Source organism: Epinephelus lanceolatus, chromosome 18 (assembly GCF_041903045.1).
Source record: "Epinephelus lanceolatus isolate andai-2023 chromosome 18, ASM4190304v1, whole genome shotgun sequence".
In the NCBI taxonomy this organism is placed as follows: domain Eukaryota; kingdom Metazoa; phylum Chordata; class Actinopteri; order Perciformes; family Serranidae; genus Epinephelus; species Epinephelus lanceolatus.
The window spans coordinates 25,384,418-25,528,596 of NC_135751.1; the positions used below are offsets into that span (position 1 = coordinate 25,384,418).

The 144,179-nt window shown below is 40.7% G+C and overlaps 7 protein-coding genes and 1 non-coding gene across 8 annotated transcripts; 4 read left to right on the top strand and 4 right to left on the bottom strand.

Annotated features, from left to right (window-relative positions):
• Positions 1-4,487: 4,487 nt before the first annotated feature.
• On the top strand, positions 4,488-11,076 carry LOC117268885 (lipid droplet assembly factor 1-like). The gene is made up of 5 exons (XM_033645629.2): positions 4,488-4,596; positions 4,801-4,916; positions 5,834-6,002; positions 6,104-6,249; positions 7,368-11,076. The coding sequence occupies exons 2-5, from the start codon at positions 4,818-4,820 to the stop codon at positions 7,428-7,430; spliced, it is 477 nt and encodes a 158-aa protein (XP_033501520.2). The 5' UTR covers positions 4,488-4,596; positions 4,801-4,817; the 3' UTR covers positions 7,431-11,076.
• Positions 11,077-15,493: 4,417 nt separating this feature from the next.
• On the bottom strand, positions 15,494-23,337 carry LOC117267760 (ER lumen protein-retaining receptor 2). The gene is made up of 5 exons (XM_033643763.2): positions 23,102-23,337; positions 19,771-19,871; positions 19,509-19,667; positions 19,170-19,422; positions 15,494-16,838 (listed from the first exon to the last, which is right to left on the bottom strand). Exons 1-5 carry the CDS (start codon positions 23,190-23,192, stop codon positions 16,804-16,806), a joined length of 639 nt encoding a protein of 212 aa, XP_033499654.1. The 5' UTR covers positions 23,193-23,337; the 3' UTR covers positions 15,494-16,803.
• Positions 23,338-25,710: 2,373 nt separating this feature from the next.
• LOC117268023 (uncharacterized) lies at positions 25,711-28,231 on the top strand. The gene is made up of 6 exons (XM_033644170.2): positions 25,711-25,847; positions 26,042-26,362; positions 26,452-26,549; positions 26,668-26,709; positions 26,958-27,068; positions 27,200-28,231. The coding sequence occupies exons 1-6, from the start codon at positions 25,751-25,753 to the stop codon at positions 27,251-27,253; spliced, it is 723 nt and encodes a 240-aa protein (XP_033500061.2). The 5' UTR covers positions 25,711-25,750; the 3' UTR covers positions 27,254-28,231.
• Positions 28,232-30,889: 2,658 nt separating this feature from the next.
• On the bottom strand, positions 30,890-39,462 carry mfsd13al (major facilitator superfamily domain containing 13a-like). Its single transcript, XM_033644358.2, has 7 exons — positions 38,936-39,462; positions 36,767-37,081; positions 36,240-36,668; positions 35,891-36,045; positions 35,690-35,773; positions 35,338-35,481; positions 30,890-32,740 (listed from the first exon to the last, which is right to left on the bottom strand). Exons 1-7 carry the CDS (start codon positions 39,101-39,103, stop codon positions 32,599-32,601), a joined length of 1,437 nt encoding a protein of 478 aa, XP_033500249.2. The 5' UTR covers positions 39,104-39,462; the 3' UTR covers positions 30,890-32,598.
• Positions 39,463-39,730: 268 nt separating this feature from the next.
• On the top strand, positions 39,731-49,620 carry cdr2a (cerebellar degeneration-related protein 2a). The gene is made up of 7 exons (XM_033644052.2): positions 39,731-39,997; positions 41,923-42,035; positions 45,619-45,767; positions 45,863-46,039; positions 47,242-47,556; positions 47,686-47,965; positions 48,092-49,620. The coding sequence occupies exons 1-7, from the start codon at positions 39,919-39,921 to the stop codon at positions 48,362-48,364; spliced, it is 1,386 nt and encodes a 461-aa protein (XP_033499943.1). The 5' UTR covers positions 39,731-39,918; the 3' UTR covers positions 48,365-49,620.
• Positions 49,621-52,539: 2,919 nt separating this feature from the next.
• Positions 52,540-52,621, top strand: trnal-uag (transfer RNA leucine (anticodon UAG)). The gene has a single exon. It is a non-coding gene; the product is annotated as a tRNA-Leu (tRNA).
• Positions 52,622-54,516: 1,895 nt separating this feature from the next.
• sdr42e2 (short chain dehydrogenase/reductase family 42E, member 2) lies at positions 54,517-80,573 on the bottom strand. The gene is made up of 12 exons (XM_033644409.2): positions 80,362-80,573; positions 70,452-70,896; positions 69,286-69,381; positions 67,297-67,354; positions 67,086-67,204; positions 63,992-64,067; positions 62,235-62,317; positions 60,309-60,446; positions 59,955-60,020; positions 57,887-57,950; positions 57,712-57,785; positions 54,517-55,167 (listed from the first exon to the last, which is right to left on the bottom strand). Exons 2-12 carry the CDS (start codon positions 70,887-70,889, stop codon positions 54,922-54,924), a joined length of 1,458 nt encoding a protein of 485 aa, XP_033500300.1. The 5' UTR covers positions 70,890-70,896; positions 80,362-80,573; the 3' UTR covers positions 54,517-54,921.
• Positions 80,574-114,524: 33,951 nt separating this feature from the next.
• On the bottom strand, positions 114,525-143,499 carry mosmoa (modulator of smoothened a). Its single transcript, XM_033645243.2, has 3 exons — positions 142,529-143,499; positions 125,972-126,184; positions 114,525-116,474 (listed from the first exon to the last, which is right to left on the bottom strand). The coding sequence occupies exons 1-3, from the start codon at positions 142,632-142,634 to the stop codon at positions 116,290-116,292; spliced, it is 504 nt and encodes a 167-aa protein (XP_033501134.1). The 5' UTR covers positions 142,635-143,499; the 3' UTR covers positions 114,525-116,289.
• Between the last annotated feature and the right edge of the window lie 680 nt (positions 143,500-144,179).

Here is a 144,179-nt window from a genome sequence, read left to right on the forward strand (position 1 = left end):
ATGATTTGAAATTCGGCCCAGTCGCCATATTTGATTTTCGGTAAATTCAGTCACAAATTGTCACATTTGGAAGATGTGACCCCTCAAACATGTGAAAAACATAAAAGTGTTTTCAGATCACTGCATTAATTGTAAATATATTCCACACATGTTCCGGTATATTTTACATATTCAGTCCAAAGACTAATTTACACGAGAAATCGTTAATTAGCGTCTGTTTTCAACAATTTTTCCAACAGGCCTAATAACATGATGTAAACTGTCCACCTTAACATTCAAATATGAATTAGGCTAATACGATCATACGATAATGCCATTAATAATGCGATTCTCTACACTGATGAGGCTTTTAACAATTTAAGAGGTCAACAATCAACAAGTAAAATACTAAAATAAATGTGAAAGTTGTCTTACCTGCGCAGCTGATGTCCAGTCCACACAGGAGCTCCTCCAGGGTCCGGGGTCTGCTGGCGGCCATCGTCGGGTTCTTCGGTTTCCCGCAAAATGTAGAAATCCAAAAGTTTTAACAAACTTTTCTCGAATAATCCAAAAGTTTTAACAAACTTTTCTCGAACAAGATCTGCTTTCTGCTTCAAAACTCAAGAGATAACTTTCCACAGGTTGGCTCTAGTCCAAATCCAAGTCCAAAGGGAGAGATCAGACTGATGTGAAGGCCTTATATACCCGACCTCGGCCGGGTCATCGTTCTGTTTCCATGACATTTCGTGACGCACGCGCTTGCGTGTGATTGAGACAGAAAGATAGACAATTAAAAAAAAACAACAAAAAGACAGATTTGTTCATGTAATTATTTTATTTAGGTGCTACTTGTCCTTTTTAATTTCTCCCTAATTTTTTATTAACATCTCTCTCTGTGTAATTACTGTTAGGCTACATAAACAATAACAAAAAAACAAAAACCTCAACATTATGCTGCAGCAAAGCGTATTTTATAATATTACATTTTTCTACCACATTTGAAAGTAATTAAATAGAAAGACAGTACAGTGTTTGCCATTTATTGTACCTGCCAACAGCAGTTAAGCAGTAGCTTCTACTGGGTTACAATAGGACCACTTTTATAAAGCACATGCAGAACTGCAGTACACAGTAATACTGGAAAAAGTAGTAACAATAATAGCAATTATTTGCTATTAATTATTACGGACAGAGGGATTGTCTATCATATCAAAGCAACATTTGTTGTTATATTTTATATCAGTATACTGGGGACTGTAGCATGTTTGAATATTGGAGGTATTGACTTGTAATGCAATGTTTTCATTGTCACGTCTCTCCATCATTTATGAGACTGTCTGAAAGCCATTAAGATACAGCATGACTTCTATAATCTGCAGATCAGTTTGGGTCTATAATGATAATAAGAATGGGAAGTCACAGGATTCCTATAAGACTGGATGCATGCAGCAGCAGCACGTATTGTAAATAACAGTTGTTGCACTTGTTTCATAGCAGCAGCAGATGGGAGAACATCAGTTTAGCAATCAGCAGAATTTCAATCCAAGTTAAATATTGACAGCTTTTGCATTAAATGATAAGAAGGATAGGCAGAAATGTATTTATCTATTTATTTCATCAAATCAGTACCACCACAGTAGACAGAAGACAACCCTCTCCTTCTAGCTGTGAGGCGGCCCTGAGAGGTCAGTCAGTTTTTTTTTTCGTCAAATTGAATACCTCATTTATGATTATTCAAGTTTTGTTAAATCAGTCACTAGAAGTTTATCTTCACTGACCTATGACCTTGTCGATGTTGTTCATCTTCGGCCCATGTTCTATCGGACAGATGGCTAATGATGTCATGAGGTGACTCAATGGTCCACGTCACTTTTACTTTCTCAAACATCAGACTAACAAGCTTCTCCACAAACTTTTTCCTCATTGCTTCCCTTGCTATTATACCTTCCCAACATACTGAGCTTGATGCTGATTCAAGAGTTATGCTCTTGAAGCTATCCCATGGTTTTCAAAGCAGCTTGTTACAGATGATAAAATATCCCAGCGTCATCTCAGCAGCAAAAGCTGACTAAAAATAAGATCCCCTGCTTCTGTCTTTGTGTGTCTGAAATTGAAAAATCATTGATCAAAAATAAATTACTAGTGTAGTTTAATCTTATTTTCCCCTGCAGAGAAAAAGAACCTCAGCTTCTTTGTCCAAGTTATCATGATCTGTGCCAGAAGCAGCTGTGTAAATAAACCTGCTTGTTATTTGAGGAGACTCAACAAAAAATGAAACTATCAGTTTATTGGTTTTATTTTTTCAGCTGTAATGAAGGAAAACTGTGTTCCATCTTTCACAAAAATAATATCTATGCTTTTTTTCCTACACTGTCTCTATGCTACTCAGATCAGGGTACAATTTGATTCACGGTGTGCTGTGAAAATAATATCAATAACATCAAATGTATTAATAGAGCTGAAATTCAGTCAAGTTTAAACAAACTTTATTCTGTACATTCATTATTTATTCAATTAGCCTATATTAATTATGTGTTGGATACAGCTTTATTTGTACATTGTAAACAATGCTCTACTAATATTTGCAGGTGCACAGAACGTGTTATAAATCATCACAATATGACTTTCTGTCTATGGGACAGACAAGAGAGTATTCTGTGAAACTCAGAATGATCCAGGATGTTGAATCTTTTATTTCAAAAACAAATTATTTACTTGCAGAATTATACAATTAAAGTTAAAGGAAGTGCTCTGAGTGTAGTAAGTCTAAACAGATGAATGACGTTTCAAGACAATAAGTCTGTTTCATTGACTTTTTCATACTAGTATAGCTATCATTTCAGTTTCCAGTTATTTGACAGACAATGTAAAGTGAAATATAATACTCACCAGAGACAGGCAAAAATACGTCAAAATGTATTTTGATCCAAAATACAAAATACCCCTTGAATAAATGTATCAAAATAAAATAGAAAATACTGGTGCCAGAAAATGTATCAAAATAAAATACATGTATTTTGTATTTTCAAATACAGAAAATACTTTTTTCTTTTTAGCAGCGACCAGCAGCTCTATAGCTCTATAGCTCTGTCAGTTGGTTGGTCAGTTGGTTGGTCCACAAAGCTTTTCATGAATAACTCAAAAAGTCCTTGACCAAAAATGCTCAAAATTTGCATACTGCAACCAGAGACCATGAGTAACTATACCAGAAAGAATGCCAACGATTTGTCCATAAGTCCACTGGTCGCAGCTATTGCAAATTTGTACTTATTTCCTCAAAATTTGGTGTAGCAGAGTATTCAGGTTTGGGATGTAGGCTACTCTAAAATATTATTTAATGATGCAGATTTAGATTCAGACAACTTTATTGATCCCACGTGAGGCAGTTCATTTATAGCATACTCATCCCAAGCATCAACCACAACAACATACAATTTCCTATGTTATGCACAGTCCAGTAAAACAGACCACTAGGTCATTGAAGGGCACATTGAATGGCCCAAGTTTAAAAAAACATATAGATAAAAATATTTAAAAAAAAAAAAAAAAAAGTAAAAAATATTGTTACATCCAATATTATAAGAATGTGTAGCCTATTATTTTTGTTTTTTGATTCGTGGAGAAAGTATTTTAAATACAAAATTACTCCACTCAAAAGTATTTTGTTACAAATTACATACAAAATACATTACATACATACAAGTAATAGAAATACTGCCCATCCCTGAGTATCGTGGCGCTCTATAAGAAGCTGGAACTGCAGAACGCCATGGAGATCCTGTCAATGGTTTCTGGAGACATCAGCGCTGCTCTGCCTACCGTCTCTCTCTATGAGGAACGGAAAAGCTCTGCTAAACCTAAAAGAAGTTCCAGGTCCTGACCTAAAGCACGTGCATGATATCCTATCCAAGAACATGTACCAGATCAGGCAACTGATGACAAGAAAGCATGCTTTGCCCAACGACAGCCCCACCACAGAGATATTGATAAGACTAAGCAATGATCTGTTGGAAACGTGCTGCACAGCCATATTTAGTTACTTGACTATCCACTTTGAGGGTCCAAGGACAAAGGGATGTTGCATGCTCTAAAGCTTAGGCTTTATAAATAAGACTGAATTCAATTAAATGTCATAACTTTCTTGTGTTTTTAAATGTTTCTGAATCATCAAATTCTGATAATTTCCAGGTTTTGCATGAAATAGAATTTCAATGTGGTCTCAGACGTTTGTACCCCACTGTGTAACCTTTATGTATTAATGGTTATTTAGGCTGCTTATTTATTCTATTGTTGCTGGCTAATTTTAATTAAGGCAAATCCATAAATCCATAAATGTAGATGCACATTTTTCCCAGTAATTCTGAAAATGCTTAACATGAATATGATGTACAATAACACTGAAGCCTACAGTCATGTGCTGACACATATTTGGTGAACAGTAGATGGCAGCAACAATACCAACAAGCCTTTCAGAGTCTCTCCACCAGGAATCCAAAAGAGGAAGAAAGAGGAGGAGTAGGAAGAAAGTGTGTTTTAAAAGGGTGTGTTGGTACTGTTGTAGTGTTGAAGAGTCAGAGGCGACTGCAGGACACAAACCAGCTTTGCTACATAGTTCAGGTTGGTACTTACTAATTTTGGTGTTTGTTTTCAGACATGGTCTAAGGTTATTTAAGGTGTAATACAGCACAGTTTTTAGCTAGTTAACTATTTGTTACATCCACTGTAGCTCAACTGAATCCCATGTGTGTCTAAACTTTAACTTCGGTTAACAAAATGTACCATTTAGCTGTCAGGTTGACTCAGTTTTCCTCCTGTCTTCAGTCAGGTCCTATGTGGAGATGCAGCCCAGCAGCAACAGCAGCAGTGAGAAATCAGAGTTGCAGCAGCTGTGGGGAGGTTGGAGCACAATGGTGAAGCGCTATTATGATGACCCCAAGGTAACATGAAATTAAACACCTGAATCTGTCAAAAAAAAGTTCTTTACTCTTTAATTTGTGTGCATGTTTGCTTTGCTTTTCTATCAGCAAATCAATAGGGACTGACGAAGCTAATGCTCGACTGCTCTGGGTATAATCAATGACAAACACTGTAATGACTCTCTATTTAATTTCATTCAAATGTATTTAAAAAGTGGAAAACTAGATTGTAATGTAAGTGTTACGTGCTACATCACTGTTGAATGTTATCGTTTATGTAAAGTGTTAGTATTTAATAAAAAGTGCCATAAAGAGTCATAGTATAGTATATCAGAAAAAGTCACAATACAGAATGTAATAAAAAAAGTCAAAATGTAGTATGACAAAAAAGCCATAGTCATAATGTGACAAAAATGTCAGAAAAAGTCATAGTATAATATGACAAAAAATCATAGTATAGCATGTCATAAAAAAGTCATGCCAAAAAAAGTCAGTGTAGTATGTCTTAAAAAAGTCATAGTATAGTATGTAAAAAAAAGGTTTAAAAAAAAAGGTCATAGTATAGTATGTCAAAAAAAAAAAGTTTAAAAAAAAAGTCATAGTATAGTATGTCAAAAAAAGTCTTAAAATGTGTGGTATGTCATAAAAGAAATTATTTAAAAAATGTCGTCGTGTGTGCACTTCTCCTGTAAAGCCCTCAGTCATATGTTGGCTCCCTAAAATGGCACTCAGTCATCAAACCTTTGAGAACCCCTGATCTAAAATTTCCTTACAAAATGCTCTAAAATGGTCAGTTTAGCTGCTGAGTTTCTAAAATGTCTCTGGTGGGGAATCTCCCAGTCCTCCCCGAAGGGTTGGGTCACACAAGGTGCAGAGTCATCTCCTCCACTGATGTTAAATAGGTGATTACAGCCATGGTGTCTCTCTCTCTCTAACAGGTAGCACATCTGATGAACACAAGAATCGGGCAGTACCTCAGCACCCACCCTGTCTTCGCTCTGACAGTGCTGCTGTTTGGCGCCATGGCCACACTGCCTGTCGGGCTTTTCCTTTCTTTTGCTCTTGTGACCTTTATAATGGCAGCAGTAGGTTTTGTTTTCTTTGAAGGTATGTGTGAGTACGTCAAACTCTATTTTCTATCCTCTACAAGCTGAAATGTACTCACATGACTCTTTTCTATTAACCAAAACCTTATTTCTGTCTGTCAGGGTTCCTCTTGTTTATAGGAGGGGTTACTCTGCTGTGTGTGCTCACCGGTATCGCCTTCTTCTCTGTCATGGCTTCATTCATCTTCAGTGCCCTTTATATCATCATCACCAACATCTTTCACCGCTATTACCCACATCTGAAAAAGGTACTGAGAATTAGCAAGAGTTAACAAGTGTTTTTTTTTTTGTTTGTTTGTTTTTTTGTTTTTGTTTTTTTCAAGATATTTTTTGGGGCTTTTTAGCCTTTAATGTACAGGACAGACAAGTGTGAAGGGGGGAGAGAGAGAGGGAGTGACACACGGCAAAGGGCCACAGGCCGGAGTCGAACCCGGGCCGCTGCGGCAGAGTTAACAAGTGTTTGTTGGGTGCTAGAGCTGCAAAGATTACTCGTTAATTGATTAGCAGTCAACTATTACATTAATGTAAGGCTAATGCGATAATTGATTAGTCAGTTTGATTAATTTTTCAAAGAAAAAAAGTCAAAATTCTCTGATTCCAGCTCTTAAAATGTCAAATTTTCTGGTTACTTTACGCCTCTGTGACAGTAAGTTGAATATCTATGGGCTGTGGAAAAAAAACAAGACATTTGAAGATGTCATCTTGGGCTTTGGGAAACACAGATTTATCACCATTTTTGGATAATTTATAGTCCAAACAATTAATTGATTAATAGAAAAAAAATAATCGACAGATTTATCAACAATATAAATAATCATTGGTTGCAGCTCTAGCACACCAAGGACTCAGAGTGTGTTTTGAAAAGAAAAGGATGGCTGCACACATGATTTAATACTTTCCCAGGGTGTCTACAGGTCCTTAAAAAGTCTTGAATTCAATGTTACAACAATAGGACCTTAGAAGTAAAAACAGTATTAAATTTAAATGTATTTTTTAATTTCTCTTTGTGAAAATGAGTGAAGCCTTTCTATATAAAAGTCCACATTTCTAATGTTACAAATCATTAAAGAACTATAATAAAAAAATACTGTCATTTGACCACATACATAGTACTTGTCTGCAATGCCTACCTGCAATGCTCAAATAAGTAAAACATGATTTGACCAAAAATCTGTCCTAAATTTGGTAAAAAAAAAAAAAAAAAGTGTCTTAAAAATCATTAAATTTAACTGTCTGATACCTGTAGACACCCTGTTTCCACCGCACATGATGTTTTTTTAACATTTTTACATTCATGTTAAAATGTCTGACATTGTCTCCACATTATATTTATTTTCCTTCTCTGTTGTCCTTTATTTCTTACCAGCAAAGGAAAGTCCAGGAGACGGAGAGTGAATCTGACACTTCAGAAACGAAAGACACGCAGTAGCTCAATTCTTCTTCTCTCTCGATTGTCAGCTCTCAGGTGAAAGAAGTTCAGAATCGCCGAGGGTACGAACGCCTTAAATCAGCACTACTGAAGAGACCCTTGAATGTACTATGTGTAACAGATTTCCTAAGCACAAAGATTCCCTGATTGTTACTGTGTGTCTACAGCCTAAATATTATGGCTGAACATTTTTCTATAATGCCTGATTGTAACTATCTCTATGTTTTATATAAGTTTAAAATATCTTTGAGAGCCAAAGCATGGAATAACTAATCTTTGAACTGCCTTACTAGTTAAAGCTATAGTGCGTAACTTCTGTCGCCTCCCAGCCGATAATGCGTTATTACAACTAATAAGCCAGCGGCACTTCCATGTACACAGAGTAACACTCGCCAGTCGCCACACACCGTGTAAACAGAGTAACACTCGCTACACACCGTGTACACAATGCTACACAACGTGGCAAACACCAGGCTGCTAACATTACATAACATTCATAGCACCATTTCCAAAAAAAAATAAAAAAGTACTAGGTCCAGTACATGTAACAGCAACACATACTGCTCATAATATAATTATAAACCAAGTCACTTACTTATCCAACAGCAGCAAGGCAACATCCGTGTCTGCCCTCAGCCCAATTTCTTCCTTCAGGGCTCTCCACCGAGGAAAAGCGACTCCAATACAAATCCTTGTTTGCCTTCTCCGTCGGTCACTTTCCTTCTTTGCTAATAGACCTTCAGCCGAACGTCCAGGCTTTTTCTTTGTGGTAGGATCCACTTCTGAACCGTGTCTCGGCCGCTTCTTTGTTGCTACCTTTTGCTGTGACACTCTCCGCTCTTCCTCCCCCTCCCTTCTTGTTGTGAGGAAGCATTTCCTGTGCGCCAGCACGGGAATGTCGCCGGTCGACACGCATACTAAAAATGATATATATTGAAAAATACCGCGAGATGTTAGAGGAGCCGATCGGCTTAATCAGCATTGTGTCATCTCCTCTAGTAGTGGCTTGGGTGAAACGGACATTTACGGACCTGTAGAAGTTACACACTATAGCTTTAAATACAGGAGGCTTATTTTAGTCTCATCTGTATATTCTTTGCACTATGCACATATCTTGAACTGACGGCTCATTTCAAGAGAAAAATGCTGGCTCGTGACTGAACACTGTGCACTATTCTAGTTTCGACACATTATGATTTATAAATGCATGTGTATGTTGTGTATGTCTGCAGATATCTGATGCACGTGCAAATGAGGCGAGAAAAGCACTACAAAGTACTGTCACTTTTATGTTTGCTGTTACCTTTAAATGAGCTCTATACGACATGCTGAACACTAATACAGCAGCAAATATCTATTTGGTATGTAAAGATGTAGTGGAGTGATGGCATCCTGAGCAGAGAATAAAGCCCAGCTGAAAAAATATGGAAATGAGTTCTTCTCTACTTTCGGTTCCCTCGTCCATAAATCAATGGGTTTTTAGTTAGGTGCCCTAAATAAGGTCTGTGGTAAACTCAAGCTTAAAGGAGAGTTTCATGTTTTATTCTATGACATAAAATATGTCAGTAAATACCTTACTTACAATGAGTTAGCATTTTAGCACTCCCGCTTTCTCGTCCAAAGGTCAATGGATTTTTGTTTAGATGCCTGAAATAAGATCAGTGGTTACCACAAGCTTAACAGATTTTCATGTTTTATTCTATGACATAAAATACGTCAGTAAATATCCTACTTGTGAATTTTTAAATGTAGGAACTGTAAACCTAAACCTAAACTAAATGCTAACACTAGCATGTCAACATGTTCACAATGACACTGCTAACATGCTGTTGTTAAGAATGTGTGATGTCTGGCATGTTGGAATTTTAACATTCACCTAAACAGTGCCCCAGGAAGAAGTCCTAAAACCTGGAGATGAGTCAGCATTTTAACACTCCCACTTTCTTGACAGAAACGAGTTAGCATTTTAGCACTCCCGCTTTCTCATCTAAAGGTCAATGGATTTTTGGTTAGATGCCTGAAATAAGGTCAGTGGTTACCACAAGCTTTAGAGATTTTCACGTTTTGTTCTATGACATAAAATACGTCAGTAAATACCCCACTCGTAAATTTTTGAATGTAGGAACTGTGAAGCTAAACCTAAGCTAAATGCTAACACTAGCATGTCAACATGTTCACAATGACACTGCTAACATGCTGTTAAGAATGTGTGATGTCTGGCATGTTGGCATTTTAACATTCACCTAAACAGTGCCCCAGGAAGAAGTCCTAAAACCTGGGGATGAGTCAGCATTTTAGCACTCCCGCTTTCTTGTCTAAAGGTCAATGGAATTTTGGTTAGATCCCTGAAATACGGTCAGTGGTTACCACAAGCTTAAGAGATTTTCACATTTTGTTCTATGACATAACATATTTCCATAAATACCCCACTTGTGAATTTTTGAATGTAGGAACTGTGAAGCTAAATCTAAGCTAAATGCTATCACTAGCATGTTAACATCTTCACAATGACACTGCTAACATGCTGTTGTTAAGAGGGTGTGATGTTTGGCATGTTCAACATTTAAGTTTAGCATGTTGGCATTTTAAAGTTTGCTAGTACTGTGCCCCAGGAACAAGTCCTAAAACCCAGAAATGAGTTAGCATTTTAGCACTCCCGCTTTCTCGTCTAAAGGTCAATGGATTTTTGGTTAGATGCCTGAAATAAGGTCTATGGTTACCACAAGCTTAAGAGACTTTCACGCCTTGTTCTACGACATAAAATATGTGATTTTCTTAAGCTTTTATGTGTCTTTAAAAAGGCGGTTGCTAGTAAGTGGCTAAATGAGACTACAAAACAACATCACGCCAAAAACGCCTTTACAGCCTTGTGTTGACGACGCTGAAGTCATGAGATTGTGTTCTTGTTAGTTTATAGCCTAACGTTAGCTTTTTACTTTTGCCGGTTGCATGTAAGCATCAAAAATCAAAAGTCAGTGAAAATTTTGCTATACGAGTTGCTGAGTTGGTGTCATATACGCAGAAACATGGCGGATGAAAGTAAATGTTTGTTTGATGGTATTAACTTTATATTAACTCACGTATTGCAGGTCAATTTTTTGCTCACATGTAATTTTTAATATGGTATTAGGTTGTAACTGCTATTTGCTGTCCATGTCCACGCTTAATGTTTAAATGCTCTGAGCAACAAAATACAACACATTGTCTTTGTAGTGTCTGTGTTGTTTCCACATTACAACTTGTAGGTCATGAGCACACTTTCCAAAGACTTTCCAACTTAGGACATGGGACAATCTAAGGAGCACGTGAATGCTCTGAATATCGTATGGAGCTCCTTTAAAAGTGTTGTACGTTTTTTCAAATGCTCATCTGGATTAATATTTGCGCTGGTCTTCTGTCCAAACAGATGGAGAAAATGTTATGGTCTTTGAAATAAATGGATCCAAAACATTGTATTGTTGGTGACAGCTTATGTGGTAAAACTGAAGTCTGATTTATCAGTGTGATGTAACGACTATACATTTTTCCTCAAGAGAGAATATCCTCATGTATTTCAAAGAACTTGAGATAAGTTTGGGAACGAACGGTTTCAGTATGTATTTTCGTTGGAATAATCTTTATTAGAATAAACTGAGTTTACTAAACACATTATGTTCTGTGTGAAGTTTCTCACCATTATTCCTGTCATCTTTTTCAAAGGGGAAGTTTCTATGTGCTTCCTACCATGGGAGTGGGTTAGTGGGATGATGGGTAGGAAATGTTTTTATCAGTTTTATACATGTGTGACCTGTATGCTGAGGAGGCAAACATATGTAATATACTTAATTTGATTCAATGTAAATGTTGCTTCCTTGACATATTTAGTTTTGTTGTTTCAAAGGCTCAAAAAATATAGTAACATAATAATATAGTAATATAGGCCTAGTATACTTCTACCCTACTACATTTCAGAGGGAATTACTGCGCATTATTTGGCAGCTTTAGTTACTTTACAAATCAAGATTTCTGCACACAAAACAAATAATTAAATAATTAATTAAACTACATACAAGTATGGCTGAAGCAATTAGTCAATCGACAGAATATAAAATCAACAATTTTAATAACTGTAATCTATCAAGCAAAAATGCCAAACATTTAATGGATCCAACTTCAAAATTGTGAGAATTTGCTGCCCTCTTTTAATTATTTCTCTTTTATTTTTTAATAATAAAATGAGGTTTGTACTATGTTTTGTACAAGAGCATTGTGAAGCACTTTGGGTTCTGGATAATTGTGACGGCACTTGTTACTGAAACTTTACAAACCAAACAGTCAGTAGATTCGTCAGGAATCACATTAATCCAGAACGACAATTACCATTAGCTGCTTGCAGTCCTGTAGTTACCTCAACCAACTACAACAGTGAAATCCTGCTTTTACATTAATGCATGAGTGATAATAATCTAATGACACCACATACACAAGTGTACAGCAGGAATACAGGGTACTGGGGTCACTGCTACGAGTCATCCATGAGGTCCTTGTATAACCAAAGTGAGAGCTGTGTCCACATACTTGGCACAAAGTCAAACACATTCTCGGTAGGTGTTGCCTCTGGCAATGGACAGGATCTCAAGGCAAACTGGACCCCTTCCTTCCTCGAGTCAGAGGAAGGAAGGCGTCCAGTTTGGTGACTTCAGAACTGGATCTGTTTTTTGCAGATGATGTGGTTCTGTTGGCTTCATCACACAGTGACCTCCAGCATGCACTGGGAGCAGTTTGCAGCCGAGTGTAAAGCGGTCGGGATGAGAGTTAGTACCTCCAAATCTGAGGCCATGGTTCTCCTCTGGATTGCCCTCTCCGGGTTGGGAGAGAGTTACTGCCCCAAGCTATAGAGTTTAAGTATCTCTGGGTCTTGCTCACGAGTGAGGATAGACGGGAGCTTGAGATGGATCGGCAGTTTAGTACGGCGTCTGCAGTGATGCAGGCACTGTGTCGAAACATTGTGGCGAAGAGGGAGCCGAGCCGGAAGGGGAAGCTTTCGATTTACTGGTCCATCTACGTCTCAACCCTCACCTATGGTCATGAGTGCTGGGTAATGATCAAAAGAATGAGATCGCAGATAAGCAGCTGAAATGAGTTTCCTCCGTGGGGTGGCTGGGCTCTACCTCAGAGATAGGGTAAGGAGCTTGGAAATCCGGAGGGAGCTCGGAGTAGAGCCGCTGCTCCTTCATGTAGAAAGGGGTCAGTTGAGGTGGTTTGGGCATCTAATCAGGATGCCTCCGGTTAGACGTGATCTGGGCACATCCAACTGGTAGGAACCCCCGGGGTATGCTAGAGGGATACCATATCTCATCTGGCCTAGGAATGCCTTGGCGTCCCCCAGGAGGAGCTGGAAAGCCTTGCTGGGGAGAGGACATTTTTCTGAACATTTTTCTTCGAGTATTTTTTCATTTTCTGATTATACTTACATCCTTTTACTTGAGTAACATTTACAGTACTGGTTTACTTTTAACAGAGTATATTTACAATGTGCTCTTGATACATTAACTTCTATCAAAGCTCTTAACACTTCCCTTTACCACTTTCCATGGTGCAACTTGGCGCTGGTTATCAGTACTCAATACCTATAGGGTATCGACCGAAATAATCCAGCACCAAGTAGTATCAAAACTTCTCCAGTTACATGATACCTACAGTGGTGGAAAAAAGTTTTCGGACACCCCATGCATTTGTGAAATATTGCATTAAGAATCACTCTTAGGTCTTCAAGTGCAATTTCTTTTAGTACAGTCACAGCCAAAATACTAAATAAATCCTAAAAAAGCCATTAAAAACTTAAAATTGATTGGTTTCATAAAAATACATAAGAAATTTTGAGTATTGGATCATTTTGGTACCAGTGATGAAGGTCGTTCTTTTTATTAAAAGACACAATTTTTGTTGCCAAGCTTCGTGTCTACATAAAGCCAGCACATTTGAAAGTTCTTCAGACACAAAAATGGCTAAAACAAGGAACCTAACGCAGGAAACATGCCTGAAGATAAAGATTCTCAGCCAGGAAGGGTACAGCTGCCGCCAGATAGCCAGGAAGTGCAGATGCAGTCCTTCAGCAGTTGGATACACTCTGCAGAAATACAGACGAACCAACAGCTTGGAAGACAAACCAAGATCTGGGCGTCCAAGGGTTTCTTCAGCAAGAAATGACCACATCCTGATCCGCATGTGCAGGCAAAACCGCCGAATGACATCACAGGAGCTTCAGCAGCAGTGGTCAAACCAAACTGGTGTCCAGTGTTCCACCCGTACTGTACTTTTGGATCATGGCTTAAGGTCCTACAAGGCTATCAAGAAGCCCCTGATCAATGAGAGACAGAGGTTAGCCCGGCATCGTTGGGCCCAGGCACACAAGAACTGGACAGCCAGGAATTGGAAGAAGATTTTGTGGTGAGATGAGTCCAGTTTCCAGCTTTATCTTCCTCCTACTAATGTGAGGGTACGCAGAAGGCCAGGCGAAGCATTATCTCCAGCATGTACAGTACCTACTGTCAAGCATGGTGGAGGCAGTATCATGGTTTGGGGATGCATGAGTGCTGCTGGTGTTGGTCATCTCACTGTCTGTGATGGCACATTGAACTCTACCAAGTATTGTACCATTCTCGAAACCCACATGCTCCCTTCTGCGCGTGCACTGTTCCGTCAAGGTAAAAACTGGATGTTTCAACAAGATAATGCCCCTTGCCACACATCCAAGGCCAGTAGAACTTGGCTGCAGGAGCACAGTATCCAGGTCTTAGAGTGGCCAGCTCAATCCCCAGACATGAGCCCCATTGAAAATCTGTGGTGGATTATCAAAAGGTCTGTTTCAAAACATAAACCAAAGAATTTAGAAGAATTAAAAGCAGTAATTCAAGAAGAATGGGACAAGATTACCCCTCAACAGTGTGAAAGGCTCGTGGGGAACATGCCAGCCAGGATTAGAGCTCTACTACGTGCCAGTGGCAGGACTACTAAATATTAATTTGATGATGTGATGGTTTATTTATTTTTTGTTCAGTTTTGAACACATTCTCTGTTATTTGTTGACTTTGATACCGACAATGTTGAGAACTGACATATTGAAACTGTCAAGAATTTAGTTTTGTTAGTTTTTCTTGTAAACAATAAACAAAAAAAATATAATTTGTATTTGTTTGTATCTGTCTAATGCAGCCACACCTTTTGAAACACAAAAAAGATTTTTCCACAAATATTTCATGATAATATTTGAGATTGTGTAAAATTTTAAGGGTGTCCGAAAACTTTTTTCCACCACTGTACATTTGATCCTTTTTGTACAAAGATCTAGAAAAATTTGACTATTTGTATGGTTTTGTTCACAACCACTCACCGTGAGCAATTTTCTGCCAGAGCAGCTTCAACTCATACAGTCTGTGGTGTGATGAAGTCGAGAGAGGTGTATTTGATGGAGTTGGCAGTTTAGCATGCTGAGATGTCACCATAGCGTTCAGTATCAGTACCACTTTAAGGGTAATGGTATTGGCACTGGTATTGTGATTTTTTAATGATACCCAGTGGTCAAACACTCCATAATTTACTTTTAATTTGCGCAAATTCACAATAGCTGCGACCATATACATGCATCCACACAACCTGACAAGCATTTGTCATTAGTCAAATAATGGCTCCCTACTACAACCAGTCCACGAGCAATCAAAGTGGACAAGGCAAAATGATGTCTCTTTCAACAAAATTTGATCATGTTATGTGAATCCAACTTTGTTTTAACACCCAATTTGGCATGAGCAGTTAGTCAGCTATGCTTTGGCTCATCTTTTTCAAGTCTTTGAATCCATTTAGAAGTCATGCTATGCCCTTTTAGCCACGTCTTCACACACACTTAACCTTCATGCCAAGTTTCAGGCTCCTAGAACAAAAACTGTGACTGCCAAAGGGTGGGAAAATTTTTGTGGACCTACCAAGTGAGCAACCAACAGAGCTGCTGGTCACAGCTAAGAAAAACTAAAAGGTGATCCTCTTATCTGGCATTATATTAATAATCAAACAACGACACTGGTGGGTGATTCTCATAAAATCTTTAATGGAGGTGATATCATGCAAAAAAAGACATAAAAAGTTGAAATAATCCTTTAGGAATGACTAATCTGAAAAAATTGAAGTTAACAAGAGGCCTTTGATTTTCCTAGAGATGTACCCATTTAACACCGTCATCACCCCTGCACAATTATAGACCAGCACCATGTCCAATCTGTTTAACTGTTCACACTCCAGACATACATTGAAATGTCAGAACCAGTCAGAGTGCTGGAGGATTCTCCTGCCAAATATTATTATTCAGCCGTTTCTTATTGCTCAACTTTACTGATTCCAACCTTGAGATAACCAACAAATCACCGCTGGAAGGTGTTCATGAGTTTGTTACTGGGGTGCAATACGCTCAGAAATAACATTTGTGCTCTATCTATATCCAAAATGTGATGTATCACTGCTGAGAGATTGTGTGACATCTATATTATTAAAGCTGTAGAACAATTGATGCATTTTATTTTCTTTAACACAATAAGCTAATGAAAAAAAAATCAATAAACACATTAAAAGGTTTAATTCCAAATGAGATAGCCACCATTTGAAAATACTGACATCTATGTCCAAGAGATTGCTGGCATTAATTTACTTTTTAACCTTAAGATGGTACTACAAATCCTCTTGTGAGCTCTGCTTACAAAAAAAGTTCTGATTTATAGACGAGAGTTAAAATGTTGTTTTGAGCAATTTTTTAAAGCAATGTTTTTACAAAATGCGCGTGTTGGCATCAAGCTCGCTGTTGGCATCTTTAAATATTTCCTTACGTAAGTACATGTATTCAGTATATGCAGACAAAAAAGAAATCCAAAAGTAAAAAAAAAATTGTGAGAAAGTGGACATAATCCTCATCAGGCACTCAGATACATAACCTCTTTATCTCACTCTTTAATAAGACTGTACAATTGTGCATTTCATTACCAAGCCAAACAAGGTTCTTCTCAGAGTCGACCCTATTTGTGACATTGTAAAAAAATAAAAAAACAAGCGTATACACCTCACATGTAGAAAAAAAAAGCCTTTTCTCCTATTTGAACAGCAATGAAAAGAAGTTTAAGGCAAGATGCTGAACACAGAAATCCAAAGGTTGACCTGGTATGATTTTTGTTCAGCTCTGGTGTTTGTTGGCATTTACCAGTTCCATCAGCAATCATCAAGAAGACTAGTGTTTTTCCCCGATAGTTGGCTCTCTGTCTCAGGCATCTTTTGCTGCAGGTCACGAGATTACATGATGTCATCTCCACGCACCCCTGAGTCTGCTGTGAGTCGTCGTCTCCTTCTGTGCGTTTTACGCCGGCAGGCTCAGCTTCTTGCCTTTCAACACTGCGGGGTGAGATAGAAAGATGTACAAATCAGAAACCATGATCGGGCCCATATATGTTCACACTGCCACAGATGATTTCCACCACTTTGATGGGTTCGAAGTGCCAGAGTTTCTTTATCAAGGGGCTTTTAAAGACAAATTTATTGACTTGTGCTCAGACGTAACGCCCAGTGGTTGCAAACCAGAGGCCCTTTTCAAGGAAATACTTCCGGGAACTATAAAACCCAAGGAATGAAAGAGCCATGAAGATTAGGCAATTTAGACTGATGACAGAATCAAAACATCACCGTGTTTGAGAACCAGAAAAATTAATACAAAGATGCATTGTTCGCCCCTAATGTACTGTTACGTTTAAATGGCTGCAAACAGACACACAACTCCTTGTATGGCCTAAGCCAGTGGTTCCCAACTGGTTCAGCCACGGGGTCCAGATTTCTATTTACTCATTAGTTCAAGGTCTACACAGTTAAATACATTCAGTGTCATACCATAATTTTTCCCCGCATTGAGCTAGTTTGCTGTCTCTGTCAAGTAGCTGTCCATTAGTCACCCACTCTACAGCAGAAAACAGCACTTCAAAGTAAAAGCTTTGTGCCAGAAATTCACTGTACTTAAAAATAAAGTGATTTTTTGTTTGAGAGTCAATGGCGGTCCGTTCAGAGGGACACATGACTCACTTTTGGATTGCAAACCACCAGTTGGGAATCACTGGCCTGAGCTACTGTAAACTGCTCTGCATTAATTTGAGTTCTCTGTGGTAAGTAGTTACGCAGTATATGTCTGGGGCTTTTACTGTGAAAGGTAAAAATGGAAGGAGTGGATGTAGTTTGCCCTGCGTTTGTCAAGTTTGAGCAGAGTAATGAAGTCTGCCGTTCTGGTTTGGACTATAGCGCCTCCATAGTGTTGTTTTATAATCTCATTTGTATGGGTGCAACATGATTGGTCGATGCCTTTATTCGCCGTGCAAAAGCTCAGAAAAATCAACCTTGTTACGAAAAAAAATTATGTTACTCTTTGGCCATGTGATATTCACATTGGGTTCTATCAAAAAATGGCTTACATCAAGTTCAATTCTTTAACCATGTGCCCTGTCCCAGCAAGAGAAAGATGAGATAGCGATAACACGTAGGATATCCCAAGTGCAAGTGCAAAAAAGAAACTACAGTCCTGGGGCCGAATTCAAAAAGCTTTCTAGTACAAAGAGTTGCATCTAGTGAAGAAATTCTGAGAAAACTCTTAGAATTATGACATTTTTTAGAATTTCCCTTACAGTTGAGACTAGATCCCGCTAAAGATAAAAGTTATTCACAAAGCATCTTCGCCCTTAGCAGAGCTCCCAAGATGAAAACTGTTAGGAGTAAGGAGGAAACCTTTTAGGAGGCTTAAGAGTTTCTTAAACAGAGGAGAAAATGAAAGGAAAAGGAAGGAGAAATATTCTCCTAAAGCCAAATCACAGTGAGCTCCTAAAACACTACAGATCAGATCGCAGGTATAATGTTTGTGGTCAAACTCATTTGAGCTACATTCACATCTCCCAACCAACGCAATAAGGTTTTAAACGCCAAATATTAAAGCTATCACAACATTAAGATATTTCGCAACTGCAAAAATATAACATTGCAGCAGTCATGACTTGGGTCTTGCCCTTCCTTGCTAAGAGTTTCTTTGAGAATTTCTTTTAAAAAGGACTCCTTGCAATACATTTTTAAGCTAATTTAAGACCTGTCTGATAGTATTCTCTGAATTTTTGTGAATGCAGCCCTGTGGTTTAGTGAGAAAAATGGATTTTGAAGTTCAACCAATGAAAATATGAATGAAGATTCAGCATTGGGTGAGCCGAATCAAGTGCGTACTTCAAACTTTACAGTCTTTTTAGCACAAAATCCCCTTTGTGTGTTTCCCAGCTAAGCTACTGTGGAGGGACATTAATACAGAGAGGTAATCTTACAGTAAAAAAAAACACACACACACTTGATTCAGGAAATTCAGTCTGCTTATGCCTCCTATTAGCTTCAGCTGAACTTTAGAAAAAGGTTTAGCAGGAAACAAGAAGTGTGGCTCTCTTACATCAACATTATTCTAGGAAGGGATTGCCTCAGGGCCAATGGGGACTCAAAGAGTGATTACATCAAGTACAAACTTTTTCAGCACACATAAAGGCACGAGTTTTATATTCAAGTACTCTTTAAGAAATTACTTTAAGAAACTACTAGCTACAGCTACAAATGTCCATACACAGTAAAAAAAAATAGTTTAATTCCCCCAAGTATTGCCTGACAATTACTCTTATTTCCTCATTCCATAAAGGACGATACCAGTAGGAAACCCACCTTTGGTGACATAAAGGTAGAAGAAGTCACAGTAGAGGACGGTCTGGACCAAACCGGCCACAATGGCGATCATGTCAAAGAAGCCTTCAAAGTAGAAACGCCAGATCCAGTTGAAGAGATAGAGGGCCCGATACAGGCCCAGGCAGAACAGGTAGTGGGTGGTGATCGTCTCCGCCTCGCCAGTCTTGCTGATCATGAAGAGCTGAGGCAGGATCGCCACCGACTCCAGGTAGATTGAGAACGTCCACAGGATCTGATGACAGATACACTTACATGTTCATACTAAAGCAAGATTAGACAGGAACACATCATAGTGGTAATACAGGAAGATGAACCCACCTCCACCAGAGAGAAGTCATGGTTGATGAGAACAGCCAGACCCCCAACGGGAACGACCAGGAACTCCACTCTGAAACTGTCATGGTTGCCATCATAGGTGGCCCTGAACTTAACGTAGATCAGGTAGACTGTGGCATACGCACAACCGATGTAGATCACCTGATAAACAGCACAGAGCAGCTCGTCACTGAAGGCACTCGGGAGGAATAGGGGACTTGTGCGAAAAGCTGCTGGTCAGAACGAAGATGTTCTGGTTTCTTACCTTCATGCATGTGTTATAGAGGGAGATGAAGGAGGTGAGCAGATCCAAGTAGCGTGTGGTAAACACTATAGCAAACAGGATTTGGCTCTTTCCAGAGATACCTTTAACAGAAACATGAAGCAGATTCATTATCTGATATATTTTATGAGGTTGAGCCATCTGCACATTTAGAAGAGCTTCACAAGCAGTCTGGATAAAACATGAATCGTTAATGCACTTCCGTGTTATGCAGTGACATTTACTGGTGGAAACATGATAACTACTTTTTTGGGAAATCAGCATTCGCAGTCCTTTTGGACTTGTTTCTATAGGCAAGAATAATAAAATTGCAGGTCAATCTTTTTTTCTTTTAAATCAATTCAATCTTTGTGAAAATGACAGATGACCTCTCAGACTGACAGGCATAAGAGCATCTCAAGTGCGTGGATTTGTGTTTCTGAACTTAAACAGTACATCAGACATGACAGGGCATCATGGGAAAACAAGAAGTTTGTACAGGTTTCTTTTCAGGCAGAGATAGGACATCCTTCCCACATCTTTCCCTGACCTATACCACACCTAAACATTACCATTTTTACCTTGCAAATAAGCTAACAAGGCTAGCACTGAAGCCTTAGCAATTTTTTCTTGTGTGGAGTTGTATGTGCTTTGAGTCTGTGTGGGTTTCTTCACACAGTCTAAAGTCAGGCAGGTTAGAGGTGAGTCTTACTCGGAGTGATTCGTTGCCTGTCTGTTTATGTCAGCTCTGTGACAGCCAGGTAACCTGTCCAAAATTAACCCTGGTCCTCGGCCTTATGCATGCAAAGGATAAGCTGAACACTGAGATAGTGTTTTCTCCATCTTTCTTTATACCTGCTCATCGCTCATTGTCTGCAATAACTGCTTCATCCTCTCTCTTCACATCTTCCTCCCTCTATGTAAATAATATCCTTCAGTTTTGTCTCTGCTGTGTGTGAGTACTCTGTCGCATGTGTGCTCTTTATTTACCTAATATTGTCAATTCTACTGTTGTTATTTCTATTTTCTGTCTGTTCTATGTATTATATATTTTTGTTGGTCTGATTTGTGCACATGACATCTACTGCACATCTGTCTGAGAAGAGGGATCTTGCCTCAGTTGCTCACACATTGTTGAGAATTGGGACAAATTGGGGGGGTGGGGGGTGGGGGGTGTTAATCTTCAATAAGGCTGGGAAAATATATTTTATAATATCAAAGTCTTTACTTTTAAACCTTGAAAACAGTCAGCCTCCCAGTGATCTTTCAGTGATTTTCCTGAATAACAAACATAATAGATGTCAGAGGGAAGTCAACAAAAAGTTTATTTTCACAGCAGCTGCAGTGAGGAGCCATTTTATTTTTTAAAGTTACTGAGACTTATCTTAATGCTAATCAAAATACACATTTTTAAACCATGAGCCGTATTTAGTTTTGATGTAAAAGGGCTATGGAGTTGACCCTGGAGTTATGGTTGAGACACACTCAATACTAGCAATATTATTTAATGAATTAATAAAAAAATAGAAGGGTTACAAGTACTTGAGCAGCATTCTGACTTTTTTTTGAAACCTAGAACGTGAGACAGGAGTCAGGAGTCACTTTTATGCCTGATTAAATTATGTTTTTGTAGAAATCTGACAGAGTTGACAAAAATCTGGGACACATCTTTAAGTGGCCAAAAATATTCTTAAAGTTAAGCTGAAGGTTAAGTTTGAAGTTAAAAAATGAGATCAGATCAAAAATATTTAATAAATCATTTTTATTCCATATTTTTTTTCATTCTATAAACCCGTAAAAAATATTATTTCACCCCAGAAATGAAATTAGTGTATTGATAAGTTAGAACAGGATGGGGTTTTTTTTATATAACATGACAAAAAATATATTTGAAAATAAAAATGATTATAGCACTACATCTTTACACCAATGTTATCAGTTACAGAATGTTAGTTTTGAAGAGGGTTTTAAAGGCTTTTAATACAGTTTTTAATTGCCAAAGGTTGTGAGTTATTGTCGAGGACAATGCTGCTTTCTGGCTCAGATGAAGTTTAGAAGTTACAAAAAAAGAAAGCAGATCAAAATATTTTACAAAGCATTATCATTATCAAATTTATTTCATGTATATAAATCCTTTAAAAAAATCAATGTTTCACCCCAGAAATTAAATTAGTGTATTGATAAGTAATACCTGTAAAGTCTTTTTTTTTAAAATATATATAACATGATTTGTCCCAATTATTTATATATATATATATATATATATATATATATATATATATATGTATATATATGTGTATATAAATATAAATATATATATATATATATATTTATATTTATATATGTAAATTGTTAAGTGTTTCCTTTTTTTACCCCACAGGTGAGTGGTGATTTTAGCCTAAAGAAATACAAACATAACTCTCTCTATAAAATAAACACTGTAAACTTTAGATATAGATATACTTTGGACGTTTCTTATCATGTTAACCTTAATCAAACATTATCAGCTCTTAGTTGTAACCTGACATAACCTCCATTAACTTTGAACCTACACTCACATCACCAAAGCAGGATTCACCACTGTGTCCTCCTGACTGCACACCAGAAGTCACAGTTATCTGTGCGGTGGTTTAATATTAAAAAATAAAACATATTCAACGAGATACAGACACAAGAGCAGGAAAGAGAAGGTAACACAAACTACTGAAGCTACTTCCGTAGCGCCTTCTAGAACGCCACGTCAGAAGCCAGACCAAAAAAATCGAGCACCAAACCTCAAACTAGTCGAGCAGGAGTAAATGGATGGGTGATGTGTACAGAAAGCAAAACCAACCGGTGAAACTTAAGGACGAAATAAACCCCCCTAAAATCTGACGTGTCAATTTGCTTATTAATCTACTGAGCAGCAGGCACCTAACTCACCTCCCGAACCCGTAGTTAAGCTAATATGTCAGTTAACTAACCCACACTATATATTCCTACAAAGTTAGCTAGTGTCTTGCTATGATCCGACATTGTTGCCACTAACTTCAACATTTAACTGTAAATGTTCAGTAAATTTAGGGTAGGCTGCCTCTAAAAGTGATGGAGGTGCATACAGTGGCTTGTAGTTCTTATCAGCAGTTACCCCATTCACTGCTGACGCTAATACTCAAATGAATGGGTGGGAAGCGTTAGCATGTGGCTAACGCTAGCTAGCTCGGACCTTGCTGGGTGAGTGAGGAGACAACGCCAAAACGACCACGTTAGCCACTTAAAGAAACGTAAAGCTAATCTGTAACACAAGGAAAATAACACTGTTGCATGTGTGATAGGAATTATCGCTATGGCTCACCTGCACACGACCTGCTTTTCCATATTTTGAGTAGCAGGATGATGATAGCAGCCAGATGAGAGAGGTCCCCTGTCAGTCTGAAGATGTTCATGGCTGCAGAGTGAGTTAGCAGACACTAGCTAGGAAGCTAACGCAGATGTGCCTTTATCCTTTGGACCAGATCGTTTCACACTTAATGCTGTCTTGTGTGAAAGCGTCTTCTCTCACCCAAGTTGGGAGCAAACCGGGCTGCGGGTTTCACACGATTGAAAATATGGCGAGAGTGCAGGTCGACGTGGAAGGGGGCGTGACAAAACAGAGAGGGAGATTCTGATTGGACTAAAATCTGACCGACAGTGAGAGAAGACCCGCCCACACGAAGCTGGACTGGAAGACTGGAGCTCTGTGTGAATGATCAGGGACACATTACCTTGGGTGGGACCAACGCTTGACTACAGTTTTGATATCTGAACTGTATTTAATGACCCTGTGTACTGTGATGGATGACGTGTTTATAACTGGGGTTGTTATTCCTGATACACTAACATGTAATCAGCTGTTTAGTGTTGAAGCTGGTTGAGGGGAAGCTAATCAAAACATCTTTACACACTGTTGGGTGGTTTAATCCAAAACTATTATCTGTACTTTATTGCTGGATCATATCTTAATTACTAATTTTGTATGTACAATATTAATCTGGAAAGCGACTAGGCTTTAACGCTGTCAAATACAGCAAATGCAACGGAAATAAAACATGCATATTATTCTAAAAAGAAGTGGAGAAGAGTAAAATACCATTAAAAAATAGTATATAAAGATAATAACTTATTTCTGTGGATGATACAGTGTTTGAGCTTGTGCTTTTGTAATTTTTATTTTAAATAATGGTCTAATTTTACATTTATTGCAATTAATATACTCAATTTTGTACAAATTACTATTTGTTGCTCATCTTTACAGTGTCTGTCAGGTTTGCGTTTCCCTCTTGCTACTAGCTGCTGCTAAGTCCTGCTATCAGCTGTTTCCTGTTTATCCACCGCCAGTGGGTCGCATGTGGGTCGCACTAACTCCTCCCACAAGTCTTCAACAGCCCCTCCTGTGGCGGAAGGCCGCCTCTGTCTTTTTAAACTAAAAGGGTTCCTCCAATATGTCTACCCTATGAGGCAGAAAATTGGGCACCTCGGATCAACTTGCCAGTCCGGCTCTGTGTGTCTAAACGCTCACAGCTTGCCTGCAAAACGGCCCAAAATTTGCAGAAAAACTGGCAGCGTAAAAGGCCCTCCTTGTCCTCGCAAACGAAGAGGCCATTAACCGTCAGATGACGGGGATAATGAAGAACGGGCCGACTTACGAGAGAATCGCCAAAGGACTGACTAGCCGTGGCTTCCCTCCCACATCACTGGTTACGTCACACACTGAGCTACACTTTTTGTTACTTGCTCACGCCGCCCATTGCCCCGAAAAAGGCACATTCTGTATAAACAAAAGTAGGTAGGCGGCATTTTGAAGCACTCCCCGATTTTGTTTTTATACTGCCAATGCTGAAAAAAGACTGATTGGGCTTTCCTGCAAATTTGCACAATTCCTATCTAAAAATGTCTTCTCTATCTTTGTGCTGTATCAATGCAGTAATTTTATATGAATATGAAAGGCTGTATTTTATAGCACTGGAACTTTAATTTAAAATACGGTGGGAAAATATGGATCATGTATGAATGACATCAGCTGACAGGAAGTCAATATGGACCCAAGCTGTTTCCTAGCAATGCAATCCCAGTAAAAAGATCTATAAAGACAGAAAATGCAGACACAGAGAGGAAGATTAAGAAAAACTGACCAGTCAGAGCAGACCGGGCTATTTTGAGGGGTTCTTAAAGAGACAGGCACTGAAACGGAGCGTTTCAGAGAAAGAGTGAATACAGGTATATGCAGGTAGACAGTACGAGGGGAAAAAATGTTTTTTGAACTTTTAAGTATTTAAACACATTTTAATAGAAACCCAAAATATGAACCCAAGTGTGAGCCTGAAATAGATTTGGGACCTTTAATGTGGCTTTTCCATTAGTAACCCAATCTGAAGGCCATCTCTTTAAAGAGGGCTCCTCCTGTGTCAAAATCTACATTTAAGACCTTCATCAGGCTGAGTGTGTGCACAATGCAGGTTTGTCATGTGGCCGTGACACGCATATCAAACCACATCTCACTGAATACAACATTTTGTCCCGGTATGTTCAACATGATTTCACCTTGTTTATCTCTCAGTCAAATTATTATTTCTGAGTATTACTAACCACACATCAGACATTTTCCTCCTTTCCTATATTGCTCCATTGCCTATATGCACAGAGATGATGGTAAACGTCCTGCTGCTTCTCACAGAAAATGTTATTCATATTAGGCAATAACATGCTGATGATGAAGCTACTTGTGGTTTCCTGATGACAATGACACAAATCTCTCTGCATTTTGACCTTTATTCATAACTTTTAAGCGTTTCATGTATTTACACTTATTGTGTCATGTTACTAGAAACACACTGAAATGTCTAATGCTTTTGAAAATCCATAGTATCACCATTTAGCGGCAAAATACAGAAAAATAAGTAGGAACTAAGTGTTGAGGAAGTGCAGTATACCCACTTCCCATGTTGTCACCCATTTAGACAGCCTCATGCGAGGAATAATGAGATCATTCACACGTTGTCAAAACTCAGACATGGACCGGGTGTTTTGGTGTTCTCTCCTGCTCTCCTGCCTGCCTGTAATAGGTAAGATGTCTTTGTTATGTCTTTATGTAGATTCGTCCTGTGTTTTGAAGAAGTTCATTGTTCCACATAAGCAATAAGAATATAAGGCATCACAGCTTTGGTCCAACAATAGCTCCGTGGTCTCTCTGAAACATTTTGGGAAGACACTGAATGTTGCAGCCTACCTTTTACATTTTTTTGTCTATTCATTTCAGAGAGCATGGAAAAAAGCTGCTTGTCACAGCCGAACAAGGTGATCTGGAAGAAAACAGGACATAGTGCTGATCTTCGTTGCACCGTCAGATCACCTTGTGTAGCCGATGACTTTCATTATGAGTGGTTCGTATTCAAGGAACGCAAACATTTTTGTCTCAACCTCAACAACTCTGCCAAGTACAGCTTAAACAAAGCATCTTTACACATTAAATTGCTTCAAGTTAACGACAGCGGGATCTACCACTGTGCTGCAGCATCAAGTGGAAGCTCAGCATCTGGTGCCCAGCATGTGGGGATGGGTACGACTCTTGTAGTGAGGGGTAAGAGTCTGATTATAAATGTGAGGCACAACTGTTTGGATGTGTTGATTAAGATAATTAGGAGAGACCTTTTTTTCTTTTGTTTTCAGAACAAGATAAAACAATGCTGAAGGACATTGTTCTGTGGTTGTCATTTGTCCTCTTGGCCATTTACACCTTGGCAATAGTGACACTTATACTAAAGAAGGTAAATTACTTAGACGTGTTTATTTTAAATGTAATGTGTTAAGATCTATCAGAGTTCGTGCAAGCAAAACTGAAAACTGATAATGCACTGATGTGAAATCTGCTCCTCTCTGTTACAGTACGGCTGCAAGATGAGCGGAAGGACGGATAGCACTGACAAGGTTGTAGATAACCTTCTGATTTTCTCTTATAGTTTGTGTTTGATGTGTTTACTAAATGGGGAAAAGCCAACAGAAGCAAAAAGAGGAACAGGAACCAGGGCCTCTGTAATTCAGCTAGAAAAGGCTCTTGCAACACCCCAAGTGATAAGCAGCAGTTGTCTGACCTTTCTTAAAAAGAAAAAAAAAAACAGGAAGAAGAATTGAACATCTCTGTTTAATAACCAATTTCTTCTGAACTTTCCAAACAGAGAATCTCAACGAAAAAAGTACAATTCCGTGACGTGCTGCAAGAAATGAACAGTAAGGGAAAGTTGGGCAGAGGCAAAAAAACAGCCAGCAGACACCGTCCTGAAGCTGAGGTAAATCTTGTTGCAGCACACTGTGGTTAGATTTATCAACAGACGGGTTGAGTAAGCAGGAAACTTCTGCATAGCTTGTTTCACAGCATGTTTTACCCTCATTTTTTATATAGAGTTTGATCTTGTTGCAGGCTTCGAGCACTGAGTTCAACAACTCCGCTGATGACATCTATCAAAACGTCTAAGTATCATTCAAGGATATTAAATGACAGACTCAGAGGTCCATTATTTGGACTAAGAGGAAGTTCCACAGCCATGTAACCCCTGATGAAGGACGCTGTTGACATGAGTAAATCATAACGGGCTGCAAGTCAGTTGTGTGCTTGCTCACTCACTTGCTCACTAGTTTTATTTATGTTCTGTTGATTGTTATTAATATGTGAGCATCTTCAACCATTTCAAAACCAGGACAGTGTTTACACAGAGAAGACAGACAGAAAAATGTAGCGGAGTCACACCATTTTAATTCATCAATTTAATGTCTCCCATAAAAGCAGAGTGACAGAAAAATAACGTGAGCTGTACTTTCAGGAATAGAGAGTAAAAAGCAGCACACGTGATTCACATTTTCAGTACAAAGATCATGTTCAGAAATGAAAGTGGAAATCAGAAGTGTGCAAGAGTGCAAATAAGGCTTCTTCGAGGACAGTGTCACTTCTCTGGAGAGGATTCAAGGTAATAACTTGATAATATCATGTCAAAATCATCTCATTATTAAGCAACACTTTACTCAAAAAATAAGGAAAGCACAAACTTGTATCAACATTCTGGGCATAGGTATATACAAACACATTTTTTTCTACAAAAAACCCCCAAGAAAGTTTCATCAAAAAATGTAATGACAAGAGAGACACATTACAAATAACTAATAATACACAAATACATACAGTAGACAAAGTCACATCAAGCAAGGAAAGATTGTATTTTTGGTGCTGGAGTGGTTTTTGTTCTGAAAAATCATCATCAGCTGACAATAAAACTTTACATTAAGGCATTAGGCTAGGTTATATTCTGTACAATGACCCCCATGAATATTTGTTCGCTGTAATTGCCACAGCAATAATCCCACCAGCTAACATTAGAATTTACTCATACACAAAGTCAAAGTGGATGTTTATATGTACTGTGTGCATTTCTTTACACATTAAAAGCTGTGATATCAAGTTTTGTGTTTATACCATTCACTCAAACATCCTTAGTTCAGAGTCTGTGTGAATTATTCCCTTTCTGCCTCCTGTTTTGTTTCTGTCTACTGTAACTTTAAAGGGATAGTTTGGATTTTTTTGAAGCGGGGAAGCAGGCTGGAGTCTGACATGGAGGGGTCAGCCACAGAACGTATTTTTGCCCACCTAAATTAAGTCCAACCTTAAAAAAGAAGACAAAAAATTGTTGTCAGTTTAAGTGTACACTATGTTGAGAGTATTTTCAGCGCTTTGCTTTTTTGTCAGGAAAAGCCATTAACAGCTTCAGTTCTCCATCTATGCTCTCGTCAACGCCACCAGACTCTATTGACAAAAACAGTCATTTTAGCTCGCTGAACACAGAAGCTGCTGGTCTACCGCTGCCTCCATCAGTTAGTTAGTTTGTGTTATTGTGTGACTTTGGTGAGTCTGAACTAAACCTTTTAAATGCTGAAGTCACACAATCCAACAAACAAAATAACTGACTGAGGCAACGGTAGATTAGCAGCTCCTGTGTTCATCAATGTTAAATCACTGTTTTTCTCAATGGAGTCTGGCTTGACTGATGCTGATTTTTGATTGATTTTTGACCCCTCCTCAGCAGACTGCTTAACTTCCATGTCAGACTCCTGCTGGCACCTACTGTATTTAATATACTGTGTATGTATTATTTACCCCATAAAACCCCACTTAAAAAAATCGGAACTATCACTTTGAGATTGTAAGCCAATGAAGTTGACTCAAAACATTTGAGATCCTATGTTACATCCAGTGAAAAGCTACACACAGTGCAACTGTTCAGTGCCAGTTTCAGAGTGACGCAGTCATTTTCATGGCCAGTGCTCACACTGTGTAAGTAGCAAATGTACTTGCACCCTTCACTCAGACTGTGTGCTGTTTAACTAGCAAAAATGTAGCTGGACACGCCCTAAATGCACTTGTGCCATGCACTATAGATAATTTAAAGAGGGCCTTTAAATAAGTATTTCGCCACTGGAAAGATTGTCTTTTCATAAAATGCATCAGAAAGACGTAAATGCTTTTGAAATTTGTGCTACATGACAGGAGAAAACAAAGAAAAGTGCTGTGGCATTCACCTTTGCTCAGGCGGTAGAAAACCTACAACTACCAGAAGGCACTGCGCCCACATCAGACTAATAAATGCTCCCACTTGTAGATGATGCAAATCTGGAATTAGAGTTAAACAGTAAGCTAAAACATGTTTCTAAAACATTTTAGGCTAGAAATAGGCAACGCAGTGTCAGCGTGTGTTTTCTCTGGGTACTCTGGCTTCCTCCCACAGTCCAAAGACATGCAGGTTAATTGGTGACTCTAAATTGTCCATAGGTGCGAATGTGAGTGTGAATGGTTGTCTGTCTCTATGTGTCAGCCCTGCGATAGTCTGACGTCCTGTCCAGGGTGTACCCTGCCTCTCGCCCAGTGTCAGCAGGGATAGGCTCCAGCCCCCCCACGACCCCCGACAGGGTAAGCAGTTAGAGAATGAATGATAAATGCAGAGTTTTACCATTTGATCGGAGTTTGGTCTGAGTTGTTGTTGTGATACAAGGCTGGTTGAAAATCAGCGAAGTATCCCTTTAATGTTACTCAAGTAGAGGTTAAAATTTGCAGTAAAACAAAAGCATAAGGCCACACAGAATGTGACTTAGTGTACTGTGGAGTATGGCTTGAGCTAAAGCCATGTTTTGTCATTACAGCAAAGATGTGATGATGAAATTAGACTGTGCACTGGCAACAGCAGGTGTCGCTCAACCAACGTGACGCCAATTTCATTGAATTAGTAGCTTGCAGTATGAGATAATGTCCACTCGCTCATTTTGACATGATCATGCATCAATACAAACACCACACTTGCGACACATACATGACCCAACAAGAGCGCTGTAGGACTCGCAAAGGTATCTTCAATTTTTGAGTGACACTCATTTGTGACGTGTGATGCAGTAAGCAGTGCTCAAGAGGTATATTTTTGAAACGGGGCCCTGATCCACATCTCCAGCAGCTACAGTGCCCTCCAAAAGTATTGGAACAGTGAGTCCAATTCGTTTACTTTTGTTGTAGACTGAAAACATTTGGGTTTGACATCAAAAGATGAATATGAGACAAGAGATCAACATTTCAGCTTTTATTTCCAGGTATTTACATCTGGATCTGATACACAACTTAGAAGATAGCATTATTTGTAATGGAACACAAAATTTTTAGGTGAGCAAAAGTATTGGAACATATAAACTTAAAATAGATTAAAGTGAATGAGACTTAATATTTAGTTGCAAATCCTTTGCTTTCAACAACTGCATCAAGCCTGTGACCCATTGACATCACCAAACTTTTGCATTCTTCTTTTGTGATGCTTTTCCAGGCTTTCACCACAGTCTCTTTCAGTTGTTTGTTTTGGGGGGTTACTCCCTTCAGTCTCCTCTTCAGCAGGTAAAATGCATGCTCTATTGGGTTTAAGTCTGGAGACTGACTTGGCCAGTCTAAAACCTTCCACTTCTTGCCCCTGATGAACTCCTTTGTTGTTTTGGCAGTGTGTTTTGGGTCGTTATCTTGCTGCATGATGAAGGATCTCCCAATCAGTTTGGTTGCATCTTTCTTTAAATTAGCAGACAAAATGTTTCTGTAGACTTCTGAGTTCATTTTGCTGCTGCCACCATGTGTTACATCATCAATGAAGATGAAAGAGCCCGTCCCAGAAGAAGCCATGCAAGCCCAAGCCATGACATTCCCTCCACCGTGTTTCACAGATGAGCTTGTATGTTTGGGATCATGAGCAGATCCTTTCTTTCTCCAAACTTTCACCTTTCCATCACTTTGGAAAAGGTTAATCTTTGTCTCATCAGTCCATAAAACTTTTTCCCAGAATTTTTGAGGCTCATCTCTGTACCTTTTGGCAAATTCCAGCCTGGCCTTGCTAATGAGTGGTTTGCATCTTCTGGTGTAGCCTCTGTACTTTTGTTCATGAAGTCTTCTGCAAACAGTAGATTGTGATACCTTCACTCCTGCCCTCTGGAGGTTGTTGCTGATGTCACTAACAGTTGTTTTAGGGTCTTTCTTTACAGCTCTCACAATGTTTCTGTCATCAACTGCTGATGTTTTCCTTGGTCTACCTGTTCGACGTCTGTTGCTTAGTACACCAGTGGTTTCTTTCTTCTTCAGGACATTCCAAATGGTTGTACTGGCTATGGCCAATGTTTGTGCAATGGCTCTGATTGATTGTCCATCTTCTCTCAGATTCACAATTGCTTCTTTTTCACCCATAGACAGCTCTCTGGTTTTCATGTTGGTTCCACCTCTAAATGCAGTCTGCACAGGCAAAACCTATCGTACCCAATCTGAAACTGAGCTCAGACATTCAGTGCTATTTATTGTTTGAATAATCAATGTAATTGGGAGACACCTGGGCAACAAAACACACCTGTCAGTCACATGTTCCAATACTTTTGCTCACATGAAAAATGGGTGGGTTCAAACAAAAGGTGCTATCTTCTAAGTTGTGTATCAGATCCAGATGTAAATACCTGGAAATAAAAGCTGAAATGTTGATCTCTTGTCCCATATTCATCTTTTGATGTCAAACCCAAATATTTTCAGTCTACAACAAAAATAAAGGAATTGGCCTCACTGTTCCAATACTTTTGGAGGGCACTGTACATATTGCTACAAACGTTGATTAAAAAGTCCAAGTAATATTCTACATCTTGTACCTAGCTTACTGACACCATATGGTGTGATAGTGACAGTCATTTAATTAAGTTCAGCTTCTGTTTTGGTTCAAGAGCTCTGCCCTTTAGCTGCCACAGCTATTTCTTTAATTGGATGTTACTGTTATAATTAATAAAAGACACCCACTGTTAATTCCCACTGCCAGGATGTATCACCTCTGTTTCGCTTGACTGTTTCAGGATGCAGCACGACAACTTCTGTGTCAGCTCTCTAATTTACATTCAGCTTTGATGTTTAAACAAGAGCAACTTCGAACGATTTTCCACACGCCCTCTGAGGACAGCCGTCACACAGGATGTTCCTGCTAATTAGCTGCTGAGGTTAGTGACTGGACAAAGTGTCTGACATGTAACACACGCTGGGATTTTGTTTAAGAAGAGGATTTCAAGGAATGTAAGACAGCATGATCCCTGCTATGTCAGGTCCAGTTATCCAGGAAGTGTCTGACAGGACAGATTCTGTACTCTTTACACAGATTATTATTTCCTTCAAACATACAAAAATGTACTCATTATTTTCAACATAATCTCACACTTTGCAAAAAAAGAAGTTCCCCAAATCCCATCTGAAGAACCAGTTTCCTTCGACTGCTGGAAATACTACAGTTAGCCGTCAATGTACTTCGTGTCCACGGTGTGACTGTTGCGTATGGAAAAAGGCCTCCAAGCGAGGGCTTTCAGACCAGCGACACACAGGGGCACCAGGCACACCAAGTAGAACATGACACTGTGGAGGCTCTCCAAGGCACTGCAAACAAGGAGGTATGAAATAGATTTGTTTATGACTACAGTAATTGAGGCATCACCATTTGACCGGTTGCTAAATGAGATAACAATGATACAGTATACGTTACAATCTGAGCATGTTAGGCAGACGTGATGTGTTTCTCAATGTTTTTAAGCAAAGACCTTCTTTTAGCTTTTTTTAACCATTCCAGTTGTTGTTTATCACACTTGTGCTAATGTAATATAACTATCTGACTCCAAAGCTCAGAGTTTATGAAACTTTATTACCAATGAATTTTAAAATGAAAGGCCACCTCTAAATCACTGACATTTATTCATTCGTAGATAAACATGATGGGGAAAAGAAACGGTTTCTGAGCATTATACGTTTCCATACAGTAGTTAAAGCTGAAGTCATCACTATGACTGGTAGTGGTAGTTCTTCTTGGATCCAAATGCTGATCGTAATATAGTGTATGAGTAATAACTACAATAAAACAGCTACCGGCTGTAATCACAGGGATCTCAGCAGTTATGACTTGAAACTATTGAGATTAATTAACTTAAAATGGTGCACACTAGTGGCTCTGCACACTTACAGTACATTGCTACTGTTCATTTTCAAAAGCATAATCTAAGTTGGTTCCCATAACTTTGGTGTTTTTCAACCTGCACCCCATTGTCACATGTTTTTGTGTCTACACGACTGACGGGAACAATTTTTGAAATTGGTCCAGTATTGAGGGAGAGAGCTGGGGCGAAAAAGGCTGCTGTAACCACGTCTGGCAATTATGTACCGTTAATTTAAGTCTACTACAAGTGCTTGTTTTTGCCACTGACAGGCTCAGATTGTTACTCTGACAGTGTCTGACAACATTATGGAAAGGATCACTAAAGAGGTAATTTTTGTTAAAGAGTGAGATCCCTTTTGTTGACCAAAAACAGCCCAGAAATCAGTATCACCAAACCCACCAAACTCCATTAAATTAAATAGCAAATTTATCACTGCAGGACACGCTTCATTCAAAAGTGACAAAAACAAAATGAAACTCAACAAAGACATATTTCTTCGTCTTTCCACTTTCCCAACAATTAGCAACTCTGGTTTGGTTGAAATAAACCTGTATTTCACCCAGTTGTGAGTGTGATGTAAATGTGAAAATATGCTGACTCGATACAAGCTAAAATTAGTGTTTATTTAAATGGAGTCTGGTGGGTTTGAGAACAGTGGTTTTAGGCTTCTGGTTAAACATAAAGGATTGTACTCTTTAACAAAAAGGTCTGTTTCTGTAGGGATCCTTTCCATATTGTTGTCAGGCACTTAAAATAATAATAATCTGAGCTTGTCAGTGATAACAACAAACACTTTTAGCCTGTTTCCCTGCTGCCAGCTGCAGCCCTCTCCCTCAATACTGGACCAACGTAAAAGAAATGTTGTTCCCATTTTTTGTCACTTAGACACAAAAATATAAGAAAATAGGGTCCAGGTTAAAAAATACTTACGTTTCCCTTTATGGGATAGATACATTTCTTACAGCCTGCTGTAAAATAAAATGGCAAGCTGGCAATGGCAAACAGTTTCTGCTTGCTGTGATTATTCCCTCTGTTCATGCTGGCTGTGAAGAAATGAATTCCTAAATTAATCAGAAGTTTTAATGAGATTTGAGTTAGTCAAATAATATGGACAACTTACGAAATCAAAGTCAATTTGGTGATGTATTTTAGCACATATAGAAAGAACTGTGGATTTTGTTTCCTATCACTTACATTGGAAATGCACTAGAGAGGGATCTCTTGGAAGTATGAACAGGACGAATAGTTACAGCAAGCAAAACCCTGTTACTGTGTTCATACTGGCACCTGACTCTTCTCTTAAGACTGACCTGAAAAGTTGCATTCCACCCATCACAAATGAATTCACTTAAAAATTTTTTTCATACTGTAGTGGCATGAATTGAAACTAAGGGCTGTGTAGAGGGAACAACATCAAACTGAACACTTAAGGCATGGTCATGGAAATAATTGTCAGTAATATATAGTATAAACCATTTATGAGGCATGCAGACCCAAAGGTCAACGTCACCGGCTGGACCTCTTATAATATTGATATTTTCCCTCAAATTATGATGTTTATTTTCCAAGTCCAGGGAAGCCAACAAATATCATAATGAATTAAAACCAAACAGAATCGTTACCGTCAACAATCTATAAAAAATGAAGTGGATGAAAGGTAAGGTGCAGAGTTAGAAAAATGTGTTTTCATGTGTGTGGTTCTTTTGTTTGGTCAGACTTTTTGGGTCGGCTCAAGTTTTGACCTATAAAAGAACAGTTTAAAAGATTTAGAAGGATTTAATTCCTTCAGTATTCTTTGTTCAGGAGGTTTTTACCCAGAGGCAAACTATCCGTAGATGTCTCTTCCTCTCCAAAACGAACGGACCGGGAGTTTCATGTTACATACCAGTGCTTCTCGAAGGCTGTTTGTTCTGTATGTTGCAGACGGTCCGCTAGCCCTGCACCTGCTAATGTGTGCTCACCTACTTGCTACTGTAAAAACATGGCGATGCAACATGGTGCAACACTTGACCGTTAAGTGAAGAAGAAGCAGGAAACTCTCTTTACCTTGGATCTGAATACTTCCCCACTTCCTTCAGCTGTTCATATCCAAACTGGTTGAGGATATTAACTACTATCATGGGGGCCAGAGACTGAGCCGGCTTAGTGAACAGAGCATTTGTCCCAAAGACCATTGAGGAGAGAGGGGAACTGTGGAAGGGGGGATAAAGAAGAAAACATGACACAATATTATATCACTAGTCAAATAAATACAGCTGTGCATTTAGCACTGGTTACAAATTCCCTTTTTCAGGTTTAAACACAATGTTGCATCAAAGTGCAAACACACCAGGTGATGTGCTGTAAATTTGGATGTAAGGAATTAGTGGAAATGTGCTGATAATCATATTTGTTTTACCTGCGCTTGTACTTCTGCAGGTCTGTGTCAATGATGTCAGCCACAGGCAAGCTAAAAAGACTGAAGGTAGCTTGGGTTAGGACCCTGCATAGGAGATACAGAGAGAGAGAGAGAGAGAGCATGAATAATCCAATCAAGATGGTGTTATTGTATAGTGTTAAAGTGAAAGGATGTTGGATCGAATGTCTTTTAACCTCTTACATGTTAACGGTGAGGAAAAATGCCAGGACATAGTGGTGCTGAGGACCGAGTGCGAGCATGACAGCCGCCATTCCAGCCTCTATGTAGAAAGTGTAAAGTATGATCCTGTAGTAGCCAAGATCATGGAGTAGTCTCTGACAGCTCAACACTAACAGCTGGGATGGAGACAAGGGGTCAGGAACAAGGCATAAATATAAAGAAGCATTGGTATGTTGGAGGTGCATTCAGGTGCTTGTACAGAGCTCTGAAATCTGAGTGAGTTTGAGAGTGGACTGCAAGAAAGCACTGTATTAATGAGCTGTGTTGTAAGTAACAGTCAGGACAAAAGGACACCACTGAGGGAAAATACCTGTGGACAGATGAATCCCGCTCCATACATGATACTCTTGGCAAGCGACGGAAGCACATCTGGAGGAATCAGGTGCTCAGCAAATATCATTGTAAAATTATTAAAGAAGTGTAACATGAAAACCTGGAAGAAGTTCATGCACACGAACAGCTGGAAGTCCCTGTTGCTGAGAATTTGCCAAATCAAAGTTTTTAACGTGGAGAAGGAAAATGCTGACTGATGGGAGGTCTGATCAGAAGACTCCTTCGCCTCCGATTCAGACACTTTGCTATCAAAGCGGCTCTCACTGTGGAAGCCTGTGTAGAGCATGCAGCCACAGCTCAGGACGGCAATCAGCACTGTGAAGGCTTGGAAAGACGCCAAGTCCTCCATGTTTTTGGACAGGACGCCACAGAAGAGGACGCTGGAGGAGCCAATGAGAGAAGCCACCTGGGGAATAAAAGGGAGGGGATAAGAGATAGTCAGAGAGTTCCCCTTTTGGCTTAGGGGCACACAGAAGACAGATGGCAGAAGTGTTTGGTGTTTACCTGGTTGTACTTTATAAGCCTTAGTCGGCTCTGATGTTGGCCAGAAATCTCTGCAAACAACGAACATTGTGCCAGCAGCACAAAAGTCAGCATGCCGTCAAAAGCACAAAGCGTCACAGCCAAGTGTAAGCCACTCAGCCAGTCGCCGGGGGCGTACGTCCGCCATGGGAACCAAGCTAGAAGAAACGCCAGTGAGTAGAAGGGAGCGCCATACAGGATGGAGAGACGTCGCTGAGAGCAACAGGGCACCTTGGAGTTATCTTGCAGGTAGCCAAAGAGAGGGTCATTGACTGCATTCCACACCATGTACACCACCTGCAGAGACAGCATTGCGAAGACAATTCATTGATAAGACAATCTCCAGAATGTTAATGAGCAACTATTTTGACAACTCATTATTTATTAAACTCATTTGTCATCCAAATAGGCCAAGCATATTCCCATTCTAGCTTCTAAAATGTGAAGATGTGCTGCTTTTCTTTGATTAACATGATTACAGATTGAGTATCTTAAGGTTTTCTGAATTTGATGCCTGCAACACCTTCCAAAAAAAGTTGTGATGGGGCATGTTTCCCACTGTGTTACATCACCTTTACGTTTAACAACAGTCAATACGTGTTTGGGAACTGAGGACACTAATTTTTTTTTTTTTTTTTCCCACACTAGCTTTAAATACAACTTTATTTGCGCAACAGTCCGGGGTCTCTGTTGTCATATTTTGCGCTTTGTAATGCACCACACACACTACAAAGACACGCTGTTGTAACACGTGCAGGATGTGGCTTGGAATGTGCATGTTACACCGTGGGTAACTTGCACATCTGTGAAGGCCCCATGAATGTTAAAAGGCACATATGGGTTTTTGAGCAGCAGATGTTGACATCCAGACAACATCTTTTTCAGGGACGTCCCCGCTTGTTCCATGCAGCAACATGATGCCAATGTACATTAGGCACATGTTACAACAGCTAACACACCGCCATACCATCACAGAAGTTGGCTTTTTAACTTTGCACTATTAACAATCTGGATGGCCCTTTTCCACTTAAACCCAGAGGACATGACGTCCATGATTTCCAGAAACAATTTGAAACGTGCACACTTTTCCACTTTGTGTTAGTGCACCTCAGATGAGCTTGGGCCCAGAGATGTCAGCAGCGTTACTGGATGTTGTTGATGTATGGCTTTCACTTTGCATCTGTAGATGCAGCGATGAATTGCATAGACTGATAATGGTTTTCCAAAGTGTTCCCTAGCACAGCCATCCATCCATTTTCATCCGCTTATCTGGGGCCAGGTCACGGGGGCAGCAGGCCAAGCAAAGCACCCCAGACGTCCCTCTCCCCAGCAACGCTTTCCAGCTCTTCCTGCTGGACCCCAAGGCATTCCCAGGCCAGATGAGATATGTAATCCCTGCAGCATGTTCTGGGTCTGCCCCGGGGCCTCCTACCAGTGGGACGTGCCTGAAACACCTCCAGCGGGAGGCGCCCAGGACGCATCCTGATCAGATGCCCGAACCACCTCAACCGACCCCTATCGACGCGAAGGAGCAGCGGCTCTACTCCGAGCTCCCCCCGGATGTCCGAGCTCCTCACCCTATCTCTAAGGCTGAGCCCAGCCCATGTTGTAATATCCTTTAGACAATCATGTTGGTTTTTAAAGCAGTGCTGCATGAGAGGTCAAAGGTCACATGCGTTTAATATTAGTTTTCATCCTTGCCCCTCGGATTCTCTGAATCTTTTGATGGTATTCTGGATTGCAGATGGTGAAATCCTAAATTCTTTGCAATTGTGCATTGAAAAACATTGTTTTTAAACTGTTTGACTATTTGCCCATATACAGTTATTTACTTGTGGACAGCTGAGCCTTTCGAGGACGCCCCTTTCATACCCCAAAATCATGCTTAAATCTGTTACCGAACCTGTATACCTCTGGTATGTTCTTTTGTGTCTCCCCGTCCCAACTTTTTTGGAACATGCTGCAGGCATCAAATTCAGACCAAGTGTGTGTTTACAAAAAAACAATGTAGTCTATCAGTTTGAGCATCAAATATCTTGTCTTTGCACTGCATTCAATTGAAAATAGGTCAGAAAGGATTTGCAACTGGGGCTGTATACTGATATACATCTGCATGCAAAAAACAGCACTAAGTCAAGAAAACGTATTCACCTGTGATTGGTGGAATGCTCCCTCTGATATCTTGTACTTATTGAGAAATAGTTTGACATAGTAGAAGCTGAATATGTTGTTTATCATGCTGGCTCCCAGTGTGGTCATGGCATATGACACAGCCGCCCAGTCCAACCTTAAGGTCCTCAGGTGTCGGACTACACTCATCCTTCCTGGGGCAAGTTTCTCCAGGCAGCTCAGGTAACAACCAAGTTGATGTTAACTTGGTAACGTAGCTAGGTATAACTAGCTGGAGTGCGGCAATATCCTGGCTTGCAATAACTATGTAACGCTGTTGTTGTTTGGCATTGCTAAAAGTATTGCTAGTGAAGTTGTCAGCACTCCAGAGCAAAGAAAGCGGTCAGTATTTAGCTTGTCCTTGTTCCAGCTGTCTCATTTTCACGATGTCCACATGTCACGATGTCACTTCAGGTTAGGACACTTTGTGAATGTTTATTGAAGCTGTGTGGTATCAAAAAACTTAACTGGAAACCTGTCAAACCCGATTTCTGTGCCGGCTACGCGGAACAGGGCGTGGCTTGTTGATAACAAACATCTGATTGGTCGGGAGAGTCCTTTGGCTCTACTTGCTGCTTCGTGATTGGTCGATAAAACGGCTGTCAACGGAAGCAGGAAGTTACGACAAAGAAAACATTTTTAAAATATATTTAACTTTTGCTGTAGAGTTTAGTTTGTAAACTGAACTAAAAGTTAATTTGAATATTGAATATCTGTTAAAATAAAAAAGAAGTTAAAAGTTGTTTTCCTGTATCGCAGTCATATCTGCCACCTGCCGGATGCAGGCGTGTATCTGCCACGTTGCTGTAGACAACAGACTCTCACCGGGAGGATGTAGTTTACGTTTCTCCACGCTCGGTGGTGGACGGCGGAGAACTTACAGCTGCTAGTTTACTTACACAGACACCCGTGTGTCGGGTCTCTGTCAGGTGGAGCCGCTGACAGACACGCCACGCGGCTTTAAGATGTTGACAGACGTGATTTTGGAGGAAGAGTTTGACAAGAGTGGAGAGGCTTGGTACGACCCGCAGGACCTTGAACACGGTAAGTGCTGCTCGGGTTTGCGGTCGCACCCTAAGTTGTGTCCGACTGTGTGGGCTGATGTGTTGTTACTCCACAGACAGCAGAATAATGTAGCTGAGATATTGTCACATCAGCTATGGCACAAGCTTGTTAATGAATACACAGATCACATGGGTTTTCTCTGCACTGACATGACACAAATGGCTCTCAGTTGAGATTTAAGTCTGTAGTCTACACTTGTGACTAAATCATCATACAAGTCATGAGGTGAAATCTGGTGTCCTGAGGCTGTCACAGCTCCCCTGTGGATGGTTTCCCTCTGAAACACTTGCTTCTCATGCTTGTTGTTTGTGCTGTTGAGTTCACAGAGGTGGCTTTGAGATAAAGAGATTTCACACGAGACAAACTGCACATCACATAAACCATAATAACATTGATGAAAAGCAATAACCAGAATAAAACTAGAAGATAATTCTCTAATATGTATTGAAAATACACTTTACAGTTGTGTTTCTCCTTCGTAGGTCGATGTTAAAATTAAATTATTTGTCAATCTTTTTAATATACATATGTATAGATAATTATTATTTTCATTATAAGTTAATCTGTTGATAACTTCTCTATTCATTAATTAGTAATTTGATCTATTAAATTGTCAGAAAATGGGGGAAACATGTTCATCTGTGTTTTCCAAATCCCAAAATGATGTCCTCAAATATCTTGTTATGTCCACAACCTGAATGTTTTCAGTTAAATGTGGCAGAGATGTAACGAAACCAGAAAATATTTTTATTTAAAGAGCTGGAATTAGAATTCTTTTTAGTTTTTTTCCCCCTTTAAAAACAGATTAATCAGTTGTGAAATTAGTTGCCGATTAATTTAATCGTTGACAGCTAGGCTAATTGATTAATGATTGTAGCTCTGTCATAATAATGAGATGAATATAGCTATGTATATGTATGTATAGCTGTGTCTAACTTTAGTACTTTATTTTACTTAACTGTACTGTAGCCTACTCTTATCTTATCTTATCTTAAAAATTGTAAGAGAACAATGAGCAGAATTGTAATGATCAATAAGTCGATGCCAAAAAAATGAGCGGCCACAACTTTAACTTCAACTATATTTTGTCCCTAGAGAGCAATTAGTTGCACAGGAAGTAAAAACACACTTGAAAAGACACGAGAGAACACATAAGAATAAAATACCCAACAATTGGAAGGAGTGATCTGAAACAACAACTTGATCAGTGTGAGGTTTCATGCTTCTGTTTGACATATGAATGAAACGTGAGTATATTTGGGGTTTGACCTGTGCCAAAGACTTGTTGCTTACAGCCCTGATTAATTACTGTTATAATTAAAATGATGAATGTAGAAATAAATGACCAAGTGAGCAGTCTGTCCAAGATGAAGGAAAAAAATCTTGGCCGTTATGGGCAGAGGAGTCACATTCCTGATACACAGGCGGGTCTTTGCACAAAGTGATGGCAGCAGGAAGGAAAGACTTCCTGTAGCATTTTACAGCTGAGCTTACTGCTTGTAGATTTAGGATCCCAGTTTGTGCGGCATCCTCCTGTTCGCTACAAGACATTCACCAGATTGTTTTTTGGCTGCGTGGCAGGTTTGAATTAAAAATCACAGGGGGCATACACTGCTCAGTGCGTGAAACATGCTTGGTTTCATTGTCTTCCATTCAGAGGGCTAGTCAACACTGCTGCTGGACAAGATCCAGACTTTAGTGGGAGAAAAGGTCACAAGATCCCAAGGCATGCCTCAGATTCCTGCTCGATTCACCAGTGCCAGATGCTTAATAGTGTGACACAATGAGGTGTATGTGTGTGCGCCAACCTTTTACACACGCTCCAGTTCTATCAGTTGCCTGTGTTTGGGCATTGAAGCCCATCTTGCACCCCGTGTTTACATCTTTTCCTGTGTTTCTGACAGATCTCCACTTGGCAGCGGAGCTTGGGAAAACCCTCCTGGACAGGAACCATGAGCTGGAGCAGGCCCTGCAGCAGATGTACTCCACCAACCAGGAGCAGCTGCAGGAGATAGAGGTGATAAATGTTCGGAAGGAACTCATGAGAGTTCTCGAGGCCCCGGCAGCACTAAACTCTTAGCTGCATTTCCATTTCACCATGCAAAACACATGCTGAAACATATACACCTTTTGCTGTCGGTGCATATTGAGCTGCAGATATGTGGTGATTTTATTTGAATGAGACAACAATGACAGATTCATTGAGGAGCTCTTTCACTGGAAGCGAGGTGCCATTGTGAATTTCTTTAAATAGGATGGAGTAAAAGCTAATCCTGATCAGTCTGACCCAGTAGTGAGCCTTTGGTGTGGCCTTGGCAGGATGTTCGTCTGCCTAATTATAGGAAAACTTTCACCTGCTTATTTGCCGCCGTCTACCTTTTACTTGGACATGGTCAAGTCAACAAGATCTTAAAGAAGGCTTTGCTTTTGCTACAAATATTTATGTGTTATTCCCAACCATTTCCCTTAAAGGACCCCTTTTCTATCATTGAGGAAACTGACGACCCCTGACTGACATGTTTTATTGATATTTCATATTATATTTAATGCATAACAATACCAGCACAAATAACTGTACACTTAACTCAAATAGTGAACACAATAACTGCAGGAAATTTGTGAAAAATGGTTTGGATTCATTTTGAGCACCTTATTTCATGTGAATATTTCATCAGAGATGAGTTTTCCTTATATTTTAAGGAACTTTCTTAACAATTCTCCGTCTGTATTATGTATATATTTTTATTTATTTTTAGCAATCATACATATTTACTAGGCTTCTTTTTTGACAGTTTCAGTGTTTTCTTCCAACTGATGCTCGGCCATTGTTCTTTTAGCTCCTTGGTTGTTTTAACTGTGTATTTTAATATGCAGGACGCAGCCATTTAGCACAAAGTGAAGGCTCTGTGAATTATTTATCATTATTTAATTAATTATTATTTGATTAAGATTTATCCTGTTTTTAGATTTATATCTTGAATAATTATTTAAACTTTAAAAACCAAAAAAAATACTTTTCTTCACAGAAATAATTGAAATGCTGAGATATAGCATTTAACCCACTGCTCTGTAATTATTATTTTTTAAAGTTTTTCTCACACCCCTTAAAAATTAAGAAGGCTTTGCGACCCCCCCATGAAGTGTGGCGACCCCCAAGAGGCGTCAGGACCCTCTGGCTGTTATGTCAGTCTACCTCAACAGCCGAGCATAAGCTCATAAATAAACACACCTAGGCCCTTATGTTTCAGTACACACACATCATGGCACCGTGCTGATCTATTTGAGTACGAGAACATGGCATTGAGCGGACCAACAAAGATAAGAGCCTTAATTTGTTTACGGTAGCGAGGGCCTGTGGCTCGAGGGTTTATTGAGGTTGATATGATAATCCCCATACATCTCCCTGACCCTCATCCTCATGCAGTGTCCGCCACTGGTCCTACCCACTGCACTAATAACAACCTCAAAGCTGTGTGTTTGTGTGTGTGTGTGTGTGTGTGTGTGTGAGAGATAGAGAGCCGTGCTGCCGTCCTTGACAAATGGTTGCATTGATTTCTACCAGAGAAAAGTTGAAAGAAGATGGTGAGCCACTGCAGAAACATCTTTGTAGATAATGAGCACATTCTTGTCCACCGTGCAGTATAGCTCACAGATGCATGTTATGGTTCCCTGCCACAATGCTGAGTCCTTTTAAAGGCCTTTAACTGGCAGCTCTTTTTATCTAAGGGTGCCTTTGTCTTTGTGATAATAAAATGTGTTCATGTAGGATGTAAAACCAAATGTAAAAGTGTGTAAAACTTGCTATCACCTCTCCTTCTTCTCTGTGGGTCGGGTTTAAAGAAGAGTTAAATAACCTCACAGGTTGCTGCTTAATGTGTGATAATCAAGTGTCCTGTAGACTTTAGTATCTCTCACATTAATCTGAATCAAGAAATCAAATCTATAAGCACATGTGGAAGAAGAAATAGGAAGCGCTGCACTGGGTTAAGACACCAAGTGATAGTAAAAAATCAGGTGCTCTTCAAGGATAAGGTAAGTAGTCGAATAAGAATAAAAAACACAAAGACTGTCCAGCTTCATTAATGTTGAAGTCCATAGTATAAGTTGGCAGTCCTAAAAGTATCTTAAACACTTTGACTGTAAGCAAAACTCCTTCATAGCACATGGACGACAAATGCCTGTCAACTTTAACAGCCATCATAAGGGTATAACAGGCACTTTAAAATGTATCGAGAGGCCATGTGACTCGAGAAACACTTGAAAACAATGACAGTGAAAATAACAGAAAGAAATGTAAATATGTTCTGTGACTGACTCCCACGTGTGACAGCAGAAAAAGAAGCTGAACCATGAAAAATAAAATGAAGGTCAAACTGACAGTGACAGTAAAAAAAACCCAGTGAAAATAAAATAAGAGCTGATACACTGGGACAAACAACAGCTGGACGAGACAGACAAAATCAAATATCACAATACTGCTACGATACTGTAGGGTCAACTATCTCAAAACATATATATATTTACACAATGACATTTTTGATAAATAAGCATCAGTAATGTGGATGTAATGACTAAGGGGGTAAAGGCAAATTAAAAAAGCTAGCACAATAAGTTCAGAAAATGACATCACATCACTGTAATGTAGCCTTTAAAACCAGGAAAAGACAACACTTTTTTATGATATCATGGTATCCAAAATCTAAGATGATATCTCGTCTCATATTGCAGTATTGTATGATATCAGTGTATTGCCCAGCCATCTGGACAACAACCTCACTGGGCTTATAAACACATGTGTAGGGCTGCAACTAACAATCACTTCCATAATCAGTGAAAACAAAATTAAAAAATGTCCAACACAGTTTTCTAGGGCTCTAGGTCACGTATTCAGAAGTCTTATTTTGTCCATCCAACAGCTTAAAATCAAGCAGGGAAAAAATGAAGCCAATGATTAAAGTGCCCAAAACTGCAGTTCGTCTAATGGCCACTTGAGGCTGGTTCTAAAAGCGAGTCACTCCCCGCTGACCCCATGTTAAAATGCCCAACTTGATAGCCTGGTGCAAAAAGGGTTTTGATCTTAAAAGTTAATTTAAACATTCATGACAACTGTGCAGGGGATTAATTTTTATCTAACTAATGTGATTACATTTTGTTAAGGCTTAAATTTCTGCATATTTAAGGGCAGGGCTGCTCTGAGTGACTGTTTGCAAGGTGTCATCCCAGTATGAGCCAGAGTCACCCCTCGCTCTTCCACAGCTTTACCCTCTCGTCCAAGTATGGTCACTCCTGGCTCCAAAATCCAAGATGGCAACAGCCAAAACGCCAAACTTGAGGCTTCCAAATGGGAATCTACAAACCAATGGGTGACGCCACTATGGCTATGTCCATTATTTTTACCCTGCCTATGTTCAAAACCTAAAAATACTCAGTTTACAATTATATAAAACAAAGAAAGGCAGCAAATTCTCAATTTAGTGATGATGGTAAATTCACAACAGAGTTACACTGATTCATACATGTGTCATTTATTCAAGATATACTATAACAAACCTCAAAGACACAAACCAAGCTAAATCTCATTTCCCTCTCTTGCTCTCCAGCACCTGACCAAGCAGGTGGACCTCCTGCGTCAGATGAACGACCAGCACGCCAAAGTGTACGAGCAGCTAGACGTGGCTGCCAGGGATCTGGAGCAAGGCAACCAGAGACTAGTGCAGGACAGCCGCCTGGCCCAGCAGAAGATCCAAAGGTCCGTCCACTAGTTATCAGTAAATATATATATAAAATCACATGTTTAATTAACTGCAGAACTTCAGTGCCATATTTCTCTTCATTCTCCTTCAGTCTGACAGAGACCATTGAAGGGCTTCAGACCTACGTGGAGGACCTGCAGACTCAGGTGGAGGAGCTGAAGACAGCCCAGGCAGAGCGGAACAAAAGAGAGCTGGCAGAGCAGCGACGCAGCCTGGGAGCACAGAGTGTGTCCTGCCTCAAAGAGCTGTACGACTTACACAACGACAGGTATTTTCCATGTGTGTGTGTCATTGTACATGTTCTGCTCTACTGGGCTGGTAACAGAACCACAGGATGAGACAGGGACTATTTTCAGAGAGGGGAAATGCGTGGTAGGTGTTAGATGGTTGTCTTTCCTACACCTTTTAGATGAGCTCCTGTCTGTTGTCTGATCGTCTCCTACCCCCAACACACTGCTGTCTCAGCCCCTTGAATGCTGACTGGACACATGCAGGTCACCCAGAGCCAGACCTCCTCCTCCCTCAGACATAATCCACAAGAGAAAGACTTTAATCCTCCTTCATTGTCTGCAGCGTCCTCATACATACACACAACTGTTGCTTTAGCCTGCTATGTGTCACACCACTTGTTTGATGTACTTTGGAGAGAGCAGTGGAGTAAATTACTGTTCAAGGGTCAACAAAATAATTGTCAGCCCTAAAATTTGGTAAAGTACGCCACCTGTGTTTATGTATACAGAGGATTTGTCATGGCAGCACCCAGGGGCGTGGGTTTGTTTCAGTAGTGGAAACAATGATGAGGTCTAGCAAATGGCATATTATGAGTGTAGTTTATTAAAGGTGTACTAAAACTATATTAGCTTTTTTTTCTCTTTGGTTCTGTGTCTGCAATTTTTATAGCTTCCTCTTGGATGCATGTTGCTTATGGTCCGACACCTGGGGTCTCATTTGTAGACATTGCGCACGCACAAAACAAGGCCTGAAAGAGGCGTACGCCACTTCCCACGGAAAAGTTGTGATCTTTAAAAACAGACTTGATGGGAGAAGCTTCGACCCGTGTTCACGAACATTTTGGAGATGCAGATGGTGAGGTGGAAGCCTGACTGTAGAAACTGTCGAACATTTTTTGGCTTTAGTCTATATACGTACATTTATAGAGATCTGACACTTTATGATAAATAATCTTGTATTTCCCTCCATATTACAGAAAACACTCTCCTTAACCGCATTAAAAGCCTAGATAAAATCATTCTTTACCCACAAACACAAATATGCACTCTCCCTCTCTGACCCCAATCACTCCAGCAAAAAGATAAGACAAAATCTAAGTTGCCAGGCAAACAAAAAAACACAAAGCACAAGCTACAGGACACTGTTTATAGAGGTTTTAGTGAGTAAACTTAAACTGCAAAGTTTTACTCTCAAAGTGCTATTTCCACACATGAATTAACATTCCCTGTCCCCGCTCAGGCATCTAGCCCACGATGGTCTGCATGTGGATGGACTCTGGTCAACGCAGGGCTCCTTCTATGACCGAGACAGACGCCAGGACCCAGAGGAGGAGAACGTGGCTCTCCAGCTCTCAATCCAGACCCTCAAGAGCCAGATAGCTGTGGAGCGGAGCCGCAGGGAGGCTGCAGAGCGTGAGAGTGAGCTGACATCTAAAGAGAACAGTGGCCTGGAGCAGCGGCTGGCACTGCTGGCCGGCTGCCGAGCCAGGCAGAAGGAGCTGGAGGCCGAAGTGGAGCAGCTGCGGCTTCTGTGGCGTGCTGACTGTGCCAACAGGTAGGCCTGACATATATGTGAACTAGATTTGATTTGTCAGATTATTTTGGCTCTGTTTTTTTGACTGACACTTGGTGATACAAGTTAAGACCTTCAACAGGTGTAATTTTGTGCCTCCACTCTCACCAGTGTCAGACGGCTGGACCAGCTGTTGCTGCCTGATACAGTATTCTTTGGCTCAGACGAAACACCGGGGCAGGATGAGACAGAGGAGAAGGTAGAAAAGGAGGAGGAGCAGCAGAGAAGATACAGCCGGCAGAGGTGCAACAGTGACAGCATTTTGAGAGCGACGAACCCGGACGAGATTCGCCGTGGTCACGAGCAGCTGTGTATAAGGCGAGCGGAGGCAGTGAAACAGAGGGGCATCTCTCTGCTCAACGAGGTGGATGCACAGTACAGCGCGCTGCAGGTGGTGTATTCACAGCATGTCTTGTACAACTTACGCACGATAAATATCTCCTTGACTGGTAATAACGACTGTGGACAGCAGTTAAAAGAAAATATATGAAATTTCCCTTAAATGTGCGTTGTCTAGGTGAAATATGACGAGCTGCTGCGGCGGTGCCAGCAGGCAGACGGGCCCAGCCATAAAGCCGTCCAGACGTCCAACAGCCCCTTCGCGAACAGCCGAACCCGCCGCCGCCGGTCCTCAGCCACTCTGTCTGACCTGATGGTGGTTCTGGAGGACGGCCAGCAGCAGCCCGAGTACAAGGCTCTCTTCAAGGAGATCTTCACCTGCATACAAAAGACCAAAGAGGACCTCAGGGACAACAGACGTCCAGGCGAGGACAGCGATGCCCAGGGATGATTGTGTGATTTATAACTCTGGGACTTGCACTCGTTTGTAGCTGTCAACGTTGGGGTTTTTTTCGACTAAGGAGAAACTTGGAGGTTGCTTTGCTATTAAAAAATATCCAAAGGGTGCAGATGCAATATCTTAGACATGCTGCAGTCATCTTATCTGCTGTCATTTTGGCACACCGATGCTTTTGTTAGTCAGCACTGTTCCTTTTATTCGTCCTTATCAAAAAATTACTTGTTACACAAGTGCTTTCCAAAGTTCAACCACAAACACACAGAAAACTATAGATGGCAAAAAAATAATGATAAGAATTATTACATCGTAAGACCCTGACTAACAAAAAGCACATTTCAGTGTGTCGTATTACGTCCTCCAGCAGTATTCAGTGTGTATGTAATGCTAACCCTGTGACCACTTAATCATTTGGTGCTTGGGAGAGAAACACACACAGAAACAGTATTGTTTGTGTGTTGGAGTTGTTGCTGTTCTGTAAAAAGAAATGTTGTAATAGGATGAAAAAGTGTAGCTATGTAACAACTATAGACTCAGGAGTTGGTGATAATTAGCTTAACGGCTAATGTGAGTTGGTTTTTGTAAGTAGGCAGTATTGAGGGTCATTGGCGTGTCACCAGATTAATATCAGTGGACACTGTAAAAGCTAGTCTGTGCTTTCTGTTTTCATGTCTGCACAGCTTCTGACGAGTGTCTGTATGCCAGTAGGACACGTAACAGCTCTGCACTTTTTATGACTGAATCATATTTTTGCCTTTTTATTTATTTTTTTTTTTTGAAAGAGAAGATTAAATTATATTTATTTTCTTTGTTGCTAAGTATTCAGAGCAGATTGGTCAGCTGACTGGAAAGTAATTGTACACTGAGGTGCTTGTTTTGTGGTTGTAAATATTCTGTTCGACACGTGATTGAAAAGAAAATACAGAGGTAAAATTGAAAAAACTACAGAAATGTTCTCTTGCTTATAAACAATTTCCTATGCCTCAAATTGCAGGAATGTTTCCTCTGACTCGGACATTTCCTGCTCTTAATACTGAGCAGAATTTAATTTCAGGTCAGCATAAAAACGGAAATACTCCAAATACAGTTTATTTGTATGTCTAAGTTCACTTTCCAGGTGATGTGATGCTCATGAGAAACAAAGCTTAATGGATAATGCTGATGTTTGAACATACAGTACAGTATGGCATTTAGCAATATGCTGTTTTGAAGCTGTGAAACTCTTCTGATTATTAAAAACATTAATGCAAGAGCCTGCTGAGTTTTCTCTGTGTCCTAATGTCTAAAACGTAACTCTGTCACCACCAGTGCATGCATCTGAAAGTGGGCGCTGCAGCAAAAGAGATAGCATCACTACATAGTTTGTGTGCAGAGTTGTTTCAACATGTCCTCCCTAGAAACAAATCAAAACACGCAGCAGCAGTGTGGCATTTGCTCTCCTACACAACCCACAGGACCCCAGCGTCCCCGGTCTAGCAAACAATTAATGGGGCTTTGTCTCTTTTCATAATTAGGTTTTTGCATAACTGAGATTTCCTCGCCCTGCTTTCAAATCCAATAAACCTCCAAACAAGGGGATTGCATACCACGCTTGCCTGAAGGGGACAGATCTTGGCAGTGTTATAAGCAGACGCAGGAATATTACAAAGGCTTTAGCAAAGCAATCTGCAGAGGTCCGTGTCAAGAGTTAGACCAATCATATTGTGAAAATTAATTAGTACAGAAGCAAAAAAAATAGATTAACAAAAGGATTAGCTGTCAAATCAGCAACATTATCCCTCATGGCAGGGAGAAAGAAAGTATCAGAGTTGAAGTTCCCATTACTCATAACTCAACTCAGGCAACTCACTCAACTTCATACAGATGCTGGAGGTTATTTAAAGTAACACCAGTGATCTTGGAGCACAACTTAACTACTTTTTCCAACTTGTTCTTGTTTTTAAGGCTCAGATTTAACAAACCAACAGACAATGTTAAAAGAAAGAGCAGACTCAATAAAAGCAGAAACTCCTCAGCTTCCTTAAATAGAGCAGCCATTGGTTTGCTTTCATACAGATGCTATCAGTGATCACATCAAAATTCAACTTGTCATCTAAGACAGTGCCCAAATGCTTATGATACTGCTGCACGTGATCACACAAGGAGCGAAAATCAATCAACATCTCTTTGGTCTTAGACACATTAATCTGGTGGAAAGACTGGTCACACCAATTAACAGATTCATCCAGTGCTGGGCCATGATCATATTCTGATCCATGAAGAAGACTTACAATGACAGAGTTGTCCACGTACTTACGGACAAATCTTTATGTGATACTTTGACATTCATTTGTTCATTACAAACAAAAAAAAAGAGGAGAAAGAACACATCCCTGAGGGGATCCAGTAGAAGAACTCTGAGACCTGATTGTTAAAAGGTCAACAAGCCAACAAACAATGCTGAAATCCAAATTAAAATGAGATAAAAGTCAGAGAGCTAAAACATGTGCCTGAATACGATTAAAAACAGGAGAAATCAATAAATAGAAAATGTACATGACTGATATTTCCCTCCGAATGCCTCAAGATTTAGCAGATTAGCTGTAGTAAGAAATCAGGATTATCACATATTGGAGTGAAGACAGAGGTGATTTGAGATCTACCCTCGTGCTGTCTTATAGCCCACCATGCTTTAATAGTGGCCACTGTAATGGGGTTGTTACCGGCAAGTGTCAGAGATTTAAGTTTTTTAAAGAAATAATACATTTGTCAAGGGAAATTGGGACATGAAGCTTCCTATATCAAGCCATAAAGATGTAGGTCCTTAATGCACCCAGGCAATTTTAAGGCGCAGATGAGCACTGAACTGATAGTTATGGATATCGGGAAGGTCAAGACCACCCTTCTTGGCCCATATAAAGGACACTAAAGGAACTATAAAAGGAGCTATTCAAGTTATTTATAATTTTGCGATAGAAGAAGAGAGGTGGGATCAATTGAACTGGATATAATAACCTAAGAAGGATATTCATTTTCAACAGTGCAACACGACCTAACCTGGACATAGGAAGGATATACCATCTCTCCAATCTGATGTATTCAAACAGGGGAACAAGATTTGTTTCGTACATTTGGACAAAATCAGGTGTTATGTGTATTCCCACATATAGAATACAACTCTCTACAAAAAAATACCTTGAACATTATAAGGAAACATGGGAATTTGAATTAGATACTATAGCTGACGATAATATATGGGAAGATCTATGTGCAAACTGTCATAAAGGACTCAATCGTCAATTATGGAAAGAGTTTGACTGGAAAATAAAAGTCAGACATTCTAATACCTCTCATCATCATCTCGTCATACATGACAGAAACCTCATCGGCATTGTGTTGGAGAAACTGTGGGATCACATGCATATTTCTTGGGACTGCCCAATAATTCAGGGGTTCGGGGGAAGCGTTAAGAAATAAATCATAGAGGTAGATGTCCAGCCATTTATACCCAAAGATAGTTATAGCAAGGGTCAGATGTATGTACTGAGGATACTCATATTGACTGCCAAGAAGAGACTCGTTTACACGATGGAACAATTGACAGCAAGTCTACAAATGAAAATGGACAGCTTGTTGGGGACTACTCAAAAGGAAATGGAAGTGGAATCTGCGGTTTTGGTTTCAGACTACTCATAGGCATTGTGTCTGACTTTCTGAAACTGATACTGTACTTCTGAACTTGCCAATCATCTTAACAAGGGTGGATGATGCAACGATAATGTAATAGCCATAGCCTACACAGAGTCCACAGGAGGTGACAATGCCACAGAAATGCTGCATGGTGAGTCCAGCTCACTCCATCTCAGGGGTAACTCCTCCACGCACCCCTCTCTGACTGCTCCTGGAGGTCTGCCGGCCGACCACAGATTTACTACTTATAACCTCATAATGTTCTCTCTTCGTGATTTAGGGTCAAATCAATGTTTAATATCCAGAATGATGTATGAATACCGAGACTTTCAGGGGTAATATTGAGCATTACACTGTGGTGCGATGTAAGTAGTACCTTTTGGTTTTTAAATCCGGATTTGCGATGCTTGTGCTTTACTGGAAAGCCAAACAAGTAAACAGATTGAGCACAACTGTTTTTGGTAGTAATTTATATATGGATTGTCTCATTACATTACTGTGGTAGCGTGGCCGAGTGGTCTAAGGCGCTGGATTTAGGCTCCAGTCATTTCGATGGCGTGGGTTCGAATCCCACCGCTGCCAATAACCTTTGATTTTGCTCAAAAGACCTCTAATACATGTACGCACCGAGTTGGCAGATACACGTCTACTTTGTTACGTGAACACACCACGCACGTGCTCCTGTATGGCTCACTTTGCTGTCTCTCTATACCGCGGGGAAAATCTTTGGCAGTGCTAGTGCGCCATCTTGTGGCTTGTGATGACAACAGCAGCTCGGCCATCAAATGTGACACGTTGGGTGTTTCTTAAAGAGTTCATGGGCCAGACTAGATTTCAGTACCACTCAAGGTGGCAAAATTTGGTAATAATTTATGAAAATGTCTGTAGATGATGTTTTGATATGATAGACATTCCTGAGTGGCAGCTGTGTCACAGTAACCAGCTCATGACATGAACCACCCCCGAAAGTAAATTGCATTTTAGACGCTGGTTAAGGCTCATGGTCAGGACATTATTCAGTGTTTTATAATATTGTGTTTGGTGTCATTTTAAAGGGGACCTTCTTGGTTGTCATCCGAGCCCAATTGTGAATCTTTCTGACAAATACTGAGGTGACTGTGGCCCTTTAAACAGTCAATGACACACATTTTTTCACAATTTTTTGCCTAAAATATATTTTTGTCTTTTGGCCCTGTTGCATCTAGACACATCAGGGACACAAAACTCAGAAACTGGAATATTCACAGGACTCTAAGGATTCAGGAAATGCATATTATACCCATACTATTTCATTGTATGAATATGGAATGACCTTTCATTAAATCAATCATTTTAAGTAGTGTCGAGTAGCTTGTAATTGGTACGTGTCAGGGCAAAATGAAAATAAAAAACCAACAACAACAACACACTTCACTCACTCACAGTGATTCTGTAAGCACACACTATTCAGGTTGATACATACATCTCTTGATGCACTTGGACACACAGTGAAGTACCTGGGGTCATAGGGGGTTTCAGGTCTTTCAACTTCTGACCCCATCACCCAGGCAACCCAACCAGGAGTGATCAATTCCCAGCCTGTGTCCAAGAAGCATTAGTCCACTGCTTGTCCGTAACAATCTACAGCCACCTCAAGACCTTCTCTGCTGCTTCTGAGGCTCTGCTGATGGCTTTCCTTTTGCATGCTCCAGTGATGCCCAGGAAGGGCTGAAGGGGGTTTCTCAAAGTCAAGGAAGGATCCCTAAATGGCCGAATTTCAAGAATGCTACGTCATCAAATCCCACCTAAGGACTGTTTCAATGTCAAGGATCCTTCATATTCTACCAAAGATAGAGTCCTTTATTCAGAGAAATTTCAAAGATGCATGTGTGTATCCTCAGCAGGTATTAAGTACCCACAAGCCTTTGCCCACAGTTTGCTGGAAGGGAAAGCGGGGCCTCTTCAATGCTGCCTGTGCCAGCGGAGCTCAGGAGGATTTAGATAAAAATGTCCAGGAATTTTTATCATACAACCATAAAAAATACTGACAGAAACCAATGTGTCCAGCTCCAAATAATGAGATTTTTAACATACCATGAGTCAGATAAAACAAGTCTTTAAATTAAACACTTACAGCAGTGATAGAGCACCAAGTGCCACAAAAGTTTCATTCAGCCTACCTGTTTGTTGTTTGAAGTATAATCCAGAGATATTTTCTCCCTAAGAGTCCAACAATTGTACAACAACATTAGAGAGTGCCAGAATCATCACAGTACCCTGAAACCCTCAGTCTGCTGAGGTTAATGACGCACACCTGGGGACACTCGTTAGCCTGTTCCAATGTGTGTTCACTGAATGCTAAGAAGGAGTCTTGCCTTGCCTCTGTAGGATCCTTCCAAGGAAGGACTCGTCCTACCAAGGAAGGATTTATTATTTTCATTTAAGCAGAGGAAAGAGGGAACGTTTAAATCAACACACTAATTGTAGGCTTTGATTGTTAATGCTTTTATTTCTAAAAGTGTACAAAATTACTAATCAAACTCCACAGATGTGTAAATCACATCAAGGCTTTATCAGAGAACCTGGAAACATGCTTTAAATACACTCAATCAAGATTTAAACATTTCAAATAAAATATTACAAATATTATTTTTTTTCCTCATAGAAGCTTCAAATTGCAGAGAAACCGATAACATTCACACCACTCAGGTTTAATACTTTCCAGCAGCCTGGTAGTTTCATCATTTCAAAATCAGACACACATATGCCAACATCAAAAAAAGGTGAATTAAATTATTTCATAATCTTACGTTCTGACGATTTATTTCAAGGTATATTTCATTGCATCTGGTGTCACATGTGGTGTGAATACAGCATCAAATATTTGATTTCCATACAAATTTTCAGTTGTGAATGGAGGATAACATCACTAGCAGCAGGCTGAAGCCAATCAGTAGCAACAGCAGGAGGAGGTGTTGAGGCAGCTGGGAGGTCCAGGAGAGGCCGAGGAGAGACGAGCTGGAGCGAGGCTGTCTGGATTTCAGGTACTGGTCCACAGAGTCCATCAGGCTGTAGGGCTTCGGACAGAAACCAAGCTCTCGGCGGGCCTTGTTGATCTTGAAGGTGTGGCTCACAGCTATGTTCCTCACCTGCAGCGGACAGACATTTGTGTTAAATATGCAAATGTTTCATCGAGACAGAAATCATAGAAACTCCTAAAGCTGCCGCACAGATGTCCAGGCCTAGTTAAAGGTCGTACTGTCAGGCTAATGGTTCAGTTAACCTCTCCTCAAACTTGGTTTTACATTCTGATAGCCTGTGACTGATGGATGCCTCCGGTTACTGCATCTTCTTACTGTGGGGGGATAAGGTGTCTGCTTGTGAAGTGATAGAGGAGTTCAGACAGACATCGGTGAGACAAGAAGAGTTCCTAAAAGCTCTTTTCTATCTTTTCATCCTCCCACAGGTCAGCAGTTCATCTCTCATGACGTCAAACTGCATCAATCAGCACACGCCTGTCACAGAACAGTTCTTCTCTATGACTTCGCCAGATTGTTGTGTATTAATCATCCTGTACATCATTATTGTTGAACACGCCGCAACCACAAACTGCTAAGTCCTGCTCATCCCGTCTAACCTGACGATCATCCTGACTAAATTCATCACCCTCTGGTAGCCGCGCCTTTTTACCGTCCTCACTTTTCCCTCACTTGAGACGCATAGGCATTAAAAAGTAATTCACTACCGAAGGCTGACTGAACTCAGGACATGGCATGTGGTTTATCATGTTGCTGACGCTGTAGTGATGCAGTGGCTTGAGCAGTGCATATTTCAGGGGGGATATCTGCTGAACCTAAAGATGGTATGCAGAGATATGTGAAAAATGAGTTCGAAGAACTGGATGAAAACAAGCCACTGGCGAACAGAGCTTGGAGAACAGCCTCGCCACAGCAAGCGACATACCTCCACCTAACAAAACATGCAAGCCTACAAGCAGTTTTCAAGATCATCCTGCAGACACTGGACTGTTTTTCAGCGGTTGCATAATAGATGGTGAAATACAAGAAGCTAGTGCGTTGCATGTGCAGGTAGCCAGGAGGGCATATTTCTTTGTAAGAACGCTTTATTAATAAAAACGATTCATACTGGAATGCGTCTCCTGCTCTTCGGGACGTGCCGGACAACGCCCCTCACCTGTGATATAATCACAACATACTGCCACCTGTCCTGAGCTGTTGCTTAAGTATGTATCTAGGTATGTACATACCGACATAACCTGTCTGTTGTTCTCATATTCGAGCCCTATCGTCTTTCTGAAGACAGTAATCCTTAATAACAGGTTACACGTAGTTTGTGAAATAAGCTAAATAATTTCCCGAAATATCTGGGCACTGTAGTTTTTATCAAACGGTACTCAGAGAGGAGTAAAAAGTGCATTTGCTGGGGACTATTTTCAGCTGCGGATTAATACACATTTGGCGCTCTGGTGATTATTTCCAGCAGAAAGACAATGTACGTGTGATCGAATCAAAATAAACTACAATGATGGAGCTCTATGGCACAGAGGAGTAGCCACACCAGGCTTTGACTACACAGACAATACTCGCTAATAAGATTTGTTGATCAGAAAAATATTAAATATCACCAGACGCAGCTGTCCCCAGTGTCTGAATTGTAGTTTGTCATTTGAAGCTGCATCACCCTGCAGACCTGGAATTTACCTACGAGAGGAAAAACTCCTCCACACGTCACGCGACGGCTTAACCTGAGAGTTGGCAGGATCATTTGCCACGAGGCTGCCCGACTCCGCTCACCATGGCAACAGCCACTGTACTGAGGTCACTTCCTGCAGACTTCATCCTGAACTTCCTGTTCTGACCTGCAGCAGTTTATGTTTTATTCACAGGACAATCATCGATCCCCGGGCCAGCAGCTGTCTGACAGAATGAGCTCCATGTGCAGGCCCACGGGCTCAGCTTCAGTTTCTGCCTCATCACACATTCATGAGGACCTTACAGGCCGTGACGGAGGCTCCTTAAGATGCATCGTAAAGGTCTCCCCAGGCAGGAGCACCTAACTGCCCTCTTCCTGATACATTAAAATTCTTCCGTGTTAAAGTGCTACAGACCAGCACATCATATTAAAACGCTTCCTGTGACTTTGGGATTTTGTTAGTTGCCAGTATTTTGGAATTCATTCAAGGCTCACTTTGGTTTTCTATAATTTATGCACAAGAGATAGCATCTGACGAGGGAAGGGGAGAGCAGGGAGGGGGGGCTGATAGGAAAATACCAACCCTAATGAAGTCTGTCTTCACTGTTATGGGAGAGACTTAAACAAGAATCTTCTCATGGGAGAAGAGGTAACCTAGCTCCAACACACGAGACACATACTTTCTATTAGGTACATATGCATGCATGTGTACAGCACTGTAACACTATAGACATGCCATCATTACCCAAAATGCATCTCAGACTTCATTCAGGTCACCTAAAGAAACTTTTTGAGGAAACTGAGCAGTAAAATCAGTCAGTTTTTATTCTTAGTTTCAAATACAGAGTTCAGCTGCTGTATGACATTTAAAAAGCGTAATTAGAAACATGTTCAAGAGCAGAAAAGGCTGTTTCTCCAGAATTAATTTGAAGTCTGGGAGGAAATAAAAGAGAAACAAAAAAAGGCAGAAAGACAGTTACCTCATTTCTGGTAAAGAGGAGGGGCACTTCTATCACAGGTTTCAGGACTACATGCAAATATTCCACCAGGATGGCTGAAAATAGAAGAAAAATACAGAGAGGTAGTGTTAGTGACAACTCGCAGAATGTTTAAACAAATGGGTGTACAAATTTAAGAGGAAGAGAGATGAGCTACCTGCCGAATAGACGACGAAAACCGGCAGGTTTATCTGCGGCCTGCTGTAGCCCAGTTTTTCAAACTGCAATGGTAATGATAGTGATAGTGTGAATCTTTTGAAGTGGGGTGTTATATGGTATTTATCCATAGTCAGTGCATTACATACAGTAGATGTCAGATGCATGGAAGCTAAGCAATGTACTGCTGTGGACTGGGGGCAGCAGCAAAACGTATTTAGCCACCCGAAAAAATTAATATGAGTTTAAGTGTATATTATGATTACAATATTTTCTCCACTTTACCTTGCTGTCAGACAGCGATTACTGTGGGAGACTACAGCTGTTAAATCGCCCTCTTCAAAGCCAGACTCCATTGAAAAAAAGCAATAATCTAAAATCACTTAACACAGGACCTGCTGGCCTTTTGCCGCTTCAGTCAGTTAGTTTGTTTCTGTTACTGTGTGACTATGGAATTTAAAGGGGTTGGTTTGGATTCACCGAAGTCACACAATAACACAAACTAACTAAGAGTGCTTTTAGACCTGGAGTTCGCTTGTTTTGATCTGAATCAGGGACAAATTTTGTGACAAAGGTGCATAATTGCTGAGAGTTGGTTCATGTTCTCAAGGCCTGCATTTACAAGCAGACCAGATCAAATGCCTTGTGCGAGAAAGCTGCTCTTGATTGGTCAGAATTTCCATGTGGGAAAAATCCAGGATGTAAACAAAACATTGAAGAAGAGTACACTTGCAAGATAAATGTGACACTTTCGAATGTCACAATGGAGGGACAACTACACAGGTTGATTTTAGCGCTGCTATCGTGGACTATATTGCTGTCATTGTTCATTTTAGTCAAACCATACAGTTTGAAAACGAGGTGCGGCTCCAACTAGAAAACAATGTTCTGATGCATTGGATGTGCTGAATGTGCATATTAAGGCAGTGCAGGAGGAGGTGCACATTAATAATCCTCCAGGACTGTAACATGCTCATGTTTAACCCAAACAATGTGTCATGTGACTGCAGTTGGTTCAGATTGAGCTGCACCAGAGTTCGTTTGTAACTGGACCAAGACCACCTCTTCAAGAAGGTCTCTGTCCAGTTGTTTTGGTGTGATTGCTGTGTTCACACCTGCCCAAACAAGCTGCACTTAGGGGGCAAACAAATGAGTTTGATTGAACTGAACCAAACAGGGCAGGTGTGACAGCACCCTAATTGAGCGGGGCAGCAGTACACCAGCAACTCCCATGTTCAGCGAGCTAAAATTACTGTTTTTGTTAATGGAGTCTGGTGGCTTTGATGCGCATAGATTGGTAACTGAAGTCGTTAACGGCTTCCCTGTTGAAAAGAGCTGCAGTGAATATAGCGTACACTGATACACTGATTAAACTGCTATTAGGTGGCTATAATACATTTTGTTGCTGACCCCATCCGCAGGAGTACATTGCTTAATGGTAAAGATCCAAACTATCCCTTTAAATTTGGACAAAATGCTTTTCAATTAAACTGTATACATCCTTGAAAGTTTAAAGGGTAAGACAGGAGTTATTCTAGATATCTGTTGTCAACAAATCCCATTAAAATGCCAAACAATTTTCTAATGTTCCTACTCTGGTAGTGGCACTCGGCCTCAAGCCCATTCATCCTGAAGATGTACATTTTTAAAAACAGGTCACAGATATATACAGTTTCATTTTTTACAAAGTAAATGTCTAAAACAGCTGGGCACTGTAGCTTTTAGTATGAGTTACTAAAACAGGAGTAAATTGCGCATTTGTTGGGGACTATTTTCAGCTGCGGATTAACACACATTTGGAGTTTTTACAGCAGCAGTTTGTGGGATTCAAAACTACAACTACAGTGCCTACATGCATTATTGTGAAGGAATTTGTCATCCAGTACAACAGTATGGCTGATTTATATGATATTAATCATTTCTGGACGACCAGAAATTTACCCCAACAATGAGAAATATCAAGCTTTGGCTTCACAGTCAATACTTAGGATCGATTGATGTTGGTTTTCATGAGATTTACTGACAATAAGAAAGTTTTTGAATGTCACCAGTGTTATCATTTCACTCACCAGTGGTGTCAGCCACTCAAACAGATTGACTGAAACTCCGTCGTTAATGAAATAGGCCTGTCCACTCTGCAAAAGAGAAGGAAACAATGGGGATACTGAACATTGTCTTACTCAAATATACAGATAACAGCAGCCAGTGGTTATCGTTAACACACACGTAAACAAATGTTGCCTACTTCTGGTCTTAGTTTGTGATGTGCAGAACAGAAAGACTGACTATAGCAGGACAAGACGGACTAATCGTCTCCAATATGCAAGTCATAAATAAGTTACTGATACTAAAGACGTAAAGTTTAAAAATAATCTCCAAGTCTGATTTTCTTATCCTGCTTGGATTAGTTTGATCACACTCACAGAGACACAGTTCCTCTGCGGTGTCAGCGCCTCGGCCGCCAGCATGTGGGCCAGTACCAGGTTGTCTACATGCACCCAGTTCATCCTGGCCTCCGGGTCACCAAACCTGAAACTGAACAACCGACGCTCCACGTTCATCTGAGTGAGAAAGAGACAGAGAGAGATGAGGGACGATGAGTGAACGGTTTAATTTACTTCTCGAAATAGTGGCTTGAAAACCTCTGGCGTGCAAGACTGTGGCGGGTGAAAACCTTCGTTGCTTTACTTGGTAAGTTCACAGCAGAGTTTGGCAACAGGCAAGAGGCAAGCAGGCGAAACATGCTGGCAAGAGACCGGGAAAAGATGCAGGGGAGCTAATGAGGGAATGGGAATGCTGGCTGAGGAAAACTACATGACAGGTGGGGAATAGCAGGTACCTGATATGACAGGAGGAGGTAATGAATAGAAAACAGGAAACTGCAGGAAATGTGTAAACAGAAGCAGGCATTGGATACTGGCTCCAAACGGTACATTGAGAACGTCTTTGCAAGCATCACATGACTAAGCAAAAATAAGAGGTAACTAAGAATAAAAGTGTGATCTGTCTTAAAGGGATAGTGCACCCAAAAATGAAAATTCAGCCATTATCTACTCACCCATATGCCGAGGGAGGCTCTGGTGAATTTTTATGGTCCTCACATCCCAGGGGAGAGTGGGTAGCAGCACAACTCCACCTAACGCAGGCTGTGTCCTGAAGCCCCGACATAAAAAGTTGGGGTCGGGGCTTCAGGACACTTGGATCACTACGGACGAGCAGTATGGAGATATTTTGTGGTTTCAATTATGTGTTCTTGGACGTTTTAATCTGGGGCACCGTAAGCCTCCATTAGGTGGAGTTGTGTTGCTACAACCTCTCCCCTGGGATCTCCGCAAGTGTTGTGAGGACTCTAAAACTTCATCTGAGCCTCCCTCGGCATGAGGGTGAGTAGATAATGGCTGAATTTTCATTTTTGGGTGCACTATACCTTTAACCTTCTAAAGTCTGTTTATTCATCTATGAATACCTTGAACATGTTTTATTTAGAGTAACTTTACCAGTATACATAAGTTGTGAAAACCAGTAGAAAGCAGTGATTCAGTGATTTACTGATTAAGTTTAATTTCTTACATTTTCTGCCGCATTTGCATGTATAAATAATGAAAAAATTTACAACCTCGACCTGTTAAACATTTGACCAATTTTTTAAGCACTTGCGTCCTTTTTCTAAGGATTTTGTGCTCTTGGCAGCTTCATACTTTGTTTAATTGGCAAAATGAAAAGTGAGACTTGTAGCTGAGTTTGTCCTGAAACAAAGGATGCCATGCACGAGGGGAAAGGACCGTTAAAAAGATCCTAAACAAAGACAAAAAGTTGGCAAAAATTAACAAAATCAACCTAGCTCCAGGGGATTTTAATTGTTTTAATATTGTAGTGTAACAAACTGAAACTAATACCCTCATAGATAACATAAATTATTGTATGCTCATGATTTGGAATCAAAATTATGCACAATTTGTAATTTTGGAAACAGAGCATTTCTATGCATTTTTGGCACAATTTAACTCCAGACTAGTGGATAAGGTTGAAGTAAACCTACAATATATGGTGCATAAAAAGTCAGCTGCCTTGACAGTAAATCCAGACCATAACTAACTACATGGAGCCCTTCAGCAGACTGTGCTGCTGCCTCGTAGAGGACAGACTGGAAGAAAAGGCAGCTGTAACTAGACGCCCGGAGAGCTCTATCAATAATGTACACTCTTCAGGCAAGAACATATTCTGCCAGGGAGGCTTCAGACACTGCAAGATGTATATTTCTCCCACTGCCAACACAAAAGGAATTAGTCTTTTCATATATATGAAAAGGCAAAGTGTGTATATATATATATTCTGTTTGTATCTCTCACCATGACTCTGTGGAGGTGTCTCCTCTCCTCTGGTCCATAGATGCCACAGGGCCGCAGGACACAGGTCCGAAGCACATCTCCACCTTCACAAGAGACCATTTAAACATTACTGAATATGTGTGTGTTTTCTGAAAATATAAGGGAGCAAACTCGCCATTGTGTACCTCTGCAAGTTGCACTTACAGTTCACATCCATTTGTGTGAAAACATGGATGCCTCACACACCTTTCCCCTAGCAGCACACAACACAATACAATCAGCACAGCTTCAAGATGAACACCCAAGATTAGTGTCAACAATTCAGTATCTGACCAGATGTCTTCCCTTTTGTTCCTGAGACATGATGCAGAATAAAAAAGTGTTTTTGCAGAACATTATGTTGTCAAAGTGAAGTTGACCTTTGACCTTTTGGATATATAATGTCATCACTTCATCATTTTATCCTATTAGACAACTGTGTGAAATTTTGTCATAATTAGCGTATGAATTCTTGAGTTATGGCCGAAAACAGAGTGGACGTTTGTGCCAATTGTAACACCCTCAAGGTGGTCTTAAAGGGATAGTGTACCCAAAAATGAAAATTCAGCCATTATCTACTCACCCATATGCCGAAGGAGGCTCAGGTGAAGTTTTAGAGTCCTCACATCCCTGAGAGTTCAGATGACGTTTTTCCAAACAACTTTTTACGCCGGGGCTTCAGGACACTTGGATCACTATGGACGAGCAGTATGGAGATATTTTGTGGTTTCAATTATGTGTTCTTGGATGTTTGAATCTGGGGCACCGTAAGCCTCCATTAGGTGGAGTTGTGTTGCTAGCCCTTCTCCCCTGGGATCTCCGTAAGTGATGTGAGGACTCTAAACCTTCACCTGAGCTTAGTTAGTTAGTTCACTCACTGATTCTGTTATTTCCACAGTGTTGTATACATAAATGTTCTGGCCGGCTAACTATTCAGAAGGTCTTTTACATGTTGCGTACACTGACAATTTAACATTGAGGTTTAATTTAGATAAACGTGCCAATACTATAATGAAGACATGCACACTGACCAGTAAAAGTCCTGCATTCAAACCCCTACCAGCTTAATATAGTTAAAGTATCACAAGGAAAAGCTCTCGTTCCATAGGAAAATGAGATGGAAAAGTTCTGCTACACAAATTTGTATTTTTTAAAATCCATTTCTAATTGTTTCTTTTTTTGAAACATTGGCTAATTGTGGTTCTTTGGGCCTTGTATTGAAATGCACTTGAGTAAATGTGTTTTCTTACTTTCCTCCAGTGGAAAAAAAATTAGACGACATCCTCCTGTATCAGATGCTGTACATGAACTTTAACCTGCAGTATATTATGAGACTGCCCATTAGCTCTCCGCTTAATTGAATATATAAGTTGGTGGTCACTGATGGGGTGTCGGGTTACACTGAAGGGGGAAGATGGAGGCCTGCCACCTGTTAATGTAAAGAGGAACTCAAAACCCATTATAGTGTATTAGAAAACTGTAAATGAGTCACATGACTGCTGCACTACACACTGGCACTGTCCTGTCCAGCTCTAAATTAAAACTAGTGTCACTGGTTCTGTATTGGATTGCACCCCCTAGTTTCCATGGCAACCCCTCAGTGCTTCAGTGTTTCTCTTCCACATAAACATTTGTACACAGAAACCAAAAGCTGTAGGGTTGCAGCCTCCTCTGATTGCACCCTTTCCACCTAACTCTGCGATTAAGCTGTCACTGCACACACACTGATTGTGTCGCACCTTTCAGGGAGCATCCATTGGCAGAGAGGACCATCTGCTCTGCAATCACTTTAGTTCTGGAGTAGTGGTCGATGTGCTGCAGCAGAGAGCAAGAGAATGTATGAGAATGTGTTATTATTGTTGGAAAATGTATAGGACATTGTTCTTGAGACATTTATAAGAATATTTGGAAAACATTTCAGTTGATATGGAAGAAGTAAAAGTAGCAATGCCATAATGTAAAGCTACTCAGTTACAAGTAAAAGTCCTGCGTTCAAAATGTTACTTAAGTAAAAGTGTGAGCATGAAAATGTCCTTAAAGTACTAAAAATAAGAAGCATAGTTTTCAGAATAATGTACATTATATTATTGGATTATACATAGTAACACACTAATGTATTGTGTTCATCACATTAAAGACACAAAAGTAATCCCTCTCTAGCTTTACTCATGACCTATTAGAAGTGTGTTGCATTTGTATTCTCCTCTTATTTTGCTGTATTCAAGACGTTCCTGGGCTCAACGCGCAGGTGAAGGCAGGATGTTAAAATAAACGTGTCCAGCTGCCAGTCCATAAGCAGCACACATACAAAAGGAAGCTACAAAATTTGGGGACATAACAGAAAAAACGCAAATATATTGTGGTGAAACGCCGAGTGGACAAGGCTTGTTCTAACACAAGAGTGAATCACAAGAGTGACATTGTTTGCAGTGACTGTACTGTATCCCCACAATACTGCTGTTGGTAAAGATGAGGCTGACTTCAAGTGATCAGCGCCCAAATATATCTCTGACATGCTTGTGACACATGAACCTTCTAGGACCCTGAGGACATCAGGATCTGGCCTAAGGACCGTCCCAAGAGTTAAAACAAAACATGGTGAAGCAGCGTTTTGTTATCATGCAGCACAAACCTGGAATAACCTCCCAGATGATGTTGGACAAGTCCCAACTCCTTTTTTACACTGCATACTCCACCATGCAATAACTGCAACCTTGTTATCAAACTCAGTTTTAAATCATTTTAAATCATCTTTTTATCCTTGCACATCTTGTCATTTTGTAATTAGGGTCCGGGCAGCTAAGCTGCCGGGACACTATTGTAATCCTAGGTATTCTTCTTCTTTCTTCTTTCTTCTTCCAAGGAAATCATACTTCCCATGGGTGAAAACCCACCAAACTTTGCACAAAGGTCCAGTCTCATGCCAGATATCCTCAGCTGTAAACTCAAGCCAATAGTCCTGATGGTGGCGCTACAGCAAGCGTCTAAAGTTCAAAACTTCAACCATACGTGCTACAACTTCACAACTTTCATCAAACTGTAGCCCCAATACTGAAGAAACTTTTGTACATTTAAACCTATTAAAAATTATGAAGTTCATCACTCTTTTTTTTTCAAAAACTGTAAAACTTCTTAAACCTATCTCCTCCCACAATTTTTGCTCAATTGACACCAAACTTGCTACAGAGCATCTTCAGACTGTCCTACACAAACTACGTTTCTCAGATTTTTGATTTATCAAAAATTGAGCCTAGAGTGCATCAAAATGTTTGACTGTAAACGGTACTGTAAACATACATGCAAATTCTTGCTAAATAAATCTTCAATGTTCATGAAAAAAATGACAAAATTCTAGAGTCATGGTAGATGATGTTTGGCAAATTTCAGAATTTTATCTCAAAAACTGAATTTTTGACAGCATTTTGAATTTTGCTCTAATGTGAACAATTGGAGTCAATGTAACAATGGCAATTTTAAACATCAGTTTTTCACTTATGGAGCAAATCAATCATTGTTACAAACAAATTACCAACATCTCCATGCTGTCTAGATGCAATATGTGTATTTTCAGATTTTTGTTTCGATAACTGAATTTTTTACAGTGGTTTGAAATCTGCTTTTCCATGCATGGACAGCTGCTAAACCTGCATGTCTGGCTTAGTCAATTTGTGAAGCTACACATGAACTGTCACTGACTAGATTTATTTTATTTTACAACAAAAACACTTCACTTCTGTTTACGTTCAACAATGTTATCAAATGCAGTGGAGCTAGCTCACCTTTTAGCCTCATTGTAGCCTGTAGCTCTAACTGCCTCTCTGGGCACCGCGTTCATGTGTGTGTGCTTGCTGTTGCTGGTCTCGCGCTGGCTGGTTGGTGCAGCCTGGACCAAAATGCTTTTGTTGCTATTTGCAGAGCCTGGGCTGCCGACAGAAACTGGACTTTTTCATAGCATATTCAGAGGACATGTAGCTAGCGGATCCTGAGGAGATGTTTGCTGTATGTGACAAAAACTTTTCAAGCTTGGGAAAACTTAGAGAGCCTTTAAGAACTAAGCATACGACCAGATGAATGAGACTTGGATTTTACTGCTCGAGTTGTACATGGTCCCCGATCAATCACTAAATCAATATGTTTGTCTGCAAGAGGCTGCAAGAAATACAAAGCTTTCTTCAAGGTAACAGGGCATGACTAACTGATTTACAAATGGTCATTTTGTGGGTGAAGCATTCCTTTAATCTGCAATGTCACTAAAGTCATCAAATAAATATAATGGAGTAAAAACTACGACAAAAAACAAAAAAGTAAAGTATAAAATATTTAAACATGGTAGTATAAAGGAATGGTTCCCAACTGGTCCAACAATGGGGTTCAGATTTCTCATCGGTCATTAGTCCAAGGTTCACACAGTTAAATACAATTGGCGTCATACTTGTGATTGGCCATGTCTTCGAGCTAGTTTGCTGTCTCTGTCAAGTAGCTATTTGTTTGTCAGACACTCCAAAGCAGGAGACGACACTTCAAAATTAAAATTTTGTGCCAGAAAGTCACTGTGCTTAAAAATAAAGTGTGTTTTTTACAAACTTGACATGTTTGTGAGTCACTTGTGGACCCCTTAAAATGGACCTGCGACCACCTTTTGGACCACAACCCACCAGCTGGGAACCATTGGTATTAAGTATGTGAAATTACACAAGTAGCATCAAATGGAAACACTCAAGTAAAGTACAAGTACCTCACAATTGCACTAACGTACCATACTTGAGTAAATGTACTTAGTTACATAACTGCAATAGCCAGTTTGATAAGTTCATTCTTTTTTAAATTACCCACCATGTCGGGGGGCACATACGGCACTGACGCCTCGTCACCCTCCTCAATTGGTTTCCCAGCAAACACCACATTGATGGTACTGGTGTACACCAGCCTGGGGATGCTCCTCTCCTTACACACTGAAAGACAGCGGATCAAACACACACACCATTACATCAAAGACTACCTGCGTGTTTTATGGGTGTGTGTGGGGTGTTGGGTGTATCCTCACCGTTTATGACATTATTGGTCCCTCCGACATTGATTGACTCCACCTGCTCCTTCCTCAGCTGGCAGACAGACAGCATAAAGTAATAAAAAAAAATAAAGTAATAAAGATAAAAGTAATAAAGATAATGCATCCCTTATTTTCACCAGCTATGTCCTTATTATCTGCGCTGTACGCAGCTCATGTACCCCTCAGTTTGGGCTACAGTAGTGAAGTGCATTCAGTGGGGTTTTAGCACAGAGGTTTGTCCGTGTATTAGTGCATTTCTTTAGTTTGTGAACAAAGCAAAACATTCACGGGCAAAGTCCTTAAAGGGACAGTTTACTCCAAGATCACAAGTACATATTTTTCTTTTGCCTGTAGTGCTGTTTATCAGTCTAGATTGTTTTGGTGTGACTTGCCAAGTGTTGGAGATATCGGCCGTAGAGATGTCTGCCTTCTCTCAAATATAATGGGACTACATGGCATTCGGTTTGTGGTGCTCAAAGCGCCAAAAAAATACATTAAAAAAAACACCACAGCAATGTCTCTTTAAAGAAATCATGACCCGCTTCCTCAAGATAATCCACAGACCCTGCTGAGAGCAGTTTCATATGGGAACTATTTTATCTCCCGCCAACTGTGTCACTGTGCAGAAGGAAGAGTGCATCTATTCATGGATGAGATCTAAACGTTAATGGCGTCCTCGTCGGCTGTGCTGTAACATTAGCAAGCTCAGTGATGCTAGGTGAGCTAGCAGTAGCTGTATGCTTTCCTCTGTGCTGTGATTCGGTTGGCAGGTGTAGCTCGGTAGAAAGAAAATAGTTCCTACATGAAACTGCTCACAACAAGTTCCGTGGATTATCTTGAGTAACTGGGTCATGATTTCTGGAGAGAGACATTGATGTTGAGTTTTTTAAATGCATTTTTTGTGGCGTTTCAAGCACCACAAGCTGAGTGCCATCTAGCTCTATGATGTTCGAGAGAAGGCAGACATCTCTACGGCCGATATCTCCAACCATCGTCAACTCTGAAACAATCTAGATTGATTCATAGCACTAAAGGTGAGGGAAAAAATATGTGTTTTTGATTTGGAGTTGAACTGTGCCTTTGAAAAGGAAGTTCTATTTTACACATCAGTCCTGGTGAGAGGAAGCTGTGTGTAACATGATACACTGCCTCAAGTGATGTCACAGGAGTCAGCCTCAGTTGGGGATGAAGACTACGAACTTAAATGTGGGTGTGGAGTTAGAAAGAAGTGAGTTTACTTCGTGGCTACATCAGCCGCTACACACCTGAATCTCTTACCCAACTGCCTGCAGTCGGGTTGCATTGTGGGTAAATGTAGTGTAGCATGAGGGTTCGATGTGTGGTGGCTGGATCACTCTTGTTGGGAGTACACAGCAGAATGGAGATGGATATTATCTTAAGCAGCACTTTACTATTCTCTACACTTCAGCTTCACAACCACACTTCCGGGTTGCACTTCCTTGTTATGGGTCACATGTCTCTTAACTAACCAATGAGGAGTTAGAAGGACTTAGACTTCGGTAGATGTGTGTGAGAATAACTGAGGCAGATCCAGCAAATTATTTAACTGTTTTTAACAATGCTGCTGCAAATATTTTAACACATAAATATGTAAATAATAATTGTGAACATAAATGTGTAACATAAATAGTTAAGTGTACAAGCACTGTAAATGCATGTTTAGCAAATTACTAAAACACATTGTAGTCATAATCGTACATATCAAACTTGATCTGCAGATTGACTTCAGTCTTGAGTCTTATGACTTTGAGGTTCAGTGAACATATGGACTCTAAGTATATTATTAATAGGAAGGAAGCATTCAATGGGGCAGTTGTAAAGCAGGGCTGTTGTTCCTCCACGAGTGAAACTAAAGGTTGAATAAATGAAATATGAATCTGAATTATTTATTTTGCCCCCAAGAAGAACAAAAACACAGTTTCTACAGAGTCAGATGCAAAAGAAGGCATGAAGACAAGTCACCTGTTCTGGTCCGGACATGCCGTAAGACGCTGTGTGAAATACACAGTCGACCCCTTCACACACCTTATAGAGGGAAGAATAATCCCGTATATCACTCTGTAAGACAGAAGGAAGAAAAATGACCCTCACTTAATTAATGCCATCCCTGATTAGACTGATTAGTTTATTGCTTCTCAGCCCTCACTGTTATCATCACCAGTGCATATATTCTCAACTGTTCGGGAGCCCTGCAGGTTTTCAGTGACAGAGTATGTGTGAGTCAATATCTGTCCCATGAAAGGACAGTTGTAATTAAGGTAAGTGTGCCATGAGGCCTGAGGCTGAAACCTGAATCATGTCTCCACCCTCTCTGCCCCAGTCAGCAGCTGGCGCTCAGAGGTGGATCACTCACCTGTGTCTGTTTCCAGCCAGCACGCAGACACAGACACAGAGACACACTGACGATGGCTGAAGCAGGGGAATACTAGAGTTGATTTGTGTCTGTGCAGAGCAGCGTAAATTAAAAGAAAAAGCAGCCCAGGCGCCGGAATAAATGTTGGCATTGTACGTTTCTGCAAACCATGGATATGTTACATTTAAAACATACTGTTTCATACATATTATGAAGTTCAGATTGTGTATAATGTTTCTAATCAAGAGGGGGAGGGGATGGTGGAGGCATGACAGCAAACAGTAGCAGACCAGTGTTTGAGACCAACAAAAGCGGATGTCTTCGGGACATGTCCAGCCGTGCTTGAAGCAACTAAACATGATGTTTTCCTAACCCTAACCAAGTGGTTTTTGTTCAGTTCAGTTCAGGGGTTTTTTCAGTGTGTGACGTGCACTTGTAGATAAAATATAGGCCTATATTAATGAAGGTTCATTAGTACAGTTTTGTATTTCTCTGTAATGTAGCACAGTGTTAACAGTGTTACTGATTGTGTTGCCCTGCCCAAAATATATTGTTTAATAATTCAATTAATATTATAAACATGTGGGCGACTAGTCAACTAATGTGCTAAATGAGTGTCAGCGTGTAGAGATACAATGTCAGAGTACTGGATAGAATTAAACTGTCACATCCAGGGCAAAGTTACTGGGTAACATGCAGGGAAATATTGTTTGGAGTAAAAGTCAGGATTTCAAACACGTATCGGCTTCACAGCTCCTTCTCCACTGTCCCGTACCTGATAGTAGACCGCTCCATCAGGGATTTCACAGGGAGGCTTGTTCATGTCCAGAAGGATCACCGACATCCCCTGACTGGCCAGCTCTCTCCCTAGCCTGAACCCAAAGTATCCCCCTCCTCCTGTCACCACCACCTTCCCAGTGGAGACGCCTTGGGCCAGCGCTGCTTCCTCTCCCAGTTTTGAGGCCGCACACTCCGGGTTGCTGCAGCTGGCCGCCATGGCTCCATTTACCCTGTGGCGAACGGCCACGGCTGGGCCGGAGGCGACGGCTGGGGCTGGGTGGTTGACCCACGGCTGGTGGGTAAGGTGGGGGAGGTTGCGCATATAGTGTCCACCGGCCTGCAGGCGACAAAGGGGGACACTGTGGCAGGGAAGCTGCTTCACTTGGCAGAGAGAGCCTCCACTCTCACTCATGTTGGGACTGCACAGCTCCATAGATGTCCTGATAGGTTGAAGGAGGGGAATTATTGATTATTGATCATTTTAGTGTCATTAAAGTTTGACCTGTGAAGAAAGAACAACCTCACACTGTCTGACAGAACCAAACGGTATATTCTGTAAAAGCTTGTTCCAGCTCTTTACTAAAGATTCAGTGTAATGTGTTCACACTGACGGCTGTGCCACTCCATCACAAGTCTTTTGCACTGTTCACATATTTCTCCAAAGTTCCGCCTTACTTATTTGATATAAACTTTGGGGTCTCCACTAGAGTTCAAAATAAAGTTCTGTGGATTTGTTTGGCTGTTTACAGTAAGACTTAAATTAAAAGCCTAATCCCAATAAAACACCTAGTCCCTTTTACTAACCTGGTGTGGCTACACATTTTGACAAATAAAGGCCTGTCTCAATTAGACGCCTGATCCGGTTGCTAAGCAGTTTATTTCTATGGAAATATGTATGGAAGTTCAAGAAAAAGTTCTTCAAATGTATAAAACCGGGTTGTTGGCTACCCCAAACTATGTTTCCATTCCTCCACGACTCTGTAAATTATTCATATTCCTTTGGCCCATAAATTAATCCAAGTTGTGAGTATTGTTTTAACAAGATAAAGTGGTGTTGTGTTGGTATGTCAGATGCCATTATCCTCGAGTACCGTAGCTCACTTTCTCTCTGTCAGAGCTATAGATCAAATGAATGATTCATAACTGATATGTTATCTGAAGTAATATTCATACTGGTTTAAATAAACAATTCAATTGTACTTCCTGCTCTTTGCTGATTAACAGTTTTGCGTGAAAGCAATTAAAGGCCTGTCTATATAGAAGCTTTTTCCAGATATAGGCCTTTTGATTTCAGTGACTGAAGTAAATAATAGCCCAGACAATTAATTGAAGTTTTACAGGAAGACAATAGAGTGCCCCAGGAATAAGTCCTAAAACTTGGAAATGAGTCTCACCAAAATTACCCCATTTCTTATTTCCAGAAACTGTAAAAACAGAAATTATTGTTGGATTTTTAACATTAAAATAAATGGTCCTTGAACACATGTGCAACAAAGGCTTCCATCATCAAAATCACGCCAAAAATAAAATATTTGCACTAACCAGATCCATGTATTCTTATGACACACATACACTCACTCAGCACTTAAGTATTGTGGTGGAGAAGAAATATGACACCACATTTCTCTTGTTCATAAAATGATTATCAACAAAAACATCAAAGTTTTCTGAATTTCACTTTTTTTTATGAGCCCAATTCTTCTTCTTTTTAAACTCAAACTTCAAATTTAAACTAACAAAATGTGAATTTTATTTATCCCCAATTTGCATCAAGGACGCTGTACTTCAGTAAAAGTGCTAATACCACACTGTAAAAATCCTTAAGTACGAGTAAAAGCCCTGCTTTCAAAACTTAATTCAAGTAAAAGTATGCAAGCATTATCAGCTGTTCCCTTAAAGTCCTTAAGGTAAAAATATTCATTGCTCAGTAAAATGTTTCCTGTCAGTGTTTTCCTGTTATAATGTTTTTGCATTAATATTAATATTACTGTTGTAGATCTTTACGGTTGTGCTCATTTTAACTTTATAGACCGTTGGACAGTTTATTCTCGAGCAATGTATTGTATTCTTTAAGATTATTATATGTTTGTAGCGCAGCTGTCCTATGAGAACCCCGTATTTCTGAAAAGTCAGCGCTTCATGGCGTCAGAAAAACCTGTCTTCAGTTTGTGACAATGCATTTTCCAGATGATCCAAGAGGGTTTTTAAAAAGTTTATTTAGTTCATGAAGTAGGAGAAATTTCAAGGAACAGTTTATCACAAATATTCAACATCAACAAGAGATGAGGAGATGGTTGTAAGTTGTTCCTCCCTGTACTGTAACAACTTGGTTATTTTAAATGTGGAAATTGTATGTCTGTACAGTCTCTGTGCTGTCCTCTGTTCATCTGTATTTTAGGTTTCTTTGTTTTTTAGATTGTGGTCTGTGTATATTGTAAATTATATGTTGGGACTACAGATGGAAATTAGCAGTTATTGCTAAATCTGGTGCAACCATCTCCTCATCTCTTGCAAATGATTAATGCTATTGCGCACTGTCCCTTGATAAACTAAATAAACTAACTAACTAAACACATGTGGAGATACACGGTGTACAGTAGCATAAAATAAGTACAGTACTTGAGTAAATGTACTAAGTGACATTCCAACACTGTCAGCTCTTACATACTTTTATTGAACTGAAGACATTTAAATATGATAACATGTTTTAATAATTACATGAATTTAATACAACTTGTATGGTGGTTAATTCTGAACCAATAAAACAATGCATTAACATTTTTTAATTCATTATAACAATTCATTCTTGATGTCACTAGAATTACCACCTCGCTTCACGCACATCAATTCAGTATCTGACCAAATGTAACCTCTGCTGTTCCTTAGTTATGGCATCACTTCATCGTTATATCCTATTAGACATTTGTGTGAAATTTTGTCATAATTAGGGTATAAATCACAGAGTTATGCTCAAAAACATGTTTTGTGAGGTCACAATGATCTTACTCTTCATCCACCAAATTTGAATCAATTCATTCTTGACTCCAAGTGGACATTTGTGCCAAATTTGAGGAGATTCCCTCAAGGTGTTCTCGAGATATCGTCTTCACAAAATGAGATGGAAGAGATCATAATGACCTTGACTTTTGACCACCAAATTCTAATCAATTCATTCTTGAGCCCAAGTGGACATTAGCGCCAAATTTGAGGAAATTCAAAGGTCTTCTTGAAATATCACGTTCAAGAGAATGAGAAAGACAAGGTCACAGTGACCACCAAAAACAAAGCACTTTATCATTCAGTCCAAGTGGATGTTTGTGACAAGTTTGTGGACATTTCCTTAAGGGCAAAAGTACCATCTGGTCCTGCAGGAATCAATCAATCAATCAATCAATCAATCAATTTTATTTATAAAGCCCAATATCACAAATCACAATTTGCCTCACAGGGCTTTACAGCATACAACATCCCTCTGTCCTTATGACCCTCACAGCGGATAAGGAAAAACTCCCCAAAAAACCCTTTAACGGGGGGAAAAAAACGGTAGAAACCTCAGGAAGAGCAACTGAGGAGGGATCCCTCTTCCAGGACGGACAGACGTGCAATAGATGTCATACAGAACAGATCAGCATAATAAATTAACAGTAATCCGTATGACACAATGAGACAGAGAGAGAGACAGAGAGAGAGATGCAGGACAGACGGTAATGACAGTAGCTTACAACAACATTAATGAAAGTAATAATATTATAGTTATAGTTCTGGCTACAGTGGTAAGAGTGGTACAATATGTTGAAAGTATATATTAATATCTGGCAGTATACATGTGTGACAATAATCATATGTTTATAATAACAGTAGAAGTATGACTAATGACTAATGATGGCAGCAGCAGCAGGAGGTCCGTGAGGTTTGTTTTAAATGAGAATTAAAAGACAAATCTTGATCAAATATTACTCCAAGGTTTCTTACGGTAGTGCTAGAGGCCAGAGCAATGCCATTTAGAGAAACTATGTCATCAGATAAAGAGTCTCTGAGTTGTTTGGGGCCAAGAACAATAACTTCAGTTTTGTCTGAATTTAACATCAGGAAATTGGTGCTCATCCAGGTTTTTATGTCTTTAAGGCAGTTATGGAGTTTAGTTAATTGATTACTTTCTTCTGGCAGGAAGATAACAGCACTCAACCAAACTGTCCACATCTGGAAGCCCCTAAAAAAACCCTGCGCCATCAACCACCTTACGATCAGGTGAGGCTCCTAAATGAGGGACATGAGGATTTAAGATTAAGCCACAAGGTAATGTGTGATAACCCTTTACCTGTTCATATTGTGCTGCTGCAACAGGCTCCACCTCTACCCCCCTTTTCATTGCCTGCGTCTGCACAGCCCTCTTCTGTCTGTGCATACTGGCTGCAAAAGTGTCAAAGTCTGCAATCCTTGAATGATCCCTTTGAAAACAGATGAAGTTCGGACACAGTGCCAGGTCTTGTTTGTGCTCTGTTCCCTTGTTTCCATCTCCAGTGACACTGCATCAGAGAGGGTGACAGTCATGCCACAGTAGTAGCTGTTCTCATTTTCATTTAGAGCGGAGCATAATTATGTATCTGTGGTGGAAGAGGAAACAGTGGCTGATGGTCAGTGGTAGTGGTGGTCAGTCGGACGAGGGCCTGGTAAGTTAACACTGATCCTCAGGGCATGTTTCCGAACTCTGTTGCAACCTTATCCACAGGATGTCTGTTTGAAGCTGGCAGTAGATGATACATTTGTCAGTTGCTTCCAATATAAGGAAGGTTTGTTCGAAGGTCATGAGAAAAACTAATCACTTGGTAGGGGGACTGGAACAGGGCAACAGAGGCTGGGTGTGATACCATCATCTTCATCTTCTGTATTTCTTTGGGAGTGGATTTGCTGCAGGTGGTTTTAATATTGAGACTTGTATTGTATTAATAGGTTTTGGGGTGAGGCCTATTCACCATGGAGGGACATGCCTTGTCTGTGGCAGCGAGGTTTTACTAACTATAGGGACAGATTTGCCGTCCAGCTGAAGAAAATGTGCAGAAACGTCCAACTTGATGATCGCAGTGACCCTGGCCAGCTTTGCAATCAAACGTTTAACTGCCTAATGAAGGGACCTTCAGTGTGACACTCCACCTACAGTGAGAGAAAAAAGAAACAAAGTAAACAGTCTATAAAATGTTTATTTTCATAAGATACATCCCAAAACTTTTGCAAGGTCATGGTTGTAGGTTCATCGATTCATTCATTGCCCATCAATTAACTGTGCAGAAACCATTCTCTAATAACAGTGTTTGTGTATGTTGTCCAGCAGGGAAAGGAGATATACTAGTTTGAAAGCAAATTAGTTCACATTGAACAGGACAACATTCAATTTGAACACTTATTTGTCTATTAATCAATATACAGATTACCCAAATACCTGTATATTGTAAGGGGTGTCATTTCTTCCCAATGAAGAAGACAAGTCCTCGCTGAAAAATCATTGTAAGTTAGCTTGTAAGCTAGATGACCCAATGTTGTCACAAATATAACACCTAACGCTTGTTAACACAATGTATAACCTTGACGAAATATAGTACATTGTATTTAATAACAAGAATTTTGAGAAATATACCAGTAGTTTACCACAATCATAAAGCTGCTAACAGTCAGTACATTTACATGACACTTGAAAAAAACGAATTATTGGACAACTGAAGTGCATGTAAATGCATTACTCCAACTAATAATGGAGTTCTCCAACTCTGATTAAGACACCCAGATAATGCGATTGGAATTCGATTTTCTCCGGCATGTAAACGCCTTAATCTTAAACTAGACAATGCATGTGTGCATGCTCCACACCCCCCGCGCTGGCGTATGACCCCGGAACAGACAAGACATGCTAATGTTGTAGCCCTCCAACAGCATACGGCGTTCTTGTCTGCCTCTCAAAATCACCATGACCACGAGGGATAGCGTGCACCTTATCTGCACAATCAGTAATGCGTACATTACATACGAGATGAACAAAGCTGTACGATTATCCATCTTGCTGTTGTTCGAAAATGCCAGTCTGCCGCCTGACTCCAGTTGTTTATTATTAAGTGACATAATAGGTCAACCAGAAAGGGGGCAGTATTAACCCGCTGAAACAACGCATATCGCCACCTAGTGTTGAGGAGGAGGACACGTTCCCGTCAGTAATTCGATTTTCTCAGTTGCATGTAAACTGGGACAAGGACAGAAGTCCGATTAGATGCCAAAATCGAATTTTGAGCATAGCTCAATTAAGCTGTGCATGTACACGTACTGACAAAGTTGATGTTTGCTGATCAGCTAGCACACCAACACACAGACAGCAGCTGGCAAATTTGTTAGCTTACCTGCAATATCAGTGATGTACCCCTTATCCAGGTGATGTATCCTTTCAGCAAATCTGCTCTTGGTATCCGACGTCCCTCCTCAGTCCAGCATTCATTGTTCACGGTGAAATGTTGTAACAGCTCAAGGTTTGTGGTCCGAGTCATTGTTGTTCGGACGTACTATGGGGTCACTGGGCCACTCCCACCTCAGCCTCGCTTTCGATTTCAAAATGGCATCCACATGAAAATTACAGTTCTCATACATTTAATTTATCTGCAGATATCCAGGTGTGGGTGGGAACCCACACAGGGTTTAAAGCCTGCAACTTCGTACCAGTCATTTAGAACTGAAGAAGCTTCTTGGATGAGAGGCAAAACGTCTTCAAGAGCAAGCAAGTCCAGTTGTCTACCATATAGCACTTACAACTTTAGTTTGTGTTGCTCACAGCATTGAACGTTTTTCACCCACAGACGTCACTTACAGCAGTTTTGTAACTTATTTCATACCAAAAAAGGCTCCGGTGCGACTGCTACAACTGAATTTTTAGCCACACTGTGAGGATGCTGATTCTACCATTTAGCTCAGATGCTACAACTTAAGGGGACAGTTCATAAATATATATATATATATATATATATATATATATATATATGTATACACACACCGTATATAAATATATATATATATATATATATATATACACACACATATATACAGTACAGGCCAAAAGTTTGGACACACCTTCTCATTCAATGCGTTTTCTTTATTTTCATGACTATTTACATTGTAGATTCTCACTGAAGGCATCAAAACTATGAATGAACACATGTGGAGTTATGTACTTAACAAAAAAAGGTGAAATAACTGAAAACATGTTTTATATTCTAGTTTCTTCAAAATAGCCACCCTTTGCTCTGATTACTGCTTTGCACACTCTTGGCATTCTCTCCATGAGCTTCAAGAGGTAGTCACCTGAAATGGTTTTCCAACAGTCTTGAAGGAGTTCCCAGAGGTGTTTAGCACTTGTTGGCCCCTTTGCCTTCACTCTGCGGTCCAGCTCACCCCAAACCATCTGGATTGGGTTCAGGTCCGGTGACTGTGGAGGCCAGGTCATCTGCCGCAGCACTCCATCACTCTCCTTCTTGGTCAAATAGCCCTTACACAGCCTGGAGGTGTGTTTGGGGTCATTGTCCTGTTGAAAAATAACTGATCGTCCAACTAAACGCAAAATGGATGGGATGGCATGTCGCTGCAGGATGCTGTGGTAGCCATGCTGGTTCAGTGTGCCTTCAATTTTGAATAAATCCCCAACAGTGTCACCAGCAAAACACCCCCACACCATCACACCTCCTCCTCCATGCTTCACAGTGGGAACCAGGCATGTGGAATCCATCCGTTCACCTTTTCTGCGTCTCACAAAGACACGGCAGTTGGAACCAAAGATCTCAAATTTGGACTCATCAGACCAAAGCACAGATTTCCACTGGTCTAATGTCCATTCCTTGTGTTTCTTGGCCCAAACAAATCTCTTCTGCTTGTTGCCTCTCCTTAGCAGTGGTTTCCTAGCAGCTATTTGACCATGAAGGCCTGATTGGCGCAGTCTCCTCTTAACAGTTGTTCTAGAGATGGGTCTGCTGCTAGAACTCTGTGTGGCATTCATCTGGTCTCTGATCTGAGCTGCTGTTAACTTGCCATTTCTGAGGCTGGTGACTCGGATGAACTTATCCTCAGAAGCAGAGGTGACTCTTGGTCTTCCTTTCCTGGGTCGGTCCTCATGTGTGCCAGTTTTGTTGTAGCGCTTGATGGTTTTTGCGACTCCACTTGGGGACACATTTAAAGTTTTTGCAATTTTCCGGACTGACTGACCTTCATTTCTTAAAGTAATGATGGCCACTCGTTTTTCTTTAGTTAGCTGATTGGTTCTTGCCATAATATGAATTTTAACAGTTGTCCAATAGGGCTGTCGGCTGTGTATTAACCTGACTTCTGCACAACACAACTGATGGTCCCAACCCCATTGATAAAGCAAGAAATTCCACTAATTAACCCTGATAAGGCACACCTGTGAAGTGGAAACCATTTCAGGTGACTACCTCTTGAAGCTCATGGAGAGAATGCCAAGAGTGTGCAAAGCAGTAATCAGAGCAAAGGGTGGCTATTTTGAAGAAACTAGAATATAAAACATGTTTTCAGTTATTTCACCTTTTTTTGTTAAGTACATAACTCCACATGTGTTCATTCATAGTTTTGATGCCTTCAGTGAGAATCTACAATGTAAATAGTCATGAAAATAAAGAAAACGCATTGAATGAGAAGGTGTGTCCAAACTTTTGGCCTGTACTGTATGTATACACACACCATATGCGTGACATTCCAAATCAGAAATTGTTTGTTCAATCATTACAAAAGTCGCACGATATGTTTCATAACAATGTGGAACCACAAATGTACAATCATTTTGAAATCGCTCCATAGGGGGCGCCACTTGTTTCTAACAAGTGCACTGGCCTTGCACAGAAATTGGCCATAAATGGACAGTCAGTCCAAACACCACCAAACTCAGAGGATACTTTTAACTTAGCTGCTGAAGCATGTTCCCAAAATGTTTCTGTAATTGACCAATATGGGGCGACAGTGTAGCCAAAGAAGGGCGTGGCTAGGCGGAGATTTGGACATAAAGCATCTGTCCATTGACATAAATCTGGTTGTTTATCTATTATGCAGGTGTCATTGGTAATAAGTGAAGCATTGCTTTAAATTTTTAAGATAAAATTCACAGTGGACCTTACTATGGAGTAACTACTGGCTACTGTTGCGTATTATCTGAGTACTATTTCTTTATTAGGGCGTCATGGAATAGAGATTAAAGTTGACTGCACTTTTTGCATGCCCTTCAAATTAAAATAAGACTGTAGTAACCTCACACCTGAGAAGTTAACACCATTCGTCAGCTCAAGAATCAGAAGAGAAATAAGGTTAAAAAAATGACTGAGTGGTAAATGATAATAAAAATGTGACAAAAATACAGATTAGATACATACATAAAAATAAAAATTATACAGCCAGCATGGACTGTTAAAGGTTAAACTGCAAAGTATCAAGACCTTCATTTATGACACCTGCATTAGATGTATTTGTTTTTATGACTGTCATAGATCTGTCTAATGCAGGTGTCATAAATTGTCAAGGGTGTTATTGTATTTTTACAGTGTTATTGAACTTTTCGATTTGAAGGGCGAGATGTGCTTACAACTTTAAATTATAGGACACCCTCATTTGAAAAATGCAAACAATACTCATCAACATCAAGCTCATGGTTTCTCCATCGTGTTGTTTCACAGATTACCAAACGCGCTTCACAGGTTGCCATCAGTCACTGATAAACAAAAACAAATCCTATAACTTCAACTACTGAGCAAAACCTCCAAAACGAAATCAGCTAATGAGCCATTCACACATTCACAGTGATGAATAAATGGCACGCGGATCACATTGCCATCACGTGCACAGGTTATACCTTCCTAGAATTCAAATAAACTTACCTTAATATTCCTTCCAACCTCTCACACCCATACCTGTGCCGGCCTTCTCATGAAATAATCCGGTCTGCACCTTTCCTTTGCTCTCACGGTGCCTCCCGACGCGTCACATCTCTCACCTGTCAATCAGCGGCACCTTTACCTACCAGGGCCGCCCCTCCCTAAACGCAGAACACGCGCTGTGCGCAGGGTCTCATCTTCCATGGGGGGGCCACATTTTGCGCGAGGGGACGCATTTGCGCATATGCGCAATGGATGCGCACATGCGCTACCGTGAGGCGCGCGTAGAATAAGCTCGAGGAAGGAGAGAAGAGACCTGACCGCCCATGCGTCGCTGCAATGATTGACAGCACTCGACATCTGAACAATAAGAGGGGTGCGCTGACAACATGTCGACAACAAGAGTTGTCGACATGTTGTCCAAAAGAGCCTCAGGAGTATGTGCGGGGATGGCGGGCTCCACGGAGGGGGAGACCCGAGCCTCGGGGGTATGTGCGGGGCCGGGAGGGCGGATGCCCCCAGACAGGGGAGAGGGAGAAATATAGCTAAGATGAAAATAGAAAAGAATGTCTCTGTATTTTATTTCTGTTTTCAGTGTTTAATTAAGGTGGGAGAAGGGGAGGGCTGAGGGAGATCGGACGCCTCCAGAGAGGGGAGAGGGAGAAATATAACAAAATAAGATTAAATAGGAAAAAACTGTCTCCCTCTTTTATTTTATTTTCAGTGTTTAATCAAGGGTGGGGGACTGAGGTAGTGGAAGTTACTTTCTTTTGATGAGTAATTGATGGCTGTTTGTGACTCAGATTTGTTCATTTATTTATTTCAGTTTGAAGTTATTTTTATTTAATATTTATTTATTTATTTCAGGTTGAATTTTTTTATTTTATTTGACTCATACAGCCAAACTACTGTATCTACAGTACATTTGTTATTGCCAGTAAAGGTTGTCAAGTTAAATGGCAAGTTGTTGTACGGTCATTTTGTACCTATGATACATTTGGGATGGGGGCCTCCAAATAAAATTTCATATAGGGCCCCAATTTGGTCAGGGGCAGCCCTGGATCTGGGTCATGGTCTGCTTGTTTGACTTGCCATCAATAAATGCCAACGTTATCAAAATGATGATCCAAAAGCAATATAAAACTGTGAGACAAAGTGGAAAGGACACAGGATTTTTAATTACAATATCAGGCTAGAAATTTAAACTTAATCTTGAAGGTGGTGCTAAAGGAAAGGCCACCAGGTCTCTCTTTTTTGTGTGAGTGCTTTGGCATGTTAGTGGCCTAAGGTAGAATTTAGTGGCACCTAGTGGTAAGGTTGCAGAACTGAAACTCTTCCCGTGTGCCAAGTGTTTTGGAAAATTGGTAGCCAATGCCAATGGTCCTATCTAAAGTTAGTGATTTGTCCTTTCTGGGGTGCTGTAGAAAAACAATGGCAAACTCTGTGGAAGAGGACCCGCTCCCTATGTAGATATAAATGACTCATTTTAAAGTAACAATAGCAAAGTGATTTTTGTTTTTAGGTGATTATAAACTAATGAAAACAAAATGGTGGTTACTGGACAATCAAACATGTCATCATGATCTGAATTTGTGGTTATGTCCTCATTTTCTTGCTGTATGTTAGAGCTTATGTGCTTTTGTATGATATATAAACCTTAATATTCTTTGGTTTTATGTCTGTCACTGTCTTGCCAATTGTGCTTATGTGCTTTGCTTGGTGCTTTTGTGTCTTTGTTTGTGGCTATGTGCTATTGTCTATGTTGTGTTTTATGTTGCACCTTTGCCTTGTCAGTGTGTGCTGTCTCTGGGTACTCCGGCTTCCTCCCACAGTCCAAAGACATGCAGGTTAATTGGTGACTCTAAGAAGATAATGTTGGCATTGTACGTTTCTGCAAAACACGTCAATTTTAACTTACTTACTTAACTTACTTAATATTTCTTCAATTCTAGAACTGAAGAAGCTTCTTGGATAGGAGGTCAAACATCTCCAAGAAACTCAAGCAAGTCCAGTTGCCTATGATAAAGCACTTACAATTGCCATGACCCGGATGACTGGGAATCTTCACCAACAAAGCACGGACATGTTACATTTGTACGTTGCATACATTTCATTTCATCGTTTCTAAGGTGGCGTAGTTTATGAGCTGATGTCGTCACAGGGAGGTGGAGGGGATGTGCAGACCTCCAAAACACCAAAACCGGTTGTTTTTAGCAAGACGTTGCTGTGTTTCCAGACGAGATTGTGCCACCAAAATCGAGTATTTTAAGCCAAAACTTGATCCATTCCTTACCATAACCAATTGTTTTTTGTGCCTAATCATAAACATTAACAAGAAAGAAATGAATGTTTCAGCATATCTGCCACATAGTAGATAATAAAATTACAAATGTAACACATCAGTGGTTTGCAGAAATGTCTAATGCCAATGTTTACTCTCACAATTGAATACCATAATATTTAATGAGAATTTCCCTTCATAAATGAACACAGAAAGAGAAAACATAAGGCAATAAATCAAAGCTCAGGCATCAAACGATATAACTGATGATTCTCTGACATGACAACAAGCCAGGTAAACAGCAGCAGTCACTTCCTGAGCACAGTGTTTTTGGAGAGGACCGAAATAGATGCTTCATGTTTTATTTAGCAGACAGCAGACAGACTGCCAAACCTGAGCTGACAGTTAAATGCACTGCACGTAATTAAAGAGGGGAGGAAAAAACTCTTGAGCAGCTGCCAAATGACTGAAGCTCTTGAGTGTGGAGACAATTTGGAGATAAACTGCAGTAATGAAAAAAAGATCTGGATTGTAGCGCACATTTTTAATGTACTTTCCTTTTTTAACAGAAGTACATAATGTGTTGATTTACTTCCGATCCCAGATTGCATTTACCCTCATCTGAGTTAAAGTTAACTCTGGAACTGCTGTGGTTCTGCAGTAGAGATCGTTGTGTACAAACCTGTGTCCTTTTCTGTGTTATTTTCAGACATCCTTCCTGTGCAGTGGAAAGGCGTCACATCTCTGAAAAAAAAAAAAATTAAAGTGCACATAAAAGAGGACAGTCTTGGCAGGCTGACTTGATGACCACATCTTTTGTTTAACTAATGGTGATTTCCAGAAAATGTTTGTGAAATCATACACAGACTCCTGGTAGCACTGATGAAGGTGAACGATGATGTGTCATCGGCAAAATTAATGTAACAGTGATTCAGCTCTGCAGGGTGCTGCATGCTGGAAACATTTTGCAAGTGTTCATGAACAACTTGGTCTCACTCTGAAGACGCCGAAATCTGGCGCTTGGGCAGTGACTTGTGATGCCAGATGTCCTTTCACCTCAGCATGATAAACAACCAGTAGCCAGGTCAGAGCCATTATATCTTAACGGCACTCTGGGGGAAACGCAGCAGGACAAGAACAAAAGTTAAGGCAGCAAAAGTCCAAGTAGGGTGTGCGGAAGGGGTGGTGGACAGGTCCAACAAACATGGACTTTCCAAACCCTGTTCTTTTTTCCTAAAGCTAACCATGTATGTTAGTTGTTGGAGAAAAAAAAACATTGATTCGTGTTGTTGTAGTTTATTTTGAAAGAGACTGTATGTAAATGGTAAATTTCCCATCAAAACAGAAGTGTATTTTGAAACAAGACAATGCATCTAACAGGCAGAACTTGACATGGCGTCCCAGAACGTCAACAACCAACGCACCCAGGGTACCTTTCATGTCGTATCTGGATGTGGAAAGTCATAAGATAAGATAAAAAGATAAGAAACTTTATTGTCCCAAGCGGGAAATTTGTTTTGGGTACAAAGTGTGACATGGCTGCATAGCCCCATCAAGTCCATGACCAAACGTAAATATGTGACAAGGTAGGAGTGAGAATGTGTTGTCATGAAACAAAGTGAATATCATGACAGTAAAAGTGTACTCCACTGATTTAGCACTGCACCACTACAACATCGTCAAACTCACAAAGGAAAATTTAGAAAAAAATCAAGCAGCAAGACCAGTGATATCTTCCTTTCGAAAACCTGACACTTATATTACCCATGATGCAGCTCGACCGCTCACAGCTTGTGCTATGCTAATCAGTCGTTTCAGGATGTTGCCATGTTGCAATCACAACAATTAATCCAGTCACTGCAAATTTTACTGTTTAAATTGGTGAAATCATATTAAATTGTAGAGCTGCACGCAGCGTAGTGATTTGCTCATCCTCCTCTGTTTATCATGAGACTACTGCTGCATCAGTGTGCGCTCCGTGCCTGGGCATAGTCACTCATATGCAAGGACAGAGCTAACTGTTAGCAACACACAGCTAGTGTTAGTTGCAGTTAACAACAGAGACGAGCTGTTTCAGTGTCGGTGTGAGTTTGTTGGGACCGCTACGGCAACGGTCCTCGAAATCACAAATAGATTCTAGTTTTGTGTTAAACACGTAATCCTTGTAATAATAGTCAATGGTTCTGAGATATTTTTTCTATTTTCACTTGCCCCCGTCATTTTATTGCAAATTTTTAAAAAAGGCCTCGAAATATTGTAACATGGATCAAAATATTATAGAAAAGCTGCCGTAAACTCAAGCATTTCAGGCTGCAACAATCCCAAATACAGTTCATGAAACCCTGGAGGCACTGGCTAACGAAGCAGGTGACATCACGTAAGCAAAGACTTCCCTTTAGCCTCAAAAGGTCTCCAACTTTGTCACATAAGTTGCATTAAGCACTATGTGACAAAAACAAATGTCCCCTTTAGGACAATAAAGTTTATCTTATATTATATTATCTTATAAACATGTAGTATTGGTTAATGTGTAATAAATATATTGAGTTTCTTTTTAATGTACAGGGAGGTCAACATGCTGATTACACAGTTATCACCAAACAACTTTGATCTTGTTTACAACATAAGTCCTATACATCTCTCACCCTAAATAACCCCATAGCTTTACTCTCTCGAATTAGTCTATTGAATTAGCACACGAGGCCCATCTTAGCTGCTCTGAACTGGCTTACTGTTAAATTTACAATTGATTTTAAGGTCGTCTTCCTTGTATATACAGCCCAACATGGGCTAGGACCAAGCTACATTGCTGACTCCCTTATTAACTACTTGACTCTAAGAACACTGCAATCATCTGCTGCTGGTTTACTGGAGGTTCCCAGCAACAGCCCAGAGAAGATCAGGGATGCAGCCTTTCTCAGTGACGCCCCAAAGCTATGGAACTTTGCTCCATTTTTCGTCTTTCTTCTTGTTGTTTAAGGGATAATATTAGTTTATAGGCCGAGATAACTTGGCCTTAGTTAATCTCCTTGCGATGTCAACCGGTGGTTTGTTCTGGCTTCACTATAAAACTATAGGAACACTAATCAGATCATTCCTAAACCCACTGCCTTTTTCCCTCTGCTGCTCATTTGTTATTTCAGCACTCGGTGCGATAAGAGGATTGAGTTAGCCTTCTCTCTCATTAAATGCTGCCGAGTACACCCATGAATCACAGGCAGCAGGGAGCCGTCATCTTGTCTGACCTGCTGCAGCGCTGAGGGGAAGGTGTGCTGTGGTAACAGGGCAAACCTCCCTTGTCTTTAACCCTGCCAAGCCTCCCCCCTGAGGTGACAACTGTGAGGACTGGAAATAGGATGGGCAGGTTGCTGTGATTAGCTGCCAACTGCCAGTGCAGTGTGGAGGGCGACCTGGGCGAAGGCGCTGCCAAGGGGTGGCAAGGGGGGGGGCCACAGCCACCCCAAAACAATCACTGCCCACCACATTCATGAAGATAATTGAAAATAGTTGGAGGTCCCTGTGTGGCTTGTTCCCAGTAAATGTTTTGACCTTTATAATCAATGTACTCCGTCAAATTAAGGCTGCCTCTAATGAATTTTTTAATTATAAATATAATTTGATTATAATTTTAGTTATTAGATTAGTTTCAAAAGCCCCGTGTGATGTCTCCAAATGTCTTGTTTTGTCCGACCAGATGCCCCTAAAAATATTCAGTATATGTACAAAGAAAACAGCAAAATAGTCACATTTGAAATGCTGGACTTTTTTTCCCTATTTTATTTTATTTTGAATTTTATTATATTATATTATATTATATTATATTTTTATTTATATTATATTATATTTTTATATTATATTATATTATAATATTATATTTTATTTTATTGTTGGGGGGCAGTTTTGCTTGATTTTTTTTTTTTCTTGGAGCAATTGAATTGATTCTCAAAATATTTACCAATCAATTATCTGTCCTTCAAATAACTAAATCAGCTCAGATGTCAAGTATCTACCAAAAAAGTTATTTTGTATTGTTTTTTTTATTTTACAATTTGAATGAGGCAGAATTTTACATCAGCCCTCTGTTCAGCAGTGGAAACCAACATTAAATGTATTTAAGTTTTGGGTTTTACTAAAACTTTGGATTTAATCATTTTGTAGCCTACAGACGGATGAACTGCAGTGCGGTGCATCAGTGACATTTCCTCCTCGTCTGTACTGCAGTGAACCCACCAGCTTGTGTCATGTGAGTAATACACAGTAATCAGATATATAACACTGATAACTAGTGATAATAATACTTATATGATAAGCACAGCAATAACCTGCACAATCATAGCTGCTTTGACACAACAAGTGGACCATTGTCTTTTGTGCTTCACAGGTCTGAAATGTGTTTTAACATCACAACATCCTAAAAAAAAATATAAATGCAACCCTGCAAATCTGCTTATTGAGAGAAAATAACATTAGAACATGTCATATCAAAACAATGCGATACCCAGTAAGTGGCTGAACAGGGGGAAGTAAGAAAAAAAAGATCATGAGTAGAGGGCAGCAGGGGGCGCCAGACTACAGCATTTAAATACACTATGAGCCTGAAACACTGCAGATTACCTGAAAGGTCAAAGATGGTTTTGTTCTCGTAAATTCCAGGTCCACAAATCTACGGTCAGTGCACCGTGATTATCTGAAAAACTGATGTTGGATCAGTTGTTTCTAGCCATCTGCAGTCGTCTGGTAAAGATTCTGGACGTTTCTGAAGCATTGAGACAGAAATTTGGGCAAATGCAGGGAACAGAGGTTCGTGCTCTCTCATACATCAAAGAAACAAAGGCCGATGATGACTTACTGAAGTCTATGATATTGATAAACTCCACTCTCATAAAGATGTTCCCATACAAAAGGAATAAGGCAGAGACAGAATTACATACTCCAAAAACCCAGTGACACCGTCAGTGGGATTCATGGCAGATGAGTTGAAAATACTTGGAGAGATGAATTAAGCGGAGGAAGCATGTGAAGACGGACTCTTGACAGCTGAGAGCACTTGAAGGAGCTCTTGAGGAGATATACTGAGGGAGAAAACTGCAACGAAGACCTGTCAAAAAGCAGACAGCCCCCCAAAAAAGCACTCTGCATGCAGCAAACCTACACACAATGCACGCTAGATGACAGGGCCTCAGTCCCAGGTGGGTGGAAGTTTTATTTTTGAGGTAACAGAGCCATCCTTTCCTCACACAGCGTCACGCTGAAACCCAACCTGTCAGAGAGAGAAAAGTGTACACCTGAGTGACAACTGAGATACTAAAGAACAATCAGAACAATAATGTGCTCTTGAAAGGAGGGGATTAGAAGCGTGTGACAAAATACCTTTACACAGGGCCAATAAAGGGTCTTAGGCTCAGCGTCACGCTGTCACAGGCAATGAAAAGTGCCATATAATTATGTCATGAAATAATATTATACCAGTTCAGTGCGTTTAAACTCGTTGAGTTTGAGCAATTACCACACATTCCTGCTTTTAACACCCTTCAGTGAAAGTTACTGGACGAAAAAAATGTCGGATGTTGGCAGGTATATTTTTTGTTGAAATGAGTAATTGAAGTGGATTAGTCATCTCATTTCATGCTCATTTTAAGAAGCTGGAGCTCTGAGGTCACACTCCTGAAAAAAGCAGCCTGACGAGTTAATGCACTGAGAGGATTTTAAGCTAAATCAATTAGTTTGACTTCATGTAAAACCTCCCTGAAATCACTTGTGTGATAAAGTGGGACACAGAGGGGAGGGAAGCTGCAGAGCGAGGGGGGGATAAGAGATATTTTTTATTTATCAACGCATAAAATTAAGTTTTAACTTCTTTATGGAGACTTGAGTTATGATCAGACTTTAAGTAACGGTGTGTGTTGATGTGTTGGAGCGACTGGAGCCAAAGAATACAGAAACAGGAGGGAATGTGAAGCTGAATCTCAGCTAAATGCTAACACTAGCATGCCAACATGTTCATGACGGTGCCAACATGTTGATGTTAAGAGGGTGTGATGTTGAGCATGTTAGCATTTTAACACTGAGCCCGATCTCACTCCGAAGTCATCAAAATCTGGTGCTTTGGCAGCGACTTGCAGCCTCAGAAACCAATGAAAAAAGGCTTCTGTTAACATCAGCATGATAAGTGGCTGGTTGCCGTTACAGTTTAACGGCTCCCAGCGGCATCAGGGGAAAATGTGGCGGGACGGACGAAAGTTAAGGCAGCGAAAGTCCAATTGGAGAGGGTGGGAGGGGTGGTGGATGGGTCCAACAAACACCGGGTTTCACCCAAGAGAGTGGTGTTTGTGTCCCGTAAGATTCTAAAGCCAAACCCTGTTCTTTTTTCCTAAACCTAACTACATGTTTTTGTTGCCTAAGGAAAAAAATTGTCAATTCGCATTGTTGTACTGACGTAGTGCGTTTATTTTTAAAGAGACTGTATGTACACATTATATTTACAGATGACAGAAGTGTATCTTGAAAGAAGACAATGCATGTAACAGGCAGAACTTGACACGGTGTCCCAGAACATCAACAACCAACACACCCAGGGTACCTTGCACATCAAAGGTCAATTTGTGTCGAGGTTGGAGTGAGAATGTGTTGTAATATTCACTAATACAGTGCCCAAGGAATAAGTCCTAAAACCTGGAAATGAGTTAGCATTTTAGCACTCCCGGTTCCCTTGTCTAGAGGTCACCGGATGTTTGATAGATGCCTGAAATAAGGTCAGCGGTTACTACAAGCTTAATAGACTTTAACGTTTTGTTCTGCGACATTAAATGCAGCAAATACCCAACTCGCTTTTATGTTTCTTTGTCACACTGACCATGGCTTTACAGCCTCGTTGAAGTAGAATCATGTGACTCGTTTATAGCCTAACGTTAGCTTTTTAACTCGATTGCATTTAGACTTCAAAAATCATAAAAGTGACATGTATTTGTGAAGATTATCAGAGGATTATTGGTAGTATCATTAATATTTGTTTGCAACAAAGCTAATTTTCTGCAACAATCCAAAATCCAACGGAAAAATCCCACAGGCTTTTTAATGCGGGAACCAAGGTGACGCTAATTTCTATATCGGCCTACAGAGAAACATCCCTGGAGCACTCTATTTGCAGAGGTTTGGACTCGGATCACATGACTTGGACTCAAGTCAGATTCAAGTCACAAATCTGATGAATTCTGATGAACTCGGTGAAGACTGGATTTGATAAAATCAAAGAAGACTTGCAAATTAGCTTAGACCTTAACACCAATGACCCCTAACTTGACTTGAACGTGAGCCTTTTGACTTGAAAACAGACGACATGTCTCCTTCCCCCAGGGCCAAAGTATGTTATTTTGAAAGCATTGTAGTTACTGATTAATTTCCCTTCATGTCCGGGAGCATCTAAGCAAGTTGCAGGTGAAAAACTTGAAGAACTAACGTTACGTTACTGAGCATCAGCTGGGGAAGATGATACCAAAGATAATTTTGTTTACGTACAAAACTACTGTGGTCAACAAAATTGTAACAAAATTAAATTGAAAATTGAATATATTATTAGTATATTGTTAAAATGGCATTACATTTGGTGAAGAGCACATAAGCTATGACTTGAAAGACTTGAAACTTACTTGTGACTTGCAAAATAATAAGTTGGTCCCACCTCTACAGCGTACAGCTGAGGCTATATGACATTAGTTTTCAGGCAGTAAACCAAAGTATTGGACAAATTAAAGTTCTGTGTGTAGCCTATAAATTTCATGGCAGTTCATCCAATAGTCATTGAGACATCTCACTTAAAACCACTAATGTGAAAGTCATGGGGTCACCAAAAATCAGACAGCATTAACGATGAGCTCCAGACTCTGGGAAGCATAAATGTCTTCACAAAATTTCACAGCAATCCATCCATTACTTACTGAGATATTTCAGTCTGGACCAAAGTGGTTGACAGACGGACTGACGCTGCTACCATCACTGAAAATAGCATCAAGAATGAGCAGCATCACTCTGTTACAGTTATTATTCAAACACTAGAGGCTGATGTGGTAGAAACTGTGGGAGTCTCTGAGTTTTATCCACATTTACTCTGCTCATTAACTGTTCCTGCACACACACACACACAAACACACACTGCGGAAGAGACACAAGAGATAGGTGTGAAAAGAGGGTAGCTGAAGAGGGACTGTGATTTGCAGGAAATAAAAATGTCAGTGGCGACTATTATTTTTCCAAAAGAGGAAGTGAGTGGGGAGGTAGCAGGATGTATCGATACACTGATTCACTGATAAAGGTTAATTAAACCCTTTCCAAATAAAAAAAAAATGCTTTGGTGTTCTACTCTCCAACCTGACCCACAAATTTAAGGTATAAAGAGCAAGAAATGCAGCTTAAGGGCTGCAGAAATGACACAGGAAAAAATAGAGAACAGAAAAAGAAGTGTTCCCCAGTGACCTTCAGTCAACCTCAGATGCAGGGAAGGAAATTACAATCAGCCACCAGCCAAACTCTTGACTGTGGGTGACGGGCAGCCGGCCAGAAACTGCAGCACATTTTCTGAAAATACTCTGAAAACATACCCAGTACTTACAAGTATCCTAGTACACTAGAGTTGCATTACATTGAGATCATTTTCAGCTAACTGTAATGGACATAGTATCGGAGCTGACTTTTACCCTTTTTCCATCGTCACTCTTAGCTGCACTGAGTAAAGCCATGCCGCGCCCATTTGTGTTTCCATTGTCAGTTTGGATGCACCGTGCCACGCCAAGATGCGCCGGAGATGGACCTTCTCTGGAGTAGGTCCAAAAGCTGGCGGTGACCTCTTGTTGACTTCAGCCATGCCCCAACAACCTCCCTTCTAGCTCCAAAACAAGCGTGTGTGTCACTCACCTCTGTCTGCAGGAGACCAGACATAAAGTCTCTCAGTACTTTTACTTCTAACAGAATCTTTGTGGTTTAGAGTTTAGTTTCTCTCCTGCATCCGGTTTTTACTTCAGATATCTGTTTTATTTTACTGTTTCATGTTCTCCATCAGTCATATTAGAAGTTGTGTGAAGTTGCTGCTCAAAAACTAGCACTAAAAGTTTATACATAACAAAAATAACAGGGGACTTCACCTTTTAAACGTTATCACTCAAGACAAGCCATCTTGAGTTTAAGGGTGCATTCACACCAGGAGAGTCTGGGGGACTTGGTTCGATTGGGCGGGGAATGCCGAAAAATTTCACACTTTAATTTGGTTCGGTTCACTTTCACACTGCACTTTTTAAAGCGGACCAAACCGCGTCACGCGTCACGCAGTTACAACAGCTGCTCGTTTAGGGGAGGTATTGCCCGAAACGACCACTGACCAGGAAGAAAAAAAGCATGAGGAAGAAGAAAACCCAGCTCATCGATTGGCCAGGACCGAAAATGGAAATCCATCCCTTCAGGCGGCTTGGTCACCACAAAAACACCAAACGCCAAAATGGAATGAGCTCTATGTCATTTCCTCTCTTTGGTTCACCTCCTCTCATTAGTTCACTGGATAGTCCGTTTGCATTTCCCACTGTAAGCAAACTGCACCAGGGTTCACTTGCAAGTGAACCGAGACCCCTCGGTTTTGAAGCAGACCAACGTTTGCTCTGTTTGGTCTGCACCAGAGTTCGAATGAGTGTTCACATCACTCCACACAAACCAAACTATCCGTGGAAGCGGACCAGGGTTCGTTTAAAGTGGACCAAATAGCGCCAGTGTGAATGCGTCCTTAGACACACCTTCAAGAAGGTAGCCCTGTTGTAATGGAAATGCAAATCCCTGCTGTGCTGGGCTGACGGCCCAAACCAAGCTGAGCCAGCCCATGACTGTCGAAAAGGGGTATTTGTCATCAGGAGGTGGAGGGAATGGAGGATGGTGTGACACCTATAGACGGCCGCCAAGCTGCAGACCACTGTTTGAGACCAACAAACAACAGAACCAGATGTTTTTTGCTGAGGCATCGGCGGCATTTCCAGCTGCGATTAACATATAAATGTGACATATTCATGGTGTGCAGAAACTCACAATGCTAACATTTAATCTGGTGATTGGGTTGGAGTTTTCCTTCATTAGGCAGCGCAGTAGAGAGACACAGGAAGTGTAGAGGGGGGAAAGACATGCCGGGGAATTCCCAGCTTTAGTTGAACCAGAGACGTTTCAGTTAATAGTGTGTGGTTGGTTTGTATCTAAACCACTGACCTATCAGGACAGTGTTTTTTCTAATTCATCACAAATGAGTGGCATGTTTTTCGTTACTAAATCTAGCTTTTGATGTATAACAAAAATCTGTTAAAATAACGTCAGTACAGCTGATGAATTTCAGCTGATTTGGCCAGCGAATGCAGCTTGCTTGCTGTCTTGCTCGGAGAGATAAAGCAGAAAGCAATTGAGGAAGTGACAGACAAGCCATAATTCCTTAGAGGACGAAATTGGAAGCTTGGGACAAAGATGATGGCGGCACTGCTGCTTCAAGGACAGATAGAAAATGAGGGGAGGGTGGGGGAAGCTCCTGCTGGTGTACCATCGACTGACTGTTTTGTCAGACCTAAAGGGGCACAGAAGCTGCTCCAAGTAGCTCAGTATCAAAGAATAGGGTGGATATTTTGTGAGAAAGCAACAAGGATCTCCTCATTTCTGGCACAGGTTATTAGTTCAGCTTCCTTCTGGCATTCATAGTGATGTTTTGTCAGAATACTTGCTGAATGAATGCTCTATTAATCACCCTGAGTCAATATTTTGTAAAAACTCGACAGAAGGCTGAACAGCGGAACAGATAATATTATAGCAGAATCTGACAAACAGCTTTTACTCCAAGCTCGCTCTTGTTAAGGTCAGAGGCTCTCAGGCGATCAATATTTGGCAGTTACCTTTCAATCCATCGCTTCAGAGCACAATCAGCCCGAGCAGCTGTCCTGATGCACCTGATGGCTTGAAGCAAAGGATGAACTGCTTCCTGTGTTAACTCTGCATTTATCTGCAGCTGGAAAACAAGATATGGAATAATTAAAGAGAGGAAGGAATGCATGTGCACATGTTTTATAACTACAGATAGAGACACGGAGAGGACAAAAAGGATTACAGTCACCTCCTTTATTATCACAACAACTGCAATGTCCTCCAGCCGTCTAAGACAGAGACCATCAGTTTGGCTCTGCTCTGATCTCCTTCTGTAACACACTGACATCTCCGCTGTTATCTGCCACACACAATAAAACACAACAAAGATCTCAAAGAGTTGGAGTTTCTCTGTGAAGAGCAGCTGAGGCTCTATTCAAATCAGGAGCACATTAATCATTCATATTCACTGGTTTGGAAAAACAACAGTATTTTCTTTGTGTTTTCAGGGGTTATTGTTTGTGACACAGAGGTCTATTCATGGTAGCTGCTGCTGCAGTCCCAGCATGCACTAGTGCACAGTCGGCAACAGTGTGTGGGGTGCTGCTGAGGGCTGAGGAGGAGAGAATAATCAGAGGAAAGGTGAGGGAAGTGTAATAATGAGAAACAGAGAGAGAGGGAGATTTATCAGGGATGAAGCTACACAAGCCTCTTTGTATAAATGTGCTTTAGATGTTATTAATTTGATTAGTGAGCTTTACGCCAAAAACACACCAGGCAGCAGCAGAATGGGGCTTGTGGCGCCATCATGCAATGTTCATGGAAAGCTGCAGCGGCCATTACAGGCTTAGGCCGTTGGATTCTGCAGCAAAGTGCGGCTAAACTAAAAGTTGGGGATAGTTTAACGTTTAGTGGCAGATTGCAGACAGAAAATCCTTGCAGAAAAAATGAAGAAAATCAAAATCAAGAGGGTGTGAGATTGAAAATTATTTCTCTAGCTTTGAAGCTCTTTAGCTCTTTAACCGTAAATATGCTTTGTTCTTTCCACATCGGGGTTGTGTTGTCAAGGTGCTAACTGGACAATTAGCATCTTGAATCCGTCCTGTCCGTCTTCCAGTTTCCCTTTTTAAATGACATTTAAAGACTTAGGCTACCACCGTTATTTCCTCTCACACCGGTGCAGAAAGTAAGGACAAGTTGACTGTCATCTTTGCGATGTGTTCAGGTGCAACTTTTAGGCCAAAATGCGGGTGACGTAAGGTGATGCAACAGTCGGCCTATGTTGCCACTAGTTCTTTAATGTTGATTCCGTGTTTCCAGGCCTTTAGAGGTGCTGGTTGACATATATTTTAACTTAAAACAGAGCCAGGCAGGCCAGCCGTTTCTCCTTGATGCACTATTTTTATGCTAAACTAATTGCCCCATGGCTGCAGCTCATTGAAGCACAGACATGAGAGCACTATCAGTCACCTCTAACTCATAGATTTTCCCCCCCAAATTTCTTCTAAAGGTATTCAGGTATGTTAACATACCTTTTACCATTTCAATTCAAGCTAATATAGCTCCAATTTTTTTTTTGAGCTAATACGTTCCTTCCATGGATATATTAACATATGGATGTTTCCCTTGGAATAAATAAAGTTCTATCTTATCTTAAAGTTGTAATCTCAAAGATTTTCATTTAGAAAAAAAATGTTTGTCACTATAAACTTCATAAATGGTAAATGGATTTTCACTTGTATAGTGCCTTTCCAGTCCTTAGACCACTCAAAGCGCTTTAAAAAGGCCCAGACCTACCAAACCAACATCAAAGAACTAGTGACGACTAAAGCCAACTGTTGCGTCCCCCACGTCACCTGTGCCTTGGCCAAAAAGTTGCACCTGAACACACCGCAAAGACTACGGCCAATGGCCAGCTCACCCATGCATTCTGCGCCTGTGTGAGAAGAAATAACTCTCCTTACCAGCAGGCGGCAGTAGTCTGTATTGTCATCAAAGAAATGGAAACTGTAAGACTGACAAGACAGATACAAGATGCTAGTTAGCATGTTAGCACCTTAACAATGCAGCGAACAAGAACACAAACAATCACAAACCACTTGTGGTAAAGAGCTCAATTAACTGACTTAAATTGTTTGTTTGCCTTCCTCACTTCCGTTTCTCTTCTCATGCACTGAGCTGATGCCAATTCAACATGTTGCATCGGTCAGAAAAAGAGCCAACAAAGGTCGACTAGTGCCACCAGTGTGGGACAACCTACAAAAACTAGGGCGACAGATGCTCACTGACGACCCAACATTAACGAACAGCTGACCATCGCCTTAGGGTTCCTTACACCACTTGTTACATTCACCCATTTACACACCCTTTCATGCACTACAGAGGCTACCGTACAAGGTGCTAACTGCTACTAGTTTAAACACTAACACTCATTTGGGGTTCAGTATCTTGCCCAAGGATATTTCAACATGCGAAATTGAGGAGTTATGGGAGCAAACCTGGAAGCTTTTTAGTTTTTTAATACATCCAATGTTTGATAAGAATAAAACATATTTTCATGAGGTGTTTGTGTAATTTCGTTGCCAGGACACAAGTGCAGGTAACAAGATACCACGTGGGAGTTCTGAGAGTTATTTCCAGCTCTTTGAATCTCCAGGGTTTTTCAGGACGTCGGCTGAGCATGATGACAGCAGGCCAGCTCAAGGCCTCTCTTTACAGCCTGTAAGAGGTTACTCTTCCCCCTGGGACTCCCCATCTAACCCCTGCCTGACACTGCTGGCGTCTGGGGACAAACAGAGGACAGTTAGGCTCCAGACAAACCTACTGCTACTGTCCAAGTTATTTGTCTCACACTCGACAATACAGACAACACTGAACATGGACCTCATTTTATTTGAACTGAACTGTTATGTAATGTTTTCAAAGCTCAACATTTTGAAATGCAGCACACAGGAGACTTAGTCTATTCTCATCTTCTCTTGGTAGCGTTGTTGACGACGGATAAAGAAACAAGCTCCTCTGCTCAACAGGATACAGAAGCCTACATTATCATATGAGTGTGTGTTTGCACACTAGCACACACACACACACACACACACACACACACACACACACAATCTTCTCCAACGTGCACGCGTCTCGCCCATCCTCGCACAGGCACAGACTGTTCTCACATGTACCCACACATTCCCCAATGACTCATCTAAAATAACACAAGAGGCATATCAAAATAGACATTAATACCCTCGTGAAAATAAACGGTGGGGCCGAGCAGAAATAAACACTGGTCAGCGAGCTCAGTCTGTGGGCCGTGAGACTGCAGCGCCTGCAGCCTCTCCTCCAGCTCCTACTGTTACAACAACATACCAAACACATCCACATCCACGGGGAGCTCGGGCCGAAGTGACTGAGCAGCTCCTCAGGATACCACAAGGTTGTCTGATGAATAATGGGTGCTTTCACCGGGGCAAAACACTTCAAGAGATGTGTGTCAGCAGTAATATCCGGGGCATGATGACTGACGGAGGAGATTTATCTGATTGGACTTTTGTGGAGGAAAGGTCAACTGCTTTATAGGAAGTAAAAACCAGCAGAGTCAGAGGAGGATTTAGTCTATGTGGGTTATCTTTTACAAAACACAATATTTAGAGAGCACTGACATGCTGTTGGATTCTAGTCTTTACTAACAGGTGTATATTTTACTCACTGAGTCAGCAATGTCACCCAACAATCAGCACAATTTTAAGTCTTTTTATCAGCTTTGTCCAAAGCTTTCAACCACATCTCACAGTCTTCCTCAGCAGATAGAGTTTGCTCTATATAAATGAGGATGGTCATTGAGCAAACGAGCAGTGGTGGAAATTAACAAATTACATTTACTCAAGTGCTGTAGTTAAAGGGTGACTATGGTAATTTCAACCTCGACCCTATTTCAGCATGTTTTTATGCCAAAGTGAAAAATAAATAATGTTGCAGTCACTGTGAGTGGATAGGTGGAGTGTATTTTTGATGACTTGGACAGGAACATTAATTACCAACATTTCCTCATAATGTTAAAAGAAGTTGTAATTTGCTTTGCATAACATTGCTTCAAAAGTTGTATTTGCTGTTTCAGATTAGTTGTATATAAAAGTCATTTCAAGGAGACATGGCTGTATAATAACAACCTGAGCTGGTCAGCTTCTCAAAAATTGTTGTTCCCATTATAGTCACTTAGAAACAGAAACAGAAACATGAGAAGTAAGATCCAGGTTGACAAGTTACCCTTTAAGTAAAATTTTGAGGCACTTTTACTTTACTTGGGTATCTAATTTAATGCTACTTTATTTGTACTCAGTGGTGGATCTTCCTATAGGCAGCCACCTGTGTCACACCAATGGATGGATTACTGAACAAGCCTTCAAGGCGAAGATCCAGGGGCCCTAAATGTCAGAGACCTTTCAGCCTTCACTGGCAAAATGTCCCTTAAATTAACATGTACTGACCAGGAAGACACTTAAGATGACTACAAAGGACACAAAATGACCGTAGGTAGATGCACAGGAACTGCAAAAAGACATAAAAGTAATACAAAAAGGGGCAAAACAACCACAAATGACACAAAATGACCTACAGGAGACACTAATTTACCTCGGAGATAAAAACAGCCACAAAGAGGCACTAAATTACCTCAAAGAGACACAAAACAGCCACAAAGAGACACTAAATTACCTCAAAGAGACACTAAGTAAATTACCCCAGAGACACAAAAAAGCCACAAAAAGACACTAAATTACTTCAAAAACATTAAATCACCTTACAGTAAAGAGACACAAAACAGCTACAAAGAGACACTAATTACCTCAAAAAGACACAAAACAGCCACAAAGAGACACTAATTACCTCAAAGAGACACAAAACAGCCACAAAGAGACACTGAGTTACCTTTAAAAAAAAAAACACAAAACAGCCACAAAGAGACACTAAGTTATCTGAAAGACACAAAACAGCCACAAAGAGACACTGAGTTACCTTTAAAAAAAAAACACAGAACAGCCACAAAGAGACACTAAGTTATCTGAAAGAGACAAAACAGCCACAAAGAGACACTGAGTTACCTTTAAAAAAAACACAAAACAGCCACAAAGAGACACTAATTACCTCAAAGAGACACAAAACAGCCACAAAGAGACACTGAGTTACCTTTAAAAAAACACAAAACAGCCACAAAGAGACACTAAGTTATCTGAAAGAGACAAAACAGCCACAAAGAGACACTAATTACCTCAAAGAGACACAAAACAGCCACAAAGAGACACTGAGTTACCTTTAAAAAAAAAAACACACAAAACAGCCACAAAGAGACACTAATTACCTCAAAGAGACACAAAACAGCTGCAAAGAGACACTGAGTTACCTTTAAAAAACACAAAACAACCACAAAGAGACACTAAGTTATCAGAAAGAGACAAAACAGCCACAAAGAGACACTAATTACCTCAGAAACACTGAATCACCTTCAAGAGACACAAAATAGCTCCAAATATACACTATATTACCTCAAAGAGACACAAAACAGCCACAAAGAGACACTAAATTACCTCAAAGAGACACTAGGTAAATTACCCCAGAGACACAAAAAAGCCACAAAAAGACACTAAATTACTTCAGAAACATTAAATCACGTTACAGTAAAGAGACACAAAACAGCTACAAAGAGACACTAATTACCTCAAAGAGACACAAAACAGCCACAAAGAGACACTGAGTTACCTTTAAAAAAACACAAAACAGCCACAAAGAGACACTAAATTACCTCAGAAACACTGAATTACCTTCAAGAGACACAAAACAGCTCAAAAAATACACTATATTACCTCAAAGAGACACAAAACAGCCACAAAGACACAGTTAACAGCCACAAAAAGACACTTAACAGCCACAAAGAGTCACTAAATGACCCCAAAGAGACACAAACCACAGAAAAGAGGCTAAATCACCACCACTGTGTATCTTGCTCCAACGTATTAGAAGTGGTGGGACCTTTTGCATATCTGTGCCCAGGGGCCGATTGTCTCATAATCCGCCCGTGGTCACACCGACATAAAAATGGAGGTGCCAAAATAAAACATAAAACCGGAACAAAGGGGAGTGTGTGGAGACCATCAGAGTAGGAGACAACCTGCCTAGGGCGCCGAATGTGGTAAGTCTACATTTATCTGACAGCTGGAGTCACATTACAGATTAAACAAGCTCTGACATATACTGTATTAAATCAAAGTGAAATATAAAATCTGACTCATGTCCAGTATCATATTGTTGTTGTTTTTTTCTGGTTGTGTTTAAGCTATCATTAATCAAAATATGATATAACATCATGAGGTGTTGCTTGTGATTCATTTTCATGTTTTCTCTGGCGCAGACACAAACCCAGGAATCCACAGAGCAGCTTGGCAGATTCAGTATGCTGATGATGGAGGAAGACAAACTCTAATTTGTTATACTGAGAAGCCTTTTTATCAACTAGTGAGGTATGTGGACAGGCTGACTTCTTGACCTTTGACCTTTGATATCACACCTCCTAATAACCTCGAAGTATGAATAACTTACTTCTCTCACACAGAAAATGACACTAATTTCAGTTCTACTGCCGGTATATAATATTTACATTTCACTGTGTTGAACACGCCAGTCACAGGTGCACTCTGTAAGAACTGTGGCAGCTGCGTAAGCGTCATATGACAGCAGACATACGTGTGTTTGTGTGTGTGCATGAGTGCATTCAGCAGCATCTGTTCGTACACTCGGGTACACCTAAGTGACAGCAGATGTCCTTTGCATTCCAGTGCTGACTGTGTGGCGGTAACTAACATGTGTTTGTGTTTATCCGCGCAGACTCCTGTTAGTGTGTGAAATACACGGTGACAGAGGAGGAATTCCAGCTGTTCGCCTATTACCATCCCGAACATGACAGCAACACAAAGAAGAGAGAGAGAGACACACATACACACACACACACACACACACACACACACAGCAGAGCAGATTGAACAGAGGAGCTGCAGAGCATGACAGAATTTGAAATTAAAGCAGCAGTAGTAGATTTTTTGGCCACTTGGGGGCAGTGGGATTAGCTGTAAATCATCCACAACTTTTTAAAGTCTTCCTTAGACATTCACTCATATTCCTCAAGAAACTCTAAAGACCTTTATCTTCCATATTGTCAGACTTCTCCTGATCAACATTTATTGAAATACAGAGAACCATCTCTTTGGAACAACCATCTTCCATATCAACCATTATCTACATTATCGTATTTCAAAAAACATCTGAAAAGGACTCTTTTGTAAACTGTACATCTGTAACAAATTTGTATTATTTCTTAGTCTGGAACTCTTCAGTTGTGCAATCTTCATTTTTATCTCTTTCTTCATATGTATGATTGTTGTTATTTAATAGGGGAGGTATCTTCATATGCTATTTTTGGCTTCTAACCTCTACTGCAAAATGTTTTAACTTTTAGTTTCCTTTTCCTGTATTTTCTGTACATGTATGTGCAAATAAACTAAACAAAGCTAAACTTAGCTAAGCGAAGCAAAACTAAGCTAAGCTAAACTAAGCTAAACCAAACTAAACTAAGCCAAGCTAAGCTAAAATACGCTAAATTAAACTAAGTTAACTAAACTAAGCTAATCTGCACTAAGATAAGCTAAACTAAGATAAACTAAACTGAGCTAAAATAAGATAAACTATGCTAAACTAAGCTAAATTAAACTAAACTGTGCTAAGCTAAGCGAAACTATGCTAAACGAAGCTAAACTAAACTAAACTAACTAAACTCAGCCAAGCTAAACTAAGCTAAGCTAAGCTATGCTTAACAAAGCTAAACTAAACTAAACTAAGCTAATCTAAATTAAACTAAACTCTATCTATCCAAATAATCCTGCAGTGTGAGAGGTGTACAGACATAATCTTAAAGTTACTACCTGTATTTCAGCCTCCTCAGTTTCTAAATATTAAACATGTTTGATCTTTACAACTTGAAATCCTGCTGTGTAAAAGGAACAGTGATGGAATATTGAGCAGAAACTCACAGTAGCCAGCAAGCTGTCTCGGAAGTGTCACCAACATGTTTGAGATTAGCAATTAAACTTTATTTTCAGCTCACCTCCAGCCTGCCTGACAAAATGTATTAATGCTAATTCCCTCCTCTCAGCCACGACTTTACCAACAGTTAACTCACAGTTAACAGTCTGCCTCCGTGTTTGTTGGTTTTTTAAAGTCACATTTCGCATGAGTTTCTGTGAGATCCTTACTCAGCATTGCAGAATCTCTTTTTTTAATCATGGCCGCTACCCTTTGCTAAGTCCCGCCCCCAGACGCAGACTGGCTAATCATGATGTAGGCCAGAGTCTGACAACACAGCTGTGCTCCATTGACTCTAATGCAATTGTTTCAGATTTCCTTCATTTTCAGGCTGGTTTTGTGGATTTGGAGCTTTGTCTTTTGAACCTGTTGTTGCTGCTGAGTCAGTTTGACATCCTGGATATATCCTTCAAACACAGACTGTAGACCCCTCTGTCTGCTTCTCTCTGGAATCACTGTTTCATTTTTCCAAAAATATGATAATATTTCTTCAGGGAGTGCAGTTAGTGTGGGCTCCATGCTTACTCTGACAGCTTGCGGATGATCCACTACTTTTGTTAGTTTTGTTTTAGTTTCCCCTGGAAACAGTTTCCATGAGCTTCTAGCAGCATGTTTCTCTATTTGTAGCATCTTTTCTAAATGCAGCGTTTGTATCATCAAATTGGTGAAGATGTTTCTTCATTTGCTTGAATTTGTTTTCTTAATGTGCAGTGCATTGAGCTGTCAGGGCCACCGCACTACCCTGATGTACACACATACACACATTTAGATGTCAGGTTTTCTAAAACACTGATAGCTCTGCTCAGGTTGTTATTAAAAAGATTGCTTTCATTTTTCTTATAATATTGTGATTACTCCCCACCAACATCACTTTCCTGTCTTGTTTCTGTTTTTCTCGCCTCAGCAGCTGGTCTGCTGTGTGACGGATGCTGACGAGCATCAGACGGACAGCCGTCTGGGAGGAAGCATCAGAGCATCCTCTGCTGAGCCTCTATCTCCCACCTACTGACCGATCAATACTGACGGCAGCTAAAGTTAGAACCAACAAAGCATCTCCGAGGCCTCGGACCAGCAATCCACTTTGAATGCAGTGTGTGTATATTGCACTTTTCCTGCTTACAGAGACCTTTTCACAGCAGATATAAAGTATGTGTGGCTGTAAAAGCTGCATCCAATAAACCTGGTAATTAAAATATATGCTTATAAGTTATGACAATGAATATGTTACTGTGATATTAATATTAATACAGACATATCACAGTGAGGGGTGTGGAAGATAGGACTTGGTAATGGCACAGTTAACAACGTCAGCATGATCCGAATAACATTTACCCTACATTAACAGAAAACCCAATAAAGAATGTTCATGATTTATTATCTTAATAACAGCATCTACGTGGAGAGAAAGCTCTGAATCAATGAGGTGTTTTATAGTTTGATAATAAAGATTCACCACTGAATATAAGTGAAAACATATTTCAGTTCCCCATCTGTTCAAAAATGTATTTTGCTTGTTGTTACTTTATTGTAATGTTTGAGCTTCACTGTGCAGAATGAATTATGTGTGTGCACTAGTCTGCTTATGACAGGAAAGTTTGTCTGTGCTCATTTTAAATCTGAGTTTAACATGTGGACGTATGAGCAGGATTTTGTGACATCCCAACTAGTCTGGAGCCAGTTGGGGTTCAATATGTAATGTGTAGTGCTGTGAAAGTGTGATGTGGAAAATTTAAATCTCCAGTGCATGAATACATGTGGACTTTTCAGTGAAGTCAGAGACATCCAGCAGTTTAACTTATGAAATATTAGATGTATAGATTGTGTATTTTCAGTGACGGAAATGGAGTACATGTAGTTTTCAAGAATTTTTAACCAGTTGATTTAACTTTTTGTGGAAAAAAAATACATCAGACACAATTTAAATAGGCTATATAATAGCCTGCATCAGTGGTTCCGAACTGGTCCATCCAGATTTCTCCTTAGTCATTAGTTCAAGGACCCACAGTGTAATACATTCAGCGTCACACTTGCGTTTGCCCATATTGTTGAGCTAGTTTGCTGTCTCTGTCAAGTAGCTGTTCATTAGTCATTTACTCCACGTCAGAAAAAGGTACTTCAAAATAAAAGCTCTGTGCTGGAAATTCACTGTACTGAAAAATAAAGTGTGTTTTTTACAAACTTGTCATGTTTGCGTGTCACATGCGGTCCATTCAGAATGGACCCGCAACACACTTTTGGACCCACCATTTGAGAACCACTGGCCTATATAAACTGTGTCGTAAAACACGTCTGGAGGGGATCTTTAGCTATAAGTAGGACTGGGACGATATGTTGATATCCCAACTCCATACTATTACAATACTTTGGAGCCAATTCGATATGTATTGCGATTTGTATGTGTCGCGATTCTACAAGTATTGTCATTTAATATCACTTTAAGACGGCCTGTGGACCAGCCTTCAGTTTTCTAACAATTCAACATTTATTGCAATTTTTGTTTACTTTTTTTTAACACTGGACCAATGTAAAAAGATAAATTAAACACTTTTAGAGACAGTATATGATGAGGCATATTTCCAAAAACAATGCACATCTCACATCAGTCTTCCTGACTGTTATTTGCGCTGCACTATATAATGCATAGAAAGGCAGTAAATAAATAGCATTGTAGTTTCACAGCAAGAGGGTTCCTGGTCCAAACCAGGGTGGGGGAGCCCTTCTGTGCGGAGTTTGCATGTTCTCCCCATGTCAGCGTGGGTTTTCTCCAGGTACTCCGGCTTCCTCCCACAGTCCAAAGACATGCAGGTTAATGGTGACTCTAAATTGTCTGTAGGTGTGAATGTGAGTGTGAATGGTTGTCTGTCTCTATGTGTCAGCCCTGTGATAGTCTGGCAACCTGTCCAGGGTGTACCCTGCCTCCTCACCAACGTCAGCTGGGATATGATGAATGAACTGTAGATTCTAACATATATTCACTACAGTAAAATGACGCATGTATTTCTCTGTCATTGTTATTTACTAGTTATGTCTTTTTGTTGTGAAACCATTGTTCACTTTAACAATCAATATCCCTATTATTACTGTTCCACTGGTCAAGTCACTTGAACGCGCTGTCATCCCTTATTACGGCTTCTATCAGCTGTCAACAAGCTGTCATCTGTTTGCAGCTCAGTCGATGTGACGTATCTTCTGCTGTGCAGAGGATTGTGGGTCAGAATAGCCAGAAAAGCTTGCTGCCTGCACACTGCAAAATCCGACTGGATGTACTAGAACATCCTACGTATTGGGACATACGAAATCTTCCTCTGGCATACTAAATAGTGTGGTAAATGGGTATTGGAATGCACAGTTTGTTTCTGGAAACAGATACGACATCATGTTACTTGTAGATCATCACAATAGCACAATAAAACTTCTTTTCTCCTCTCCATTTAAATTGCATTGATTCAGGTATTAAATAAATCAGTTAAAAAATAGTAAAATATTTTTTTCCCAGGGTGCCTTTCAAATAGATAGATAGATTTCATCACCAGGTCCTCAGGTGGAGCACCAAAAGCTGGAGCAGCCTCTCTCGAGAACAGATGGCAGCCATATTTCCATCTAAGTGCACTTGGCAGCGTGCTGACACAATCATCTATCTTAGCGGGCAGAAGGACACCACACTGTAAACCATGAACACAGCCTTCATGGGAAGGAGCACTGTACACACATTTGCAAAACGGGACTCATAAAATATAGGAATATGTGCTGCGGCAACATATCCGCTGAGAATCTTCTCACCGCTCCTACCACCCACACAACTTATGTCATGTTGAGGTACCTATCAGTGTGTGCAGCACCCAACAGGAGTGAATTCTGCAGATAGATGTTTTTACATTAGATGTTTTGTCTTTTCTCAGTGTGATGTGAAACAGCACCTCATATCAAAAGATTTATTTGGGCAAATCTGCTTAATGCCAAATAATGGTGCTGAGAAAAAGATCCTCAGCTGAAAATGCCAAATGATGCACAAAACCAGTATTTGTCTGTTGAGTCAGTCATCCACAGCAGCTCTTCTGCGTCTTTGTGAATCCCTGTTATTCTCTCTGTGAATGTGACAACAAAATTACACAAACTCGAGCAGAGAGTCCTCCGCTACATCAAGACATAACGGTTCAGCAGATGGCAGGCTCTTGTTAAACGACAGACATTTCCACAATATTAGAAAGGGATCATTGCTTGATGATGTCTCATTAAACATATTGAGTTCGTGGCAGTAAAGTGGAACATTTTCACAGGAAAAATCCACTAATAAGAGGTTGTATTGCAACAGTTCATCATTAGGCACTGCAGTTGGACAACCCTTCTAAAATGAGATCTTTGTTAATTAAACCTAACAGAGGTCTGAGTAGTGAAGCACGTCTTTGTCCAGTTTATTACCATCCAACATATTGTATTAGAGCATATTGCTGCAACACTCTACTATACTATAACTACACTACACTATAATAAAAATATAGACACCATGGATGTTTTACCCCCCTGATATTTAACGACAAAGCAGACTACGTGTTACTTTCTCAGCAAAGCCACTGGTTAGCCGTAACAAGCATTTTGGGGCCAGAGAAATGGTTCACTTCCATCTGGACTGAGAGGACTGCTCTGGGATCCGTCAGTGTTGATCTGTCCTCCAATAACTCACTATTAAGCCTCTGCTGCCGATCAGGGGGGCCTGACTAAATCAAGTCTAGCAGTCTCATCTGTGAGCTCTTCTTTATACAGTGACTCGTCCCCGCAGTACATATGCAACGTGATACTATTCGTGCACACACTGTGAGAGAGGGTGACATATGAAATGGAGTAAGTCTGGGTAAAAGCAAAGCAAGAAAACACTGCAGGAGCATAGTAGAATTAATACAACATAAAAATGCCTTTCTGATTATGTGGTGTTTCCTGTTTTGATGAACAGGTGATGAGAGGCATTTTGTAATTGGTCAAACAGGAAGACTCTGTAACAGAGAGATCTTAATGCCTCGTGAAAAGGTTAAAGTTGAGCTGTGAATGTGTGATCTTTTTTCAGATTCATTCAGAGCGATGTTGGTGTCCCGTAAGATTATAAAGCCAAACCCCGTTATTTTCAAATTTCCTGTGAAAACGGACATTTATTTTGAAAGAAGACACTGCATGTAACAGGCATAAATTGACATGGTGGCCCAAAATGTCAACAACCAACACACCCAGGGTACCTTTTTATGTCATATCTGGACGTGGAAAGTCTATGACCAAACGTAGATATGTGACAAAGTTGGAGAGAGAATGTGTTGAAAAAATACATTTGAAAAACCCAACAGCAATGTCTCTTTACAGAAATCATAACCTGGTTATTCAAGATAATCCACAGATCTTGTTGTGAGCAGTTTCATGTAGGAACTCTTTCTTTCTACTGAACTACACCTGCCAACCATATCACCCTGCAGAAGGAAGTGTGCATCTACTGCTAGCTCACCTAGCACCAATGAGCTAACTATACAGCTCAGCTGAGGTGGACGGCCTTAAGGCTTTTGAGTCCTCTTTTTTGGTCCAAGATTATTGCATGTCTAAAAATAAATATGACTTCCTGTTGTGTCAATCCGAAACTTTCGTCCGTCATTAAAATTTTCGCAAATAGGTTTGATTTTGTGTGTTTTTCGCATCCGTCAGAAGCCTTTAGAAACGTTTGACCGAGAATCAGTGAAGAAAATGTGGCGACAGGACACAGAATCGTTTCACAACTCAGATAGCTCACTTTCAACACATCAGATAGTAACATTCAGGTGGGTGATGATAAAGAGGAGGAGGATGTGGACCGCACACAGAGTGTGGAGGACAGAGGGGGAGGACAGCTTCGCCCCTTCATGCAGCTGCGGTGCCAAATGAAAGACAGAGAGGGAGTGATGACAGCCAGTCATTCAGTCAAAGGCCAAGGAAGAAAGGTGTCTTTTAATTTTGTCACATATTAAGAATTGTCACAATGAATAGAACAATAAAACACATCGGAATCAGTGTGCAAGGGTTCTGGGCGTAACGATTTTTTTCAATGACGGATTAAAAAAACGAGCCAGCAAGCCTCTGGTCCATAAGTCGATGCACCCTTCCTTCTGTGCGGCGATACGGTTGGTGGGTGTAACTCTGTCGAAAAACAGTGTAGCTCTTTTCATTTTTAAGGGGCTCTATATGATTCAGAGGTTGTCTGCACACGGCTCTCAACATGGACGAAGCTCAGCTAGCAGCTAACAGTGCTAACAATGACAACAGTGCACACATTTCTGCTGCTAACAAGGGGGGAACCAGATGGTGGGTGATACACTTTTGCGATGTCACAATCCTGATATCACCTAATCACCGTATGAGTGCAGTGCAGAGCGGCGGCGATAAGTGGGATACATACACGGGACTCACAGGGACTATGTGTGGCTGGACTGGCTGCCACAGCAACGAACAGGGGAGCTCAGATTGCAACACACACGCACAGAGATGGTAACTTTATTCTCTGCTCATTACTGCACTGTCTCATAGTAAATAGCCTGCTGCTATGCTAATGCTATAAATATTGCTATAAATATTGTATGTTACTTTTTTTGTTTTTGTAAATTTCTATTTTATATGAAAGACTCCTCACTTGTGGTATTCTATTTACTTTTCTCTTACTATGTTTATTGTGACCAAAATACCACTGAATTCCTTATATGTGAAAGCCTACTTTGCAGTGAACCAGATTCTGGTGCCTGAACAGGTCAAACTTCACACAGTATGAAGGAAAAAAAATATGATTAAAGAAAAACCATGTGTAAGAAGCCATTGTATGAAAGCTGAGGTCAAATATTAATTGGTGCATTTTTCTCTGTAGTTCTGCTGAAGTCCAGCAGCTGTCTTCAGACAGCACAGTGCTGTTAGGACTGATGTGATCCGCTGAGCCGAAATACTGTGACCTTCTAAAATCCTAAATGGAAACACTGCTCATGCTCAGCTCCGCGCTGCAGGTCACCAAGAGGCTAATGGAGGTGCAGTCCTGAGAGGAGTCGAGCTGTCTCATCTCCAGCTGTACGGCGACAGTAAGAAAATGACAAGTAAATGAAAGTGACCCATCTGGCCGAACGCGTGACAAACATGAATATAAAGACCTATTTATGGCAGACTTGTGCTGAGAAGTGAACGCTCGCCCTCAGATCTCTGTGCCTGTTGGTGTTTTCTTGAAGAACTCTGAGTTTGAACTGTTGTGGTGCACTGTTAGAGAAGGAACGGAGGGTGTAAATGTTAATTAGGAGAACCCATAAACTTAAGTGCTAATGCTGCAGAAAAACAACTTAGAGCAGGTTTCATGAGCCTCAAAGGAAAAGTTTGGCATTTTGGGAAAAGTGCTTATTTGCTCCCTTAATTGCTAAGAGTTAGATGAGATCAATACCACTTCCATGTTTATATGGTAAATATGAAGCCACCATCAGCAGTCAGTTAGCTTAGCTTAGCACAAAGACTGGAAGCAGAGGGAAACAGCTAGTCTGGCTCTGTCCAAAGGTAACAGAATTCACCTTGTTTTGTTGTGGCTGTGAACTTGTCAGGTAACCACTGGAGACTCCACAAAAAACTGTGCTAATAGTGCAGTACATAAAACCACAATGTGTTGTTTATACACCTCAGTTCTTGTGCTGAATATGTGGAGATGATATAACATGCTAATTAGTGAGCTTTTGATGTGCTAGTAGACAGATATTGTTACCTTTAAACTAGGGCTGTGCTAAATGTACTTTCTTTCCCATTGAAGCTTCTATTAAGGTTTTCAAATGAAGCTTTGAATATCTGTCTTCATATTTAATGATGTCATCACCCTAAAAACAGAACGAGAATAAAGGCCTTGTGGTTGTATGCCTCTGAAAACCAGTCAAGTTGCACTTCCAGTCTACATCCATGTCTGTAAAAACATGGGCGCTGGACACACATCTTCAATCTGAAGGATCTATAGAGTTACTTGTGTCACTAATACAGTATCTGACCGAATGTCTCTTCTGTTCCTGAGTTGTGACGTTGATTAACGGCCAGAAAAGTGTTTTTGTAGATCATTACGATGTCACAGTGAAGTTGACATATGGCTTTTTGGCTATAAAATGTCATCACTTCATCATTATATCCTATTAAACATTTGTGTGAAATGTTGTCATAATTCATGTATGAATTCTTGAGTTATGGCCAAAAACATGTTTTGCAAGGTCACAGTGACCTTGATCTTTGACTTTCAACCACCAAATTCTGATCAGGTCATTCTTAAGTCGAAGTGGATGTTTGTGCCAAATTTAAGAAAATTCCCTCCAGGCTCCCTTGAAATATTAAATTCATGAGAATGAGATAGACACTAAGTTGATGCTACATTGACCTTGACCACCATATTGTAATCAGTTCATTGTTAAGTCCGAGTGGATGTTTGTGCCAAATTTTTCTTTAGATATGGTGTTCACAAGAATGAGATGGATGCAAGGTAATAGTGTCCTTTGACCACCAAAATCTTATTATGTCCATCCTTGAGTCCAAGTGGATGTTTGTGCCGCACTATTGTGTTTCCCTTTGTTTGCAGCAAGCAGGAGAGCAACAGTTTTTTGACTGCAGTGAAAATGTTGAAATGCTAAATGCCAACAAATATGGACTGAGGCACAATATTTTGTTGGATAAAAACGTGTATTTTTAAAAGATTAGATCTATGTTTTGTTCAATGGACCCTTTTAGAGCCGACGTCAAAATGACGTCCGTTTGTTAGCTGGAGGCTAAACACGACTCTCCACTGCAGGGCTGTAGGCTACATAGAAGTCTTAAAATGTCGTCTTGTTGTGTTATTGGGGGCCAGAATAGAAGGAGTCATGGCTCAAAACCGAAATTTTTATCATTTCCTGTAAACAAAAACAAAGGCAACTAGGGTTAAATGCATAAGACAAAAGGACTAAATGGAGTCGATCATCAAAAATCATCATATCAGGTTAGGGAAAAAGTATTTAATGTTGTAGGGATGAATAACATTATGTGTATTTAGGGTTATCATGTCCACCTCATCAGATGTTGAGGAGGTATTAAGAGGAATATTGGATTTCTCCCTAACACTAACTTTTTAGGGCATTAGCTAACGTTAGCTTCGATAGCAAAACGCACTGGAGGAAACTGTTCGAGGTGTTGTCCTCCTTTGTAGGATTGGCATAGTAATTAACCACAAAGCTTCCTGTGACATCATCCATACACTGAGTGAGAGCGTACGGGTTGGCCAGTCTGCTCCCGTTGGTCAGTGTTTACTCATTAAAGTAACGCTCATGGTTGCGGAGAGTGAGTGAGCTGACATGGTGCGTTTGTAAATTCAGTGTGACGCTCTACACTAAAATGTGAACCCTGTTATTCGAAGAAATGGAGTGTTATATTTCTGTATGAATTCACAAACAATTAAGTCAATCACCGCTCTGCCACTCCGAGGATGTGGTGCTCTGAATAACAGCACAATAGATTCCGATAGCGCTCTGAATTTTACGAACTATTCCCGAATGCACCACTTGTATCATCTTCCTCCATTGTCTAAAACAAGCCAACAGAACATGCTAGCCAGCGCCGGCTAATGTCTGTGGAGAATTGTTTTGCCTCCAGCTAAGCCCCGCCCACCAACAAACATCATACTGTTTACTAACAGAAAAAGGGTCTTTAAATTTTGCCTTTTAGACATTTCAACGCTCGGGAGCTATTGGGATCATTCATCATTTATTTGGATTCCATGAAATCAATGCTCTGCAGGCAGCCACTGGAATCTGATTCTAGTAATATTAACGTAGCCTAATCTTTAAGCGTTTAAGCGAACAAACATGAGAGGAGGTATCAAACTTCTCATCTAACTCTCAACATAAAAGCAAAAAGGCTCTCCCCCAAACTGTCACGCTATTACTTAAAAAACCCATCACTCAGTCTTAAAAAAACAAGTTTTAATTCCTGGCAAAACAATCAAATCATTTCTAGCAGGGTCAACATAAAGGGTACAACGGTTTATCCCAAGTGTAAAACCTCTGGAGTGCTCAAAACTATGGTGGTGATAAACACCATCAGTTGTCTTAGAAAGTAAGGTGTTACTGTGAAGGAAAATGTTTACTGTGCAAATTAAAAGCCTCAAAATAACTGACTTAATCAGACCACTTAGCCCTGACAATACTATTCTAAAAATAGCTTTCAAGGCCACTTAACAGCATTAAACAGATGCAGCCTGGGAACACAGATAGCCTTTCCACTGATGCATCCCGGGTGGCTGCCCTTGAAGTAGGTTTGTCTTTTTTTTTTTTTTTCAGATTTAATGAAGTGGGAGAAGAAGGACATTTGGGTCACATCCTGCACAAGTAGCATGTTGGTTTTAAGATTAATAGGATATGGAGAGTTCGTCTGATTAAATTATCTGCGCTGTTTTGTCCATCATCGCAGCTGCTGATTGGATTCACACTTCACATCCCCTTAAATAAGCACAATTAATCATAAAGACTGCGTCAGAGTCACACACCCATTTTTTTCCTCTTTTTATTCAGTGATAAATAATTTCCTATGATCATAGGCTTTATGTGAAGACATCCGATCAAGGCAAGAGACAAATTAGAGGGCACACATTGCCACCATTAGAAAATAATAGCAGAAACAAAAACAATGAGGTAAGAAGTTCTCTTTTTTTATACATTTGTGGTGCTTCTATTTCTGTTACCTATACTGTTGAATGCACAGTGCTTCCTAATACAGAAATCCTGCCTTTTGTGTGTCTGTACATTATTAAACAAAAACAGGTCATGGCACAATACTGAACCAACCAGGACAGGGAGGGCACTGCAGAGTGGAGAGTTAGCAGTATACATCGTCAGACCGAGAGGGAGAAAAGCTGAGCAGGAAACAGAAATACAAAACAAAAAGAAAACTGTAAGACTTTGCGACTGAGCTCTGTGATTGAGTCAACACACACACACACACACACACACACACACACACACACACACACACTTTGCAGAGAAGATCTGTGTGTCAGTAGGTCATATGCTCCCCACACTGTTACGCGTAAACATGTTAAGTAGAAGCTTATATGTGGGTTATTTTTTCATACATGTGGAGGAGCGATCAAAATAAAATTAATCTGCAACAATTTTGATGATGGATTGTAAATCTGTATAATATAATTTGGTTCAGGGAAGGCTGTGTTAAGGTCCCAGTAAAATAAACCCAACTCATTTCCGAGATGAAAGAGGTTTGACTCATTATTTTGAATAATGAGTTTGAAAAATAAGGTGAACAAATACAGAATTTGGTGCTCTGTATAGACGAGAGGCTTTTAATAATCATCTGTGAATAAACGGCCATGAATCAGCTTAGAAATCATCAGAAAACTCCAGCGACTCTCTTTTCAGCTCCAGAACTTGCCTGAGAATAATCATGTTTTCAGTTTTCTTCTGTATTAAAGTAATCCAGTGATAGTTGTCTGTATATCTACAAGGACATTGCAAAAAAGAATATCTAATTTGGCATACTTTTAATGGTGCCAATTTCAAATATAGGCTTTCAACACACACAGCATAACTCACTGCCTCCTTCTTCCTGTTTACATCCCTTCAGTTCTCCACATTATGGGATCTGTAGTTCTAAAACTTGAAGTCTCAGTGAAAAGTTAGAGCGTCTCTATGTTCTGTACTGTGATGTATTTCTCAGTGAAACAGAATATTTGATCAGTATACAGTTACAAGAGGGATTTAAATCAAATCCTTTGTATTTCACTGGATGCTTAAATGTGGGTGGACGTGTCCTAACTGGATGCCACACACTTGATTGCATTGTTTTTATTGGAATATCCTGCCCTCGATGCAGTGCACCATTTTGACCTAAACATAAACAACACGCCCTGCTTCTATTTCATTCCTGTCCCTCTCGTAGAAAGCGCCGCAATGGACAAGGAACGGCTGATTCACAAGGTTGAAATGAGGAGTTATCAATATGATACCTCCTTATTTTCCAGCAAAAAAGAAGAGCTTTCTATTAAGCTAGCTTATTTTATAAAGTGGATATGGTGGCATGATATAGCATGGTAGCTATGACAATGCCATCTAACCCGTGACAGTTGTGTTGTGAATATGAATAAATAAGTATGTACTCACCCATCTTTTCAGTGGTTACATCTGCGCACAGCTGAAAGGTAAGTAGTTTGTTTACATGATGTAACAGAGTTCCATATTTAACGGATTCAATCTGGACAGAGAAATTTTGATGTTACACGATGTGTAGCAGTAGTTAGACGCTTGTTTGCTGTTAGGAAACGGTGTTACAGAGTTTACTGGAACTGCAGTGGAGTGCACACACCTCCTTTACCAGAGGGGGGCAAAGAAGAGATGGATCAATGAATTAATTAGATGAATGAATGTCCAAATTAGACCTCAGCTAGGCTGTTTTGAAAATGATCATTGCAAAGTGGGTGTGTCCTGACGCTGTACACAGACGGGGTGGTAGCATCTGTCAGGGAGTCAGATGCTGAAGAGCATCGTTTGTTCTGTTAGTTGCTGAAGCAGTCCACTGCAAAATGCCTCGCGCATAATCTGGAGCTGTCGCAGATATCCCTTTCCTCAAAGGAATAAATTCCAGCCCGCAACCCATAACCAAGTAGCAGCCGTAGTATGTTGTTGCTCGCTAGCTAACCAGCTCTGTGCGACTAAAAGTTGCTGACTGATTGATGGGAGGATGATATTGGTTTAAATCGGTTTGGTACAAGCTAACTTAGGCACACGTCACATTTTGTTTTACAGGAAGAAAACATGATTGGATTTTGACATAAGAAGAAGAAGAAATTGAGTTTATAGATAGTTGCACAAAATGTCCGGCGATGATATCTAAAAGGATAATAAAGGCATTTTTTTTTATTATCTTGAGATCAGAGCATGATTATGCCCAAACCAAAATTAACCTTGGACACAACCTTGATGGAGGCAAGTTAGCTGAAAAGTTTTGTTGAGCCGAGTAAAGCATGGTTTTAAGGGTCTTAAGGGTCACACTGATCTTAAGTTAAAAGCTGGCCTTGTGACAAAATAAGCAATTTGAAGACATCACCTTTGGCTCTATGAATGTCTAATAGGCAAATTTTCACTATTTTCAACAATGAAAAGCCCCAATGTGTGGATTTACACCGTGCAGAGAGTGGTGGCTCTTTGTGTGTGTGTGTGTGTGTGTGTGTGTGTGTGTGTGTGTGTTTCACATTCACTCGAGAGCAACACACTGAGGCGCAGCCCCAAGCATGGACCTGACCTGCAGTCCCTGTGCCTCCACTGTTGTACAAAACAAAAATTGCTCCTGGCTCACTTCCTTCCTATTCGACATTAAAGGAGAATACCACCAATTTTCAGCATTCACATATGTTATTGTTACACCTTAATGTGACCTCATCTTCTATTTATAAAAAGTCAGTACTGTCTGCTATAATTACAGATATATGAGTTCATCACAACTCCTCGAAAATATAACACCACAGTGATGTAACACCTTTGAAAAATACTTTGAAAAGGCCACTATGTTTGTGGCTGTACTTAACCGAGCTATTACTACAAATACAGGAGGTGTGTTTATGTTCAGATGATTATTCTCTAAATTCACAGTCTTCTAGTTATTGGCAAAAGATGTGTATCAGTGTCATGGGTTTAGCTTAGCAAAGTAGCTCACTAATACTCTGTTGCTGTCCATATAAATAACATAATGCAACTCAACTTACATTGAGTGGCATTCTCCTTTATGGTACTTGACCTCCTGTTCTGCTGCCCAGGGAAGTTGCCCCTCACTGCTACCTGCACCTGAGCTGCAGCTGGTTGGAGGCAGCACACCTGCACCTTCCTCTCGTCCACAGCAGCCCATGAGCTGGCCCAGGCAGCTGTGTTCACAGCTGCTCTCCCCAGCCACACACCTGGGGCCTCCTGAAGTGACAGGCAAGAATAAACCCCGCTCTAAAGCCAAGCTGGCAGAAAACCACCCAGTTCCCCTCAAGGATTCAGTTCAGTGAACCTCAATTACACTCAAGCTACTTCAGTGGAAAGGCGTTGGTGGGTGGGGAGGCGTGGTGGGGGTGGGAGGAGAAAATAACAACAAAAAAAGAACACAAAATGTACAACAACAGAAAAACACACAACTGAAATAGCTAAGAGAAGCCAAAAATAGCAACAGGAGCAGTCGTGACGGCGCAGATGTGTGCCGAGGGCGGTGCAGCGGGCGGCCGGGGGTCAAGTCGAGGAGTGGCTGCAGTGGTCCTCAAGAAATGTGCGCCAGCATTGTGGCTGCAGTTGCCATGACAGCAGCACATTAAGCACCCTTTTACAAAGGAACAACAACAGAGACAGCTGTATTTTAAATCAACAGTGGCAGGGTGCTGCGACTGCCTCTGCTGCCCTTTCTCCCTCTCACCCCCGCTTGTGCCCCGTGTCCCTCCTCTTAGTGTTTTGTTCGTTTTCATTTTTTAGTCGTTAGGTACTCTGTGGTGCTGCGGTCCCTTGACACATATTCAAAGACTCCCCTGTTTCAGGCTTCGGGCCAGAGTTTGTTGTTTTTGATTTTCAGTCACTGTGTGTTTTTGTAAATCCCATGAAATTTTCAGAGCCTCTTATGTCAGTCCAGAGGCGGGCACGGTCGAGTCCTCAGCCTGGGAGGCAAACTTTGCCTGCAAACAAAAGTCCCACTATGGTGAAGAAGATGGAGAGGACAAAGAGCACGTACGAGGAACCGACCACTGTGTTGTTGGGCAGCTTGTACGGCTGGCCTCCCACCTCGTTGATATAGAAGCCTATGGGGAAGATGAGCGCCGCCATGCAGAAGAGGATCACTGGAAGGAAGGAGTAAGAAGGAAAGAAGTTAGTTTACTGTGCACTTACATAACATATAATATGATTCTGTACAGACACCCAGTTATACTCACTAGTTTAGTGAGTACTAAAGTAGGTGTAATTCATGTCTGGAGTCATTTGACTGGCACTTACAGGGTTTAAAAAATAAAAGATGGGACGCAAAAGGTCTCAGTCTATCTTTTAGTTTTTGTTCTCCATACTAGATGCAGAAAATTAAGCATGAACTCACTCAACTTGAGCAGGAAGCATAGGTTGTGCAAACTGAATTCAATTTTAGTAAGTTCATTAGCGATGTACAATAGTGCCTTTCAAATGGCTTTGAAGGGGCAATTACACAAAGCAGACTCATAGTACGCACCACGATCATGTCTTTTTTTGGGAAGATGTGAAAGAGACTTTCAGTCAAACGCACTCTGACAGTAACTGCTTCATTTAAAGAAAGGTTATGTTATAGAATACACAATGTTCTGACAAACATACAGCAACAAAATATCAAGCAACAAATCTGTGAGGCTCAGCCAAACCAACATTTGGCAGTAAATCTTTTTTTTTTTTTTTTGCTCTCCCAGACTGCAGAGATGACGGACTGATTGCTCGTTTCACAACAATGTCTTCATTAAAAAAGGAGACAAAGAGAGCAGGTGCACAAATCACTGTGTATGCTTTAATTTCGTGACACATCTCAACATTCAGTTTATAATTACCATGGCAGCAATTACAGAAACCCAACATTTGACACCATTATCATTATATCAGTGCTTTAGCTCAAACTTTCCACAAGCGCTGGCAGATGTAATTGTCCTATATAAAGACTTCTGTTCCAGATGAAGACACCTCATTCAAAATCCCACTGACATTTGTCACTACTTTAGGAACTAAAAATACAGCCTTAAACAGAGCCTGTCACGCAACAGTACGTCATGAGGATCGCTTCTTTTGTCTGAGTAAGGACACTAGTTTTTTGAAAAACAATCTAATATCACCGTCATATTTCTATCTTTTAGCAGCTTTTAAAAAACATTTCCCAAAAGCCCTTGACCTTCACAGGCTGACTGTCTTGTGTCCATGGGCGAGTCAAGGTGTTAGTTCAGACATGCCTGTGATTTGCAGCAGAGAAAAGAGGAGCAAACACTGTAAAAGTGTTAAGACAGCAGAGATTAAAGCTGACCGCCTTGTAGTTCAATGCCTCCATGAAAAAAGTCAAGTTGCAGTTATAGTTTACATCGATGTGTGTGAAAACATGGGTGCCTCACACACATCTTCCCCCCACGAGCACAGACGATCTACAATCAGTACAGTTTCAAGGTGGGCACCAAAGATTAGTGTCATCAGTTCAGTATCTGACTAAGGTCCATGTTTATACAACAACGATTTCAACCAAAAACGATAAACTTCAGTTGCGTTTTGGCTGATTTCTTATATGACAGCGACGTTTTGGATGCCTGAAAACACGTATTAAAAACAGGTCCCAGAGTGCAATGCAACGCATAGTCCCCATTGCCATGTAAACTTGCTATATGCAGTTCCTGTGAAAACAGATACTTTTCACACATGCGCATTACGGTTCCAGTCACTAGGCATGCGCAAGAAAGTCGACCAACAATGGTCGACTCCCAAGCTCTGTTTGTGGTACGCAGCCCAATAAACTCATCAATGCTTCTCCAGCGAAGTGTAGAGTTATTGTAGCAACTACACCTCGTCTATCTAGACAAACGTTCGTGCGGTTGCCATTTTGTTTGTTTATACATCACCGCTCTGTGTGCAGGCACGTGTTGTTTCATTAGAGTCACACCGCTAACTATTGGCCTGGACACATCTGTGCACACGGTGATTGTTATCAAAACGTCGTCTGAACGCGGAACTTTTTTCAAAATGAAAATGAGAAACAATTCCGTTTTCAGCGGATCGTTTTCATGTAAACATGAAACTGAACTGTTCTTGAGTTGTGACGTCAAATAATGGCCAGAAAATTGTTCTTGCAGAATATTATAATGCCACAGTGAAGCTGACCTTTGACCTTTTGAAAATAAAACGTCATCACTTCATCATTTTATCCTATCAAACATTTGTGTAAAATCTTGTCATAATTAGTGTATGAATTGCTGAATTATGGCCGAAAACATGTTTTGTGAAGTCATTATGACCTTGACCTTCGACCACCAAATTCAAAATCAGCTCACTCTTCAGTCCGAGTGGACGTTTGTGCCAAATTTGAAGAAATTCCCATAAAGTGTTCTTGAGGTATCGTGTTTCTGAGAATGAGACAGACACAATGTCACAGTGACCTTGACTTTTGACCAAAAAATCTAATTAGTTCATTGTTGAGTGAAAGTGGATGTTTGTGCCAAATTTAAAGAGATTCCCTCAAGGCGTTCTTGAAATATCACGTTCATGAGAATGGGACTGAGGTAGGAGTGTGTGTGTGAGGTAGGAGTTGATTAGAGGGCGTTAAAATTCTTCTTTTAAATATAAATGTCATGACCCAGATAAGTCCCAACCACTCGACACTGTCAGCATTGGCCTGACAAGGTTCAGAGCTGATTTCAAACAGCAGATGGTGTGTTGGCCATTTTCAACCCATGAAATTATGATTTTTATAAATTTGGTAAGAAATTTACAGTCATATCGTTTAGTTTAAAGCTCAAAAATCACATGCAGTACCTCTTTAATAATGTTAAAGTTACCCGTTTACCTCTACTGTCAACAAACAGAAAAGAGGAGACATCAAATACGCACAGTGTTCAAGTATGAACCTGTAAACCCACCACAACCACACACACATTTTAAAGACAGGGCCACACACATGCACACCGCAGATGTACTTAAAATTCTAAAAATGACAACATTCACTTTTTACATGTTCTGTTTACCATCCTGTTGGGTCATTTCTTTACTCCCACCTTTAAATTACAATATTTCTGATATAACTCGAAGGCAGCCAAATGTTTTGGCAAATCTCTACAAAGCATCCCTCAGGTAGATGATTTATTTTCAGCTTTGAAGTTAGTAAAGTCAATCTTTTGTGTTGCTTTGGACAAATATTTGTGGGTAAAACCATATTGAGCTCACCACAAATATACACTATTTTCAGACACCACTTGAATGCAGCATTAGTTTCAGTAAATGTTTCTCCAAGAAGCATAAATAAGCTCTCCATAACAACCTCAGGCTGATTAACAATGTTTAAGGTTTCTCTACGTGCTTAAAGGTGCAAATCAGATTTCAGGCTTTCTAAACAGCCACATCCTGCTCTGTTTACTCGCAAGTTAGTAAAATCCTAAAGTAGCATTTCCTGAATTAAACAAAGGACAAACATTAGGGGCTGTAGAGGAAGCCACACAGTATGCTGATGTTGTAGTTTTTTACGGCTGCCACTAGATGTTACATAAGAGCTTTGATTTCTTGAAATAAACTTTATGACATGAGTCAGACACATCATACACAAACTTACACTGCATCTAGGTTGTGTTTCTTTGAACTGTGGCCGAGTGAAACGGATTAGAAAAGCTGAAGGAAGCAACAACCTTTCATCCAAAACCTTCCACTTTCAAGTTTTCCCCTTTTAGATTAGTTTATAAAACAAATTACAGAGACTTTTTGTCTACTCTGGTGTGATCAAACAGCTTTCTATTTCGGATTTCTTAAACCTGCAGTGGTGAACTTTTGTCTCCCTCCTTTGGCAGTGAGAGTAATTACACAAACACTGTCAGAGCATGCTTAAGACATGGGCTATGCCTGCAAGAGAGCTCACCGTGATCCTCCCTGCCCCCAGGAGCACTCTCTTCAAGTCAATTACTTTCTTTTTTTTGCCTTTCGTCCATCCTGTGAATGCCAAGTTTATTTTTTATCCAAAGTGTAAGTACCAGTATCAAGAAACTTTGCCATACAATGCTTCATCAGCATTGTGACCTTGTCTAAGAAGAGCTTAAATGTAACAGACATTTATTTATGTGTACAAGTCCCTCACTTCAGCTTAAACTCAAATATATACAGAGACTGGGTTTTCATAATCAGGGTATAGGGTTAGAGAACAGAGTCCTCCTCTCGATTCAGCACTGCACTCCTATAACATGTCAGATTCACAATGGACAGACGATAAGAATCAATGGAGCAGGCTAATATAGCCTCGAGCTGCTTAAGCTGGCTTCTTTCTGACTCTACACCTCCAGATTTATTTTGGAGTCATACCTATGAAGCAGTGCTCCCCAGAACCCGCAAACAAACTCTGATGTGTAAAATCAGTGGAGTTCCCCTTTAGCCACATTTATAATTGGCTTTTTACAAGCACGCATGTGCATGACCAAAGGAAAATAACTCCCCTAAAAAACAGTGAGCATGCTGTGATGATGAGCACAACATGTTCACAGCTGCGGAGCGAAGCAGAGGCGGAGTCAGTACCAAGTCTTATCGTACTGTCCAGGAAGTAGGGATCTGTGACTGGATAACAAAGTTGTCTCTTATTAGGATGGCTCCTTTTCTCTTCTGTATCCTTTGAAGATGTTTTTGCTGAAGCTTTGGGTCCAGCTCTGAGTCCATTTATGTCGACCACAGTGACGTTAAACAACTGTGAGACTCTGGTGAATCAAAGATCAATAGCTGAGCAGAATTTGTGGAACAGCTTCAGGTATTAAAAATAACTCTTATTGTTGCATTCAAAGCGCACAGTCGGATGTTTTTGACCAGCATTCTTTCCTGGACTGATTGTCTGTTGTAGCACGGTGGGGGTGGGGTTGCAGTGTGTACAGTACAGTGTGTAATCCATTTGGTGACAGCACAGGAAGCCATTTTTAGCCATCACCTTTTTACTCTATCTTTCCAATTAGCAGAGCTGTTCAGTACCTGAGGGACGACTTTTCCCAGTCTCAAAAATCTCATCAGTGTTGCCTTTAACAGCTTTCTTGTGTTATGCAGCCAGAGGAGTCTGGAGTGGAGCAGAAATCTAGATGTTCGGATTAAAATACATTTTGTGGCTGGAATTCTGCCAATCAATTATCTACGATTCACCCCAGAGTAACCGAAAAACTGCTCAGGAATAACCTGAGGAATGTGAGACAGAGCTCAAGGCGTTGACCTGGCCTCCTTATTCCCCAGATCCCAATGTGATCATCTGTGGGACATGCTCCCACCTTACAACCCACAGGACTGCAGAAATCCACTGCCCTGGTATCAGACACCACAAGAGGTTCTGTGTCCATGCCTCGAAAGGTCAGAGCCAAGGCGGATCCATGGAGGACCCACCATGGATCGGGGGTACCTGGGGCACAGCCCATAAAAACATAATCAGATTGGGATCTGGGGAATTTTAAAGCCAGGTCGATGTCTTAAGCTTTCTGTCACCTTCCTCTCGCCTTCCTCGGGTCATTCCTGGCAGTTTTTGCAGTGTGGCATGGTTCATTGTTCTGCTAGAGGGGGCCGCTGCCATCAGGGAGTGCTGTGCCATGAGGGGGTGTGCTTGGCATCCACAAGAATGCAAGAACCCAAGGTTTCCCCCGAAGAACACTGCACTGAAACAAGATGATCAATGTTATTCCCTTCACCCGCCAGTAGCTTTAATGTTTAGGCTGATCGATGTAGATAAAATAAACAGACAGGAATATTTGTTTTTGACTAATCGAGCAATTTAAATACCTGACAAATCCGAGTGCAGTCTTTACAGCACACTGGTGCAACAATCATATAAAAACTCAATGCTGCCATCAATCAGGCTGACTCATTTATTTGCAACATTATCCACAAGGTCCTAATGAAACCAAAGATATCCATGGGATAGCAATCATAGTATAAACAGTGTCTCACAATATATAGCATAAAATCGCCCCCTCCGGAATTTTATCTGAACAAGATTAATTGAGTGTAAGATTCATGCAGGTACTAAACTAAACTGTTTTTAATAGAGTTATGGTCTTATTAACTGTACGTATCACTGTACTTTCTGAAAAACAGAACCCCTGACATGTAAATGATTACACACTAGTGTATACAATACTTTCAGAAACAGTCCTTAAAGAGCCAATTAGATGCATGTTGTGCTGACTCAAACAGGACAAATTTCCCCGCCTGCCAGCATAAAGCACAAATGAACGATGTCTGATAAATCTGCATCACAAAGCACACACAAGATATATTTAGGTCTATCATTTTGCCTGCTCATTGCCTCAGCCATGTGTTTATCTATGATGGGGGTTACGATTGCAAAAGGATGCGGTGAACGGTAAGCTAAGTGGAGCCAGAAATGCGTAGCTCAGCATCATTGGTGCAAGCTTCACCAGTAAGTTAACTGAATTGCACCAGATGGTCCAATGCTTCTCTTAAGTGCCTGAACTGATGACACCCCACCTGCAGCTGGTGAAACTACCGCACCTTGGCTGATAAACTAATGACTTATAGTTATTAATCGAAAGTACAGAAATTCGCTTTGCACTTCAATATTAGACCTGCAACAAGTCTGTTTTGATAATAAATTGTGTTCATGCCAAAATGGCAAACATTATCTGATTAAAACTTTTCAAATGAGGATTTGCTTCTTTTCCCGGTCTTACATGACAGTAAACTGCGTATTCTTGGATATTTATGTTTATGGAAGCCAAAAAATACTTATCCAGTAACAAATTAGATTTCAGACATAAAGGACACTATAAAATGGGAACAGGATCAAGAGATTGTGTGATAAAGTGATTGTTTGCTAACTCAAAACCTGAAGTTACGTCTCACAGTTTTATGTCTCCATTGACCAGTCAAGCTGCAGTTTACATGTGCATTTGTCGGCAAAAGGTGGAGGCTTCACACACATTTTCTACCCGGCAGCACAGAAAATCTGTATCAGCTCAGTTTTAAGATGGACACCCAAGATTAGTGTCACTAATTCTGTATCCGACCAAACGTCTCCCCTTGTATTCCTGAGATAAGATGTTGAATAATGGTCAGAAAAGTGTTTTTTTCAGAACATTATGATGTCATAGTAAAAGTTGACCTTCGACCTCTCAAACATTTTATCCTATTAGACATCTTTGTGAAATTATATCAAAATTTGCATATGAATTCTTGAGTTCTTGAGGTTACAGTGACCTTTGACACCAAAATATAAAAATTTCATCCATGAGTCAAAGTGGACGTTTGTGCCAGATTTGAAGAAATTTTGCTGTTCTTGAGAAATCATGTTCACGAGTATGGGACAGACAGTCATGCAACCCACAACCCGCAAAAATAATGTCACCAGTTATGGCTGTCGTCAGCACGAAAGCATAAAAAGTGATTTAGTGTCAAGTCACTCTTTGAAATAAGGTTTCTGTTGTTGGTGGATCAGCCATAAAGTAGTCTCTATATACAGACTCTACATTAAGTGAATGTAGAGTCTGTAGGCAAACCCCGGAGATCTTATCTCCGGAAGAGGTGCGGAAGAGCCCTGGTTTCCGGTTGTAGGCTGTTTGTAGTCCACATCGTATTGAAGTTGGAAACGGAAAATCGCCTCCTCCACCCAAATCAAACCGGAATGCCAAAAAATCGGGGGTCTGCCCCCAGAGGCTGTATCACCGTCTGCCGGAAGTCAGACGCCAAATACAGCCGATGGGTTCCGAGAATGGCCATAAAGGTATTTGGGGCTGTAATCAATATCAGGGGAGGGAGGGGAAAATAAATTTATTTCATCATTAACCACCACATTTTCTGCAGTTACTGTCAATATAACGTAAGAAACATATTTATTATTTCCACCTCCACAGATGACCCTCACACCTTGGAGAAACACTGCTGGTGTGTGTGTGTGTGTGGGTGTGTGTGTGTAGCTACACAGAGGCGGGTCTGTGCTGGTCATACAAAGCTGTCCATTCAGGTGCCGTCGGCCGAGAGCCAGTTACACTACAGACTGCCCACCTCCTCTCAACCTTCATCACCTGGTTGCCCTGAATGCACCACCACCCCCGTCTCCTCACAACCAGCTTCACTTTATTCTTCATCTCTCCGCGTCCATTTGTGCCTTTATATTGGCTCCTGACCTGTACAAACATGATTATTCACTCAACGTGCTGTCTTTACTCGACACTTCCTAAGCCCCCACCCATTTCCTCACTTAACCTCTCACCCTCTCCCGACAGCAGAGAGGTGTTCGCCATCAAAACTACAAGTTCAGCAACATCAGAGGGGGGAAAAGCTCATTTCAGTTTCCAATTTTGCCTTTTCAGCCCTCTCCTACACTTCAAACAGGCTCTTGAGATACAAGAGAATCCCAGAAAGACCATCAGTTGCCATGGTGTCAGTGAATGGGGGCCTTCAAACAGAATAAAGTGATGATTTCACATATTTTTTAATACAACAAACCAAGTTTCTTCTCCCTCATGCCTAAAATATATCTCGGGTCCCCCCGTCTGGCTCTATTTCCTGATTTAAAGTGATAATCATCATCATGCATTAAACTCGTTGAAAAGAATATACCTCTTGTCTAATATGGCCAACAGAAGCTTAACAAGGGGACAAGGGTGACAGTTGCTCACTGTTTCCATGGCAACCACCTTACTTTCCTTGAAGTGTGATTGTTAAACAATGACTCAACGCCATCCAATTTAGCTTGTGACACAGATTTGTGCTCACCGGACAGACAAGTTTGTGGGGAAAGTGGTGATTCATCGAGAATTTGCAAGTGATTAGGGAGCGTTACAAAACCTAATTATCAATCTGCATTTGGCCTGGCTGGCATAAACAACAACAAAAAAACTTGAGGAAAACACTGGGTGTTTGTTCAAATCTGCAGAACAAAAAAAAGCTGCAGTGTCCTGAAAAATGCACCCAGCTTTCAAACAATAACACAGAGCTTCACAGGCCACCGCTCCATCTGTACAAGTGTGCTTGAGGCCGTCTATTCCCTTAACTCACCGACCAATCAAACTCCGCCCTCCCACGCAGCCTTACGAAACCAGCCCAGCTACGGTGCACGAGATGGATGCTGGGTTATTATCGAGTGCTGGAAGTGCATCTATACAGCAATCGTGTTTGAAAAAAAAAAAAAAAAGTGGCGATGTTCAAGGCAAAGAGTGAGAGAAAACACTAGAGAAATGCTGTGGCACATAAGCCACCCACTCGGGTATCAGAGGAGCTGTATTACTCAATAAATCAGCTTCAGGGAGCAAGAGGAGTCGTTAAGCATGCAAGAAAAACACTCATGAATGTGCAAACGCAACCAAATACACACACCCACGCACAGGTTTTCACGTCGCTCTCAGAAACACAAACACACAAAAGGTCCTGTATATAGCCTCGGACGCTTCTGATGTCATTTTTATCTGCACATCTGAATTAGCAATGCGTGGCGGGGCCAATTTCTTGCACCTATTCAACCTCATCACTTCTCCTTTTATTATTTCCTGCCTCAAAGAGAGATAATTTTCAAAAGGTTATGCAGTGAGACAGAGAAGAAGGTGAGAAAGCTCCGAGAGAAAATGTGCTGACTGCAAGTCTAGTGTAGCAAAACCATTGGTTCACTTACTACCAGTGAAGGCGATCCAGCGGGCGTATTTGGTGGCTTCTCGGCGCCAGTGTGATGCCACGAGTAGTCCACAGGTGACTGTGAGGGAGATGATGCCCATGATGATGAAGAAAAGCGTGGTGACCCACTCTGGGGGCAGCCGAGGTGGAATACAGGTCCGGTCTCGTCCGTGGATGGTCTGGCATTGCCGGACTAGACCGACTGTAAGGGCACCTGCAGAGAGAGGTAGAATGTTCATAAGGTGTCCATTTTGTTTTATTTTATGACTGACCAGCTCACAAAAACACTGGGCACTGGGGTTAATAAAAAGCTCATTAACACCTCAGCATGGGTAAATGCAAACACAAGAGAAGCAGCTTTGTCTACACCAGTGATACTCAACTTACGGATAAGGTGCTGGGGGGCCTGCTGATTGTATTCTAATTCACAATGACAACAAATTGATTCACAAGTGCCAGGGCGGGATCCCCAAGACCCCTCCACAGAGTTTGGGCTAATCTCCAATGTCTCCAATTCCTACAAAATGCCCCTGCATCCACCTGATTTGGCAAAGATGAGCGAGGACAGCAAATGACACAAGGTTAAAACTGGGTAATTCATGTATTATATACACTGATAAAAATAGTTGTTTGTTTGATAATGGAGCAATTTGTCAGATTCAGAGGATTAGAAGTGAGGACTGCAGACTGCAACAAGCTTAAACTTCTCCCATGTGCCAAGTGTGAACTCCCACTTAGGATTCCTTCAGTATTCAAGAGCTAAATTATCCACAGAGGTTTCTTCCTTTCCAACACAAACAGACCAGATTATGAAAACCAGTAAAAACACTGAATAAAGCAGTAAGGCATCAGTGTTTCTTCAACGCTATTCGGCCACAAGCCCAGCACCTGCTAATGTGTGCTCACTTTTTTTCTGATCCAGATATTCAGGAGGTTTTTACCGGGAGCCACATTATCCACAGAGGTCTCTTCCTCTCCAAAACAAATGGACCAGGTTATTTAAACCGGGAAAAACACTCAATAAAGCAGTTTCGTGCTGAAAAAAGTCAGTGTTTTTCCATCGCTGCTTGTCGCAGAGGGGCTGCTAACTACCGTGACCGAGGCGAAAATGTGAATGGCCCTATCTAGAGTCAGTGTTATCTGAAGAAACATGGCGGTGCAACATGGCAGAATCTATGGGCACGGACCTGCTCCCTATGTAGATACAAACAGCTCATTCCAAGGTCACAAAAACACAATGATTCTTATTTTCAGGTGATTATACACTTCAGAAAACATATGTAATTTATTGTATTCCATTTCTGCCAATCCATTTCTCCAAATCCAACACACTGACCCTTTAACTGGCCCCTAACCTCTTATCATTTTGCAAAAGTAGCCCCTGGGCAAAGCCAGTTCAGTATCCCTGCTCTACACTGTATACCATTATCGATGCTGCATAGAGCAGACATCAAAGTATGGGGAAGCAGTCAAACAGCCCAAGACCCACTGCACACACACTTCCTACATGCAAGCCAATGTTTGAGCATGTGATCCTAATTTCACAGACTACTCTCTGAGCGTGACAGTATGCCTAAAGGCTGAATAAAAAAGGGGAAGTGGGAAAAAAACTACAAAACTTTAAAGGTCTCATTCTGATCAGTGTGCAGCGACAAATAAATGCCTCGATCAACGACGAGGGAAGACCAAAGTGTAGGAGCTCTGCTGAACAAGTGAAGGAGGAGGAGGAGGAGTGGAAGAAGCTTCTTTAATTTGTCACCAATTCAGTGCTGGCAAGGAGCTGGGGGAGCTGCTCTCACACTGGTGGGCCCGGTTATGCCTGTGATTGGCCAGTATTTTTTCTTCTGCTTAGCACTCAAGTAGAGAAAGTGAGGACTAAATCAATCCTGCCAATTACTGAATCTATCCCACGCAGGTATGACACTGCTGAGGACACTTAACACCGACACACAGTCTGCAAGAAGTTGCAATGATATCAGACGAATTTGCTGCAGCATTTGAGATCCAGTATCTCTGTTTATATGTGTCTGTGCCTTCCATACTGGACTATAACTATCTCCTCCCTCTATCTTTGAATGTCTAAATATTAGGGGTGTCACCATACATTGATATATCAATTAAATGATCGACAATCCAATGTCATTAGGGATGCACAATTTATTGGCTGCACATCAGTATCAGCCCATATTCGACTTGTTGACTGCCATCGTCCTATCTACAAATAAGATGACATTCACTGATGGCAGCGGCCGATGCTTTTCCATTCGAGACTGACAGCGTCCTGTTGTCCAGGGGAGGTGTTTGGGACTAACCCTATTGTTTCCCTGATAATGCTACGCTGTGAGCAACAAATTTGTGTTGTCATCAGCAGGAGGAGAGCTAGTTAACGTTAGCTGTTAGCAGTCAGTGGCCGGAACGGACAGCTGATGAAGGTTGCATCAAGTTACATTATGATGCGCTCAAGCTCTCTTCCGTGACAATGAGTATTGGGCAAAGGTGAATTATTGTCATTCTCATGATGTGTTCAAATGTCATCTTGTAAAATGTTTTTGGTGAGAAACTTGAACGATTACAGTTGTTTGAAGGAGAAATTTGTTAATGTTTTCATAGCGACAAAAAATAGATCAACCTGGAATTCCACAGTCGGTGCAGCCCTAAATTTCATGGATGCAAAGACATGCTTTGATTTTGAAATTCCCATAGCACGCCTCGGTCACTATTTCCATCCAGACACACCTCCTTCTTAAACGTTCAAGCAGTGCTAGAGGCCTAGTGCCCAGCAGACAATGGCAGGCAGCCAAACAAAAAAGACAATGAGGATATTTACTGATTGCAGGCCCCCTGAATTGAATCAATCCCAATCGTACAGGCCTAGTGGCAGACTTTGTGATATCAGCAAATACTCTATTGTCCAAAGAATCAGTATATTGTATCGTGATGAAACTGGTGATTTACACCCCTGCTAAGTATGCACACTGACGTTCTACTGTACCCATCCATCACTGATCAGACAGGGAGTCAATTGGACTCGCGCCTCACTTTGAGTCATGAGTGGAGGTCTGCTAAAACTCAAGTGTAAAGGCCAGTACTCAGCGCAGGAACATGCTCCGGTGGCGCAGCCACACTAAAAGGGACGCCATTCAATTAGAGCATGTCCTCAAGGGGAGTTTCTACCTGAGTAAGCAGAACAGCGTCGCATCACTCAGGCCTCTGCTGATCACAGGTCTCGGGCAAAGAAAAGACAGACTATAAGTGATGGGTTGTGGGGGATATGATGTAAAAAACTAGAGGGGTTTTAGTGCACTTGGATGATGTATAGTGGTGTTTCTGGATGGCAGATGAGCTGTCCTACACCCCATGTTTTCACACTTTCTATATGTAGACACATAACAGGACGTTTTGAGACTGAGTTCAGAGAGACAACAGCACTGCATGAAAAATGCAGCACCCTCCTTCATTTCACTGAGGCCACAAGACTGCATAGAAAGCAAGTTTGTCCGGGTAAAAAAGTTCAACGTGGCTCTATTTTTTTTTTTACCACAACACAATGTAACCTCATTCAGAAATGGACTGCATTGGCCAATCTAATACAAGCATACATTCCCTGGAAATTAATTTGTAACATGGATGAGAATAATTCTGCACTCTACCTGACAAGAGATAAAAATACTGATATCTCTCCAGGAGTTGTCAAATCCAGTTTGTCTCCTTCAGAAGACAAATTGCAGTACAGTGTTCTAGTGTTTGATAAGCCTTCAACATCATGATATTTTAATTAACCTGACCTTCCTGGATTGCATTACATTGTCACACTGGTGCCTGAAGCAACACAAATACAGCTCCTTGCAAATCTTTAACGCAGCATTGTTGTCAGTCTGAACATTCAGTCTTAAAGTTGGCACTAGCTAAAAATGTCATATAATAATTATTAATAAACCCCAAACTTGCAAAACAGATTCACGAGTAAATAAAATAATTTCTAATTAAAAGGTGCAACATGTAATTCTGGAGAAAGGTAGCTCATTGTTGAGTCTCATTTCCAAGTTGACAAATACCGATGCTTTGGGTTGGTGGTTCGGTCTGACAACCAACCCAAGGTCATCGATATTTGACAACCTGAGAATGAGCCTCAACAACCATCTTTCTCCAGAGTTGCATACTGAACCTCTTGCCTTGGGGTGTTTTCTTGTACACAAACACATGTTATGCCAGCCACTTCCTACCCCTAACATTCAGTGTTACTCAACCACACCCACTGCATGAATCCTCTAACAAACTCTAACAAACTTGAATGCATTTCCTTCCTCTAAAACATCTGCAAGGCCAAAAGTTGAAGTACTTTAAATCCTGCATTGTTAAAATGCTATCAGTCCTCTTCTTCCCTGCCTTTACTGCATATCATAGCTCATTACCACCACCTGTTGATCAGGAAATTGCCGTGTGTGTACACACAAGATGGAACAAAAAGGGGTCCCCAATCATGGAAAAATAACTTCATAGCACGACTAGAGGTCAAAACCTCCACGGGAACCTTTAAATAAACTTTGTCCACCCGTGTAAAAATGCTAAACATAGGCTGTATGTGGCTAAGCTAACTCTGGTTAGCACTACTGCCTCACAGCCAAGGGTTCTGGGTTTGAATCAGTCGGCTGGCGGGGGTCCTTCTGTGTGGAGTTTGCATGTTCTCCCCATGTCAGCGTGGGTTTTCTCCAGATTTTCTAGTTTCCTTCCTCAGTCTAAAGACATGCAGGTTAATTGGTGACACTAAATTCCCCGTAGGTGTGAATGTGAGTGTGAATAAATGACTGTCTCTATGTGTCAGCCCTGTGATAGTCTGGCGACCTGTCTGGGATGTACCCCACCTCTTGCCAAATATCGGCTGGGATAGGCTCCAGTACGCCCGTGACCCTGTATGAGGATAAGTGGTTATGAATAATGAATGGATAATTCTGAATTGAGGCTTTAAAAGGCACAATGTTGTCTCACAATAATACAAGGACTGCATTTTCTCTACATGTTTGAGGCATAATCTGATATAAAGAAAATCTAATGAGCGGTAAACACTTCTTCTACTGACCACAAAATAACCCATTCACTGAAAAGGCAAGCCTGTGTGGGCGACATCATAAAAGTTCAACAGTGGCTCGGCAGGTGGGCGGACGCGTGCATGAGACAAGTATGTGAGCTGGAATTTCAGAAGGTCAAGCGTGTTACTTGCTCTGTCTGGCACCCAAATCCAGACATTTTATAACCCGTCTACTATAACCCTTTGTGTATTAACACAATGAATATACAGTATGTGGCTGCTAATAACCCTACTGAGTCTGAAGCACTTGAATACAAACAGAAAAACAAAGCCTGTGTGAGAAAAATGTTCTTGTTGCCTGGGGGGGTGTGGTGGGCTCTACAGGCTGTCCAAAGGAAATCCTGCCCCCTTTATAACACCCAGTGAAAGCGCTGCTTTTACAGTAACAACCCACACAAACAATGCAAGTGGTTTAAAAGAAAACGCCTCTGGGAGGCTGTACATGTGAAAGTAAGTTATATATGGAGCTGCAGGACTGACTGAGGGCTTTACATCTACTCTTACAGCCATAAAAATCTACCTTTTAAACCACAAACGCACACATGCTGTCATTATGGCACGTTTCCTTATGACAAGGAAAAACTAAAAGGATGTTTTCATTTACCTCGTCTGTCTTATTGCTATGGCAGTTCTCGCTGTGCAGAACACTTATGCAATGTCAGTGAAAAGGTTAAAAAAAAGATGGAGGTCATGGCTCATGACAAAAATGGCATCTGAATGGCTCAAAGGCTTACTCAACAGCCTGTTCCTGAAGTCGGTTACAGCGTAACCTTGAGCGAATCAAAGAATGGGAGGTGAGCATGGTAAAGAGAGCAGGGACTGGTGCTGGGAACAGGAGACCATTAAGCAAAAGTTTGAAAACTGCAATTAATGGCACCGGTTTATGACCCTTTCCCCTGGATCCTCTGGCCTCCTGCTGTTTCACTGGCTCTCTGTGGAATTCCTGCCTTACAACAGGCAGGCACGCTATGGTACACGGATACAGGTAAACAACTCGACAAGCAGCAAACACACAAACAAGTCTCGTTAAAGCCTGTGTGATAGTCAAACAGCAACGGCGTGTTCATGACGCTTTTTTTTCATTATAAAACAGATAGTTACAGCACTTACAACTGGCACTTCATTGAACCAAAGTTTTGGTAAGCTCCTGGACAAATGCCGCTGCTTTCAGTATTAATGTAATGCTAATTCATTCTCACACGAAGCCGTCATTCTTAAATTCCTAGGTTTCCCCTATTGATGACAAAGCTGCTGTCAGGCGATTATACTTGACTTTGCATAACTGCATGTTGCTCTCCAGTCATGGCTGACAGGGCAAAACATCTTAAATGTGTGCTCACTTTACTAAAACACAGCTAAATGCGAAATATGTAAAAAGAAAGTTGCTTGTAAAGATGGAGCAATCAGTAACATCATGAAAAACCTTCACATACAACATTTTATAATCTGAAGCAGTGCAGGATGTATAAGTGCTTTAGCAAAGCGGCTGCTGCAGCTACATCCTCAGTGCAGCCTCCCGGCTCTGATGCTGATGGGATTTGCCGACCTAAAAATGCAACTCTCACACACTCATCAAGTGAAGGTTATCTCAGGACACAGTTATCATCGTTTAAGAACTTCCAACGTATGTTGCTAAATAAACCCATAGACAACTGGTGTGTCCATAAATCCAATACGACACTCTTCACTAAAACGTTCACTAAACGAGAGCGTGTTCTATTTCTATATGAATTAAGGAATGGTTACGTTAAGCACTTTCACTGTGCATGGTGTACTGCTGCTGCTTCCAGAGTTTGTGCTAAGCTAAGCTAATCAGCTGTAGCTTCATATTTAGCCAAAAGATATGAGAGCTCTATCAGTCTTCTCATATACAGAAAATGATAAGCCCATGTCCCAAAATGTTTAACTTTTTAGATAGGAATTGTGCAAATTTGCAGGAAAGCCCAATCAGTCTTTTTTCAGCATTGGCAGTATAAAAACAAAATTGGGGAGTGTGGCGAAATGCCGCCTACCTACTTTTGTTTATACAGAATGTGCCTTTTTCAGGGCAATGGAGGGCGTGAGCAAGTAACAAAACGTGTAGCTCAGCGTGTGACGTAAACAGTGACGTAGTAGGCTAGTCAGTCCTTCGCGGCTAGTCAGTCCTTCGGCGATTCTCTCATAAGTCGGCCCGTTCTTCACCATTCCTGTCATCTGATGGTTAATGGCCTCTTCCTTTGCGAGGACAAGGAGGGTGCGCAATTCCTTGTCTCCCCAGTTGCTCATCTTTACAGTGTTTGTCAGGTTTGCGTTTCCCTCTTGCTACTAGCTGCTCGCTAATTCCTGCTATCAACTGTTTCCTGTTTATCCACTGCCAGTGGGTCGCATGTGTGGCGTCATCAACAGCTCCTCCCACAAGTCTTCAACAGCCCCTCCCGTTGTGGAAGGCCGCCTTGGTCTGTTTAAACTGAAAGGGTTCCACAAGTATGACTACCCTACGGAGGCGGAAAATTGGGCACCTCGGATCAACTCACCAATCTGGCTCTGTGTGTCTAAACGCTTGCAGTTTGCCGGCAAAACGGCCAAACATTCGCGGAAAATCTGGCAGTGTAAAAGGGGCTAGTGGCTTATTTTCACCTTCCAGCTGAGACGATGGGATGTAAGGATAGCACCTTGTAGGTGCTGTATAAAGGTGATGTCACTTTTCAGTTGTAAAAACACTGAACAGAGATCAAACAGTCTGTAAGAGCATTTGTTCCAAGAAAAGTCCTAACATAAATCTACGTCAGATTCACAACGTGTTCTTACACGGCAGAATTGTTCACACCTGTGTTTTCATCACGATAAACCTCATTATCCTCGCAAGTTAACAGAGCTTGCCAGTTGACTCTAATTAGCATAGGTAACACCTCGCAAATCCTGTGTGCACACAGGGAGACTGAGGAAAGACAAGAATGTCCAAACAAAAGCCTAAAGAGATGAAGCACCAGACTCCAAACACTTCTGTTTTTAAAGCCAACCGAGCTGTCATATTTAATAGCATCACCAGTGGATATAAAATAACACAAAAAAGATGCTAAGCATACATGTTGATCAACCACCTGACCTGCAAAGTACAAACTTTATGCATTATAGTACCACGACTGTCAGCACTGACGAAAGAGACGGCTGCCGTGGCGCTGTTCAAGCTCTGCGTATGTGTGTGAAGAGAGAGACAGAAAGAGGAGGAAAGAGAAGGTGAAGGTAGACTCACGCAAGGTCTCTGTAAGTGAGACTATTAATATAATAACTTAATCGAAACACTACTTTGTCACTTTGCCACCAGTGATATTTACTAGCATGATCAATCACTAATTACTAGATGGCATGGCTCTGATAACTGAATTAGAGTGTTAGTGTAGTGTTTATTTTAAAAGGGCATCATGCTTTTTTGTAAAATAATCAAATTAATTAGTAGAGAATATTATAAATTATTAAAATTAAAAAAAAAAGTATAGCGTTAAAGAAAACGCAATAGCCAATTTTTCTGTGCACACACATCAGCGCAAAATATACATAAGAGCGCTCTTCAGTGTGCGTAGATTCTGTTCTTAACTAAAAACAAATCCCAAATAAGAAAACAAAACATTGGTGAATTGGTTCAATTGAAGAAAATGGGAGACAGAGCGTGTGGATATACCTTGAGCCTGCAAGAAACACTCAAAATGGATAATCTTTAGTTTACAAACAAATCTGGCATAGCTCCTCTGTCACACACTCTGAAAATAATGGGCCCATTCTCCATTTTGTCGCCCTGCTCATTTTCACACTCCTGTTGGACCCCGTTACCCTGCCGTCAGCTCTGTGCTCGCTATGATCAAAATACTCCTCTCACCATGTCTCGGTCTAAATGAGAGGAAATGAGGTCCGTGTCTGCTCATCTTCAGCATGATGATGCTGTCATTAGTGGAGTATGGGGGGGTGCTGCTGTTTAAAGGCTCTGGAGGGATGAGTCAAACAGGCCTCTGAACTGTGGTGGGCGTCAAGTAGGCAAGCTAAAGCAGCCAACAGCTGTGTCTTTAGCCGCCGCTGCTGCAGGCTTTTACAGCGCCCACTTGCATTGTTGGGGCACAGGAGGACGGCTACTGAGTACGGGCCAAACTTGCATCCAAAACATGGTAGATAAACCCAGGAGCATTGCTTTCTCTCAGCCTAAGTGCTAAATGATAAATTCAATCTGATCTACAACCTGCAGAGCCTATGTGAAAACAAAATAAGTAGGTAGGCAGCAGTTGAAATGCCTCCACCTACAGGTAATGAAAGTAATAGCTGCTACAATTTTAAAAGAACAGTTCACCCCCAAATTAAATACAAATTTTTCATCTTACTCATGGTGCTGAGTTGCAGAGTGTTGGAGATATCGGCTGTAGAGGTGTCTGCCTTCTCTCAAATAAAATGGAACTAGATGGCACTCAGGTTGTGGTGCTCAAAGTGCCAAAAAATACATTTGAAAAACTCAACAGCAATGTCTCTGTACAGAAATCATGACCAATGACCTGGTCATGACCTGCAACCAGTGAATGTTATGCAGTGTTCACATAGGAGCGACAACGCAACAGCTAACCAGCTACATAACTGTAGAGTCGCCATTAAAGTGTTGCTCAAGCGCTTGTTATTGTAGTTATCATCACAGGCAGACTGAACATCATCTAAAGTTTGTATTTGGTTAAAAATATCAATGCTTTTCATCACTGTCTGAGCCCCACTTTAATAACACATTTCGCCACCCCACTGCATCCCTGTGTGCACATCAAGCTAGCATAACATCAGCTAACTATGCTAAATGACACAGTACCACAGCTAGAAATAAAACATGACTGGTTGAAGCTTCATGATTGGTTGATAGCTGAAAAAGGTGAGGTCAACTTTGGTTTGTAGAGCATCACACCTGTCTGCAGTGACAAGTGTCAGGTGTCAGTTTGTAGCTTCAAAATGACTTGTAGCCTGTTGCTGAGTCACTCATAGTGTGAACGCAGCATCATAGCTGCAGTTTTCTTTGTGACATTCAACACTCAGGATACTCTTGTAATTATGAACTGTGCTGCTGTTTGTGTCCTTTCCTTTTGGTGGCACAAGTTGGACTGAACTGCAGGTCTAAACTGCTGAATGTGCGGCTCTGTAACTAGATGATATTGGCTGGGCCTGGTTTCAGTGGCTTTGCATCAATGACACTGTGTGTCCTTGTGCTTTGAAAAGGGATACTTAAAATAACACAAATTTATTATTCTCCTATTTCATTTGCTTCAGATGTCAGACTATAGTAGCAGTCCCTGAGCACCATTGATTATTCACTGCAGTTTTATAAATTCTACGTCTGGTTAATAGTTTATTCTTGAAACAGCAGGATTTCCACCTGAATTCAATCCACTGCTGACACCTAAATGGTTAACTGGCCTATGATCTGGGCACAACAGTAAAGCAGGGGAGGTAAAACACTACTGTCAAAAAATAGATTCTGTGAAATGGTCACCTTCAGGGTTTGAGATTTTCTTGGAAACCTACATTTTCTTGGATACAGCAGCGCCATGAAAAGCCAGTCTGTATCTGGAGGTGATTTAGCATTTGTAAGTATGTGTGTTTGTGTGCATGCAGAATGTTTCAAAGGTTATTCAGGCTCTAGAGAACAACATCCACTCTGGTGACAAGTATCTGCAGGGGGGCAGTTGGCGGCAAAGCTGACGTTTGTGTCTGACACTACAGCAACAGTGCTTTGTCTTGAAGCCCAGCACAGGAAATCAACCTCAGCTGTTACAGCCTGAGGATATCACACTGAAGTGAGGACAGTGTCATGGATACACACTGTGTCATTTGTGTTGGGTTACAGTAGTGCTACTTTTCTTTCTACTGGGGCTATTTGTCTGGACGACTGCAAGAAGCAGCATTCATCGGTGCTAAATGATCATACGCACACGCGTCACAATTTGTGTACTTGTTCCCAATTTGTTTTCCAAAATGCTTTGATGAAGTCACTTGACCAAAACGGGAGGCAAAAGCCACACACTCAATGAGCACAGTCAGCTTTTATTGATGCTAACTGCCCAGGGGAACATGTCTGTTTCTCCACACTCTGGGTACAAAGACGGCACACTGAGGTCCTACAAGGGCACGTTGTCAAGCACTGAGCACCTCTGACAAGACAAGAACAAAGCTGGGGACCAGAGGTCAGCTGATTGGAGATAATACAACATGGGAAGTCACCAGGGGCTCTATATTTCAAGCAATACACTAGTCTGTGGAATAGGGTGGAAAAAATAATGCAAACAGCTCATGACAAACAGTTAAACACTGCAAAAATGTGGCTCTCATCAAGTTAAATAAAACCATTTAGCAGGACATCAGCTGTAACAGAGGCCAAAGACAGTGTAACAGAGCCCCGATCAGCAACTGTTAAGTAATTTAATATGACCAGACCGTCTTTAAAGTCAAGACAAAACAGGCCAAAAACAGACAAGCTGTGCCGACAAAGAGGAGCCAATGTCACAAGAAATGTGAAATAAGTAGGCAACATGAAGGGAGACTGGCAAATGTCACCCAACTTTTAAGCCGTGTAGGCAACAATGAATGACTCAAAAGTCCTTTTCCAAAAAGTGTTGGGTGAGTATGTCAAATGAGGATCTTTACAAAAAGTTTTTGGCTGCAGAAAACTATGTGTATAAACCACAAGGGCACTCGGAGAGAGCATATTTCTGCCAAGGCCAATGGTCCAGTCTTCTGTGAGTGCATTTACGTAGACACAAATAACCTGTTTATGAGGCTTATTCCAGTTGTGATCATATTGGGGATATGGTGTTTACGTGAGCACAGAGAAATTAGATTATTCATATAGCTTACTAGTAACTTGGTTAGTGATCACTGCAGTCTATTTGCACAGGCGCCTGTGATGTTTACAAAAACAAACCAACAATGGAAGATCACAGCGACAGGACATATTTAACACTACACTGTATATTTCCTATCACTTGACAACTTAACAGCTCATTTCTTCTCTGCTCCGATCGCCAACACCCGTCTGATCTGACCGCATCCGCGTCTCCCTCTCTCTGCCTCACACACACACTACTGCTGAGCTGACGTTATTCCTGAAAGCAGCTACACTACTCTTACAAAACTGTCCTCCAAGGGGGCAATCGACGAAAATAAGCAGCCTCTTTTATTACCAAAAGACTTAGCTCCACTTCTGCATCGCTCCAGAAGTGAAACTCTTTTCGCTAGGACTGCACCATATTGGAAAAATTTTTTTTTCCAATATGGTTTTTTATGGTTTTTTTTATTTTTTTTGCAATATATATTGCGATATTACAAAAATACAAGAATTTTCACCAGATGACTTAAACTAAGAAAATTAAAAAATAGAGGCGGGGCTTTTACTCACCACAACTGCAGAGGCTCCCAGCTTCATTTGAAACAGACTACATTATAGACGGTCCGTTATTTATTAATCCCTCTCTATCTTTATATTTTTACTTTTTATCTGCTCCCGTTGTCTTTAAAAAGATAACACATTGCGTCATCATTTCAAATTCCACACTTCCTGAATTTGTTTCAAATTAAAAGCCCCTTATAAACTCGGCTGAGAGAATCGCTCCATTTTCTAAACAGGCTTTTATTGTGAAACATTTGTAGGAACTTGTTGTGGAGGATTCGGTGACTTGTATGTTTGTTTACGATACTTCAAATGTAGCTCCCGCCATCTGCTGGCACTTTTTACGTTACTACAACAACATTTCAGCTGGCACATGAACAGACACAGTGACTCAAATAATAGTACAAGTAATAAAAATAGGACAAGAATAACCCGATGACATCACACACGCTGTCAAAGACGGCTGGGGATAATTGGTGAGTACCATCGTGTAGTGTGTCATGTCTGTCGGCCAAGTCACGGCGCGATTTTAGGACTCTAGAATCGTGTAATGTGACACAGTGACTTTCAGAACGGGCAGGAAAGTCGTGTAGTGTGAACCGGGCATAAATCCTACCATTTCTCCCTCTTGCATGTCGCTCATTTTCAGTGTGTGACTGCAGCGTGTGCATGAGAGGGGGAGGGGCTGCTGAATGCTCAGAGGGGCGAGCAGAGCGGAGCAAGAAGCTTTCTTCAGAGCTGCTTTTCTGAAGCAAAACAAAAGTTTACATGTTCTAAAAAAAAAAAAAAAGAGAAAACATCGCATGTCCTGCGATGTGACTAACGTACATGCGCACATCGCGATGGCGATGTTCAAACGATATATCGTGCAGCCCTATTTTTCGCTGCTGTTGTTGTTTGTATTCCTGTTATGTCACACCTGAGGCCACACCTTCGCAGTTAGTCGGTGGCACTTGATAACTGTGATACTGTGTACACATGCAACAGTACCCCAGTGAAGGGCTCCGTTATAGGGCTGCAACTAACGATTATTTTCACTGTCGACTAATCTGTCGATTATTTCTTCGATTAGTCGACTAATCATTTTTATCAAAAAATGTGTTAAAATGTTGAAAAATGTCGGTCTGTCTCTCCCAAACCCCAAAAACTAGGTCATCTAATGTCTTGTTTCATACTCACGCCAAAGGGTTTTAGTTCCCCGTCATGGGAGAGCGTGTAAAGCTGCCAATATCTGAACATAAGAAGCTGCAATCAGAGTATTTTGGGGTACTGTTACAGTACTTTTCTATGAAAAAAGACTCAAACCGATTAGTCGACTACTAAAATAGTCAACAATTATTTCAACAGTCGATTAGTCATTGATAAGTCGACTAATCGTTGCAGCCCTACTCTGTAATGACTGATTTCTCTATAAAGTTTGAGTAACTACATGTGTAGACTACCCCAAAGTATTACTAATACCCCGTGAATCTGGATTCTGATACGGAGTCATTGTATTTCTACAACAGGCTATGCTTTGACTGTTTATCCCCTATATGTCCTGTAAATACGGCAGAACTGACAATTAAGTTGACTTTAGTCACTACTGAACTTTACTACCGTATACTGGATTTTAGGATTCATGGCATTCAGTCCGCTGAGGCTATTGCCCTTTCACACAATGCTAACAAAAAAATAATTTGTGTATCTTCCCTGTGATTCAGATCTGCTCCAAAATGTAATGGGTCCTTCCTTGGCCTATGCTACACCCTTGCTCCAAAGTTACTGGAAATTGGGCTGGTAGATTTTGGGTAATCCTGACAAACAGACTAAACTGAAAACATAACCTCCTTAGCTGAGGCAAAGATGCAAAAATGGTATAATACCATCAAAACTGTGAGATAAACACCTAAGAAAAAAAATGGTGACACTTCCCTTCAATCCCCCTTTTAACATTTATAATCACTATTGCACATATGCTTTACAACACACTATAATGCAGTTATAAGAAGAGATAATGACATGTTAAATGGTTATTAATGTACAGTATTTGAAGACCTAACACTTGTTTTACTTCATTGTGATTTATCTGTTGATACACCAGCCTCTACTTAATGGTGCCCACAGGAGGAATTACAGTTGTTGTCAAGTACATTAACAAACACTTTGGCTATATCTGCTTACAGCTACATTATAGTATGACATAAATCATGTGTTTATTACTCATTTGACATTTAGGTTAATGAAAAGTGGTACTGCAAAAACGTAGCACGAATGTGTGTGGCTGAGGCTGCACGCTCGCCCTATAAAGATATAATGGTCTTTTAGTAACACTCAAAGCTCTATCACAAATAACGCCTCGTACATTTGGCACTTAAGACGCACATTATGTGGCACTTCTAGTTTATCTGCAGCTGGGTATTGACAACCTGCATTTATTTGCCCATTGAGTATATAATCTGAAAAGGCTGTTGTAAGACTAACTTGTGCCATACTTGCTACTCACGCCATACCAAGGTGAAAATTTATTCAAAATTTACTTTGCAGGCAAACAAATGGTGCCATTTACTATGTAATATTCCAAAACAGTGGCTGGTACAATCTCAAAACGAGTGTGAGGGAGATGTCTATCACCTGCATGTTGTCTTATAAAACCATCCAGGACAAGTCACATCACAATCATCAAAGAGGGCAGTGAAATCTGTGAGAGGAAGTGAGAACAGTGACGGTGAGGTGGAAGTCGTTAGCTGTGTGAAACCTGCTCTGTTACACCCACACTCACCTCACTCTCCGCAGTTTTAGGTAACAAAGGTTTAACTTTAGGTACATGGAAGTAGTGGGAGATTACTGTCCACTTTTTCTGCTCTAACTTTAGACCGCTCCGACACAATCAGATGGCATAAACTGTCGACGGTGCCCTCCTTTCATTTGCATCCTATTATTACTTTTGCACAGACTGCTTATTCTGTCGAGCTAATACAGCTTGGATGTGTGCTGGTGGATGATGCGGACCCTCCCTGACCCAGTTACTAAGCTGTCATCCTGCAGAGGGAACAAAGAGGAGCAGCTGTCTATCAATAGCCTGGATGTGTTTTCAGGAGGGACACAAATAAAGCAAGAGGACAAACAGCACGTGCGCCTGTCCCAAATCAGCGGGGGACGCCACAGATGAGCACCTGCTGTGGTTCCTCAAGTGATCTTTGATTAAAGTGGTGGCATGGAGGTCACTTTGAATGTGAAATCACCTGAGAAACACAGGACAAGTATTAGTTTTAGTGCTGAAATGATAAGCCACTTAATCAATTAGTTGGTAGACAGAGAAAAGGCTGACATTAACAATAATTTCCCCCCATAACAGACTATGTGGTCTACAAAATGTCTGAAAATGCCCGTTAAATTGTCATGTCCTCAAATAGCTTATGTTTTCTCATAGCACAAAACCCAAAAATGCTTAATTTACAATAATATAAAACAAAAAAGCAGCAAAGCCTCACATCTAAACTGTTGGCAAATTACTTCCTATTAATCTATCAATTGACTAACCTCTTTCAGCAATATTATTAAGCAAAGTAGGAATTTGCTGTTATTTCTTATATATTTGTATGAAAATCTAATGTCAATTTTTGTTTGTTTCACTGCTGATCATCACAAAAAAACAAGCAATCTGAAGACCTTGAAATCTAGATAATCATAATGAGCATCTTTCACTATGTTTTGCTATTTACTAGACTAATAGTTCATCCACTGATCAAAAGTCATAAAAATAACCATTAGTTGCAGCCCTTGAAGTAGCTGCTGTCCACGGGGCTGAATAATCGGCTATGAAATGGTGATTTTTGGTCTGGGAGGCAATAAACATATGCACAGGACACATCGCTGTGGAGGACAAAAGATGTTGCAGCAGATGAAACCCTACACACAATGGAGCATATCTTTGTTGTGGAGATTATCTGATGGCAAATGCTCCTGCGGTGTGTGTGTGTGTGTGTGTGTGTGTGTGTGTGTGTGTGTGTGTATGTGTGTGAGGGGGGGCAGTGGCAAGAAATCCTGCTAAAAATCACACAAAAACACAACAGTAGTTTTCAATAGCAGCTGTGGCCTGCTTCATTTACCTGCTGATTCACCAGTGTTGATCCAGTCTGGGTTTGCAATGCTGGCTATTGCAAAGATATCTGCTGCCAGAAACAGGCACCCTGAAATGATCGTTAGTTTATCCATATCGCCAGCTGACGACGCGTTTGAGTAACGTGGAAAAATGTGCTGCTCGTTGTCCAAAGTGTGTTGAGACACAGGTTGGGCTGTTATCAGTCTAACCTCGCCCCCTTCAACAGGAGCCTGCTGTTGTGGTTCTGCTGTGCATTTTGCAGCAATGTTAGCTCCTTCGCGTCAAGCAGGCGAGAGCGTCCAGCTACAAAAGGCTCACAAACGACACACAAAAGCATCACATCTCAAATGTCCGTTGTAGTCCAGTACGGTAAAACTATAGCTCACTCTGCGCCGGGGCCCTGAACTGCTTGTGTTGTCTCTCGGATCCGTTTAGCAGCAGCAGCCGCCGCAACAGCAGCATCGGGTACAGCTGCGGCTAGCAGGTAGCTAGCTAGCTAGTTCCCAGATTCGGGCTCGGTGTGCCGAGCTGCGGCCCAGAGGCTGCTCGACGGCCGAGACCGCAACTGCGCTAGCATTTCAGACACAATGTCACACAGACGGAGGCCGAGAAGAAGCAAACCAAGTTCCCCTCACTTCGCGGTGTCCGTGTTTCTAGCGGAGCTCTAACGTTAGCCGTCAGGGAAACGAGAACCCATCACCCTCTCTTGCTTATTCGAGCCCGTTCTCCTTCTCCGCTGGAATAGCATCTGGTACTCTCAGTCCGTTAGCTTCACCTCCTCCTCCTCTTCTTCTTCTTCCTCGGACCACGTGAGCAGACGGTATTTAACGCTGCGTATTTAAATCCCGAGGAGCCGTTAACGTTACAAAGTCCCGATGTGGACGGCAAAGCGGTAACGTTATTGTTATGCTTTCCACCCGTGTGTGCCTGCCGTTAGCTCAGCCTCCCTTTCTGCCAAATGACATCAGGCGAACACCCCCACGCAGCGTCACTCACTCACACACACACACACACACACACACACACACACACACACACACACAACTCAGTGTCTTCACGTCCGGGGGGGGGGGGGGGGGCATTCGTTCACTTCTCGCGATACTATATATTGCACTAAACGGGGTGTATGATGTCCTGAGTCGCCCTGTTTGTGGCAAATTATAATGATAATAATGATAAGAATAAAATAAGAATAAAAATATAATTATTACTATGACTATAATTATTATTATTATTATTTTGTACTTCATTTTTCAAGTTTATTAAATAGTAGCCCCACCTAAATTAAGAATTCCAATGTTATTTCTATGGTCTAGGAAATTTTAATCAGTATTTGTGAAGTTCTCTCTCTCAAAGACAGAGACCAGGGAAGTCTCAAACAAACTATCATTATTATTATCATTTATTTATTTATTTATTTATTTTTGTATAGCATTTTTCAAGCTTTTTAAATAGTAACCCCACCTAAATTAAGAATTCCAATGTTATCTCTATGGTCTAGGAAATTTTAATCTGTACTTGTGAACGACTGTCTCTCAAAGCCAGAAACCAGAGAAGTCTCAAACTTGTTGTCACAGGATATAAAATTCTGCTTTAATCTATTGTAGTATTCTCAGCTCTGAAACATACAATGCACCTATATACTAGTAACATCCCCT

What these genes read in the sequence shown, in the direction of transcription:
- LOC117268885 (XM_033645629.2), top strand. Translation starts at nt 4,818, where the DNA reads ATGCAGCCCAGCAGCAACAGCAGCAGTGAGAAATCAGAGTTGCAGCAG. An exon ending in GCTATTATGATGACCCCAAG is followed by an intron (nt 4,917 to 5,833) that starts GTAACATGAAAT and finishes TCTCTCTAACAG; the next exon opens with GTAGCACATCTGATGAACAC. An exon ending in AGGTTTTGTTTTCTTTGAAG is followed by an intron (nt 6,003 to 6,103) that starts GTATGTGTGAGT and finishes TCTGTCTGTCAG; the next exon opens with GGTTCCTCTTGTTTATAGGA.
- LOC117267760 (XM_033643763.2), bottom strand. Translation starts at nt 23,192, where the DNA reads ATGAACATCTTCAGACTGACAGGGGACCTCTCTCATCTGGCTGCTATC. An exon ending in TCTATAACACATGCATGAAG is followed by an intron (nt 19,668 to 19,770) that starts GTAAGAAACCAG and finishes GCTGTTTATCAG; the next exon opens with GTGATCTACATCGGTTGTGC. An exon ending in ATGACTTCTCTCTGGTGGAG is followed by an intron (nt 19,423 to 19,508) that starts GTGGGTTCATCT and finishes ATCTGTCATCAG; the next exon opens with ATCCTGTGGACGTTCTCAAT.
- LOC117268023 (XM_033644170.2), top strand. Translation starts at nt 25,751, where the DNA reads ATGCGAGGAATAATGAGATCATTCACACGTTGTCAAAACTCAGACATG. An exon ending in TGACACTTATACTAAAGAAG is followed by an intron (nt 26,550 to 26,667) that starts GTAAATTACTTA and finishes TCTCTGTTACAG; the next exon opens with TACGGCTGCAAGATGAGCGG. An exon ending in GGACGGATAGCACTGACAAG is followed by an intron (nt 26,710 to 26,957) that starts GTTGTAGATAAC and finishes CTTTCCAAACAG; the next exon opens with AGAATCTCAACGAAAAAAGT.
- mfsd13al (XM_033644358.2), bottom strand. Translation starts at nt 39,103, where the DNA reads ATGAGTGTAGTCCGACACCTGAGGACCTTAAGGTTGGACTGGGCGGCT. An exon ending in GAGCATTCCACCAATCACAG is followed by an intron (nt 37,082 to 38,935) that starts GTGAATACGTTT and finishes CTGTCTCTGCAG; the next exon opens with GTGGTGTACATGGTGTGGAA. An exon ending in TTTTTCCTCACCGTTAACAT is followed by an intron (nt 35,774 to 35,890) that starts GTAAGAGGTTAA and finishes TCTCCTATGCAG; the next exon opens with GGTCCTAACCCAAGCTACCT.
- cdr2a (XM_033644052.2), top strand. Translation starts at nt 39,919, where the DNA reads ATGTTGACAGACGTGATTTTGGAGGAAGAGTTTGACAAGAGTGGAGAG. An exon ending in TACGACTTACACAACGACAG is followed by an intron (nt 46,040 to 47,241) that starts GTATTTTCCATG and finishes GTCCCCGCTCAG; the next exon opens with GCATCTAGCCCACGATGGTC. An exon ending in CGTGCTGACTGTGCCAACAG is followed by an intron (nt 47,557 to 47,685) that starts GTAGGCCTGACA and finishes CACTCTCACCAG; the next exon opens with TGTCAGACGGCTGGACCAGC.
- sdr42e2 (XM_033644409.2), bottom strand. Translation starts at nt 70,889, where the DNA reads ATGGAGCTGTGCAGTCCCAACATGAGTGAGAGTGGAGGCTCTCTCTGC. An exon ending in TTGAGTGGCTGACACCACTG is followed by an intron (nt 57,951 to 59,954) that starts GTGAGTGAAATG and finishes TTACCATTGCAG; the next exon opens with TTTGAAAAACTGGGCTACAG. An exon ending in TCCTCTTTACCAGAAATGAG is followed by an intron (nt 55,168 to 57,711) that starts GTAACTGTCTTT and finishes TGTCCGCTGCAG; the next exon opens with GTGAGGAACATAGCTGTGAG.
- mosmoa (XM_033645243.2), bottom strand. Translation starts at nt 142,634, where the DNA reads ATGGATAAACTAACGATCATTTCAGGGTGCCTGTTTCTGGCAGCAGAT. An exon ending in CAACACTGGTGAATCAGCAG is followed by an intron (nt 126,185 to 142,528) that starts GTAAATGAAGCA and finishes CTCTCTCTGCAG; the next exon opens with GTGCCCTTACAGTCGGTCTA. An exon ending in CTGGATCGCCTTCACTGGTA is followed by an intron (nt 116,475 to 125,971) that starts GTAAGTGAACCA and finishes CCTTCCTTCCAG; the next exon opens with TGATCCTCTTCTGCATGGCG.